The sequence below is a fragment of the Primulina tabacum genome, chromosome 7 (genome assembly GCF_025594145.1).
Source record: "Primulina tabacum isolate GXHZ01 chromosome 7, ASM2559414v2, whole genome shotgun sequence".
NCBI classification, from domain to species: Eukaryota; Viridiplantae; Streptophyta; class Magnoliopsida; order Lamiales; family Gesneriaceae; genus Primulina; species Primulina tabacum.
The window spans coordinates 32,594,278-32,721,036 of record NC_134556.1 but is presented as its reverse complement, the minus strand read 5'-3'; the positions used below and the strand labels follow the sequence as shown (position 1 = coordinate 32,721,036).

General features: G+C 34.0%; 9 protein-coding genes and 1 pseudogene across 22 annotated transcripts; 4 read left to right on the top strand and 6 right to left on the bottom strand.

Annotated features, from left to right (window-relative positions):
• The first annotated feature begins 1,782 nt into the window (after positions 1 to 1,782).
• LOC142550691 (uncharacterized) lies at positions 1,783 to 2,829 on the top strand. Its single transcript, XM_075659767.1, has 2 exons — positions 1,783 to 2,260; positions 2,378 to 2,829. The coding sequence occupies exons 1-2, from the start codon at positions 1,783 to 1,785 to the stop codon at positions 2,827 to 2,829; spliced, it is 930 nt and encodes a 309-aa protein (XP_075515882.1).
• Positions 2,830 to 16,613: 13,784 nt separating this feature from the next.
• On the bottom strand, positions 16,614 to 31,340 carry LOC142551309 (uncharacterized). 2 transcript variants are annotated; one of them, XM_075660476.1, is made up of 25 exons: positions 31,002 to 31,340; positions 30,700 to 30,801; positions 29,274 to 29,625; positions 28,743 to 28,900; positions 28,209 to 28,448; positions 27,519 to 27,628; positions 27,353 to 27,430; positions 27,172 to 27,278; positions 24,852 to 24,946; positions 24,657 to 24,772; positions 24,210 to 24,313; positions 24,055 to 24,132; positions 23,807 to 23,885; positions 23,503 to 23,671; positions 22,783 to 22,853; positions 21,786 to 21,866; positions 21,628 to 21,698; positions 21,161 to 21,257; positions 20,994 to 21,053; positions 20,572 to 20,626; positions 20,077 to 20,468; positions 18,108 to 19,985; positions 17,424 to 17,990; positions 17,285 to 17,343; positions 16,614 to 17,157 (listed from the first exon to the last, which is right to left on the bottom strand). In XM_075660476.1, exons 3-25 carry the CDS (start codon positions 29,618 to 29,620, stop codon positions 16,962 to 16,964), a joined length of 5,208 nt encoding a protein of 1,735 aa, XP_075516591.1. In that variant the 5' UTR covers positions 29,621 to 29,625; positions 30,700 to 30,801; positions 31,002 to 31,340; the 3' UTR covers positions 16,614 to 16,961. The 2 variants fall into 2 exon arrangements, with proteins under 2 accessions (XP_075516591.1, XP_075516592.1); XM_075660477.1 differs by having other exon boundaries at positions 20,083 to 20,468.
• A 16,131-nt stretch (positions 31,341 to 47,471) lies between these two features.
• LOC142551308 (uncharacterized) lies at positions 47,472 to 49,225 on the top strand. The gene is made up of 3 exons (XM_075660475.1): positions 47,472 to 47,681; positions 48,073 to 48,188; positions 48,718 to 49,225. The coding sequence occupies exons 1-3, from the start codon at positions 47,577 to 47,579 to the stop codon at positions 49,037 to 49,039; spliced, it is 543 nt and encodes a 180-aa protein (XP_075516590.1). The 5' UTR covers positions 47,472 to 47,576; the 3' UTR covers positions 49,040 to 49,225.
• Positions 49,226 to 52,101: 2,876 nt separating this feature from the next.
• LOC142550873 (uncharacterized) lies at positions 52,102 to 52,577 on the bottom strand (annotated as a pseudogene).
• A 4,503-nt stretch (positions 52,578 to 57,080) lies between these two features.
• On the bottom strand, positions 57,081 to 59,439 carry LOC142550690 (uncharacterized). The gene is made up of 3 exons (XM_075659766.1): positions 59,211 to 59,439; positions 58,088 to 59,155; positions 57,081 to 57,562 (listed from the first exon to the last, which is right to left on the bottom strand). Exons 1-3 carry the CDS (start codon positions 59,437 to 59,439, stop codon positions 57,081 to 57,083), a joined length of 1,779 nt encoding a protein of 592 aa, XP_075515881.1.
• A 4,661-nt stretch (positions 59,440 to 64,100) lies between these two features.
• LOC142551307 (DNA-directed RNA polymerases II, IV and V subunit 9A) lies at positions 64,101 to 66,277 on the bottom strand. The gene is made up of 4 exons (XM_075660474.1): positions 66,147 to 66,277; positions 65,847 to 65,922; positions 64,618 to 64,776; positions 64,101 to 64,424 (listed from the first exon to the last, which is right to left on the bottom strand). Exons 1-4 carry the CDS (start codon positions 66,173 to 66,175, stop codon positions 64,344 to 64,346), a joined length of 345 nt encoding a protein of 114 aa, XP_075516589.1. The 5' UTR covers positions 66,176 to 66,277; the 3' UTR covers positions 64,101 to 64,343.
• A 9,180-nt stretch (positions 66,278 to 75,457) lies between these two features.
• Positions 75,458 to 76,483, bottom strand: LOC142551306 (large ribosomal subunit protein eL29z-like). Of its 2 annotated transcripts, none has more exons than XM_075660472.1 (3): positions 76,364 to 76,483; positions 76,123 to 76,249; positions 75,458 to 75,758 (listed from the first exon to the last, which is right to left on the bottom strand). In XM_075660472.1, exons 2-3 carry the CDS (start codon positions 76,222 to 76,224, stop codon positions 75,675 to 75,677), a joined length of 186 nt encoding a protein of 61 aa, XP_075516587.1. In that variant the 5' UTR covers positions 76,225 to 76,249; positions 76,364 to 76,483; the 3' UTR covers positions 75,458 to 75,674. The 2 variants fall into 2 exon arrangements, with proteins under 2 accessions (XP_075516587.1, XP_075516588.1); XM_075660473.1 differs by having other exon boundaries at positions 76,123 to 76,252; positions 76,364 to 76,468.
• A 3,251-nt stretch (positions 76,484 to 79,734) lies between these two features.
• On the top strand, positions 79,735 to 89,130 carry LOC142551305 (putative pentatricopeptide repeat-containing protein At3g16890, mitochondrial). 3 transcript variants are annotated; one of them, XM_075660469.1, is made up of 4 exons: positions 79,736 to 81,985; positions 87,667 to 87,839; positions 88,549 to 88,774; positions 88,880 to 89,130. In XM_075660469.1, exon 1 carries the CDS (start codon positions 79,780 to 79,782, stop codon positions 81,901 to 81,903), a length of 2,124 nt encoding a protein of 707 aa, XP_075516584.1. In that variant the 5' UTR covers positions 79,736 to 79,779; the 3' UTR covers positions 81,904 to 81,985; positions 87,667 to 87,839; positions 88,549 to 88,774; positions 88,880 to 89,130. The 3 variants fall into 3 exon arrangements, 2 of the variants coding, with proteins under 2 accessions (XP_075516585.1, XP_075516584.1); XR_012821559.1 differs by lacking the exon at positions 79,736 to 81,985 and adding an exon at positions 85,599 to 85,629 and having other exon boundaries at positions 88,880 to 89,116; XM_075660470.1 differs by lacking the exons at positions 87,667 to 87,839; positions 88,549 to 88,774; positions 88,880 to 89,130 and adding an exon at positions 85,501 to 85,576 and having other exon boundaries at positions 79,735 to 81,989.
• A 2,357-nt stretch (positions 89,131 to 91,487) lies between these two features.
• LOC142551303 (uncharacterized) lies at positions 91,488 to 104,232 on the top strand. 6 transcript variants are annotated; one of them, XM_075660463.1, is made up of 19 exons: positions 91,488 to 92,060; positions 92,127 to 92,145; positions 92,225 to 92,334; positions 92,788 to 92,935; positions 93,221 to 93,395; positions 94,291 to 94,417; positions 94,530 to 94,652; positions 95,335 to 95,461; positions 96,677 to 96,877; positions 97,730 to 97,928; positions 100,784 to 100,861; positions 100,951 to 100,997; positions 101,392 to 101,594; positions 101,760 to 101,849; positions 101,925 to 101,987; positions 102,260 to 102,334; positions 103,249 to 103,311; positions 103,397 to 103,449; positions 103,960 to 104,232. In XM_075660463.1, exons 3-19 carry the CDS (start codon positions 92,257 to 92,259, stop codon positions 104,132 to 104,134), a joined length of 2,025 nt encoding a protein of 674 aa, XP_075516578.1. In that variant the 5' UTR covers positions 91,488 to 92,060; positions 92,127 to 92,145; positions 92,225 to 92,256; the 3' UTR covers positions 104,135 to 104,232. The 6 variants fall into 6 exon arrangements, with proteins under 6 accessions (XP_075516578.1, XP_075516582.1, XP_075516580.1 ...); XM_075660467.1 differs by lacking the exons at positions 91,488 to 92,060; positions 92,127 to 92,145; positions 92,225 to 92,334; positions 92,788 to 92,935 and having other exon boundaries at positions 93,211 to 93,395; positions 94,181 to 94,417; XM_075660465.1 differs by lacking the exons at positions 91,488 to 92,060; positions 92,127 to 92,145; positions 92,225 to 92,334; positions 92,788 to 92,935 and having other exon boundaries at positions 93,235 to 93,395; positions 94,206 to 94,417.
• A 4,491-nt stretch (positions 104,233 to 108,723) lies between these two features.
• Positions 108,724 to 113,589, bottom strand: LOC142551302 (uncharacterized). 5 transcript variants are annotated; one of them, XM_075660462.1, is made up of 8 exons: positions 113,438 to 113,589; positions 112,345 to 112,458; positions 112,149 to 112,278; positions 111,898 to 111,956; positions 111,621 to 111,822; positions 110,107 to 111,587; positions 109,738 to 109,879; positions 108,724 to 109,643 (listed from the first exon to the last, which is right to left on the bottom strand). In XM_075660462.1, exons 2-8 carry the CDS (start codon positions 112,345 to 112,347, stop codon positions 108,985 to 108,987), a joined length of 2,676 nt encoding a protein of 891 aa, XP_075516577.1. In that variant the 5' UTR covers positions 112,348 to 112,458; positions 113,438 to 113,589; the 3' UTR covers positions 108,724 to 108,984. The 5 variants fall into 5 exon arrangements, with proteins under 5 accessions (XP_075516577.1, XP_075516573.1, XP_075516575.1 ...); XM_075660458.1 differs by having other exon boundaries at positions 110,107 to 111,822; XM_075660460.1 differs by having other exon boundaries at positions 108,725 to 109,643; positions 110,107 to 111,822; positions 112,149 to 112,351; positions 113,405 to 113,589.
• Between the last annotated feature and the right edge of the window lie 13,170 nt (positions 113,590 to 126,759).

The window sequence follows — 126,759 nt, the reverse complement described above, 5'->3', positions numbered from 1 at the left end:
TTAAAATAGGTTAAAAAAGAGAGTTAAAAAATAATAAGGTTACTTTATGTAAAACTAATGATTTTATAAAGAGACTGATAATCGAATTTGTTAATCCTTCAAAAATGGTTCAACCGATTCCATTGGTTGGTCAAACCGGATTAATAAAAAATAATATTATATTTATTTTATATTGTAAATAAAATAGCAATAAATTTATTATTTATTACGTTATAGTGTTTAATAATTTTTGAAACACAAGTATCCACATAAACATAACATTTCAAATTTCGAATTACACATAAAATTTTAAAATATCTGTGAAATTGAATTTTTTTCCATGAAATTAAAGATCTAGCAGGCTAATAATAACATACTGATTTTCTAGTTTTTACTGGTTCTCTATAGTTTTAAATGATTCAATCGCTTTTCCGGGTTTTAACACATATCCGGACCAATCAGGTCAATAGTTCGGTTCGATCCAGATCCGAAAACATCGGATAAAACATAAAAAGTTTCACTATTCATATCATTTAATCTAAAAGATGATGATATTTGAACTCCAAAAAATATAAATAGACTTCATTTTATTATAGAAAAGATATTATAGATGATTATTGATATTGTTACATATTCAAGTTTTGTAAATCTACTCTATAAATAGAGGTCTCCAATGATGAATAAAGCACACAAAAAATCATTCTATCTTCTCTATATTCTCTACTATTCACAACACGTTATCAGCACGAGTGCTTTTCAAGGTAAAATTTATAAATAATTTATTCTTATTATTGTATGAATGCTCTTGAAGAAGCACAATATTTAGATTTAATATTGATGCTCCCGAAGCAGCACAAATTATAGATTTATATTGATGCTCCTGAAGAAGCACAACTTTTAATTTTATGTTGATGCTCCTGAAGTAGCACAACACAACTTTATGTTGAAGATATTGATAGATCTATGAATAAAATATAGATGAATAAGATTTATCAATATTCCCGAAGAATCTTGATCTAAAATCATAAAGATCTATCAATATCTATGAATAATATTGATATAAAATATAATGTTATCATATTCCTGAAGAATTTAGATAACTATCATATGTTTTGACAATATTCTTGAAGAATATTGATTATAAATGTATTGTTGCTTTGATTTATGTTTTTTCATATCTTGGATTGCTTATTTAAGATTTATATTATTTGGATTTTGATGATTTAAATAGTCGCTAAAATATTGTGTGAATACTAGTATTTACGAGTTTTATGATAATTTTTGAGTCAATCACAACACTATTTTTGATATCAATTGGACCAAAATAATAATAATAATAATAATTCTTCACAACCGCAGCAGTGGTGTGAGAAATTCTAGGTGTGGGAGTAATTTTTTTTAAGACATAAATTTTATTATAATTTCTTTAAGTCCAAAGTGTTGGATTTTTTCTTTTTCAAGAAATATATGGCTTGTTTACGAAGTTGGGCAGGATTCTGTGATATTTGTTTTACGTATTTAGAATAATTGTGCATAAAAGAGTTTTATTTTTTTCTTTAGTTTATAATGCTACAATTTGTAATTAGTGCAATTTGTAATAGATACATAAATTATTAATTGAGCACATCTCAATGTACACCTGTATCGATGTTAGTTTAACAAATAGAATAACAAAATTTCAAAATTATATAGTAAAAGTAGTAACATGCATAATTTGTTATAATATTTATTTTCAATAATAGTAATGCAATTTTACTCTATTTATGTCATGATTCTAATTATATAATTTTTTTTTAAGTTGCAATGGCGAACATCACCAAACTTGAATTTGAAGCACTTGACTTGAATGGAAAAAATTATTTATCATGGATTTTGGATGCCGAGGTCCACCTTATCTCTATGAATTTAGGAGATACAATAAAAGAAGGAAATGAAATGTCCCAGCAGGACCGTGCAAAGGCACTTATTTTTCTCCGTCATCACCTCAATGATGGGTTGAAAGTCGAATATCTCACTGTGAAAGAGCCACGAGAGCTTTGGAAAAATCTAAAAGAAAGATTTGACCATCAACGAACTGTAATTCTCCCAAGAGCCCGATATGAATGGATGCACATACGGTTACAAGATTTTAAGTCCGTAAGTGACTATAACTCTGCATTATTCAAGACTAGTTCCACACTGATACTTTGTGGAGAGAAAGTCACTGATCAAGACATGTTAGAAAAAACATTCTCCACTTTTCATGCATCAAACGTGCTCCTGCAGCAGCAATATCGTGAACGTGGATTTCAAAGGTACTTTGAACTCATCTCATGCTTACTAGTTGCTGAACAAAACAATGAGCTACTCATGAAAAATCACCAAATGCGCTCAACTTGATCCACACCATTTCCTGAAGCAAATGGAACTACATTTCCTGAAGAATATGAAATTGCATTTCCTGAAGCGAATGCTAATTCCACTCAAAATCATAACAATGGACGTGGACGTGGGCGTGGGCGTGGCCAAAGAAGATACTATCAGCAACAAAATGGAAAGAAACATAAAACGAGCCACCAGCAGTGGAATTCCAATAATGAAGAAGCAAAGGAGAAGAGTTCCAAAGTATATGAAGAAAAATGTTATAGATGTGGAATGGAAGGGCATTGGTCTCGTACCTGTCGTACGACAAAACATCTTGTGGATCTATACCAAAAATCAATCAAGGAAAATGGAAAAATGGAGATAAATTTTGTGGACAATGATGATCCAATTGATATAACTCACTTGGACGTCTCTGATTTCTTTGCTAATCCAGATGGAAATATAGATAATTTGATTGGTGGTGGTGTGTTAGAAAATAATAAGTAATTACTTTCATTGCTCTTGTTCCTACTTTGAATTTCTATTGTTTATTAGGTTATCGTGGTCTCGTTTTTATTTTGATGTTCAGTTCATGTTTAGGATTTGTCATGGAGGTTTATTTTGTTATTCAATAAATGTTTTCATTATTCAATAAAATATTTCCTTTGAAAGATTTACACATTATTTATTGAATTTAGCTTATTGAATTATATTTTTATTTTAGATTAACGATGAAATGTCAGGATGAATGCTTAGTGGATAGTGGTACAACACATACCATTCTTCAAAATAAAAGGTATTTTTTGGAGTTAACATTAGCTGAAAATAATGTTACAACAATATCGGGTGCATCAAAAATTATTGAAGGTTATGGAAAGGCAAAAATCATTTTACCAAATAATACAAGCCTATATATTGAAAATGTCCTATATGCGAGCAAATCCAGTAGAAATTTGCTTAGCTTTAAAGGCATCCGCCGAAATGGATACCATATTGAAACATTAAATGAAAATAATTTCGAATACCTTTGCATAATATCTATTATATCTGGCCAGAAGCAGATAAAAGAAAAATTATGTGCACTTTCTTCTGGAATGTATTTTACAACAATAAAAACAGTCGAAACAAACATTGTCACAAACCAGAAGTTTGTTGACCAACAGAGCTTCAAAATTATGGCATGATCGACTTGGTCACCCTGGGGCAACAATGATGCGCAGAATAATAATTAACTCACATGGACACCCTCTAAAGAACCAGAAGATTCTTTTACACAATGATTATCCATGTGTAGCTTGCTCACAAGGCAAACTAATTATAAGACCTTCCCCTATAAAGATTGATGTTGAAATCCCAACCTTCTTGGAGAGAATTCATGGGGATATTTGTGGACCTATACACCCACCATGTGGACCATTTCGATACTTCATGGTATTTATTGATGCGTCTACTAGATGGTCACATGTTAGTTTGCTTTCAACTCGAAATATAGCTTTTGCTAGATTACTTGCACAAATTATTAAATTACGAACTCAATTCCCAGATCACTCAATCAAGACAATTCGTCTTGATAATGCTGCTGAATTTAAATCGCAGACATTTAATGACTATTGTATGTCAATAGGGATTTCAGTTGAGCATTCGGTTGCCCATGTCCATACACAAAATGGCTTAGCAGAGTCATTTATTAAGCGTTTGCAATTAATTGCTAGACCATTATTGATGAGAACCAAACTTCCATCATCTGTGTGGGGACATGCCATATTACATGCTGCATCATTGATTCGTATAAGGCCAACTAATTATCACCAATACTCACCCTTACAACTTGCTTCTGGTCGAGAGCCTGATGTTTCTCACCTTCGAGTATTTGGTTGTGCAGTACAAGTCCCTCTCCCACCTACACAGCGAACCAAAATGGGCCCACAACGTAGACTTGGGATTTATGTGGGATATGATTCACCATCTATTATTAGATTTTTGGAACCTTTAACAGGAGATTTGTTTACTGCGAGATTTGCATATTGCCACTTCGATGAATTGGAATTTCCAAATCTAGGAGAAATAAAGTTGTGTCCCGAAGAACAACAAAAGATTTGTTGGAATGAGAAAACACTATCTTATTATGATCCTCGGAATAATCAATGTGAGCAAGAAGTTGAAAGAATCATTCACTTGCAAAGAATTGCAAATCAATTGCCCGATACTTTTGTTAATACAAAGAATGTGACAAAGTCACATATACATGCAGAGAATACCCCTGTAAAAATTGATGTCCCCGTAGGACCAACTATTATTCAACCTGCAAATGAATCTAAAATACGCCAGAAGCGTGGTCGACCAATTGGTTCAAAGGATATTGTACCTCGAAAAAGAAAGGTACAAGAGAAAGAAAATTCAAAAGCTCCCGAAGAAGAAATCTTGGATGATATAGTAAGAGAGATCAATGAACCAAACTTGGATAATATTATTCCTGAAGAATCAAATTCTCATGAAAATAATGATATTTCAATAAATTATATATCATCTCGAAAATTGTGGGATCGAAATAACACAATTGTTGACAATGTCTTTGCCCTAAATGTCGCCCTTGACATCATACATAATGAAGACCCAGAACCACAATCCGTTAAGGATTGTCAACAAAGAGATGATTGGCCAAAGTGGAAGAAGGCCATACAAACTGAATTAGACTCACTAGAAAAACATAAAGTGTTTGGACCTGTAGTACGAACACCTGAAAATGTAATCCCAGTAGGATACAGATGGGTTTTTGTACGAAAGACGAATGAAAATGGTGAAATTGTAAGATACAAGGCCCGACTCGTAGCCCAAGGTTTCTCACAGAGACCTGGAATTGACTATGAGGAAACATATTCACCTGTGATGGATGCCACTACTTTTTGATTCCTAATCAGTTTAGCAGTATCAGAAACTCTTGATATGCAACTTATGGATGTTGTAACTGCTTATCTTTATGGTTCACTTGATAGTGATATATATATGAAAGTGCCTGAAGGATTCAAACTATCGAAAGAAAATGGTGAAGCGCCCAAGGCTATGTTATCAATAAAACTGCATAAATCCTTATATGGATTAAAGCAATCTGGTCGCATGTGGTACAATCGTTTTAGTGAATATTTGTTAAAAGAAGGATACACAAATAATGCTATTTGTCCATGCGCTTTTATAAAAAGAACAGATGAGGGTTTTGCAATTGTGGCAGTATATGTTGATGATCTAAATCTTATTGGCACTCCAGAAGAGCTTACTAAAACTGCCAATTACTTGAAAAATGAGTTTGAGATGAAAGATTTAGGAAAGACAAAACACTTTCTAAGTGTTTGTTCATCAATCATCATATACAGAAAAAATATTAAAGCGCTTTTACATGGACAAGGCACACCCATTAGCATCACCAATGTTTGTTCGATCACTTGATGCTAACAAAGATCCTTTTCGACCACCTGAAAATGGAGAAAAAATCGTTGGTCCAGAAGTACCATATCTAAGTGTCATTGGTGCACTGTCATATCTCGCAAATTGTACTCGCCCAGATATATCATTTTCTGTTAATCTTTTAGCGAGATATAACTCATGTCCAACCCGAAGACATTGGAATGGTGTAAAACACATATTTCGTTACCTTCGGGGTACAATTGATATGGGATTATTTTATTCGACAAAATCAAAGTCTCCTTTAGTCGGATATGGAAGTCGGTGAAGCAATCCTTAACAGCGACGTCTTCAAATCACTCTGAGATCATTGCAATGCATGAAGCAAGTCGGGAGTGTGTGTGGTTGAGATCTATGACACAACATATTCAAGAATCATGTGGACTCCCAACAGCCAAAGATGACCCAACAGTAATATTCGAAGATAATACTGCTTGCATTGCGCAGTTAAAAGGAGGCTACATCAAAGGTGATAGAACAAAGCATATTTCACCAAAGTTTTTCTATACACATGAGCTTCAAGAAAATGGTGATATTGACGTCCATCAAATTCGCTCAAGCGACAATGTAGCTGACTTATTTACAAAGGCATTACCAACTTCAACATTCAAGAAATTGGTGCACAAGATAGGGATGCATCAGTTGAAGGATCTCAGATGATTGAGATCAGGGGGAGTATATATTGTTGTACTCTTTTTCCTTCGTTCAGATTTTTCCATTGGATTTTTACTGACAAGGTTTTAACGAGGCAGCATTTGAACTCCCACATCTCTTAGAAGTGATTTAATGAGTCGATAATCATCTAAGGGGGAGTATTATAGAAAAGATATTATAGATGGTTATTGATATTGTTACATATTCAAGTTTTGTAAATCTACTCTATAAATAGAGGTCTCCAATGATGAATAAAGCACACAAAAAATCATTCTCTCTTCCCTATATTCTCTACTATTCACAACACATTTCAAGTTTATCCCTTTTTTTACTGGATAATAGTGCCCTTAATTAATTGGCTTTGCTTCTATTTGTTTTCAATTAATTGGAAAAGAATATACCAACCATTAAAAATAACAATACTGTACATATTTTTTAATGAAGTTTTAATATTAAATATGTACATATTTATAATATCATTAAAAAAATATTGCCGATATCAATTAGTTTAGTGGATTTTACTATTGATGATGATGGAAAAGAAATAACATAGAAAGCAATTAAAAATTCGAGAATTTAATTTAATTAATATAAGAACAAAAATTCATATTTGCACATTTTCCAATGACTTGAATAATGTGTGTGTGTGTGTGTGATTTTTAGTTATAATTATATATTTGAAACTAATAAGTTTTTGTGATACGTCTGAGTCATGAATTTGAAAGCTTTAAAATTCAACAAATAACCAATTCCAGTAGTCTGCATTTCAGCAGATCCATCGCACCTTTTTCAAAAGATTTGTTATTATATCTACCTAATTCAGAAACACAAATGCTATTGATTCACCAATGACTGCTAATCTGTTTTGTTGGTCATATTATATCAGATTTGTTTCTTAAATGTTGAAGGTATATTGTCAACAAATCTAAATATCGAAGAATGTTCAAAGTGTGTAAACAAAAAACATTCTGGATGTTGGATGTCGGTGTTTTCAGTGCATTTATATTTGCATATTATTTTCATAATAAGACGAATGATATGTGACATCCAGTATTATTTCTGTTATGGTCCTAGTACGACTGAATTATAGTCGTTTAAATCCGAACATCGTAGATCATCTATAAAAAAGTTATCTTCAGATTCAACAAGTTCTCTCCCGACACTTTTACGATATGTTATCTATTCTATCTGATATTCAAAGCTTCGTTGAAAACATTCAAAGTACACACATAAAAATATATCTGATCTACATCAAATATCATATGTGCTGAACAAACGCTCACAAGTGTCTCAAGTTGAATATGATATTTTCATCAATCAAGATAGATATACCAAGAAACTACTGAAAATGTTCGGCATGAAAACATATATACCCCAATGAATTCATCAACGAAGCTTGACAAAGATTAAGGGGAAATTCAGTTGAGGTAACCATGTATCGAGGTCTTAGAGGTTCACTTCTTTATTTAACTTCTAGTAGACCATATATTATGTTTGTTGTGTGTATTTGCGCAAAATTTCAAGCTGAACCTAATCAATATCATTATCTTGTTGTTAAACATATACTGAAATATATTAAATGAATCAAAATGTCAAATTGTAATATCCAAAAGATTTCACATTTAATTTCGGTATTCGGACACTGATCATCTTAGGTGTCCAATTTCTCGGTGATAAACTAATATCCTGGTTCAGTAAGAAATAGACTTGCATTGCAGCACCAACAACCAAGACTGAATATTTGGCTGCTAGAAGTTGCATTTAACATTTTATCTGGATTCAGCAGCAACTACGAAATTATGGAATCCAAGCTTCTGAATCACCTCTATTTTTTGACAATACAATCACTATAGTTGTCGCATATAATCCAGTGTTACACTCAAAAACCAAACATATAGATATCAAACATCAGTTTATCAAATATCACGTCAAGAAGAAAGATATCAACGTTGAATATGTGTCTACTGAACAATAAATAGACACAATAAGTTGTTGATATCTTCATCTGACGTTTTCTTATTTTCGAAATATTTTAAGATTAATTGATTTATCTTGATTATTTTTTAAATTCATGATTTTAGGAGGAATCACATTTGTGTATTTCAGCACAGTTTTGCTGAAATATCGTTCTACTGATTATACAGATAGAAAACATAAGAGTTTTACTAAACTAAGAAATTTGCTGATTTTCAGCAACTCTTTATTTAGTAAACATTATCACATATTGTAATTAATATGATTTATTTCTATTTATTAACCTTTCAAAGACAAATCGAATACAATTTTTTTAAAACTCTTGAACTTTTAAAATTCAAAATTCGTTATTCTATATGGTCAGCTATTTTTTAAAGTTTTGAAAATACCACGAACATGTTGACGTGTGGCACCAAATTTTGTCTCATTTGCTTGTTCATATACTCTTTTACCGCCTCATATTTTACCACATTTCTCATCAATCCTTTCGCATTCTTTCCTTTAGTATTCTCTCTGCAATTTTTGCATTCTCGAATTTTTTTTTCTTGGATTAAATATTGTAACTGCATACATGACCGCCTACAAGATGAACGCTTATCCAATGAACTTTGAATATGTGTATTTCATCGAAGATGCTTCCATGGTATCCATGTTCAAGAACTTGGAGGCTATTGTTTGCAACTGCTTCAGTCTGTCGAATCTAGGACTTTCTGACATCTCTCAGTTATCTCAGTCCGTTATTTCTCGGATGAAACGTAAGTTGCCTACTACTGACAATGCCATCTCAGTTTCAAGCAAAAGAAAGAGATGAAGATGGGATTCCAAGTGCTGATGGATCTTATTTCAGAGGCACTGCTGGTCAAAGCTGGATTGTTTGATGCCAGTACTAAGAAAAAATTGGTGATGGCTGTCATCATTGCGGGTGTTAAGGTTAATTGGTCTTCTATTGTGTTTAATGTTCTTGTGGACATGATTGGGAAGCGCTCTACTGGTTTTGTTGTTCATCTTAACAAATTATTTGTTGTTTTGGGAGTTTTTGTCTCTGTTGCTCAAGACTTGAGCAAGACGAAAATGTTAGATGATACAAATGTTTTGGAACTTCGTCCCAAAGTTTCTGCTATTCCAAGTGCCATAGTACAGAAAGAGCTTGGTGTATCCCAAGCGACTCTTACAAAGAAAAGGCCCAAAAGCAAACTGATTCTACATAGTGATTTCGAGAAGAAAACTTTTAAGGGCTCTGCTGCTATGCCGATTACACTGACAACCAAGAAGAAACCAAGAACCATTAAGGTCAAGGCTCCCAAGTAGACTATTTCTGTTGCTGATATTTATTCTAAATCATAAGTCTCTTCATCCACTACTAATGTTGTCCCAATTGGTTAAGTGTTTATGTCTATTGAATCTCAACCAGCACAACTCATTGCAGCACAGCCTCGAAATGATGTTTCCTCTACAGCCGGTTCTTCCTCACACATTCTCCTTATTCCTAAACCAAAAAGAGTTATCATCATGTACCCTTTGCCAGAAACTACCTGATCTGGGTTGCTTCGCCCTGATGATACTGGAAATGACGATACTGGAAATGACAAAAGAAATGGTGGTTGAACCAATTGATGAAAATGAATCTCCGAAATCATTTGTGCAGCCACAAATAGATTTGCACATGGAAAAAACCGACGCATTTTCTGATCAGGAGATTGAATTTTAATGAATAGATGAAGATGCGAACCTGTCACTCGGTTTGCTATGTTTGAGAAGAACAAAAAGAAACTTTGAAAATCAGTAATGCTGGAGGCCAAGGTCTTTACTTGGCAAGGCTTAAAATTGTGGCCACAACAATGATCAGAAGAGCTTACATTTCGGTCAAGCTAAAAGTTTCAAAGCTCGGCGAAGCCCTCAATGCATTAATGACAAATTACGATCACCGAGGTCTTGCTACTTATCATGATGCTGCAGTTAACCAACAATTCAGCAACATTTTGTTGGATCCCGGTTTTCTACGCGCCCAAACGCAGCGGAAGTTTTAAAATTTTTATTTATTTTGACAATCAAAATATATTTTGCTTTGGGCGCTCGTATGATTTTAACAAAAACATACAAAAGATGTTAGAATCGTTATACCTTTGGTGAATAAATCACGTGTCTCCAACTACACCGGTATAAGCGGACGTAGCTCTGGTTGTAAATCCATGCGAACTTTCTTCGATCTCCTAATCCGGTCCACGACTTGAATATTTGTTCCTCTTCTAAATTGCACTAGAAATTTAGAAGATATTTTGCGTTGAGATAGAACACCAAAAAATCGACTCAATACCAAGCCGAATTTTTTTTTCAAAAGAAAAGTGTTTCGAGAGACTTTTGAATTAGGAAGAGCCGAGAATAATGAATTTCTTGCCCCTTGATTTTCGGGTGCACCTTACGTCAAAATAAGAATGATAATCCTCATTATTATTTCTAATAATTTCTTAACTTAATTAATCAAATTAATTAAGTTAATTAAATATTCCAAAAAAATTAGCATCCCATTTATGGTGAATCTCGATTAATGCATCCATATATATTTAGAAAATATCATGCATTAATATTATATTATTTTGTGTGCAAATTTTAAAATTATGGTATCATGAATATCTTCATATTGCATAAATCAATACCATATTTAATAAAAACTTAATGGACTATATTTTAACTCAATTAAAATATAATTAATTATTAAAGTCCATTTGAACTTTAATAAATTTGCATGATGTGCTTATACTCTTACAAGCCCACGATCCATGCTCCCATTACATTAATCTCATCATAATCCCGATCGACGATCCAATATCATCGATGTGACAATTTCAACTTGTTTGTTATTATGATGCACACTTTAATTTCGAGATCACCAATATCTAAATAAGACAGGTGTACTCCTTTGACTGTCTTAACAGTCATGCTCTCAAAATTTCTATAAGCTTTTATAAACTTTATTTATAAGCTTATCGATTGATTGATCATATCAAAGTTATTTCTTATAAATTCAACTCATTGAATTTATTATCTCAAAATTTAATTATCATAAATTCAACTCTTTGAATTTACTATATCATAATATAAATTCAATTCTTTGAATTTATTCTTTCAACGAGAACAAACGATCCAGTATTTGTGTGACCCTCAATGGTTCAGGGATACAGCTAGCCGTGGGTTCACAACTCTTTGTGATTCAGAATAATATTTATTCTTATTCGGGCTTACCCTAGTTAGCCTCATTCTTTTCATCAACACCTTGATTAAGAATGTCAGAACTCATTTCTGATTGCACCCATCGGATCATGGTAAGAGCGTCTAGTAGCATCGCCCCATGATCCCCTAGGTATCACTGATAGTGCCTGCAAGAACCAGTCGATTATGATTAACGTACAGTACGGTTCCCTTCATCTCATATATCTCGATCGAATCTGCAACCATTGGTTCATCGAGGGTTGCATATTAATTCGATAACTATGTGACACATATATTAGTGGCATCGCGTGTACTATTGGAGAACTCCTTCTCTAACTTACATCTCATACTCTGGCCAGAGATTCCATGCACTATTATTTCATCAGATCACATTGGATATCCACACCCGTATGTGAGCGGTGAATCCCCGACTACAATGCACTGGCTCCTATATGTGTCGCAACTGTACCCAACCTCGCCACCTGATGACTCTCCTGGAGCCGGTAAACGAGTCAAAGCACAGCCCTAGCATATAGAGCCTCAGTGTTGTCCCGGGTCGTAAGGACTAATGGTGTACAATCATAACCACGGACTTATCCTCTCGATGAATGATAACCACTTGGAAAGTCCGATGGAGGGTTGTTCGGTATAATCATCATATGACTACCCATCTGCATGTTCGGACATCTCTATGCCCTTACCAAGAAACGCAGTACACAACATCACAGATGTTAGTCTCGAGCTCAAGCGGCCTTTATCCCTGTTTTAGGCGGCTGAATCGACTAGGAACGAATTTAGAATATGCGGTGTTTACAAATGAGTTTCAACATCGAATTACGATTCATTTGTATTAAAGCATAATCAAGGACTTTATCTATGCTGTTTGCATGGTATACAGATAAAGTATAACAAGACCATAAAAAGTTAAATTATTTTAAAATAAAGATTGTTTATTTCACTTGAGTCAATAAATTCCCTAGCCAACCGTTGGCTTGCAGGACATCTACTCTAACACATTCAACTCTGGTGATGGGCATATCTGTAATGTAACTCAAGTTTGCTGCCAAAGCTGCTTCCAAGGCACAATCTCCAATGCACATTCAAGTTAAGTCAGTAGAGGAAGTTGCAAACTCACCGCCAAGAGATACTACATCTAGTACTCCTGCACCTTCACCTGGAATTGCCACTGCTCAACCTCAATAGGTCTCGTCTATGCCAAAGATCTAGCATTATCCACCGTGGATGATGATGTCAATTCGACCACCCAAGTGGCTTATCTGTTAATGTTGTGATGGTTGATCCTTCGCAGGATCATGCTACTGAAGATCGAGTATCAGCTCCACCATCTCCTCTAGAGACTCAACTCTAGACTTCTGCTCATTCTGAGGTTCTAATTATTTTAGAAGAACCTATACTGGAGATGGTTGATGCGCCAGTTTTTCCGGTCTCTTCTCCCCTTCTTGCTTCTGAGAAATTGCCCGTCATTGATACTGTTATGGATGAGGATGCCCAACACACGACATTGGTTGTTTATTTTGATGTTCCCCAACCTAGCACCGAACTTGCACTGATTGATATTGATGTTAACCCTTCTGTTGATCCTGATCATGTATTTATTCATCCAGATGAGACTGCAGAAGCTAGAGCTGCTAGAATTCAGGCTATGCGGGAATGATTTGCGAGAGCAGAAGCAGCTTTGCCTGAAACAGAATCTATCCTTCCAAGGAAGCTGATGCCAAAAAAAGGAAAAAACTTAGAAAATCAAATGCATAAATTCTTTCCGATTTAATTGTACTGATCTATCTGAATTCTGATAAGTTATAAAGTTCTATGCATTTATCTTTTGTGCTGAATTTTGGCATCATCACAGAAAATATGAAGTTTTTATAAGTTTTGATAATATGCCTTAGTCATAAATTTGGAAGCTTTCAAATTCAGCAAGGAAGCAATTTCAGTAGCCGCATTTCAGCATACCCCATTGCACTTTTTTAGAAAATCTGTTAAGGTCTACCAAATTCAGAAAGACAGCTGCTATTGATTTACCAATGACTACTGATCTGTTTTTTCGGCCATATTATATCATATTTGTTTCCCTTAATTGGTAAAAGACGTATTATCAGCAAATCTTAATATCAGATAATGTTAAGAGTATACAAACAAAAAACATTATGGTCGTTGGATATCAGTGTTTCAGGTGATTTATTATTGCATATTATTTTTGGAATAAGACGAATGATACGTAGCATCTAGTATTATTTATGTTATGGTTTTAGTACGACTAAATTATAGTCGTTCAAATCCGAACGTTGCAGATTATCTATAAAAGGTCATCTTAATATTCAACAAGCTCACTCTTGACACTTCTACAACCTGTTATCTATTATATCTGAAATTTAAAGCTTTGTTGAAATATTTCAAGCACATATACAAAGATATATCTGATCTATATCAGAGATCATTTGTGCTGAACAATCATTCACAAGTGTTTCAAATTTTATCTTGTATTTTGTGTGAGTTTGTAATTGACAAAAATAGTCTTTTTGATAATCTTTATTTGTTAAGAAAATTTGTTGCTAAGAGTTTCAATAGAGAATGTTTAAGTCCTATTAAAGTAGGTGTTTATTAAAGTTGTAAAAATCAAATTCTTTTAGTAGATATAACGTAGAAACAGAAGAAGTAGAGACGTAAAAAAGATTTATTTTTCGAACTTCCATGAACAATCACTTTGTTATTTACTTTCAAATTTCAATTGTGTTTCATTAGCAATTCGCTACTTGCTCTCTACTGATTCTACTTTGGTTCACAAATTTTGGTTGGACTTTGGATAACCTACTCATGTGTTTTTAATAAAATGATATTACATAAATTTTATAAGATATATATTTTGGGAACAAAATGCAACAAAATAAATAGGTCAACTTTGAGAGCAATACATATATGTTCTTATATTTTATGAAATGTATTTAAGGTATTACTGTCCGTTGAAGAGGGAATGAAAATGGAGTGAATTTAACATATTTTGAAGCATAAATATCTATGCGCTAGTCTAAATGATTCTTCATTGATTAATAGTAATAGATAATATAAAATGGACAGCTTTGATATTAAAAAAAATTTGAATAAAAATTTATTTATATTTTGTTATTGTAGGACCGAGCATCTTACGATTTACCAAAAGTTAAAGCTGGTGGTAATGGTGCAATTCAAATATTTTAAATCACACAACAGCTCAAGCATCATGGTTCGATCGCTCTTCCAGCAGAGAAAATTATTGCACCCAACTAGGGGCGGATCCAGTATTATATGTTCGGGTGGGCCGGCCCACCCCACACATACAAAAATTTGCGGAGCAGTTCAAAAAACAACGCCTAAGAAGAATGGAACGCAGACCACATGTGTAAACCTTGAAAGTCTTTAACCATTAGACTAACTATATATACTTTATTTTTTTATGGGTCAAATAATATATATACTAAATAATAAAAGATATCTTATATAGTAATAATATTTTTAAAAAAAATTTGAGGGGACCCTGGCCCCCTTGGTCCTACATTGAATCCGCTCCTGCACCCAACAATCTCCCTCCCAATAATTGCACTCCTTGCAATCAATGGGAATCGAACCGTGACTTTGGCTCTGATATCAATTATAGGACCGAGCGCTTACCGCTTTACCAAAAGCTATATTTGGTGGTAATTGTGCAACTCAAATTTTATAAACCGCACAGCAGCTCAAGCACCACTGTTCAATCGTTCTTCCAGAAGGGACAATTATTGCACCCAACAGTTATCGTTAATTAAGAAAAAAATTGAACCTATAAAATAATTTATTTGAGTCATCATTTAATTACATCTGCACATAGATTCACGGAAAGACTATTTTCTAGCAATTAGAAATTTTATATGAATTATTTACTTATTTTGGTTTTTTAAAAAATATTAAGTTCAAGATTTTATTTTTATTTTTATTTTTTTAAAAAAACTTTACATTTATGGCATCAAAGATTTTCGAGTGAGAAAAAGCTTAAATTAAAAAACAAAGGACACTATTGGAGACATTCATTTAGATTCCAATGGAACTACCAAAAGTGGTGAAAGGAATGAAACAACATATGCAAGATTTGAGGTGCTGAATATTACCTATTAACGTACATGATTGGCTTAGCCAGTCTGTACGAACACCTTACCAGAATCATGTTATCTAGTTTTTTTAACAAAGAACCATCCACGGATTTCGAGCTCGGAACCGATTGGTTGAGGATGCATTGCACGGTGATGTGATAAAGAGTATAAAGCCTATAGGTGGTATTCTTGGCCAGGAACACTGGATTACTGTTTTATCGAGGGCGGTGGGACCAGAGAGATTGCATTTGGTTCGGGTGAAAACGACAACATGGGGACAACTCGCCGAGTTTCTGGAAGGAAAGGAAGATTTGAAGGGTGGATTAGAAGTCAGGCAGGAAATGTGCAGAAATGGGAGACTTTAGTTCATGTAGCTGTGGTATTGTAAAGCATCTTCTGCCCAATGACCAGCCTTTTAACACTACCACAAAATCAACCCTTGCAAACCCATACTAATGTTGTGCGATAGAATGTGTTTAATAACTTGAGACATACTCAAATACCATTGAAGTGGGAGTTGTAGTACGAACAATAAGGTTCCTTGGCTGTTTGAATCACAAAATTCAAAACAAATTTCAAATTCACTGTCAAGTTAAACAATTTGGACAATACTCATTATGGATATCAAATAAACTCAAGATATGTCATTTGAAATACAATCATCAAATCTTTCCTCAAATCAAATCTCTTCCTCCAAATCTAATATATTGATCCAAACATAACATAAAGGAATCACCTAGTTAATCAAGAAAACGAGCACACACAATATTACATCTTCATTTTTTTTAAGGATGATATGGGTAGCGACATCATCATTCAGTCTCTTTGAAAGTGATCGAGTCTCCTATTTTGCATCAACAGAACAGTAAAAACTGAAAATAACCTATAAGACAATGTAACATTGAAAATGAAGTGGTACAATCCATCCACAAAGTCAACAATGATTTTCATTTGAAGCAAGAGTCTATACAATAGATGCCCATCTTTAAGGTCTAAAAATGTACAATAAAGAATTTTCTAAGCGGCGATGATCACCAAGCTGTTAGCTTTCTGTAGCCAGTACCTCTGTCCTATGTTGTATCACTGAAAGATTCTAAATTGGCCCAGGCTTCAACTTGATGAAAAAATATAAAAATAAAGAGTTGATGGAAGAATACATACAGTTAGAGGAGCCTGGTGTAAGGGAACTTGAGGGCTAATTGATCTACAAAATTGTATCCAGTTCAACTACAAAGGCAATAGCGTCCTTCTGAACCAATCAGATAGGTGTTTCATTTTTAAAGAAAGTTCTGCATTCTTTCCAAAGTAAGTCTCAGTATTTGAAAGCATAACTTCAATGTCGTGCTTCATTGCCTCCAGACTTCTGTAATAATTATTTTCTAGCCTGGACTGAATAAGTTCCAGAGTCAACGGAACAGGGAACCTGTAAAGTAATATTTAGCAAGAAGCATGAAAGACCGAGTCAATTAACACAATATAGGAATAAAAAGAAAATACTGATCGAGTGCTAGAAAACATCAAAAAAGTCCGAGAGGCACGGAAAGTCCAACCTGTTAATAAACTGTGTCTTCTGAGAAACTTGTTTCAACTTATTGACTCCGTAGTAATCCTACAAGAAATCAAAGCATATTTTAACCTCATTTCAGTCTATCTGCCAGTTCCACATACTAAAAGGTATGATTTCGTTACCTGGGTCTTGTATCCAGATTGCTCCAACTTGTTAAAAGCACGCAGAAGCTCTTCTCTAATACCATCTTCAATATGAAGCTGCTCCACATTTGTATCCGCATCATATAGTTCCCATGGACTATGTAGATGTGTCTCAGTTGGATCAGTTTTGTACTTAACAACATATCTTTCCCATGGGCTATCTATAAATTCAAATGATTTAGGCTTCACGGCTAAGATTCGACCTTCCCACCAACTACCGTTCTCAACACCCTCATTTTTCCACCAGACTTGACACTTGTCTCGGGAAGTCCAATTTCGCTTCACAGCTGCATCATACCTACGTTTCTCAACAAGAAAATCAGGGAAACCAGTTACTTCTGGGAGAGCCAACTTAAATGATCCCACTACTTCGGAAGGAGAAACAAATTTAAGTGTCATTTTACAGCTGCTCTCCCCAGAACCCGGACGTGTCGAATACTCAAGGTTTTGGACCCTACAAAACTCTACAGCCTTAATGTTTTGCTTAATAGTTTCCCATGGGCCTGTCTCCCATGAATTACTATGACTTATGTACTCCTGATGACCCTGAAGAATAAGAAGCCAGAAAGATGATAATATTAATTAAAAGATAGAAGACTAATTCAGTGGAATTGTAGAAGAAGAGAGAGAAAGATGACAAAAGGAGCTACAAAAGTACAACACCTGTCTCAAATACACGACTTCGTCCCCTAGTTGGGGTATATACCGGGAACCTTCCTCATGTGCAGACATCGTCAGCCATGAACTTTTACTCAATTGATTGGATTTCCTTCCATCTGCTGGACTAGTTTCACGAACATAGTGACCACCTTTTCTATTTCTAGTGGCTCTTAATCTAACAGATGTCCTAGAGTCTGATCTCCATTCTTCACAGGAGTTCTCTTCGGCTATGCTCATGGAAGCCTTTTCAATGTGTGCTGAAGGATCTTCTGAATCATCATGAGTCCCCTTATATTTAAAATTGCTGTCAGAAATATTTGGATCACGCATAGCTGACCTCAACCGAATTGATCTAGCCCTACGTATCCCTTCTGGTGCGATCTCAATACCATGGTCGAGCTTATATTTTCCAGAATGTGAAGTGCTTGCTTCCATGCCAGCACAGTGACCTTCCGCATTACTCCTACTTTTTGAAGGCTTTGACCTCCTATAGACTGCAGTGAATATCCTTTTATTTGAATCCAATTTCAAGGATTCTTCTATGACGGGAGTTTCATTGATCAGATCCTCTGATTCCATCATTTCATTACGATCTCTGTTGTCTGAACATGTTATCCCAGTGTCATCACAAACAGTAACTTTTGGATCTAAATTCTCCTCTGTTCCAAGGTTATCACATATGGCACCATGCATATTTTTAACATTGTCATCTGACTTAATTACAAATTTTCTAGGGCTATCATAATCTCTTGGGATAGTACTCGACTTTATCCGTAATTTTGTGGCAACTGGTGTACCATTCTCTTTCAATGGAAAATGATTGCCATTTACATAAGAAACTGAAGGTGCAGTCGTACCGCCATAAAAACTGTGAATTTGAGTTGATAATACATTAGCATCCTTGCTCTCATTCAACTCCAAGTGTTTCTCATCATTTTCTACTCTCTCCAAACTTTCCGGCACACTGGTTCCACAAATTTGTTCATTTACACTGACAATTTCTTCCACGCTACCTTCTTGAGTTTGGATTCGTGAACCTGGAGACTTCGTTTGATACTCCATCACAGAAGTGGAATGACCATTCAAAATTCTTTCCGCAGTAACATGCTGATCAATAGCCGAACCAGATCCAGTATGCAACCCTGCTGACAATATTTCTCCAATCTTCAAACGCTTAGAGGTGCGAGCCTTGACACCTCCCCATCTAATCGGACCGTCTTTGCAACCTCCAAGATAATCTAAACAGCTATGTGTCATAGAGGGTTTCCGTAAATCATCATCAGCTTCACAAACACCGCATTCCTCATCCTGAGAATAACTTCGACTTATTTCATCAATTCTGAGAGGAGCCCTACATGAAGAGCCTACAAAAGCATGTTGGCTGTCCTCAATTTTCAACCCATTATTTTGTTGAGGTGCAACTTTGCTTGCATCACGGTTTGGGAACTTTATGATTAATCTCTTCTTGCCTGCAGAACTTGAATGAGACTCAGGACATGGGTAAGGATAATTTATATCCACAGCCGGATCCAAGGATATTTCTTTTCCTTTAGAATGTTCATCCCACTCATTTTGCAAAGACGCCTCTGACTCGTCAGTTGTGAAGCTCGAATCTGGCAGAGTAGATTCACTTTCTGAAGAATTTTCATCCCAATCATTTATGTCTCCATCCGTAGATGTTCCTGTGATTCGAGAAAAAAGATTAAGAGCATTTCTAGCAGCCGCTCTTTGAGGCCGTGAAAACTTCGACGATGACTTTTTCTTCGAGGTTTTCCTGCCAATTTTTGATTTTCTAGCTCGGTTGTTCCTGATTAAACTGTCATCACACACATCCAAGATCTTCCTCTTCACACGCCTCCCAGAGGATGTTGTGACATCCGCCTAATACGTTGAAAGAAGAGAGATAATAGTGCATGATTTCATTACCTGTAAAATTGACACAGATAGAAACTATATAGCAAGAAAGAATTACCCTTGCCTTTCGCTTCTTTCTCTTTGATCTACGAAGGCCATCTCTGTTAGAATCCTCTTCGCTGCTTTCTGAACTGCAATCTGGATCTCCAGAATTGGAACTTAAACTTACTCGCTCGCCTCCAGATGAGTTATCCTCTGTTACATGATACTCTGAATCATTATCATCGCTGAGTATTTCAATTTCTGGTTCCCATTCCATCGCATCAACAAACTCAGGAAGTGGATCAACAAATGTATCCAAGTCTATTATAGGAAGCATATAATCTTGGTCCAGACTGAAATCTACCCCAACAGAAAGCCTAATCGATGATGGGCGCCACTCAATTCCAAAACCTCCCAGCCTCCGTTTCTGGTACATGCTCTGATAAGGCTCTGGATATGGAATCATTCCTGCAATTTCGAACACCCAGCAAACATGGTGGCACAATGTGTAAAAGAATAGAACAGCATGTGTGCTATAAAAAAGTAAATATAAAAAAGAGTGAACAAAAACCTGAATCACAGAGAAGATCTTGCATATTCCTTCGATAAGGAGCAAGTTGAGTCTCCTAATAAATAAAACAATCTTATCAAGAATTAATCAATCGTCTAGGCTAGACTAAAGTAGCATTTAACATGCGTATGAAGTCTGGCGATGAAATTCTAAGAATTAATAAATCGTCTAGGCCAGTATGCAAGTTTTCCCTGGTTAAATCAACCTAGGGTTAATTGTCAACAAATTGAGACCTCAAAACCATAGAAGACAAGATATGATTTATTGCATTCTGGGACATGATATATCAATCACATAAAGAAAATACAATATCGGGACTCACATAAAATAATTAACATGGGGAATCCGTGAGGAATCGAGTAAGAATATGCATCGCTGAAAGGGGAGAAAATCCCATAAGCAGAAACACAAAAGACACTAACCTGATCGAGAACATTTCCGTGTGTATCCTGGATAAGAGGACGATAATCTCCCAAAAAGAACTGGTAGCAAAAGCATAAAAACTTTATTATTCGACTCAATTGCTAGATAAGCAAACCGTGTATTCATAGTTTCTAAATTAATAAGCATATTTGCAGTTTTAACAAACCTGATCATATTTGGCATCTTTCTGGGATTCACCTTGCCCCGTATTCAATATATATAATTGTCCAACATCATCGGAGAGGATAATCGATGTCCCATCCCTGGATTAAAAAGAAAATCAAAATGGGCAAATTAGATGGCAATAACAGATTAATAAACTGACAGATGGCAATCCTTGATTTTCAAAATTTCCATACATAGTAATGAGTCAGTCAATCCAATTTTCTTCGCTAAATATCTTTATTGATGGAATGTATTAAGATAAGCAAATGTATAAACAGTCTCCTTTCACTAAATTGAGAAAAAAGCTTTATTGAAACAATAAGGCGGAAGGAAGCTTAATCAACTTTGAAACTTAAAACAGGAGAAGTGAACCTTCAGGACTAAGTAACAAAGATGGACAGCCAAAAAAAACGCAAGTAATGGAATGAAACTAAATAGATAAAGTTTCCAGTTGAATGGTTAACTCACGGAGAAAATTTTCCATCAATCAGCTTGAATTGGCCAATTTCATAAGTGCGGATAGGCGTGCCTTCCCATATCTACAGATACAGAAAGAGAAAAGGAGCAGAGTGATAAATTAAGTAGCAGTCTTTAAGCAAATCAAAAATCGATGGCCATGAACTCACATCCCAAACTATTGTTTTCCCATCATATCCAGCACTCATTGCTATTCGAGGATTGAAAGGGTGAACATCCAGTACATAAGTCTGCAAAAATAAAAATAAAATAAAATAAAAGGTAGAACTAAATAAGAACGGGTAAAGTTGTACACTTTTTGGTAGACAGTAACACGGAATACTTAATCCCAAAAAAACAACAAATATCAATGTAGAAACATTTGTCCCACCAGACAATGCAATGAAGAAAGTAAGGTACCAGAGCATGAGCAAGCGCTGAGATGTGAAATGAATAGTTGAGACGACAACACTAGGTGAAATGAAATAAAGTACTGAAAGAAAATTCTGAACGTGTCGAGAATGAAGATTTTACTGCTTCAATAAGATGTTCAGGCAGAATTTTCATCTGGAATGCACAGATTTGCATCCAAAGGGGAGAGGCACAAGAGTAACTACTGTTTGTATGCCAGTGTTCAGTCGATATCTGACTTTGTGAAGTAAAAGTTTCAGAACTAAGTGATTTCGCAAAAAAGGCTCTAGTCAAAGTAATGTCACTGAAAGACTATCTAAGAAAGAATGTTAAGAAAAACTGGAAAGTATCTCACAATCTATACTAGAAATGTTGGCAATATTGAATAACGCATTGTTTCTTGACAGAATAATTTTCAACTTTAAAAATGCTGCCAATATAGATACAGAAGGTTGTGGTATGGATCACGCATATTAAATTGAGCGAGCGTATGGAACTTTTGTTCATAAAACAGACTTGTCTTTTCCATATTCAAAAATCATAACATACTTGAAGAATGTTCACTAGTACACACTCCTTTCTCATAAAAGGTCTTAAAAAAACTTTTGACATAAAGAACATGCATGTCAATGAAAAACAAGATCATTGAGAAAGTGCGATATGGATACTTCACAATCATAAGAATTAAAAGTTCATGAGTAATCAAAATAACAGTATAAAATGTACTTTTAATGGATCACCCAATGGTGAACTTACAGATTCAGTATGGCCAGTCAGAGAGTGAACTAAACTACCATCAACAGCATTCCAAACACATATTCTGCAATCTGCAAATAAGAGAACATCTCCAAGAACTAAGGCCAGAAAAAACTAGCTTAATTATGCATAACACCAAATTACATAATGAAATTTATCAAGCTTCAAGTCTAAGCAGAAAAGAACATAGTTGTGATACATCCATAAAACATGCAACCGTAACAATTACAAAAGCCTCAAATTCTTCTCTAGGTGAATTCCAGCTCTTACCCAAAAACCACACAAGGTGTACGGGATATTCCATAAAAACGAGGGAGAAAATTAAAGTGGCAAACTAGAAGATAATAAAACAAAGATCTACAGAAGCCATTTCATATCAATACCAGAAAATAACGAGGGTGAGCAATAAAGTAGCAAAGTAGGAGATAATCAAATAATGATCTACAGCAGCCATTTTATGCAAAGACTAGAAAACCATGAGCCACGTATTAGCTAAAGATGCTTAACAACTTCACTATTTGAACAGAAATTCCACAAAAGTATTAGCAGAAGGCACTTAGTGGGATAAAGGCTTGAGTTTTGTTGTTGTTGTGCATTAGCAAAAGGCACTTGACCACTTCATTGTTCACAGAAATTTCAAATAAATTTTCAAAATGGCAATGCTCCAATAAAATGGCTGAAGTATTAGACAATAAATACACATGCAAATAATTTTCATACCCATTATAGCTGCAAGAACAAAGCGATTATCCAGACTCCACGCAATCATATTCACACCACGAGGAGTAGGAAGAATTCTTTGACGTGGACCACCTCGAGGGGGTTGAGGAGGCATAGGAGGTGGTGGAACTTTAAGATGATATGCTCGTATCCACCGCCCAGTTTTTCCCTAAAACAAGATAGCTCCATCAGCTTCAGTGAAATCGAATGGGGTGGAACTAATCAATCCAGAGAAGCAAAGAAACACTTCTACATGACAGGGAAAATACCAACGAAATTCAGTTTTATAAGGATCAAAACTAACATGTGATTTACGTGATCTTGGAATCCAGATAATAGCACTGCCATCACGAGAGCATGTGACTATATTGTCATGGTTGAACCTGGACATCATCAAACGGAAAAGTATATAAACTAATTGCAAAAAGTAAAGGAAAAGAAAATCTCATCAAATAGAACAATAGACATTCTTATAAAGTTAGTGTAGCAAAGATGAACAAAGGGGCATGAAAATTATTTATTTTTTCAGATTAAGACACAACAAAAACACACCATGAATTTTTGAATTTTGGCACAGTATCTTCCTTTGAGGCATCAGAGAAAGAAAACCGAGCAGTCGCCGCACAACCACTGCATTACATCACAAAACAATATATAGGCAGACACTCAAAACATCAGACATTGCAAAAATATAAGCTCAGACAAACCTGAACTGCACATAATTTACATCATTCTCATGACCAGCCAAAATGTCTATCTCATGATTAGGTTGCTCTGAATCATCTGAACTAGATTTAAATGCATTCCAAACCTGTAAAGACAGTTTTCCACAAGAACATAAGATAACATGCCAATAAGATTTGGAGAAATTTCTAATTTCTGATTTAATATTAGGGTGCGCTTGGATTGAGGGATTTGAAGCCACGGATTTCAAATTGATTGCTTGAATGGAGGAATTTGAAGTCATGGATTTCAAATTGAATGCTTGAATGAATTTGTCGTTTCAAATCCATTTTTGAAATCCCTCCCTCCAAATTAAATCATTCCATACAAGTGCAACTTAAAGAATTTGAAAACATTTTGACTGTTGCCCCAGAATTATTTTTCTTTATTATGAAAATGCAATATAACTCCAAGCAAAAGTTAGGTCATGCCCTTGCAAGAGTGTCTGAGCTGCCAGTGACAAAAAAAGTTCCACTAGCATTGAATGCACAACAGAAAATCTGGTGGCTCTGCTGAGTTGTGCTGGATGATGAAACATTGTTTCTCCCTATAATTCAAATTTCCAACAATAAATAACTGGCAAAAGCTGATCACAAAATATAGCTACAAAAAGAGTGGCTGCTAACCAATTATCAAATCAGAAGGTTTGGGAACATATATACGTGGACTAAACTGGGAATATCTGGCATCCCAGATCCGACAAGATCCATCATCGGATGACCTGTCACAGAAATACAAACCCCCTCATTAACAAGTGAACGTGATAATAGATAAGAAAAGCAATTTCTTTGAAAAAGGCATATGAGCAATAAGTTTAATCATCAGGAACTTTCATTGTTATGCAAACAAAAGAAGTGGAATATATATACACAAGTAGCAGGCAGTTACAACTAGATCTACACAAATAATGGGATGCAAAGACAGACCACCACAGAACTCATAAAGACAGAATATGATTAAAGTATTCCAGGACATCACAAGGCTTTTCCCAGGGGATATCTTTGAGCACATAAGATATTCTTATTGAACAATTCTAAATGTCCAAATTCAGCTGTGAAAGGGAATTTTGTTATGTTCGCAAAAAGGTCGCTTTTTTTAGCAACATAGATTAGTTATCTTATACTATATGTTAAATTGGGCCTATTTTTAACAAAATAGTGTCATTTGTAGCACGGGTACCTTAAATTATTTTTTTTGAAGTATCGGATACGGATACGACACGGCGAGGATACCTCAAAATCCGTATCGTTGACTTTGTTTAGGGTTGACCAGCAGGATACGTTTTGGACACGGCGAGGACACGCCATGGATACGGCGTAGATACGTTTTTCAGATACGTTTGGGCAAAATTGCAAATATTTAAAAGTTTTAAGGGTCAATTAAAAAAAATTAAAATTTCTAGGTACTAAAAGGAAAATAATTTAAAATAAATTGGGCCGGGCTTTTAAATCCATAAATACATTTGTCCATCTCTTTCATTCCATTTCTGCTCAAGCGGCTCTCAATTCAACCGATATGGATGTTTGATTTCTTTTTACTTGCTTTAGATGGATTTTACATTTAATATTTTGTACTTAAGATATGATGATTAATGAAATATTACATCAATCTCTATAATTTTTATTTTTCAATACTAAATTTATATAAATATAAATATAATATAATATATATATATATATATTTTAATGATTGTCGTATCCTAGCCGTATCGTGTCTTATATTTTCAAAATTTGACGTGTCGCCGTATCCGTATCGTATTCGATACGATATTCGTACCCGTATCCGTGCAACATAGTTGCATGTTTTTAGAATCCCTAAAATACCCTTATTCTTATATCAATACCTCAAACACTCAATTCTTTATCCGATAGAACCACCTCGACCACATGATCATTGCTGACTCAAGATCTCTATCTTTAGATAAAAATAAATTTATAAAAAACTTTTTAAAAAAGGCATTTTAAAAATCAGAAAATTTTGAATTTGATTTTTAATTTTTCCAGATTTTATTTCTAATTTTTTTAATAAGAGTGCTTATATAAAAAAAAATAGAATGTACAAGTACGCAAAAAACGTGTAGAGGGGCACTAGTATTCAAGGAATGCTACTTATATAGTGACCCTAGTGCACTGCATTTCTACTTGCAGGCACCATCCCTGAGCCCCAGCTTGTCGGCATCAACTTTAGGGAAATCAGGAAATGGAATATCATTTCTCAATTGTTAGGATATGATCACAATCAAAATGAACAAAGCCAAGAAATGTAGAAGATAAGCTTCAAAGAAACTTGAAATAACCATTTTTGAAAGCAAGATTGAAAGCAGGTTAGGTGCAAGCAAAAACTTTGTAGTTGGAGCCTCGATTGTGGTCATCATTCCCATGCACTAAAAGCATTACAAGCTTATACCATATAGACCTGGAGTATTACGGATGTAAGACACCCCAATAATGCTAATCATCATGGGCAAACAAGAGAGTGCAATGAAATCGTGGTGAGTCTAAACTCTAAAAGGGAAGATTATAGAGCCTCACATCGATTGCCGAACAAAATTTGCCTGGTTCAGAACTAGGCATAATGAACTTACTCATGTGGCCCTAATAGCAATCACTTCTATTGCACATACATCATTACACATGATAAGAAATATCGATGAATGAAGCTCTAAGTAGAAGATTTTTTGCCCCTGTTTACCAATCCTTGACTTTATTCTCTGAAGAAGAGCATGGTTTAACTTACATCAAGAATTATACTAAAGTGTTAAAGGCAGTCATGAATATACTTATCAACATAGTCCGCGTATGCATGTGTAGCAACTACAATAGAAATGAGAATGAGCACAATGTTTAGACATGTAGAGACCAGATATCTAAATTACAAAAACCAACTAAGATAACAAATCCAACAAAAGTCGACCAGCAATATGATTAGTCCAAATATAACACTTACGATAAAAGTTGATAGGGAGCACTTGATCTAGGACTGAATGCAATTGCAGTGACAGCTCCAGTATGACTTCGCAATATAGATATCGGCATTCCATCGGGTAGGCGCCACTGTTTTCAGATGAAAAAGTCATACAGCTAATCATAGTCAAATCCTAAGAGATGATACGAAGAAGGAATCCTACAACTCGAATGACGCAGTCATTTGAAGCTGAGGCCACTAAAGTGTTGTTGAAGTTCACGGCCAGGTCGGTGATGTCACCCTTGAAGTATAAAGCGACACATAAGCCACATAAATCAAAGAGAGAAGGGAATGAGTTGGGGGTCAAGGCTATTAAAATGACAGCTCACCTCATGCCCTCTGCAGCTAGCCAAACAATAAGCAGTTTCCATTGACCAAATTTTGACAAGGCGGTCATCGGAACCAGTGACAACATATCTTCCGGTTCGATCAAATATAGCTTGCAAAAAAGTAAAGTTTGGGACAGGAATCTAATGAGATTGCTTAATAATAATATATTACTTTAACGCATAATTTAACTGCAAGATGATAATATAGAATCACAAGAGAAAAAATGCATCTTAATGCCAAAGCAGTTGGAAATATGAGTAATAAATAATATGATCAAAAGGAGTCAAGAGTTGATGCAAAGACAGGGATGCTTTTCAAATAACCCTAAAATTGCAAATGAATTGGGGGGAAAGAGGAGAAGTTATTTGATTAAATCCAAAGGTAATTGGTTTTTAAGAATGAAAAACTTCAACTCCATAAATGTCGATCATGCATCCTAGGGAAACAAAAGAGGTAACTTGATAAGTTCACAAGATAGAAATGTTTACAAAATCCAAAAGTAGATATTTCAAGAAACCATAAGGTACTACAAGAGGCCGAAGTTACTCCACTCGATTTAACTGAAGAGCATCAAACTCTGTAACATCATCCTCACTCAGAATAACAAAACCACAAAAAAAATTCAATTAATTACAGATATTGGTTATTGCTTAAACCTAGGAGATAAGGAAATGAAGGTAAAACCTTACCGCAATAAACAGCATTACGATGTCCTCTAACTCTTTTAATATTTTGCATCTTTTGTACCAGAGTGGATGGTTTTATAATAGCATGACATGCTGCACGAGTAGATGGAGCACGATGATGCCTAGCAAAGCCACCACCAATTTCTCTTAACCTTAGACCACGTACTTGATCAGCCTGCCTGTGGGGCCAGCGCATGTAGGCTGGAGGAAGTTTGTCTTTGTCTATTCCCTTATTTTGATCATCTTGAGCAAGAGAGCATTTCAGAAAACTTCCATAAAAAATCAAAGCATATAATAATTTAAAAAGGCGCAATTGGAAAGTCAAAATGTCCATTACCTCAAATTTAACATTATTACTTCTTACAAAGGACTATAAATTTGTATCAACTTCATAGAATAGGTGACAACATCGCCGCTGATTATTATAGAAAACTAAATTTCCCGAACAATATCAGCATGTGGTGACTCATGAACTGTCGCAGATCCAACATAACAATTAAAGAATTAAGGGGCATGGCCAAAGTTATTGTCACATACTTGCTAGAAGTGAAAAGCAACCAGTTCCCAGGAGTGTAGGCACTTTAGCTGCATTGAATACATTTCCTCCAATCATGCCTTTTGATGGAGCACTTGCATCTAACATCATCAATTGCTCTAAGAGTTTTATCAAGTGATCTTGACCAATGTGGGGATGCCTGGTAGAACATTTATTGCCCAAATCATAATGAGAAGATACAATTAAAAAACGAAGAAGTTCATCCACACTTAAACTTAAGACAAGCATTGAAACTAAGGCTTCCAATCACTGTACAGCAAAAAAGTAACTTTGTCACAGTAAAAAAACTTCCACTCGTCATTGGAGCAAAGCTAGTATATTTCCTGATGTAAGACTACATGCTACCCGTGATATATCTCAAACAACCATGACATATGCTCGATGCTTCCAGTAAAGAAGCAGTGGGGAGATTGATCAGTAAGCAGTGATTGAAATACATTTTCCAGCAACCACTGGAATAAGAACTACACATATTATCCATCCTGATAAAAAGTGCCAACAACAAACATTACCTCTCCACCAACTTATTATAACTGAGAGGAAAAGACATGCCATTGTCATTTTCATCTCTGCTTTGCGAACCATTCCTCGAATACCATGCATGATATCTTCTGGGTAGAAGTTGATGCTCCAAAAGTTCATTCCATAACTGCCCATATGTTCGGAGACATGGTCCAGCTGAGAGGAAATGCATGATGAGAAAGTACACCTCTTTAAGGTCAATATCCAGATGACTTTCCATCTGTCTTCTTTGCGAAACTGCCAAGCTGGCTTTCCCATTTTCCTTGCTGGTGAAAGTTAAAGATTTAATATTTATGGGGGGTGCATCACCAGTGGGGACGTGCTTTTGAAGAGCCATGTATCCTGCAAGATTTTAAATAAAACTTACATTACAATGTTCTCAGAAAACTGGAACATCTAACAAAAAAATTTCCAACCTTCCAATGGAAACAAACAGATACGAAAATTTTCGAAGGAATGAAGAGAAGACGATGTGTGGATTTCAAGGATTCATCGTCAACTGTCAGTGAAAATGGAATAAAGCAAAAACCAGAACAACTAGTGATTACATGAAACTCCTTCCAACATCATTCCAAAATCGAGAACGACAAGACGAATCGAATATTGAGATTAGAGCAACGATAATTTTCCTAACAAAATGAAAGTTTATTTGAAATTGCTGCCTCGACGTTCTAAAGTTTACCTTCATCTTCCATGCAGGAAAACAATCATGGATGGGACTGAGACATTCTAAAGTTTACTTCCATATAAGAACTGAAGCAATGATAACTTCATGACAAAATAACAATTTTATTTCAAATCAGTCAGTCTTCAAGTGTTTCACACATCAGTACATACAGGGAGAGGGCAATCTATTTGAGAAGCATTCTAAACTATATCTATGAAGAACATTTTTTTGGCACCGGCTTTCATGATGTATGCAAATCTTCATCCCCAAGAGTTGTCCAACAAGAATTGGAAATCAACATTTTTTTTGCAATACCTGAATGACAATTTAACATCATTCCAAGGGTCACAACATCTCCATGAGGCTCTTAGCTTTTATCTCTACCACAGTAAAGATAAAAAAGTTCATAAACACCTACAATCTTGAGAAATGCCAGAACCACCTGAAATAATTTCCATTCAATGGCTACACCGATTTCACAGCCCATAAACGCTGCAAAAATTTTCACTCAATGGCTAACTCAGCAAAGGACCAACTGAAATTACAAAGCTTTCCGAAACAAAAAAAGCTGCATGCACAACCACCGCATTCTCACAATCTCAGGCCCGCCATACAACATACAAGAGAGAATAATAAGAAACTCCATGAGCAGCTTTAACATTTTCGAGAATGCAATAATATGTAGTGTACAAACAAAAATAAGAAAAAAATTAAAACAATTAAAATTCCAGAAGCAGCGAACATCAAACCTTCAATTCATTCTTCGAGAGAATCGACCAGAATGGCAGCCGTCTGAAACACAAAACTTCTAAATCCAGAATTTGGACAAACGACGTCCCTCACGCATCCCACTGTATCATTGAAAACAAAATCCCGGATTTTTAATCTATATACACTCCACACTGGATCAAAGCAACAAAACAAACAATCCCTGATCACAAAAATCAGCCAATTTTCAATCTAAGCCCCAGCGCATGAAAAAAAACCCCAAAAAAACAGCAATAAGAATGCAGAAGAATATTTTTCTAGGGTTTCTAAACCGTGTAACTACCTGAAACGTAGTTCAATAATCAAAGAAGCAGCGGAGTCCACCGGAGCAGCGATGCTGATGATAAAGGCGTGTTGAGGATCGAACAAGGAAATCTTTAACGCAAAAAGGACATCTATTCCAAATTTTGCCAAAAAAATCAATAAAAATGCAATTTCAATGAATGACTGATGAGTGATTTGAAACCCTTTTGTTTCTTGATTGTGTTGTGGATTATTTGGTGGGAGCTCTGAGATTTTGTATGCAGCAGTGAAGTTTTGTATCGGTTCGTAGGAGAGAGAATTTGGTGCGAGAGACGAAGAAGAAGCGTTTTATATATCTTTACGCCCACTTTTCCAAAAAATGATGCCTTGAGATTTGGAAATATATGAAGGTTATGGGTTCTTTCCATTTCGTCTTTTTAGTTTCTTATTATTGCAATCACACCCCTATGAATTTAGCATGTGAATCAAATTAGTCCGATTATATTTCATAGTTTTTAAAAATAAAAATTTACGATAAAGAATAAAATATCAAACTCACAAAATATATTAAATTACATACTTCATAAATTTTATCCACTCAATTGTGTTTTTTATTCATAAATTGAGAGACTTATTTATAGATTTCTTTGAAAATAATCTAAAAATATTTACATCATTATATATATCATCACACACTAATTTTTAATATTTTCAACTCTTGTTTGCAATACTCCCTCTTGTGATGATGATCATGATACAATAATTGTCTTCATTACGTGTTTTTATATTGTCTCGTTAAAACCTTACTAGGAAAAACTCATTGGAATAAAAAAACCATAATAAAGAAAAAAGTGCAGTCACGTAAACTCCCCCTCATGCTAACATGAACGATTCTTCACAAATTTTGTAGATTGCGCATCTCAATGTTATATATATTCTTTTTGAATATTGTCGTATGAAGTGCCTTTGTGAAGAGATCTGATGAGTTTTCACTTGATTGTATGTAACGAATATCGATATCTTTATTATTCTCAAGCTATTGGTTGAATGCGAAGAACTTAGGGGGAATATGTTTAGTTTTGTCGCTTTGTGTGTATCCTTCTTTCACTTGAGTAACGCATGCAGCATTATCCTCATACAATGTCACAGGCTTCTTCTCGAATGATAATCCGCATGAGATTTGGATATGTTGGGTCATTGATTTTAGCCACACACATTCACGACTTGCTTCATGTAGCGCAATAATATCGGCGCGATTTGATGAAGTTGTTACGAGTGTTTGTTTATATGAATGCCAAGAAATTGCAGTGCCTCCACGAGTAAATACATATCCGGTTTTGGAATTTGTCTTGTGTGGATCAGATAAATACACATCATCAGCATAACCAATTATACTTTGATTGGTATCTTTTAAATACAAAAGTCTCAAGTCTGTCGTTCCTCGTAGATAATGGAATATATATTTAATTCTGTTCCAGTGTCTCTTTGTTGGATATGAGTTAAATCTTACCAATAAATTTACAGGAAAAGATATATCAGGTCTTGTACAATTTGCAAAATACATAAGGGCACCAATAATACTTAGATATGGTACTTCTGGACCAAGAATGACTTCATCATCTTCACATTGATGGAATGAATCATTTTCTATGTTTAATTATATAACAACCATTGGAGTACTTAAAGGATTTAATTTATCCATATTAAAAAGATTAAAGACTTTTTCTGTATAATTTGATTAGTGAACAAATATTCCAAAATTTTTTCAATTTGCAAACCTAGACAATATTTTCTTTTTCCAAGGTTCTTCATTTCAAGTTCTTTTTTCAAGTACAACACAACTTCTTGAATTTCATTATTCGTTCCAATGATGTTTAAATCATCAACATATACAACAATAATTACGCATCTGGATGTTGTTTTCTTAATGAAAGCAAGGGCATAATGAATTGTTTACACATCATTTTTTCATTAAGTGTTCACTTAGCCGATTATATCACATTCGGGCGGATTGCTTTAACACATATAATGATTTTTTCAATTTCACAGAATAACATTATTTGAGTTTTGAACTTTGTGTTTCAGGCATCTTAAATCCTTCAGAAATTTTCATATATATATATTACTATTGATTGATCCGTATAAGTAATCTGTGACAACATCCATAAGATGCATTTCTAAATTTTCAGATACCGCCAAACTAATCAAATACCGAAACGTAATTGCATCCATAATGAGAGAATACGTTTCTTCATAATCAATTACAGACTTTTGAGAAAAACATTGTGCAACAAGTTGAGCTTTATATCTTACTATTTCATTTTTCTCATTTTTTTCGAATAAAAACCTATTTGTACCCAACTGATTTTACACTTTCAGGTGTAAGGACTATAGGTCCAAAAATGTTATGTTTGTTTAGCAAATCCAATTCAACCTGGATGACGTCTTTTCATTTTATCCAATCTTGTCGATTTTTACATTCACCAAAAGATTTTGGTTTATGATCTCCATTGTCATTTATGATGTCAAATGTCACATTATAAGAAAATATCTCATCAATTTCTTTTATATCTTTTCGGTTCCATATTTTTCCAATATTAATATAATTGACAGAGATTTCACGATTCTCGTCAGTTTGTGGTTCTACCAAAATATTTTAATCATATGTTTCTGCCAGAAAATCATTCTCTATTTTGTGATCATCATGTTTTACTATGCATTTCTTTTTCGAAAATTTTTATCCTTGGAACCGATTGGCCTTCCACGCTTCGATCGTTTTATGACATCATGAGTGTCTTCAATTTGTTTCTTTGTAATTTTCATTCGAGAAGGGCATTTATAGCATGTATATATTATTTAATTACCATTTTTGTGTCTGTAAATGCATCTGGTATTTGATTTGCTATTTTTTGCAAGTGCACATTTTGTTGTACATCTTTTTCACATTGTTTAGTTCTTGGATCCAGATGTAACAATGATGATGCATACCATGTAATCTATTTTTAGATATGTTTCTTTTCTCTCCTAACATTGGGAAGATTTTCTCATTAAAATGACAATCAGCAAAACGTGCTATAAACACGTTGCATATCTAAGGCTCAAGATATCGAATGATTGATTGGCTATCATAACCGATATAATTTCTATCTTTCTTTGAGGTCTTATTTTTGTTCGTTGAGGCGGTGCAATAAGCAAATATACCATACATCCAAAAATTCTCAGATGAGAAATGTCTGGTTCTTTACAAAATGAAAGCTGCAATGGAGTGTATTTATGATATGTGCTTGGTCTGATGCGAATTAATGCAACATCATGTAAAATTGCATGTCCCCATATAGAAATAAGGAATTTTGTTTTCATAGTCATCGGTCTAAGAATCAGTAGTAGAAGTTAAATCAATGATTGAGTTAATTCATTTTGTATATATACATGAGCAACATGATGCTCAACAGTGATTCCCATTGACATGCAATAATCATTGAAAGTTTGGCAAGTAAATTCACCAGCATTATCAAGTCGAATTTTCTTGAATGTATAATTGGAAAATTGATTCCGCAATTTTACTATTTGAGAAAGCAATCTTGCAAATGCCACATTCCGAGTTGATAATAAACATACATGTGACCATCTGTTGGGGGCATCGATTAATATCATAAAATATCTAAATGGTCCACATATTGAATGAATTTGCCCACAAATATCACCATGAATACGTTAAATAAACATGGGTGATTCAATTTGGATTTTAGCTGGTGGTGGTCTTATAATAAGTTTTCCAAGAGAACATATGTTACATTGAAACTTATTATTTTGAAAGATCTTATGGTCTTTCAGCGAATGACCATGTGTATTTTCTATAATTCTTTGCATCGTTATTGAACCAGGATATCCTAATCGTTAATGTCAATTAAATAATATTGAAGAATTATCAACTATCATGTTTGATTTAATTGGATTTATATGTATATAATGCAATCCAGTAGGGAGCATTGGTAGTTTTTCAACTACATATTTCTTTTCTAATTTATATGTAGTAAGAAACATATATTTCTCATTTTCTTCATTTATTGCCTGAGTATAATACTCATGGAAATATGAAGGATCGATTGTGCTAGTGCCTTTGAAGGCATTTCGAACACTATATTCTCCAATGAGCTGCAATAGCTCTTGTTCTAAGAATATTAACACCGATGAATTAAATCGAGTTTGGTTAAAATCAAGCGGAAGAAACTCGAAGTAATCTTTCGTGAAGAAAACTGTTATATTAGAAAACGTTTTAACTTATGTAAACTGAATAATCGAAAAGGGTAGATTAGTTTTTGCATTCATCAGTTCAGTTATAGTGACAACTGAACTGACGGATATTCTAACTGATCCGAACAGTTTGAAAATAATAGTTAATCAGTTGAATACACAAGATATGTTTATGGATGTTCGGAGACTTCAACTGCTCATACGTCACCCTTTCTACTGCCTTGGGTAGGATCCACTAGAAGACTTTGATTTATACAAACACTTGTACAAACCCACTCAGCTAGGACTTACACTACTGCCTAAACTGAACTCCTAGCTACGACTAAAAGCATCACCTTCCAGCCAACATTTCTTTAACTTCTATGTGTCAAAGACTATATACACAAGTTTAACGTCTTTGTGCAAGACTGTATTTGAGTGGATGAGAGTGTTTGTGTGTGAGAACTGAACAAAGATGTTCTCACACACTGAGGGAAAAAGCTTCTAATCTAAGCTCATATAACTATGAAGAGTTCTCTCTAGGCTGATTGCTTCTGAAAGCTGATGTGCAATGAGCGTGCCCTTTCTTTTCTCTCGTATATGCTTAAAAACATCTTTTTTGCTCACTCGTCTTATCGAGTCTTCACTGATCTTCTCTTTATATAGACAGGAAAACTGATCGTACAGTGAGACTCATTTATTGTATCTGTTGCATCTTGAATTCGTTTATTGGACTTTGTGTCTTGACTTTTCGACTGCCCTTCTGAAACGTTTTGTCTTTAATGCTCTGATGCAACGTCCATTATTGTCCTTCGACTAGACAATGGCTTTGTATCTTCATGCATAGCTGTAATCCACTGAAGGAGTTTGTCTTCATCTCTAACTGAAACATTATGACTGATACTTCGAACTGGTCAGCTGAACTGATCTTCAGTTGGGCTGGTGAAATCAGTTGGCTCGTCAGTGGAACTGATTTCACTCTCATTCAGTTGGACTGATCAGCTGGGTTTCTTCATCAGTTGAACACTCATTCGGCTGGCCAGGCTTCTGAGATTCTCCTGCTGAACCACCTATCAACTGGACAATCAGCTGGACTGCTCAATTGATGTAACAATTAGACTGATTCAGTTTGTGCGATTAGTTAGGTCTTCAGCTTGCGATGTAAACAGCTCGTGAGTGATCCTAGCTGCTGCACACTAAGGTAGATTATTAGTAACATAATTAACAAGTTTCGTTATCATCAAAATCAAGATTGCGAACTTGAAAAGTTCCAACAGAATATATGTCCTTAAAACTCAACAAATTTCTTTTCGATTGTGGTTAATACAAAACATTATTTATCAGAAATTTTGTATCATTAGGTAACAAAAAATGTACTTTACCACAACCTTTAATCAAGTCTATATGACCTGATATTGTATTCATTATCGTTTTTGTTGGTTTTAGTTTGAAGAGATATATTTTATCTCGAAAAATAGTGTGTGTTGTACCACTATCAAATATGCAAACTTCCATCAGATTAGTTCCTCGTTTAGCTTTCTTCATACCATTTTCTATTTTTGAACTTCAAAAAAAAAAATATGCAATGAATTTTTTTTTTTGACAATACATATGTAATTTATTGAAAAATATAACGGATATCATTATTATACAATAAAACATTATTGTATAAGTATATGAAAAATAAAATATTTTACATTTCTATTTCACCAGTATATTGATTATAACACATATCATAATTATACAATAAAACATTATCTTATGAATAATGAAATATTTTATATTTATATTCTACCAGTATATTGATCATTTTCAGAAAAATCATTCAAAAAATTTGCACCATCAAAATGAATTGAATAACTCAAAAGGTCACTGTGATCAGTGAAGTCGGTCGATTTTTATTTTCCCTTTATTAATTTTTTAAAGAGCTTACAAAAGTGCTCGGACACTCGACAAATATGAGAGCAATGTCCTGGAGTGTCGCATCTAAAACAAGAACTTTCAAATCGTTTTGAGTCATTTTCATTACCACTTATGTTCTCATGATGCCTTTCTAGTAGATGGTTCGTGACGTTCTTTTGGGATGAGTTATAGAAGTAACTATCTCGATTATTTTCAAAACCACGATCGCGACCACGATCTCGACCAAAACCTTGTCTTCGACTTTGATTTTTGTTTTCAAGTTTGAATTCATTTTACTTACAACATTTACTTCTGAAAATGTTGTTGATCCAATGGGCCCGGACTGATGATTTCTCATTAGCAGCTCGTTGTTCTTTTCTACCAGAAGAATACATGTGATAAGTTCATAATATCTCGCAAATCCACGCATTCTATATTGTTGTTATAGAGTTATATTTGATATGTGAAAAGTGGAAAATGTTTTTTCAAGCATTCCGATTCTGTAACCTCATGTCCACAAAATATTAATTGCGAGATTATTCGATAAATTACCGAGTTGTAATCACTGACTTTCTTAAAATTTTGGAATCTTAACGTATTTCATTCATAATGTGCGGTCAGAAGTATAACTTCCATTATATGTTCAAATCTTTTCTTTAATCATTTCCATAAAGTAATGAGATCTTTTTCAATTAGATATTAACATTTTAGTCATTCATAAAGATGTCATCGCAAAATATCATAACTTTTGATTTTTCTTGTGATGATGAGATACCATTTTCTTTAATGGTCTCATTTAGACCCAATGACTCAAAATACATTTCTACATCGAAAGTCCATGGAATATAATTTTTTCCCATAATTTCGAGCGCAACAAATTCGATCTTTGCCAAATTTGACATGGTGGTACTAAAAAAAATAACAATGTATTTTATTAGTTAAGTTCTAAATCTATTAATATGACAATTTAAAATAACGGATAAATTATAATTAAAAACATGCTTAAAAATAAGAAAAAACGCGAGGTGGATATTCTCCGATAAATACAAGACTATTGAGTATAATAACCAAAATAATTATACGAAATAACCTTGAAAGAACCATTTTCTTCTTCTTTGAAAAATTGACGAAAAAATTTTTTTAGAAAGGAAGAGTAAGTTTGACGTGATTGAATATATTTGTAAAATTATATTTATTGGGTAAAAACTAGCAGTTTATAACCGTTTGTATAAATACAAAATCTTTAAAAAAAAAGAAATGTATGTATATGCATAATTTTATGGTAATAATATGATGTATATAATGTCAATAATGTTTAAATAATTATGTATATCACATCACATTATTATAATGAAGTGTCAGTGACTCTTTTTATATCATATTGTGACGTTATTCATATACATATATATAATTATTATATAACACAATAAAAATATATAAATAGTGAAATAATCGCATCACGTTATTATAATTAGGTGTCATAGACTCCTTTTATGTAATAACATGATATTATTCAAATATATATATACAACAAATAAACAGTAACACAGTAAAAATATATAAACAGTGTAATAATATAATCACATCACATTATTATAATGAGGTGTCATAAACTCTTTTTATATAATAATAATATGATATTATATATTAAATTTATACACAATAAAAATAAATAAACAATAAAATAAATATTTTTACTTTTGAATATTGTTACCTTTTTCTTGTGATTTGGAGTTTGGAAAAATATGGAGAACCTTCGAGTTTCGTGCAGATAACACGTTAAAAATAAAAATTCACGGTAAAGAATAAAATCTCAAACTCATAAAATATATTAAACTACACACTTTATAAAATTTTGCTCCACTCAATTGTGTATTTCTTCACAAATTGAGAGACTTGTTTATATAATTTCTTTGAAAATAATCCAAAAAATAATTACATCATTATACACATCATCACACACTAATTTTCAACTCTTATTTTCAACAATAATATATATATATATATATTATTTTAATAAGTTATTCATTCAAAGTGTACTCAACTGACCTATGTTTAGGTTGCTATATAATCACAATTTTCTCGTGAAAATAAATGAAAAACTCAATAGGTAAAAATGAAAAAAAAGTTATTACAATTCAGTCTTTGATAATAATGTTACCTTCAACAAACGTGTTTAATACACCTGAAAATTTTATGACATAAGCATGGGTTTTGTAATGTCCGTAGTATGAGTGACTAACATCTCGATTAAGTTGCTTAATTGAGGACATGTGCAACAGGCGAGGAAGCCTCGTTGGTTTCCTCGCCCTCCAATGGCCGAGAATGAAGTATGTTGAAGTATTCACGTGTGATGCTCAAGATAATCCTTGCACAAAAACTTTTTTTAAAATTTTTTAATGTAAAATGAAATCAATTGTCAATTTAATATGATCGTTTAAAAAATAAAAAAAGAATGGTTGGGATGATCTGGTCAATATAGATCAATGGTCATATCAATTCCAACTTTTAATTTTTTTTTTAAATTATGAAAATAATTGACTCCCATTTTTTGAAAATCTGACAATAGTCCTATAAATTGACATTGTTTACATCTTCAAAAAATCACAATTGTTTCTACTTTCATTCAAAAAAATCAATTTTCTTCATCTTTCATTTCATTTAAATAAAAATACGAAATGAATCAATGGAGATATGATGATATCAATATTATTTCACCAAATTCTTCTCAATTCATTTCTCAATATCATGACAACAAAATGTTAAGCTTTATATATTCAACCAAACTCAATTATCTCAAAATCTCAATGAAGTATCTTCCCCTGAACCAAAAAAGAAAGGGAAGAAGATCGGTATTGACGATAGAGGTGAAGGCATCACAAGAAAATATTGAACGAAAACCAAAGATGAAAGCCGAAAGGTATGGTGCAACTCTTCCACTAATACAGCACTTGGCACATTGATCACAACAACACTAATTTCTGAGGATTGGTAGGAAAGGAGTATGACCATGAATTTTCAAATGGATGGAAAGTGCGTACACTAGACAATATTTCACGGATGTTGTGAACGAGTGTTCGCTTTTCAAAATAAATTAGTGAACTAGAAGCATTCAACCAAATCAGATAATTTATATATATATATATATGGTTTAGTATGTTCGAGCTCAAACAATGTCCGAGCAAGATTTTGGGACTTCATGGTCCGATGAGAAAGCTTGGTTAGTACTGAGAGAGCAACCAAAATGGAAGATATGGTATCTAGAAAAATTCAAAAGAGTTTCGACAAATGCTACCGAGAAATTGAAAATTTTTTATGTTGATTCATCTCTATCTCCTTTCTGCACACCCTCTGATACACCCATCGTCGACAAAGGAGATGAATTGCTGGAATTTGACAAAACCATTAGACCAGTGAGAGGAAAGCCTTCAAAAAACCATGGATGAGAAGGATTGACAGCTACAAAGTTTGTGGATTTGCTCAAAGAAATGAGAGAAAAAGAGACGCAATACTATGAAAAAAGTATGCGAAGATTGCTCTAGAAGAAATGTATTTTGCAAAATTTGAGCAAGTTATAGAAAGTAAATGCAAAATGAGGTTGATGTAGAAAGATAGAAAGGAGATGAAACAAGAAAATCTGATCATGGAGAAAGATATTAATGATTCAAACCTGAATGACATTCAATGTGAGTATTATATAAAAATACAAGAAAAAATTATTCGTAAACGATTTAAATAGTAATATATTTAGTTCATGATTTTTTACATTTAATTAGTTATAATTTTTTTAGTTGCGTGTGTTTTTTAAGAAATGCGTAGAAGTTTTTAGTTTTAATTATATGTATTTTAAATTTGTCATAATTATGTGAAATATTATTTTGTTATTTTAAGTTGTGTACTTTTCTTTTATTTTAAATTTTTTATATTAGTTGTAAGTTTTGCAATTTTAATAATGTTAAATTTTATTTTTATTCGTTAGTAGTTTTATTTTTTAAAAAAATATAAATGATAAAAAAATAAAAAAAATTAATATTTCAACAACAACTCTGCAATATCATCTCACCACTGTAGGAAAATACAGTGAATTTATCAATATTGACATCGACATGAAATAAAGTTAACAACTTCGTCACACCAATTTTCTCACATCATTGTATATGCTTTGATATGTGACATTAATGACCCTAATACAAATTTTGACAAACTAGAAAAATCCACAAGATATAGAAAAAAACCAAGATTCGAGTGAGTTATGTAGTCAATAGTGGTCAAAATTTTCAGTGGAGGAGATAGGAGAAAAATTTTGATGGACAAATTTTTGTGTGCATAAACTGTCTCCTTTCATAAAATCCTTAATAAAATATTTATAAACTTTGATTCTTGATCACATCAGTAGTCTATTTTCTATGATGATTCATAATCCTAATCCCATTAAGATTCTTATTTTCATTAATTAATTAAAATTCTCACGTTGTATATATCATACAGAATCAACTCTTGATAACGTATATATACACACACGGGCGCGCGCGCGCACAATATAAATATGAACTTTAATTTTAGGCATGGTTATATAAATGAATTCCATCACTTGGAAACTTACAGGTATTGCATATATTTCCAATGTTTTTTCATTGGATTGACTCTAAAATCCCAAACGATCGCGACACAATTTCCGTTGTTTTTCTTTCCATAAAAAAATAAGGTTTGATTTCTTTTATGTAATTTCATTATTTGATGTCATTATAAATGTTTTTATATAATCATAATTATTAGCTCAATTATCCAAATATTCTCCATATCTTCCTTTTACCATAGGAGATGATATTTGTCGGTAATCGCCATATTGAGAACGAGGTAACAAAATGATATGAATTGGTCATGGAAGGATTTTGACTTTAGTTTAATTTTTATTATTTTTAATTTTTTATGAGATATGAAAAATTAAATATAGGCTTAAATAAAGCGGTTGGATGCGAGTATCAGTGTGTCGGCAAAATTGATAATCAATTTAGGTGGGTGAGCATTGGTCAACAAAGTTGGGGGGAATTGGATAATGAAATTGTGCGACAATTTCCTTGTTCACACAAAAACCATGCACTTATAAATAGGTGCTCATTTTTCACTACATAATCATCACATTCTGAAGCTTCCTCTTAAGTTTTCTTATTTCTCCTATTAGTTCTATAATATTTGTTAGGTGTTTTGTTCCACCGTGTTAAGAGAGTATATGTTCTCTTTGGAAACACGGTGAGTGGTTGTACACCGTAAAATATTATAGTGTAATTCTTTTCATTTTGCCCGTGGTTTTTACTCTAATAATTTTTAGGGGTTTTTCACATAAATATCGGTGTCCAATTTATTCTTTATTTTCATATCATTATATCAAATTTCCGCAAGTGGGACCAACAAGTGGTATCAGATCCTTGGTTTAAAATTTCTTAAAATTATGAGTATGATATGTGGTTGCAGCCTAGACTGATCTTCCACATAAAAAAAGACTTTTTGAGATTTTTTTATTAATGAGGGATTATTTTGTCCAGTCTACTAAATTGTTGTGAACATAATGGCAGGTAGGTACGAGATAACAAAGTTCAATGAAAGCAATTTTATGCCGTGGAAAATAAAGATACAAGCAATTTTAAGAAATGAGAATTGCTCGGCGGCTACTGGAGATAGACCGGTGGAAATTACAGACGATGGAAAGTGGAATGAGATGAATGATAATGTTGTCGCCAATTTACACTTGGCTATAGCAGACGAAGTACTGTCAAGTATATATGATATAAGAACAACAAAAGTTATCTGGGATACTCTGACAAAGATGTACGAGGCCAAGTCGCTACACAACATGATTTTCTCAAAGAGAAGGCTTTATACTCTTCGGATGGCGGAATCCTCATCGATGAACGACCATATCAACATACTAAATACTCTATTTTCCCAACTCACTTCCATGGGGCATAAAATAGGGGAAAATGAACGTGCGGAGCTTTTACTTCAAAGTCTACAAGATTCATATGATCAACTTATCATCAATATAACCAACAATAACTGCGGTTCTCGGTGAAGAAAGCCGGCGCAAAAATAAGGAAGATAGATAGGTAACTTCGAAGCAGACAGAGGCTTTGAGGATGATAAGAGGAAGATTTATGGACTGTGACTCTAGTTGAAGCCAAAGGGGAGCTAGATCAAAGTCAAGAAGTAAGAAGAAAAATATTTACTGCTTTAGATTTGGTAGTAAAGGGCTTTTCAAGAAAGAGTGTACGAGTATCGACAAGAGTTCTCAAGGAAATGTGGCCAAAACTTCAGCGGTGATTAAATATTATTCAACGAAGTAACAACAGTTGTAGAAGGCATGCACAAATTTTGTGACACATGGATTATGGATTCAAGAGCGACATGGCACATGACGTCTCAGAAAGAATGGTTCGATCATTATGAACTAGTCTCAGGAGGATATGTATTCATTGGAAATAATCATGCCTTGGAAATCGCTGGAGTCGGTACTATCAAAATAAAAATATTTGATGACATCATTCGCACCATACAGGAGGTACGACATGTGAAGAGACTGACAAAGAATCTTTTGTCTTTGGGGCAATTGGATGATATCGGGTGCAAAACTCGTATCGAGAACGTAATCATGAAAATTGTGAAGGATGCACTTGTGGTTATGAAGGCGGAAAAAATTGCTGCAAATCTGTATGTATTTTTGGGAGAAACACACAAAGATGCGGAACTAGCTGTTGCATCTATTGGTTCAGAAGAAGAATTAACAGTGTTATGGCATAGAAAGCTCGAGCATATGTCAGAACGAGGGTTGATAATTGTCTTAAAACGAAAGCTACTGCCAGGACTTACAAAAGTGTCATTACCCTTTTGTGAGCATTTTGTTACCAGTAAACAACACAGATTAAAGTTTGACACTTCTACTGCCAAAAGCAAAAGCATATTGGAGCTAATTCATTCGGATGTTTGGCAAACACCGGATGTATCTCTAGGAGGAGCGAGATACTTTGTATCGTTCATTGATAATTTCTCTAGGAGATGTTGGGTGTATCCAATCAAGAAGAAATAAGATGTTTTCCAGATCTTCAAAAATTTTAAAGCGCGAGTTGAACTTGATTCTAAAAAAAAGATCAAGTGTTTGAGGAGTGACAATGAAGGAGAATATACCAGTGACAAATTTGATACATATTGTCAACATGATGGCATCAAAAGATAGTTTATGATGGTTTACATACCTCAAAAAAATGGAGTGGCAAAGCGGATGAACAAAACCTTCTTGGATAGGACAAGAGCTACGTTGAGGACTGCGGGTCTAGACAAGTCATTTTGGGCGGAAGTAGTCAAAACCGCTAGTTATATTATCAATCATTTCATTCAGTGGCGATTGACCTGAAGACTCAAATGGAGATGTGGACCGAAAATCCGGTGGATTATTCTCATTTGCATACATTTGGAAGTTCTGTGTACGTAATGTACAATGAGCAAGAAAAATCGAAGTTGGATTCGAAATCCAGAAAATGCATCTTCTTGGGATATGCTGATGGAGTTAAGGTGTTTCGCTTGTGAGATCCTACTCTCCACAAGCTTGTCCTCAGCGGGGATGTTATCTACGAGGAAGATAAATTAAAGATAGACAAATGCACATTGAATTCAGAAACTACTATATTTCAGGTGGAAAATAAGACGGACGAAGGTCAAATCTCTTGTGAAGCAGTACCAGAGCACGAAGAACAAGAACATGTTGAATTTGAGGTTTCCAATGTGAGTCAGTCAACTCGAGACAGAAGAACACCATGCTGGCTTTCAGATTATGTCACTGAAAGCAACATTGCATATTGTCTATTATTAGAGGATGGTGAGCCATCGAGTTTCCACGAGGCTACTCAAAGTTCAGATGTATCCTTGTGGATTATAACAATGCAAGAAGAGATGGAGGCATTAAACAAGAATAAAACTTAGAATCTTGTTACACTACCACGAGGGAGGAAAGCCATTGGAAACAGATGGGTATGTAAGATCAAGTGTGATGGCAATAACTAAGTGGAGCGGTATTGTGCTAGATTGGTGATAAAAGAGTATGCTCAGAAAGAAGGCATTGACTTCAATTAGATATTTTCTCATGTGGTTCGGCTTACAACAGTCAGAGTAGTGTTGACATTGTGTGCGGTGTTTAACCTACATCTAGAACAGCCAGATGTGAAAACAACATTTCTTAATGGAAATCTTGAAAAAGAAATCTATATGCTCTAACCAGAAGGCTTTGCAGAAAAAGGCAAAGAGAACATCTCTGTATAGTCTCAAATAGGCGCCAAGGTGTTGGTACAAGAGATTTGATTCCTATATCATGAGCCTTGGATACAACAGACTGAGTGCAGACCCTTGTACGTATTTCAAGAGGTCTGGTGATGATTATATTATTTTGTTGTTGTATGTGGACGACATGTTGGTAGCAGGCTCCAACAAAGATCAGGTCCAAGGATTGAAGGCACAGTTGGCTTTGGAATTTGATATGAAGAACTTGGGACCAGCAAACAAGATTCTAGGGATGCAAGTTCACCGAGATAGAAGTAACAGAAAGATTTGGCTTTCCCAGAAAAATTATTTGAAGAAAGTTTTGCAATGTTTCAACATTCAAGATAACAAGCCAATATCGACCCTTCTTCCTGTTAACTTCAAGTTATCATCTGATATGTGTCCTAGCAGTGAAGTATAAAGGATGGAGATGTCTCGAGTACCATATGCATCGGCAGTGGGAAGTTTGATGTTCGCTATTATCTGTACAAGACCAGACATTGCTCAAGCAGTGGGAGCAGTTAGTCGGTATATGTCGAATTCTGGAATAAAGCATTGGAGCACTATTAAGAGGATCTTTAGATACACTAAGGGTACTTCAAATGCTGCATTATGTTACGGAGGATTAGATTTTACACTCAGATGCTATGTCGATTCAGATTATGCAGGTGATCGTGATAAGAGAAAATCTACCATTGGTTATGTGTTTACACTTGCAGGGGAGCAGTAAAATGGGTTTCAAAACTGCAAACAGTTGTGACGTTATCTACGACAAAAGAAGAATACATGACATCTACTCAAGCTTGCAAGGAGACAATATGGATTAAAAGGTTACTGGAGGAGATCGGGCATAAACAATAGAATGTTTCTTTGTTTTGTGACAGTCAGAGGGCCTTGCACATCGAAAGGAATTCAGTCTTTCATTCCTGGACGAAGCACATTGAAGTTCAATTTCACTTTGCTCGGGAAGTAGAAGAAGAAGGAAGCATGAATATACAGAAGATCCATACAAAAGATAACATAGCTGATTTTTTGACCAAGTCAGTAAACACTAATAAGTTTGAGTGGTGTAGATCTTCGAGTAGCCTAACAGAAACGTAAGCAGCATGTGATGGCAAGATTGAAAGGATGTGTGGAGATATGTTTGATTCTCAATCAAATCTCTAAGTGGGAGAAATGTCGGCAATAATGGAGGTGCATTAAATTTGACAATTGCGAGTTGTCAAATTTGACAAAATAATTGAGACGGAAAAAGATGCTTTTTATACGCGTCTTCACACAGACAAGAGGCTCTATAAATAGAGCTCCCCTCCCCTCATTCTGAAATCATCCCTTTTTCGAGTTTTCTCTCATCCTATAGCATTTGAGTGCTTAGTTCTATAATATTTGTGAGTGTTTTTTCTTCCGTATTAAGAGAGTGTGTTCTCTTTGGAAACACAATGAGTGAGTTGTATACCATAAAATATTATAGTGAAAATTTTTCATCTTGCATGTGGTTTTTACCCTAATAATTTTTAGGAGTTTTTTACGTAAATCTTAGTGTCCAATTTATTCTTTATTTTCATATTTATTATCTCAAATTACCATACATGGGACCAACACATAACACATTAGGAAGAGATGAGAGAAATTAAGAAAATGTTTCCCATCAACAATAGGAAATGTAAACTAGGGTTTCAAAGAGAAATGAGAGAATATAAGAAGAAGAAAATGATGATTTGAACTCTTATGCTACACTTGAGTTTGATCGTATGCAGATGAAAATTAAACATAGTTGAAAGTGGTAATAAAGCTCTTTTTGAGGGATATGATAGTGGTATAAATTTAGAGATAAACGAGCTTTCAGAATGTAGAAGAAAGTAATGTATATTTTTTTAATGTATATGAATTTGATGGAGACGCAGATGGTAATATACATGTTAAAAACACCTATTAAAATTTTGATTTTAGTAACTTTTAGTTACAGGCAAATATTCTGATAATTGATGACTATAAATTAAATTAAAAAATCGATTTATTTTGTTCTTTTTTGTAATTATTATGATTTTTTTAAAATATATATTTTTACATGAATACCCTGCCTGATACGACGTCGTATGAGGTCTTCATCTCTAGAGTTCTGATAAATCGACAAGAAAGTCATCTCCTTTTCCAAAATCTCCAAATTGGTTAGGGTATGGGATCCTCTGTGATTAGCCCAGAGGACGTGCTGGAGACTCTCATGAACGATGGCACAATCGACGCAATGCGACTCAAGATAATCAATCAGCTCAAAGCCAACGTGAGCTATTCCTCGTGTGCTTGTTTTCATTTGTGTGTGATGTTTTATGATTTTTTTTCATTAAGATAGATTATGTGATGGAAATCATTGGATGTTATACGTGTAAAGCAATGTATTTGAAAGTTTTTTCTAAGGTCTTGAATTTTCCGAGGTTCGATAGACGACTTGGTGATGCATGTTCGAGGAATTGACCTAAATTATTTTACTTGGAGCCCATTTTTTGGCAGCAAAGTGTTTCTGGCCATTGTCGGATTTTTTTTTTTTTAAAGATAAATACAGAATTTTACCGATAGAAGCAATTTTCTCATTAAATTGTTGAGTGCGGAATCGAGGTTTTTTTTTTGTGTGTAGAAAGTAGTTCGATTTTTTATGGTGGGCTACTTATACGCAGGGGGAGCTGAAGAGTAATGCCATAAAAATGATGGAGCAGAGTAAGGTACTCAATACTCCTGGTGCTGAAAAACAGACAAAACGAGAGTTATTCGATGCACTTCGACAAGAGCTCGAGTAAGCGATCTTATGTTTCCATGTTCGTTAATGTTGGATTATGAGTAATAGAACAATTTTAAAATAGCCATTAATGCTTATGCTTGTGGTAAGTGCCCATTACTTGATTAAGATCTTTGATGATGGTTTAGATTACTGCTAGTGGAGAATATCAAATCTTATGCTAGACCCTGTGTTGGGATACATGGTTAAAATTCAATCGGTGACGCAGTGTGGCAATGATGCGATCTCATAGAAGATTTAAGTGTATGGTTATGGACCTATGAAGTCATTAAAATATTGAAGTAAGACCGATAATTTCTCCCACTTCTGGGAATTTGATTTACTTGAATTCGACGACTTCCAGCTTCTTAATAAATTCTTATGTAAAATCATCCTGGCTAGTTCTCGGGGTTTGCATATCATGGATAGTCAAGTTTCAATGTGATGGTTTACTTTACTGCTGAAAAACGATTCATACTTGGGTATCTCAAATTGATAACAAGATCATCATTTAGAAAAGTCTCATGTTGGTGCCAATTATATGCAGAGGTCCTGTACTTGAGAAGGCATCCAAATCAGTATGGGAGTTGATTTTGGATCAAAATGGTTTGGGAAAGGAGATAAGTGAAACTGTTGAAAGAATCTTTTGTCAACTAAGTGGTCGAGACCCTCCATTGTTTCCTCCACCAAGCAATGAAACCCAGCCTGAGAAAGAGAAAAAGACTGCCTCGTCTTCCTCTTCATCCAAGAAAAGAAGTTTCAGCGAAGTGAGCAAGGAAGGAGTACACGTACTTGCAAACGAGTCTTCTGATGGATCAGCCATGACTGATAATGTTACTACATCTCTATCACCACATTTGGGAAAATAGAACGGCATATATCCCTGTTGATATGTGCTGGCCAACTTAGTTTTGTAGTTGTGAACGAGCAAAAAAGTATTGGAAATCCGATGTAACAAATACGTAGACTCTTCTTGTTCGACAATTGTGTGTTATGTGCATGCTGTAGCTTATGTATCTTATGATAGTAATGAGATTTGTTTGTGTTTTTGGTTCCTTTGTTTAGCATTTGACCTTGACCTGTGAATTCCAGAAAATGATCCAAAAGTGTTCGTATTCAGGTTTTAAATTTTGTCGTCGTCATTACAGACATTTGATATTGCAACTTATATATATTATATATAACTAGGGGAAATATTCATTATGAGCTAGATTTTATGACTGTAGAGCAAAAATCAGGTGAAGCAGATAGAATAGTTGATAAAATTCGGAACACTTTTCCCATTCTGTTTAGCCAGATGGATTGATCAAGATTCTGTTAAATATCAAACAAAATGAGGGAACACATAGAGATAGAGTTAGCTGAAACCTTCCATATTTGGAACTTTTCAATGTTTAAACGACTGAACCAGCTTCGAATAGCTGCAAAGAATATTTATCAGACTTTTGAGTTAGGTTCAATTACATGCAACGTTTTGTATTGATGGCATTCTACTGGTGAGGAAAGTAGAGAGAGCCTGAGATATGGCCGTCACTGAGGCTAATGTTGGATAATTTTGTCGTTCTGCATCTCCAGAACTGGGTGAAACTGAAACCGATATCGAACAGAACATGTAAATGAGAGGCAACGTCGAGTCTGCTTTATTTAAAAAACCAAGAGAGGGGAAGTAAAAGGCGATAAAGAGAGCACAAATTACTATCTCAGCTGAGTTGAAATATTCAAATCAAATGCATTGCAGAGTATGACATGGCGGAGCAGGTGGCGCGGCGTTTCTGGGAGATATTTGCAGTTTTGGGGTCATCTTGCAGGATATTTTCACTGGAAAAGGCCCCCAGGCAGTTCATTTCAAGAGAATTTGAGTCTACACCAATTTGTAAAGTTGGCATTACAAAAAGAGCTTATGGAGATTTTGGACAACACAGCTTTGCATGTAGAAGCAATATGAACGACAAACACGAGATGGAGGAATGAGTAATCGATCTAACAATTAGACATGCTCGATCCATATGCTTCAATTGGGTAACATGTTCAGCTGAATTTCCAAAGGACAGGATGAATATGGATCAAGTGCATCGAGAACTGTCAACGATTATAGACACTTTTAGTGATGGACTGATGGTTAATACATGTCTCTTCATGGTCTTTCTGTTTTCAAGCATAGAGGCAAGGTCTTTGTGTAGCCAGTTCCTACATTGTTCATGCACTAACAATGAAGATGATCAAATCTGTGAAAATTTTCATCTCTGAGACATGTTTTTGAAGTCAATACTCAGCACCCTCATTTTCTTTTTTCTTTAATACTACTCACAAGCATCATGCATAAAAACGCTAATCAATCATTTGTAACAGTCATGGCTCATCTCTGAGATTTGAAAATTATATTATCACTGATATTTTAATTAGTCAAAAATTCATTTCCTCGTAAATAGAAAATAAGCCATAACAAGAAGGATAAAAGTCAGGAAAAAAATCCTGTAACGCATAGTCTGGTTTATATCCTTGAGGTATACAGACTCAGACTCATCGTACACACAATAACAGGTTCTGATGGGATCATGGGCAAGGATAGAAATATAGAGTCGGATTCAGATCTCAAGGTTTTTACAAAACATTAATGTCATGAAATTGGTATAACTGAGTCAGTCACTTGTGCTGTAATTTTTAAGTTCATCCCACACTATGATAGTCGATTGAGGGAGAGCAGGACGAGGAAAAGATGGTTGTCAACCTTCAATTGAAAATAATATCAATTTCCAAACGTACATAATTAAACCCCACCCCAAATAGAAACCCTGAACAACTTCCATGATACATGAAAATGGGCCTTTCCCGTGCATAAGTACAGGCAACAGTTGCGCACGAGAACAAAGATGTGAAGAATAAGAGTATATGTGGGAGTCTGATCAAATTTAAATCCAACAAAAGTGCAACAATAAGTCATAGTATATTTTGTTGGAAGACACTTCCTGAAGCGTTAGCCCTATTGAAAGAAGTCTTGAAAAATTCCACAGGGATTAAGCGTAATAAGTTCTACTTTATAAAAATCTGTAGCCAATGGACCCCAATTTCATACAAGTGTCTTGCAAGTTGCAATGCAGTAAAATGAATCACTTCAAGTAAACCCTGCAGTTTTCGATCTAACAGCACCAGATGTACCTCATAAAACTAACCAAACCTCCAAGAAATAACTCAGAAGTAAAACTAAAGGTTACAACCCCTAGGACATACAAGGAAATACAAGCTTTGAGTTTGCAGCCTTTGAGATCATCAGTCTGAGCACCCTCAAAACACTTTTTACTCATTTATTCGCCCCTGTAAGAAGCAATAAGGAGAATTTCAGCCCCAGAAGCCAGAGTTACAAATCAGCACACAAAATTTAATAATCTATTCTCAAAAGTCCTGAATGGCTTGCTAAAGAACAAATTGAAAGTACATAACTGAAATTTGTATCAAGATAAAATGATAAACAATCGTCCGCTTGAACACATTGTAAACCTAAACATCTGAAACAAATAACAAAAGGATCCATGACATTTTATATCCCCATAAATTCCATTTCATATAATTATTTAATTTAATTTGATCAACTTATTTTCCATCCTCTAGATACAAGATCAGACTACGATTGCCAAGCAAAAACACACCTCTTTTTTGTCGAAATCAATCAAACAAGAAATGCAACTCAATTATCAGTGATGTCCCAAAAGTAAAGCAAACGTAAACCATAAGGGAAAATATTTCAACAGCAAGAAACTGAAATCAAACACGAGTAACTCAAATTTACATTTTCACGGGGAAAATGTTCACTATCAATCAGCCCAACTGTAACCCTAACAAAAAAGAGCAATCTTTACCAGAAGAAACCATGAAAAACGGGCAACACCTATTAAATTCATGAAAATCAGAAAGCCCTAAAGTAATTTCACATCACCTATCACAGGGAGAATATTTCCACTTATTTACAATAGCGGTCGGCCTTCTTCTTCACGCGATCATCGAGGGCTTCCTCAACGGACTTGGATTTGGCATTAGGGTCGTACCCAAATTTCTTATTCATCGTACTTCATCTTCTTCGCCGCGTCGATGGTGTACACCTCCCCCGTACCCGGACTTGGATCCACGACACTCAAACTCGGGTCCTCCTCCGGTACTAAATCTTCGAGCAGGCTCTTCTTGTTGTTCTTCTTCTTTTTCTTCTTGTCTATGGCTTTGTCTCGGGTGGCAAGTTCGCCGCCTTTGAAGGCCAGCCTTCCGGCCGAACCCTCTCGTATGCCTCCGACATTCTTGAAGATTGATTGGGATTTGGGGTGTCTCGTATCTACCTCAGCTCAGTTTACTATACTGTTTCCTTGAACTTGATTCACAATATTATTTCAACCCAATTCGACTCAATTGACATTCCTCGTATAAAATTGGGGAAGTTGTAAATGTTATATATATACTAGGTACGGACACCTCAATTTTTTGAGGTGTATTATTTATATTTTTTTCAAGAAGAACTAAACATGTGTTCATATTTGAGTAGATTTTATTTAACAATTTATTTTTTTGTTAACATGTAATAAATAATTAAATATGAATAAAAAACAATTAGTTATTTTTTCGTAAAATAATTAAATACGAATAAAAAACAATTAGCGATTTTTTGTAAATAAATGATATAACTAACAATAAACACTTCAAGTTTTTAAGATATTAATAAAAAATAATCGTGTCAAGTATAAATTTTAAAGGAAAAAAATTGGAAGATAACTTATGTCAATGTTAAATATGAGAAAAGTGAATTGAATGTTGTCATATATTAAAGCATTGAGGTAAATAATTGGTTTATTTATGTGTGACATGTTTGGTTACAAGCTGATATGTTATATGTAGAAATTTATAAATTTAAGAGTTTGTAAACTTTGACATTTTAATCTTGGTAAAAATGTACGTGCATGTTGTAATGTATAAAATATTTGTTGCTCTTATATAAAAACTGATTAGATAACCAAAACGAATGCCTTGAGTATTATTATTTTTCGGTTAAAGCCATATATATTATGATTACAATGATTTTTTTCCTTTTATATTTCTATTTGTACGATCATTAATTCACGATGGAATTGCGCGTAAGAAAATAAAAAACGCGAAATTAGAAAGAATTTATAAAGTGAAAATAGTTAGGAAAATGATTGAGCAAGGACAAAAGCGGAAGAAGTTTAACATGTCTTAATTGGACATACAATGTATGCTTATCTTAAAATCTAGTCATATATATATTCCGCAAATAGCATATTATAGATTTGAAAATAGAGTATCCATGTTTAATTCATGATAGCGACTTTAAGGTTTTCACACCTAACAACATTATTGTCAGTGGTAGATTAATGAATTTAGTACTTTTACCTAAATATTAACTGTGATATGATCTTGAACAATCAATAAAAACACTTAAAACCTTAGTTTAATAAAAAAAATTTGAAAATATGTTAATGTAGACATGATCTCGACAAATATAAACTTTTTTTTATTTAAGAATTTAGTTGACATATTTATAAATTTTGTAACCTTAATTTTAATATATTTAAACATGAGAGTTAATTTAATTTGTAAGATAACCAGATAGATTACTACAATGAGATATTAATAAAAGAAATTAAATTATATGAATAAAATTTTTTTGGAGCTCGTAGTAAGAAGAAAGAAAAGTTCAGTAGCATATAAGCAAGAGAAATTCACAAAGAGGCAATTGATGTAGTGTAAAGAAAATAAAATGTAAATACACAAATATAAGAAATGGAAAGTAGTTTCTATATACATAGGTTTGATAAAGCATAATCTAAAATTTTTAATAAGTTTACACATATGCTTTACAACTAAACATTTTCGATGCTATAAGATAACTGTTTTATAATTCATTTAATGTACATACTGGTTTTAGTGGAGCTCGTTGGTATTTAGTTATGTTTCAACGCCATCTACGTAGTCTAGCAGGAGCGAAAGCTTTTATTCCATCCTAAGTACTCTTTGTAAAATGACGGCCTGTACTGGGTTGGAGTAAAATCTTCTTATTAGTTCGCTTTTTTCTGAAATAGATAGTTGTATTGATAATGTTTGCCGTTGACCGACGATTTCGGTTGGGAATAAATCTAGCAAGCGGACTAGGTCAAGTAATAGTATTTGGAGATGAGTCCAGGTATCGTACCCACAGAGATCGATGTTTAATTAATAGAATATGAATTATTTTTCCTAATTTAGGCTATAAAGTTCAAATGATGGGAGATAGATTAATCAAAACTAAATTAAACAATTTAAATAAATTAACTAAAACAAAAAAATCCAAATTATTAAATTAGACCAAAATTCAAATTATTTAAAAACGACTAAGGCGCACAACGGTACCGAGACAACTTATAATCTACGTGTCAAATTCATATTCATTAAATTAATTATTTAATTCACGACGGAATTCCCAAAATTATTTATTAAACGATTCCTCGAATTAATAAACCTAATTAAATCTAACAGTCCAATTATTCCTAACTGAATTTAATTAGATTTGTGAAATTCCAGTTTTTCAACCTAAAGTCGCACACTTAAATCGAATAATATTTCTAGTCAATTTAACCATGTGTTTATTGATGTGTGAAGCAAATATTAATCTATCGCCTTCCGGTTTTAGATTAACAACAAATATTCAATTTAATTGGTCATATTAAAAGAACACGTGATAAACGACATCAATCAATGAATAAAAATAAATAATAAAATTGAATCAAACTCAAAACATAAAAATAATCTGTATCGGCCCTATCATGGCCTTAGTCTATAAAAATCTACTCCATAAACTTAAAATAAAAGTCAAAATCAGTGTTTAAATTCAATGAAGAAAACATAGTTAAGAAAGAAGGAAAAGAATTCTCAATGATTTGTAGTGTGTGTGCGGAATTCCTCTTGCTTCTGCCCTTTACTCTTCCTCCCTTATGTTCTTCTTCCGCGGTGATACTACTTCACAGTAGCTTCTGTTCTCCTCTCTTCCGCGGTCTTCTGCGCTTCTTTCTTCCTGTGTCGGCTGCTTCTCTGTACGCTTTTCTTCCTTTTATTCTTCTAAATGGGCCTCTCCTTGTATTCTTTTTAAGCACGTCTCAACTTAAACCTTGTAGATAATAAGATTGTAGATTTTATTTTCAAATATTAGACTCCATCTTTATCAAGAACTGCAATAATATCAAGATAATAAAATAAAAATATTTTATTTCCTTTGAAGTCTTGTAAATTTATTTTATTTCCAAATTTAATCATTTTTAATCTTTTATTTAAATCTATAATTATTAATTCAAATAATCACATAATTAGGGATAAAAATATTAGATAATGACAAATATTATTAAATCAAATCCCTAAAATCTTTACAAGATTTGGCCTTATCAATCCCCCACACTTAGTCTTTGTTCGTCCTCGAACAAATCAAAAGAATAAAAATATTATGAAGGAATATTCAATGATTCACCACACAATTGATACAATCAACACTTTTCAACAATCCAAATTTCGTCACACTCAATCAAAAGGCCACACTTTGAAAATCATAAAATTTACATTCGTTGCAACTTCAAAATTCAAGCATTCGCTAGAAAAGATCAAGATAATGAGACGTGTGTAGTGTGGAAGTCAAAACTCATATTCCTCAAAGGTGTTTTAGGTCAAGGAGTGCTCATATTTTCTGAATTTTTTTTTATATATAAAGAAACTCTTCATAAGCTTATCTTTCATATCTTTCTCCACTAAATGTTGGAGGAATATGATCCGGTCAATAGGTCTTTTTAAGCTTATAACGTTAGGCCACGGCTCACGGCTACAATAAAGGTAGGGAGATTCAAAAATGAGAGAAAATAAACAATTTAATCATACAGCGCACTCCTTCATCTCTTATCTTCCTTCCCTTATGGAATTTCATCATTCATCCACCTAATTTTTTCATCTTCCTTGTACTTTCATTCATATTCCCCCAAATTTTTTTTCGATCTTCAACAACATTCATTTTTAGGTTTTTCAATCACCACATCATACAACGTTCAATCCTCTTTCTTTTTTTTATAATTATATATATCTTTTCATCAACTCCTTTCTCATTCTTCATGATTTTTTTTTCAAACTCCTCCAATTTTTCTTATCAATCAGCACACGAGAGTTATTGAAAATTTTAAAGCGCTAAAGAGTTTATTTCTCTCAAAATTAAGGTAGAGGAATAGTGTATGAGCTAAAATTGAGTAGTTGATGTGGGATTTTGAAGGAATACGAATGGGGGCTAACTGTATGTCTTTGACACACTCCATTCGATTTATTAGGCTCAAAAGGGAATACTAGGGATATGAATGATGCATTGGGTAGGCTCGAAATGCTCAAACGGTCCAAAGATCGCCTAAATCATCCCTAATTCATTCTCCTCCGTATTTTCGCCAAATCATAGAGGATTAACCCAATAGACTGAAAAGATAAAAAAAAATAAAATGAAACGAAATAAAATAAATCACTGGGTTGCCTCCCAGCAAGCGCTAAATTTCTTGTCTATAGCTAGACTATGGAGAAGCAGCCTTCAAATAGCGGCTTCCGCCCATAGTAAGTATCATACGATATTACATATGAGTCTTGATTATGTGTGCCCTCAAGCTTGGCATGATATTGACATTGTAAGCTCGTCGCTCCAACAACACTCAGCAAAAATTGATTATTAGGGGAAGAACAATCCAATCCATGATAAAGCTCGTAGAGGATGTAATATTCTTGAGTTTGCGTTGATGGAAATAAATAATCTGCTGGTGGAATATATGTTAAGACCATATACGAGTTCAAATCCTTCGACTTGTGTTCTTCTACATCCTTCAACTTCTCTTATGCCTCATCTTCGCATAGGAATTCCTCGAAGAATTATTCTTCCTTCAAAAATAAATATTTTAAATGAGGAGGAAGTGGTTTGAGTTCGAGAAATTGGGGTTCTTCTATGGATGGTTTAAGTGATTTTGGAATATGTCCAAGCTCCCCAATCTTCGAATTCACAGATCTTGGCAATGGCTTTGATCCCTCCAAGAAGTTCATACATTCCTCCACCTCTTCTCTGTCTGATTCCGTGGACTTTGTGTTCACCAAAAGCATCTCCAGTGGGTCTTCAATAAAAGTATCCTGCACACTACACTCAACAATATCATCAATAGCATCTATCCTATAACAATCAGAAGATCCAGGATATTTCATACTACGAAAAACATTAAAAGTTACCTTCTCATCATTCAACCTCAAAACTAACTCACCTTTTTGCACGTCTATGAGAGCTCTTCCAGTAGCTAAGAAAGGACGATCTAAAATTAAGGGGATCTCACGATCCTCCTCCATGTCTAGTACAACAAAGTCAACTGGAAATATAAATTTATCAACCTTAACCAAAACATCCTCTATAACCCCTCTAGGATATTTAATAGATCTATCAGCAAGTTGAAGGGAAATAGTGGTTGGTTTAACTTCTCCAATCCTCAATTTTTCAAAACAAGAATAAGGCATAAGATTTATGCTAGCACCAAGATCACACAATGCCTTGTTAAAATTAGAATTTCCTATAGTGCAAGGAATGGAGAAACTACCTGGATCCTTAAGCTTTGGAGGTAATTTATTTTGCAAAATAGCTGAACACTCCTCAGAAAGCGTAACAGTTTCAAAATCAACAAGTTTCCTCTTTTTAGTCAAAATATCTTTCAAGAATTTAGCATAAGAAGGCATTTGAGCCAAAGCCTCTACAAAAGGAATATTTATGTGCAATTTCTTAAAAACTTCAAGAAATTTCAAAAATTGTTGATCCAATTGTAGTTGCCTTGCTCTTTGAGGAAAATGAAGTGTATTAATATCAATATTATCATTAGAATCAAATTCCTTACCTTTCTTACCTGTCTTCCGTGTAGTCTGAGTGTTCTGTTCCTTAGCATCTTTCATTTTTGGTTTCATTCCTCCATCATTCTTTGCCTCCATATCTGTAGAATTCTGCCTCTTTGGTTCCTCTTCCTCGGCCTTGATCACTGTACTCACTGCATTCACTCCTTTCGGATTTTTCTCAGTATCACTTGGTAGTGTTCCAAGGGGTCGATTTGCTAATTGATTGGCTATTTGACCCATTTGAGCATCCAACCTTCGTAAGATAGCATCATGATTCTGCAGCCTCGTCTCCATTCCCACAACATGTTTCATCATAAAATCCTCATAAATTGGTATTTGATCTTCTTGTTTGAATCCTGGAGGTGCTGCAGGTACCAATAATCCTTGTTGTCTCACTTGTTGAGGAATAGGCAGTGAAAGAATATGTGTTGGATTAAGGGAATTCTCCGTATTCTTCCAAGACAAATTAGGGTGATGCTTCCATCCTGGATTGTATGTGGAACTGTATGGATTTGATTGTTGTCTCCATTGATTCCCCACAAAATTCACTGCTTCTTCATCAAAAATGGGTTGTTCCTCGATGAATATTCCTTGGACCTGATTTGCTTGATTTGATTTCAGCTGAGAGAATTGATGGGCCAACCCATCAATCTTAGCAGTAAGTGCATTCAACACGTCCATTTCAAGAACTCCAGCCTTCTTTTCTCGTTTAATATCTGGCCAACCCGCACTATTTTCAGCCATATTTGAAATTATTTCAAGTGCAACTCGTGGAGTCTTCCTGTATAAGCTACCATTGGCTGCCGCATCTAGCATGGAACGCACGGAAGGATCAACTCCATTATAGAGAATCTGAACTTGTTCAGATGAAGAGAAACCATGTTGAGGACACCTCCTCAACATCTTTCTAAATCTTCCCCAAGCTGTATGTAATGTCTCCCCATCCTTCTGGCGAAAAGATGAAATATCCATACGCAATTGTGCTAGCTTGGTGGGTGGAAAATATTGATTCATGAACATTTTCACCAAACCATTCCATGTAGTAATAGAGCCAGCTGGTAGATCTCTAAGCCATTCTGCTGCTTCACCATGCAAAGAGAAAGGGAATAGTCTCAATCTTACGGCATCAGTGCTCACTCCATTGAATTTGATTGTCACAGATAGATAGAAATCCCTCCAGATGTGCATTAGGATCCTCGGTCTGCGATCCTCCAAATCTCACTTGATACTGTATCATTTGAATGATGGATGGCTTCAACTCAAAATTATTTGCTTCCACAGTAGGACGAGTAATGCTTGAACCATAACCTCCAGTAGTTTGTCTAGTAAGATCATAGACAGTGCGATCATCTTCCTCGTTGTCCATTACTTCCATCCCTGCTGTTTCAACTTTCTCCTCTTGTTTTAATTGTTCTTCCACGTCAAAGTCTGAGGATTTCTCCCTTTATGCTCTACGTCTCCGTCGAAAAGTATTCTCAATCTCTGGATCAAATGACTCCAATTCTGTGTCTCCTCTAGCACGGCTCATGCACAGTAAGATAATTCCTGAAAATAAACAAACTTTAAACGTACAAATAAAAATCAACAAAATTAAATAAAAATCTAATCTCAAGAAAATAATAAATCCTAATATTAAACAATTCAATCCCCGGCAACGGTGCCAAAAACTTGACCGACAATTTCGGTTGTGAATAAATCTAGCAAGCCGACTAGGTCAAGTCATAGTATTTGGAGATGAGTCCAGGTATCGTACCTACACAGATCGATGTTTAATTACTAGAATATGAATTATTTTTCCTAATTTAGGCTAATAAAGTTCAAATGATGGGATATAGATTAATCAAAACTAAATTAAACAATTTAAATAAATTAACTAAAGCAAAAAAATCCAAATTATTAAATTAGACCAAAATTCAAATTATTTAAAAACGACTAAGGCGCACAACGGTACCGAGACAACTTATAATCTACGTGTCAAATTCATATTCATTAAATTAATTATTTAATTCACAACGGAATTCCCAAAATTATTTATTAAACGATTCCTCGAATTAATAAACCTAATTAAATCTAACAGTCCAATTATTTCTAACTGAATTTAATTAGATTCAACCGCATTAGATCGCTGTGAATTCCAGTTTTTCAACATAAAGTCGCACACTGAAATCGAATACTATTTCTAGTCAATTTAACCATGTGTCGATTGATGTGTGAAGCAAATATTAATCTATCGCCTTCCGGTTTTAGATTAACCAACAAATATTCAATTTATTTGGCCAAATTAAAAGAACACGTGATAAACGACATCAATCAATGAATAAAAATAAATAATAAAATTGAATCAAACTCAAAACATAAAAATAATCTGTATCGGTCCTATCGTGGCCTTAGTTTATAAAAATCTACTCCATAAACTTAAAATAAAAGTCAAAATCAGTGTTTAAATTCAATGAAGAAAACATAGTTAAGAAAGAAGGAAAAGAATTCTCAATGATTTGTAGTGTGTGTGCGGAATTCCTCTTGCTTCTGCCCTTCACTCTTCCTCCATTATGTTCTTCTTCCGCGGTGATACTACTTCACAGTAGCTTCTGTTCTCCTCTCTTCCGCGGTCTTCTGCGCTTCTTTCTTCCTGTGTCGGCTGCTTCTCTGTACGCTTTTCTTCCTTTTATTCTCACGCCTCTTGAAGAGGCGTGACTTGCCTTTAATTTTTTTTTAAAAAAAAGCAAGTCACGCCTCTTGCCTTAAATTTTTGTTTAAAAAAAGCAAGTCACGCCTCTTCAAGAGGCGTGATTTGCCTTGAATTTTTTTAAAAAAAAAGTGACGTGCTTTTGTGATGCAAAAGACGACTCAGCAAATGTTAAAAGCTGCGGCACATTATATTTGCTGCGAACTCAACACAACACATGTTAAAAGCTGTGACACTATATTTTTAATAATTTCGAATTTATTATAATATTATAAATTTTCTTCTATAAGTTGAACACTTGATTCTCTCCTTTCATTCACTTGTTTCATATTTTTCATTCACTCTTCTCATTTTTTCATCAGTAAGTTTTTGTATATGTTTCAATTTATTTTTTTACCTTTTGCATATTTTTCAAAAGACGAGGACTCAGCACATGTTTTTTTTTTTGTTTTTGCAGGTTCTTTTTATTTGGACAACTTATATTAAGGTATGTATACTTACAAAATTATTATTTTAATTATTAAAATTTTAAACGAAATTATTATTTATGTTAGACTAATTTTGTAGTGTTATTTAATTTTTTTTCAATTTTAATAATTACGTGATTTTTTAGTAATTACTATTTTTTGTAAAGAAGCAATTTTCCTTATTGTTTTTTTAATAAAAAAAATTAACGTTATTGTTTGCATTATTGTTAAAAAAAATTTGCATTATTGTTAAACAAAAAAGGGCGTGACTTCTATTTGAAAGTAAGCGTTATTGTTTAAAAAAAAAAAGGGCATGACCTCCTTGCACACTTCTATTATTAATTTGCATTATTGTTAAAAAAAAAATTAGCGTTATTGTTTTTTCACAAAAAAGGGCGTGACTTCTATTTGAAAAAATATAATAATTTGTATTTTAAAAAAAGAGAAGTTACGCCTACCACTTCCCTTTGAAAAATAATAATTTGTTTAAAAAAAGGGAAGTCACGCCTACCGATTAAGCGTGACTTCCCTTATTTTTTGTTTAAAAAAATCACACTTCCCTTGTTTATTTTCTGTGATTAAAAAAATTTAAAAAAAATTTAATTTAATTATTTAAAAAAAATATATATTTGTGATCGATACAATGCGGTCAAAAGCTGCAAATTTATTTGTTGATAATTAGATGGTAGCGAAAAAATTTAAAACCATATGTTTTATCTGTTTTGGAAGCACACATGACTTGATTACTTTTTTAAAAAAAAATAATTTGTGATGTTATTGAAGAACCATGTTACGGTAAAAAAATGTTACACAACTCCACAGCTGTAAAAGAAACATTAATCAGCAACAAATCATGAACACGAAGCAGCAAATGTGCTTGTATGCAACTATCGAAAAAGCTATCTATCTACAAAACAATTCAAAGATTACCGAGAAAAGAAAAGAAAAAGTACCTGGCAGCAAGCGGAGAAATCTAGAGAAAGCAGAATCAGCACTTTCAATTCAGGAAAAACGGAGAAAGAGCGGAAGAGAGCTGGCTTGTGGGCTACGGCGGAAAGCAAAAGATGAAGAGAACACACCATGCAAACCTTTTTTGGTGGACTTTGCTCGGTGCAAGAGTGGGAGGCCGAAAACCAAGGCTCCAAAACGAAGGAAGGCAAAAGGAAAACGAAGAGGGAAGAAGGAGACACACCGAAACTGTAACCTGCAGGTGTGTGTTGCGGTGGAGAGAAGAACCCATCCCACTTGCTATTGTATCTGACACGCACCGTACAACCCAACAAAATTTATTCGTGTTTTCATATAAATAGATATAATACATAAGTACTAATTTAAATATATAACATAATTTTTTTATTTTCTAAAAGTCCTTGTGTCACTTACATGCTATTCATATTACAAATTAACAATTTACTAAAATTATAAAATAAATAAATATCAAATGTTTACAAAATAAGAACTTGCTCTCTAGAAAATATACATAGGTTTGGAACGACGGCGACTTGCTCATCAACGGTTGTAAAGACTAAAAATTAAAAGATCTAAAGTTGGCTTTGAGACACTGATTTTAAATTCTTTTCTTGGTTAGATAGATAAAATGTAAATGTATTTCGAATTAACTGCATATCAATTTATGCAACTCTCGGATCTTTCCCCAAATCAAATTCATCCAAAATACAAAAAAAAATATTTAACACCCCTTTTCAATTCAAATTCATTAATCCAGACTAAACATAAAATTATATTGTATCTTTTGTAAGAATATAATGTGAGCTACGTCGAGGTCTCTAAGGCATTCTTGAAGTAGGTATAGACACCAACTTTATACCTCATTGTTGAATCTTGATTGAGAACAGGTGATTCTATGCAAGTCTTTACATAATCGACGTTCCAACTTTAAAATAATTTCATAATTATTCTTGTTTTTAAGTGAGTTTTATAATCGTCTTTTGTTTCCTTTCATTGCCATGTTTTTGAAGGGCGTCGAGATAGGTGTTCAGTCTGGTGGAAAAACGAGGGCAAGGAAAATGGCAGTTGGTAGGGATATAAATGAACCAAACCGTTCGTGAGCTATTCGAAGCTCGATTCGATAAAAGCTCGTTTAATTAGACTCGTTAAGTTAAACGAACCAAATTCAAGCTCTACAATATTCGGCTCGTGAGCATGTTCGTTAGTAAATTCATAAGTAATATCTTAGATGAAAAATAATAGTTTTGATATTTAATTTATTGATTTAACACATTAATTATGAAGTATATAGAAAAATCTATTAAATTTATTTATTATAATAAATTGACAAATTTTAATAAGAATATTATATTTTTTTTTCTAAATGTATAATTTATTTTTTAATGAATATTTAAATGTACAATTCATATTTATTGAGCTCGTTTAGGTTCGATAAAAGTTTGAATAAACTCGTGAGCCATGAATATATTTGTTAAATAAAGCTCGAGCTCGGCTCGATTATAAACAAGCCAAGCTCAAACATTCAAGAGTTCGGTTCGGCTCGGCTCGGCTCGGCTCGATTACATCCCTAACGGTTGGTGGGAAGATCAAATTTAGCTATGGCGCCCAAACCGCTTGAATTTCAGGTTTATGCTACGTTACACACACAGCTTTTTCATCCCCTGATTCAAAATCATTCGATTCCTTAAAACTCACGTTGCCACACTTCACCCATGTAGCATAAAATAACGCCATATATACCATGGAAAAGATTAGTCATTAGGTACCAAAGTGATACCCTGAGACACATCGTCGTAATACCCCGGGGGAACTTTATGATACAGGGATTATTACGCTCCAAAATGGCGAATTCTAGAACGAAATATTTTGGAATTTTGTTATCAATCATCAAACTGCAAACCCGCGAAGCGATGTAATGAGCCACCATAATGGCATATCTCCCCATGGAAAGATGAACCTTACTTTAGGCGTATCTTGCATAGATGAATCTTCAGTTACAAAAAGTAAAACGGGAATTGACGAATTAGTGTACTTACATCTCTTTCAAATACATTAGAATCCTCCCATGGAACTCTAACGATGAAGTAGGGTCGGTGAGATACAGAATGACGTTGTGTTGCGCAAAATGCAAATTCAATTTGTGCAGATTCAATCCCTCCAACGATGGCCACAGTTTGGATTGCAGCAAACAAAGAACAGAGTCATTCCTTCTTCTCCCCTAGCAGTTGCCTGCTCGGAGTATCAAAATATGAACGGGAATCGAATGAAATTCGAGTACATGACATTGAGCAGGGGAAAAAAACCTGAGTTGCTATTATCAAAACATTAGCAAGAAACTGCTGTCGAATGTGAGTCTCTCTTCTATTCGGAACAATGACAAGTAGTTTACAAGGACATATCACATTAATAAATGATATAGTACCTGAAAGAAAACAGCTTCTCCATGACCACAACTGGGACAACGAAGTGATTTTGTACGTGGAAGTGTAGGATCTGCAGCTACGTCCTGTAAAACTTGGGTGCGCTCCCCGACAGAATGGTGTATTTCATTTCTGTATACACAATTGTTTTCGGAAACCTCCTGCAAGTCAACAGACAAGCCGAAATCATCACCAAAAAATTAAGGAAAACATAAAATTTGGCCAGGAGATAGCCAAAACCTTCAATTCTCACAAGTTGAAACAGTCGCAAAATTGAAGAAGCCAAACCAAGAACTTTGGATATATGATTCAAAAGGAGGAAGAAAAGTAGCACAAATTCATAGAATACAACTAGAGATATGCCAGAATACAAAAATCGGTTAATAAACTCTTCCAGGATGTGATAACAATCATGAAAATATTTCAAAATTGGAATGTCAGGTATAAAAATACCAACATTGGATCAACTAATCTTGATCAAGAATCAAGATAAAATTAGTACTACTAGTTCAAGAACGCCTAATTAAGGTGTGATTACTAACTCACAGAATCCCAGAGAGCACATGCCGAACAACATAGGGAACACTGATAACAATTTCAGTTTCCGATGAACATACTGAGAAAGAGGTATCACTTCTCCATCAAGGTAGCCTCAAACATGATATTCCATCGAAAGCAGGGATGCCAACCTTCACTTCATGATGAAACAAGCCAAGACGCCTAGACTTAGATATCTAGCAGAATAGTCAATAGTAGATGCTATTGACTTACATCATTCACTAAGCTTCAAGATCTAAAAGAGATGATCAAACGAAAGACCGTTCCTTATATAAGTTCACAACAGATTGCGGAAAATTGAGTATGCTGCTAGCAGTAGACTTGAGAGGGACACAAAGATGTGCAAGTTTGTATTGCACCAGCAATAGCAGTGTGCGATATGCTCCTTATATCACGGTAAAAATAGAAATACAAAATATTAAAAAATGCAATCTTTCATAAAAAAAAACTTAAACAATTCTAGTCAAAAAAATCAATAAGAGCCTTTCTTAAAAAAATAAAAAGAAAAAGAAAAGAAAAATAAAAGAGAGACAACCAGTCAATATAACCCTAAACCCCAAAACCCTATGATTCGCAAAAACATTCACACGATAGAGCCGCTTAATTTGATAAAATAAATAAAAAAATCGCCACAACCACGCAAATAAATAGTAAGATAAGGAAAAAATTGGACCTGATGATCACAATTCCGGCAAGCATAAAGCAGAATTTTCTGTTCTTTATCTTCCTTGGGATACAAAATATTGTTGCTGCACACACCCACAAACACAGCAAATTTTTTTTTGTAAAAACTCACATATAATAGCACATAAATCAATGATCGATTCACCAGAAAGTCGTGATAAAAGGCAAATGCTCCCCAGAGCATATAGCACCGGCTTTCAGCCCCATATACTACATTCATGTCCCGCCGCCGCCCCATTCCCCAAGTCAACCCACACACACAAACAGGTATGAAGACAAAATAGCATACCATTCACAGCAAAATTTCATGGTACTCATGCTGGAAAATTGGCGGCGTTCCGAACGGGTTCTCTCCTGTTCAGTAGTTCTTGATTTCTTTATACTCTCTCATTATTATTTATTATATGAAAATAAAATAGGTCACGGTGACACGTATCTCATCCAAAGAAAAAAATATTTTTAACAAAAAAAAATAGATCTTATCATAAGATCTCAAAAAATATAAATATATAATCAGATCTGATCTATAATTAATATTAGAAATAATATTTTTGTATTAAAAATAATTTTTTTTATGAATGTGTTAAGTCGGATGTTCATCTCAGAAAATTGACATTTGATATGATCTCACAATATTTTTTGTGAAAAAATAATAAATTTTTATTAATCGAATCAGGTTGAAGATCGATCTCACAAAATTGATATATCACACACTGTAGTGTTTTTGGAAAAAAAATAAGATTTAACTTTCACTTTTTATATAAGTTTTGTTTTTTATGAAAAATATTTTTAAAAAAATATATTAACAATATATTTGATGAACAACATTCTGTTCAAAATAATCATGTGATTAGTATTATTATCTCTTAATTATATATTGTGATTGATTTAAAAAAAATTAAAAATTAAATTTTTTGAATAAAAAAAAATCATAAGACATGGGATGAAATATAAAAACAAGAATTAAACATCCCTTGATTTCAAAAATATTAGACCTAAAAAATTAAGATTAAACAAAAATATCAATTAATTTAATAAAAAAATATTTTTTATTTAATATTGTGTTTTTTTCTATTTATCGAATTGGAAAATATTTTACAATATTAAAAACAATAATAGAGTATTATAACAACAAAAAACTTAGAGGGCGTACATTTAACATAAATTAGAGCGTAAATATTATTATTTTTAATTAGAATACAATAATTATCTCAACTAGAAAAATAATTACAATTTAAATCATACAATTGACACAAGTTATAGATTTTAAAATTTTGAACTAACAATATTGTTGGAACCGAAAATATGTTTAGAGATGATGAATAAATATTTTTGTTATTTACTTGATTTTGAATCAATCTTAACAATTTTTAGATTATTAAGAAGTATTTTTAAAGGACTAGATTAATTGGACCATTAAAAAGTGTCAGTGCGAAAATCGGACTGCTTGATTAATGATATATTATACTTGACAGTCTAACAATAAACAACTTGAAATCGACTTTGCACAAATATACACGCGTAATGTAATGACACAAATGTTTTTTATGGAATGTTAAACTTATTATTGTGTTTTTAATATATTTACTCAAATATGAAGTTATTAACACAAAAAAGAAACTGAAACTGATTTTAGTCAAACTGAATTTCTCGCGAGTTTCGGTATTTTGATGATATATCTCATCTGGATGATTCAAATGACAATCCACCAGTTTGACTGATCAGAAAACTTAGTTGGGCAAAATCGGATGTTATCTAGGTCAAACCGTTCACTGAATGACCAAACTGATTGCAAGAAAATAGCAATCAGTTGGGTATGAGCAGTTGCGGTATTTAGGTCATATCTCTCAATTCGGTTATTGGAATGAAGCAATTCAGTATCCGTTGGAAAGATAAGATGATGAACTAAAAATCATATTCAGAAGTCAAAGTCTGAATCGAAGCTTAAGATACTGATAATGACGGTGAAACTACTGGTTCTGCACAAACTGAAGGCTGATTTCAGCACACCAGTTGAGCTGCTGATCGGTTGAGCTGTTAACCAATTGAACTGCTGACCAGTTTGAGCTGATGACCGATTGTGCCGCTTATCAGATTGAACTGCTGACCGGTTGAGCTGCTGACCATTTGAGCTGCTGATCAATTGACCAAAGTTGAACATTTGACCAGTTTAGGCTTGGGAAAATGTCCAGCAAGGTGAATTTTACCGTTGCAATTTCAGAAACAGTACAGAAACTTTCAAAACGGTCATATCCTTGTGTCTAACGTATATATCATTGTTGGGGCCTATAAATACAATCTCTTGAATATCAAACAAGAGCCTTAGAAGGGGATTCAAAGCATATTCGGTTAGCATGAAAAGAGCACAAGCCCTTGTGCATGGATACATTTGAGATGTATACTGTAAAGAATAAATTTCTCACACACAATCACTCACACATATACAAGAGAGTTGAACTTCAAAGTTTAGTTGAGTGAATATTCACACAAAGATATTAAAGAATGTATTTGTAGTCTTGACATAAGAGACGTTAAACATTATGTAGATTGTGAGGTTGCGGCTTACAATCGAAAGTGTGCTAGGAGTTTCAATTAGGCAAGAGATAAGTCCAAAGTTGTGATGATTTTGTACAAAATGTTGTATAAATCAAAGTTTTCTAGTGGATCATTCCAAAGGGGAAGAAGGAGTGACGTAGGAGTTGTTAATCTCCGAACATCCATAAAAAAATCCGTGTCTATTTATTTATTGCATTTATTTATCATTTCACTGTTTTTAAAAAGATGCATTGTTGAAGCATTTTATGTGTTCTTCAAATACCAAAATATTGCATACTAGTTGTTTGATAAAATGCTAACCAAAATATTTTTACTCATTTAACTTGCATATATTTTAAATGGTTTACAAAATATTTAATCGATTTCTGAAGGATTATTTTCAATGTCTTCTGCTTGATTTAAAAATCAAACTCGATTTAATTAATCGGTGTTCAATATTTCAAGAACTGAGCAATTGTAGCTCAACGATGATCATCTTAATCGATCATGTCATGGATGTTCAGAGATGAAACTCATGCGACACACTTTTTTCCACTTATGAATGTTTTAACTAAAAAACTTTGGTTTTACATCTTATAACCATTCATTTCAATTAGGACTTATCACTGCCTAACTAAAACTCTCTGTGATCACTTTACAATTCTGAATATTTAAAACTCTTGGTTCTCCAGACAACAAACAAAAAACCCAACGGTCAGACTTGACGACTTAAGTTGTTGGACTAGCATGGAAGGGGCTAGAAATCGAAAGATTAAGTGTGCTCAAGATCTTTGAAATAAGTATGCATAAAAATAGTTGCGGTTGGTCGAGAGAGTTCTCCATGCTTGAAATTTGCATATTTATAATTGAAAAGCTCCAACGATCAAATTTGCTTTTCAACAATCATTTGTATTGTATTCCGATAAAATGGATGTGTCACTTTAATATCATTAAATTCTCATTCATGCTCCTTGTGTTTTTGCGACTTCAAGACCTTTTATTTCTATAAATCCGACACACCATATACTAGTTAAGTAACTTTCTATCATTCGGAAGTTGGTAGGATATTGTATAATCTTTCCAAAGCCAACTAATTGAATGACTTGGCTTTATTATTATTTTTAGATTTAACTCTTTTCTGATCGTTGGCGGTTCTTACTCATGATCGTAACAGAGTTAATTATGCTTATGTTTTGGTTGAAATTGATGCTTCTTTTCCTAGAAAAAAAATGAGTCGAAGGCGACATTTTTATTGGTGAAGTGGATATTAAATTTGTGTATGAACAAGATATCTGTTGGTCCCACTTGCGGTAATTTGAGATAATAAACTCGAAAATAAAGAATAAACTGGACACCGAGATTTACGTGAAAAACCCCTAAAAATTATTAGGGTAAAAACCACGGGCAAGATGAAAAGATTTCCACTATAATATTTTGTGGTGTACAACTCACTCACTGTGTTTTCAAAGAGAACACACACTCTCTTAATACAGGAGAACAAAACACCTCACAAATATTATAGAACTAAGCAGTCAAATGCTTATAAGATGAGAGAAAACTCGAAGAAGGAATAATTTTAGAATGAAGGGGGAGCTCTATTTATAGAGCCCCTTGACCGTGTGAAGACGCGTTTTATACGCGCTTCCGTCTTCTGAATTATTCAAACAATCAAACAGCCCACGTTTCTTTTGCCAATTCAATTCAAATATACCAACATTGATGACCCCTCATTTAATATTCTTGTCGACATTTCTCCCACTTGGAGATTAGATTGATAATCAAACATATCTCCACACATTTTTTCAATCTTGCCTTTTCCTGCTGTTTACGTTTCAGCTAGACCACTTGAGAATCTACACCACTCAAACTTTTTAATGTTCACTGGTTTGGTCAGAAAATCAGCTATGTTATCCTTTGTATGAATCTTCTGCATATCCACACTTCCTTCTTCTACTACTTCTCGCACAAAATGAAAGTGTGCTTCAATGTGTTTCGTCCTGGAATGAAAGGCTGGATTCCTTGCAATGTGCAAGGCACTCTGACTGTCACAAAACAAAGGAACATTATCTTGTTTGTGTCTGATCTTCTCCAATAACCTTTTAATCCATATTGCCTCCTTACAAGCTTGAGTAGCTGCCATATATTCTGCTTCCGTCGTAGATAAAGCCACAACTGTTTGCAGTTTTGAAACCCAGCTTACTGCTCCTCCTGCAAGTGTAAACACATAACCGGTAGTAGATTTCCTTTTATCAGGATCACCTGCATAATCTGAATCGACATAGCCCCTGAGTTTAAAATCTGATCCTCCATAACATAATGCAGCATTCGAGGTACCCTTAATGTATCTAAGGATCCTCTTAACAGTGCTCCAATGCTCTCGTCCAGAATTCGCCATATACCGACTAACTGCTAGGACTGCTTGAGCAATGTCCGGTCTTGTACAGATTATGACGAACATCAAACTTTCCACCGCTAATGCATATGGTACTCGAGACATCTCCATCCTCTCTGCTTCTCTGCTAGGACACATCTCGGAGAAAAACATGAAGTTAACAGGAAGAGAGGTCGATATTGGCTTACTAAGTTGCATGTTGAAGCGTTGCAAGATTTTTTTCAAATAATTTTTTTGGGAAAGCCAAATCTTTATGTTACTTCTGTCTCGATAAACTTGCATCCCTAGAATCTTGTTTGCTGGTCCCAAGCAGTGTTCTAAAAAGCGGTAGACGGTAGGCGGGCGGTTACCTGCCGCCTAGCGCCTAGGCGACTAGGCGGTTGTCTAGGCGGTTTTTTTTAAAGCTTAAATTCATTAAGTGGTTCATGAGTATTATGTTTGTATATGAAATATATATTATTATAAAATTTAAAATTGTAATAACAAATATATATTAATAAATTTTTATATATGAATCATCCACATCAGTTTACTACTTTACTACAACCGTTGTACAATGAAAATTAAATTTGTTCAACATTTTTTCCAACATAATATATTGATATTAAACCTAAACATCTAACTCTTCTAGTTCATCTCCATATTTTTCCAATACTTCTTCTGTATCGGATTCAAACTCAAAATCCATGGCTTCCTCCTCCTCTTCATCCGATACAAATTCTTCTTCGTGAAGTTCCCTTACATCTTCAACATTTGTCTCAACATCTTTATCTTGACCATCAACAATCCATCCTTGTGCCACAGTTGCTTCTTCATAATTTGTTTTTTTTAAGTGTAAACCGCCTAGGCGGATTTTTAATTGTAAAATCGCCTAAGCGGCTTTCGCACCAGGCGGTCCGGGCGCCGCCTAGGCTGTCGATTAATATGGTGGCGCCTAGAAGTTTCGACTAGCCTAAAATCGGGGCAGTTTTGGACCGCCCAGCGCCTAGGCGGTCCTAGGCGGGGATTTTTAGAACACTGGTCCCAAGTCTTTCATATCAAATTCCCTAGCCAACTGTGCCTTCAATCCTTGGACCTGATCTTTGTTGGGGCCTGCTACCAACATGTCGTCCACATACAACAACAAAATAATATAATCATCACCAAACCTCTTGAAATATGTACAAGGGTCTGCACTCAATCTGTTGTATCCAAAGCTCATGATATAGGAATCAAATCTTTTGTACCAACACCTCGGCTCCTGTTTGAGACCGTGCAGAGATTTTTCCAACCTGCAAACCAAGTTCTCTTTGCCTTTTTCCGCAAAACCTTCTGGCTGGAGCATATAGATTTCTTCTTCAAGATCTCCATGAAGAAATGCCGTTTTTACATCTAGCTGTTCTAGATGTAGGTCAAACACCGCACATAATATCAGCACCACTCTGACTGTTGTAAGCCGAACCACATGAGAAAATATCTCATTGAAGTCAATGTCTTCTTTCTGAGCATACCCTTTTACCACCAATATAGCACGATACCGCTCCACTTGATTATTGCCATCGCGCTTGATCTTATAGACCCATCTGTTATCAATGGCTTTCCTCCCTCGTGGTAGTGTAACAAGATCCCAAGTTTTATTCATGTCTAATGCCTCCAATTCTTCTTGCATTGCTATCGTCCACAAAGATACATTCGAGCTTTGAGTAGCCTCGTGGAAACTCGATGGCTCACCATCCTCTGATAATAGACAATATGCAATGTTGCTTTCAGTGACATAATCTGAAAGCCAACCTGGTGGTCTTCTGTCTCGAGTTGACTGCCTCACATTAGAAACCTCAGACTCAACATGTTCTTGTTCTTCGTGCTCTGGTACCACTTGCGGTAATTTGAGATAATAAATCCGAAAATAAAGAATAAACTGGACACCGAGATTTACGTGGAAAATCCCTAAAAATTATTAGGGTAAAAACCACGGGCAAGATGAAAAGATTTCCACTATAATATTTTGTGGTGTACAACTCACTCACTGTGTTTTCAAAGAGAACACACACTCTCTTAATACAGGAGAACAAAACACCTCACAAATATTATAGAACTAAGCACTCAAATGCTTATAAGATGAGAGAAAACTCGAAGAAGGGATAATTTCAGAATGAAAGGGGGAGCTCTATTTATAGAGCCCCTTGACCGTGTGAAGACGCATTTTATACGTGATTCCGTCTTCTGAATTATTCAAACAATCAAACAGCTCACGTTTCTTTTGCCAATTCAATTCTAATATGCCAACATTTATGACCCCTCATTTAATATTTTTGTCGACAATATCAAGTTCTGCAACAGTTGTAATCAAGCGAGACATATCAAGGATGACTGCAATCGGAATAAGCAAGTTGTCGTTTCATTACAGATCCAGTATGTTGCTATTATTGGATTCAAAAGTTGCTAAAATAATATTTAGCGTATTGATTCAGAACTCTTTCGATAAAAAAATTTTGAGTTCTCTGACAAAAAATAAATAAATTTTTAAAAATTTTTGATTTTGAGTTTTATATTTCTATTTAAAAAATTGATTTAAACACCATATTATTAAATCATTATTTTGAGTCAGTTGTTATATTCAAACTCGCAGTTTAATTGTACATAAAAATCAGATGATATCGTCTCATATCAATTTTGTGAAACAAATTTTTTACCGACTCGAATTATAAAAAAAAATTATTTTTATATCAAAAATATTATTTTTAGATCTAAGTATTGATCGAGTCTACTCAATGTTGACAGATCGAGTCTAAGTATTTTTAGATGGCCTAACAAATACACTTTAACGACGTTCGGATCTAGTTCTGAAAGTAGCTACATAAACCTTGCTTGAACACGATTAAGTCTTGAGTGTTGTGTTTTTCGATAAATACAATTTTTCTCTATATATCATATTGGTCAGTTCGGTTTTAATTTGTATAGTTTTGTCATCTTAATTATCGTTTATGCACACTAATTCATAGTATTATTTAAACTAGAGGTGGAAACAATATCGAAGTTATCATACTGAAAAATACTGTACGACATAATAACGATACCGAAATTGTCGGTATAGCATCGATACGAAAGTATGAAATTTTCGATATATTATTTTGAAGTAGCGAAATTATAAATAAAATAAGAAAATAAAATGTCATACTCATAATGACCAATTTTTTAAACTAATTTGTATTCTCAAAAATCAAACCACTTGATCACTTATTTTCATTTCACACCTCTGCTCTCTGAGTCTCTCTACACTCTTGTGCTCTCGCTCTCTCATTCTCCTTTGCAGCCCTCGTTTTCATTTCGATTTGAACTATTGACATATCGATATAAAGCAATTATTCGATATGATCAATATGTTACTTATACCATACTGAGATCTCGATACATTATTTTTATAAATTTTTCTATTTTCAATACAAAAAATTTCAGTATAATACACAATATGAGCGAAAAATTTTGATATACTCTACCAAGACAATCCTAGTCTATCTAAATCTAAACGTGGAGAAAAGGTTAAAGAAGACGGGAATAAGGAAAAGCAAAACGAAATATCACATGCTAAAACTTGTTAAATGCTACTATTTTGTTCCCCCGAGACAACCCTACCCATTTTCATCCACCTATATTAAAATTTTAACACCATTCACTCTCGCAACTAAGACAAAAACTTGTGTAAAACGATCTCACAGTTATATTTTATAAAACAAATATCTTATTTGTGTCATCCATGAAAAATATTACTTTTTATGCTAAAAATATTACTTTTTATTGTGATTAGTGTTGACCCGACTTACATATACAGATTCGTGAAACCGTTTCACGAAAGACCTAGTCTGCAATTAATTAGTGCACCCTTTAAATTGAAGTATTTTTATAATTATTATAACGAATTTTTTATTTTAGAAGTCTAAATAATTAAATATCTCTTCTCAAAGCGGACTAAAAAAAATATATCATATGGGAGGCGTATCGAGAACACTAGGGAGGATGATCTTATTTCAAGGTAAAAAGTTGACAAATCCAACCCACCTAAACCAAACTATCTATCTAATCTAAATACATAAACGCCCGACTTCGAGAATCAAAATTTTTAGAAGACATACAATTGACATAATGGAGACTGCATCTAAAAGCAATGGATATTTGAGATATGAGTTCGGATGGGAACATAAAGATTGCAGTTCTTGATGGGTCAAAGTGTCATGCAGATGAAGTTAACTCGGTCATCCTGTACTATGACATTATTCAATACCGGCATGGAATCAACCATACAGTCGCCTACCAGAGACTAGCACAAGCACAAAAAAGTTCAAACGAATATGACACTAGACTGCAGACAAATATCAACGTTACTTGAATGAATCCACTCAGTAAAATCAGAGCTTAATAAAAAGTTTCTACTAAAAATTATGACCATCATCAAGAAGACAAATGCTCTCCAAAACCAATCCTTAATTCAAAAACAGTAAAGCTTGAAACACTGTAAACATAGATGTAATTCGTGTACCAGTTCATCACCACAAGAAGTTTCCACTTTAAGTTCAAACAAACCACTTCCCGCAATGGATTAAATGTAAGGTAATATGCAGCACCAAGAAAGAAATAAACCATTTTCAAAACAAATGACCCATCACACACCCATCACACACAGAAATGCACTCGGATAATAGAAAGAAAGATGGCAAATTTATGCAATAATAATCTTAGATGTTGCTAAAAAAAAAGAGTAGTGATCTAGCAGTAAACAGAAGTCATACAATAATCCAACATAAACTCCGGAATCAACAAAAACAAAATAAAGAAAAACGCTTGATCCAAAACACCAAATCAGCTCTTCCTCATTTCCAGGAGGTTAGGAAAGGGCATTGCAATTTCATCGAACATCTACTCTTCCTCGCTCGCTGTCTCGCCGATCTTCTTGTTGTGCTTTCGGGCATACCTCTGGTTCCTCAAGAACTTTGGGTCCATCTGTACAAATACACAAATATTATAACAATCATGATATAATTCAGAGCAGAATCAGAAATCTTCATCTGACAGCAAACCAAAAAACCCTAGATTCAATATACAGAGGCAATTCATGAACTTGACTTTTGATTAACTCCACATGAAACTTGACACACCAAGCCAGAAGCTCGTGCGTGCCCACTACAGCACTAGTACACGTACAGATTGAGTGAAAAGGTAATTTCATGTCACGCATATACCAAACGATGCAAAGAATATTACAGGTTAATATACGCAGAGCACACCATAACAAACATAAATCAAAACAACAACACATCGGGTCAAAGACCAGATTAAAAATTCGCTAGACATGAATAAAACGAACCCCTTTGGTGGATGAATGGCGATGGCGCTTGGGTTTCTTGATTCCATTCCTGTGGGCCTTGTGCGACTGATTGTGAGCCGTGTGATTCTTCGACTTCGCCATTTCCACTCCTTCGCTGCTGACAACACTGCTTGAATAAAGAAAAAACCACGCGATATCACAGATATCAGAACAGACCTCGAACTTGTCAACAAAGCATACATACAGATCGCTAAGAAATCCCTTTCGAAAAGCTATGTACCTGGATTACTCGGTGGCGGCGAGGGATTTCTAGCAGGAGAACCTTCGATGCTGTTATATAGTAGCGAAGGGTTTCGATTTTGAACCCTAAGTTGTTGGGTTTTAGGGGACTAATATTCTATGGGCCTAAAGGCCGTTCGGATTATGGACCTTAAACTAAATATTGGATATTATTAAAAATATTATTTATTGTTATAAAATAAAGTAAAGCCCAACCAAAGAATAATTCAAAGACTAAGTAAATTTTTTATATGAAAAATATTATATGAGTCACCTATTTATAGATATAAAATTTTTAGATATTGTAATAATGATATTACAAGGAATTGATATAATCAAAATTATTTACCATTATTCAGAAGATTTGATTACATTTTTTTTTACCGATTATCGAATTTTTTTTATTATATTGACATATATAATATTACAACACACCTCATTAGATGTCCTTCGACAGGTGTGTCTCGTTAAATTATTACTAAAAAAATCGACGAGATAAAAACTCAGCGAAGGATAATATGGACATTCATGATATTACAACACTCCTTATTAAATGTCCGTCCATATTATCTTATAAGTGTTTTGTTATCTTAAACCATTAACATGATGTCACCATTTTTCATATTTGATAGTGCAAGTGTACTTTTGAAACTCATCGGAATACTCATTGTCACATAACTGACTTATACTAATTAAGTTGTAACACTGATTTTCAATTATTAACAAATCCTTAATGATTAACTCGCTATGGATAATTTTACATTTACCAACAACCTTACATTTAGAATTATCACTGAATGTGATTCTTGGCCCTTTGTAATCAATCACTTCTGATAACAACATTATATCACAAGTTATGTGCCTTTAACACTTACTGTTCAAGAACCAGATGAGTTATTTAAGAATCTTCTTCTTTTGTACTTGTAACAATCAAGATAAGACATTGGTACTCAGTACTAGTTGGGTCATGATCGGATTAATCCTTTCGAGACCCACACTTGAATTATCCGAATATATTTTTTCATCGTGTATTCTCAATAAGGTGCAATTGTGTGCAGAAATAGGTAATATGTGTTGTGTTCTCTTTCTGACTAATGTTGTTTGGATGTCCAACCGATCATGGCCAAAGAGCAGACGAAATAAATCAGGTCACAACGACTTAGAATTCTTTGATTCAATGTAACCTAAGCCGCGATGTATGCCTTTGTTCTCAAAATTCACATTTTGGCTGGGTTGAACTCCATGCTGGTCATGTTCATATATGATGTTAGACCTGAAAGAATTTATAATTTATATTTGCCCTTGTCTAGACACGATTGAGTTTTTACCTCAGAAAAATGCACTCATTATTGCCTAACTCTAGCTCAATTCTATCACCGACTCGTTTTTGCAACTTATGCGTATTCTTTATGGAAGCAGAAGACATGTTCCAAGAGTTGATTAAGATTGTCAACCGTCTGTTTTCATTCAACGTTGCTTGGAATATTCTCTGCATATCATCATTTTCAGTAGCTAAAATATTAACATTTACTTTCAGAGCGTCGATCTCCTTTTGATTCAAATAACTAGAATTGGTTGACTTGGCTTTCAAGATTTTTTTTTCTGCCTTGATTTCATAGAATAATTGTGAGAATCTTTTGTACTCATCTACCATGTCGTACAATGTTGCGACAAAATCATAAGGTGTAAATTAAATTGAGTCAAAATTAAATATAATATCATCGATAGTTTCCAACTCAAATTCAGAAGCCTTCGACTCAACATCTTTCATTAGACACTGGACCTTCTCATCATCGCTTTCACTTGATGAGGTCCCCAACTTCCAGCTGGACTTTGCAGCATTCGGTTAGCATATATTACGTCCGAAATGACCCAATCAGCCTGAATATGACTTATAGAGAATTAAGTTGGCGAAATAGTGGTCAAGTCAAGTTGTTTGGTGTACCGTGACTTTCAGCTTGTTCTTGCAACCACAATTTCGCATAGATAACATCTGAACTAGTCCGATCGTAAAATATGATTTGTTTAAAATGTTGTTTTGTGTTCGGCTAGTTTACTCACCGGTCATTTCAATAATTGAACTATGAGATATCATTGAAATACTGCAGCTCGCCCGAGTCTAATCATTTGCAAAATTGGAGTTCCAGCTTCTAACTTTAGGTTGCAAATTTATAGTTGAGTAAATATGTTAGAAACACAATAACACGTTTATTATCATCAAAATGAAAGTTGTTAGCGTTTTCGCAACCCAACATAAATATTTATTATATGCCACTACTAATCCAATATATTATTAATTAAATACTATATAAAAATGTCATACTTATGATAAAAAAGGGTATATATATATATATATATATATTTGGCAAAATTCGACTTGCATCAATTTCAATAAAAATTTCAAGAATTTCATTTTATTTTATGGAATACGTGAGTCTACAAATGTTTGAAATACAAACAACTATATGTCATGCAATATTCTCTCAATTTATTATTTAGATAGATGCATTAATTCAGGTGAAAATTATTTGAAAGATTTTAAATAAATCACAATTTGATACATTTGAAGTTTAGATAAATTAAATTATCAAGAAATATAAAAATAAATTTAAAAATAATAAATATGATTTAAAATCCCTAGTTTATATATATTTTTTGAATTGGACGGAATTTGGTATAATTATTACTGCATCGGTGCACGCAATTAGAATAATTATAATGGATTTTTTTTATTTTAAATGATATCCAAAAATGTAATGATATTAAATTATAGATATATAAAAATAAATAAACTCTTTATAAATTTAAAAGTTTTTTTTAGGTTAAATAAGACATGTTCCACCAAAAACATAAAGTTTAGTTACTCAAACGTAGTGTACGTAGTGTTTGCAAGATCTTATTTTAAAATATTTTTGAGTTTGTCAATTTTTACATGCGATTTTCAAATATTTAATTAATTATTAGAAACTTGAAAACACTTACAATTAACTTTCAAATTTAAAATATCATCATAATTTAAGATTTTGATATAACAAACTAAGATTCACTTTCTATAAATTTTCAATAGAAAAGGTGAGGTTGCTCGTGTAAGCGTGAGTAGGTCTCTTGTGAGACGGTCTCACGAATCTTTATCTGTGAGACAAGTCAACCCTACCGATATTCACAATAAAAGTAACAATCTTAGCATAGAAAATAATACTTTTTATGGATGACCCAGATAAGAGATCCGTCTCACAAAATACGACATGTGAAATCTTCTCACACAAGTTTTTGCTCACGTGTGCAATTAAGAATATCCCGATTGGACCGGGAATGATTAAGAATATCCCGATTGCACCCGGTTCTTTCAGACAAACCGGTTCTTGTGCGAAATCAATTTAAGGGCAAGCAGAATTCTTCCATTGTTGCAGGCTACCCATGAGAAATTTCTCATCTTTGGCTTCTAGGGTTGTACAGGAATTCAAGAATCCCACTCAGAAAGTCCGAATTCCCAATAAAATTGCTTCAAATTCCTCTAAACTAAAATATCGGGAAATTATCCGTCAAAATTTAGTGACAGGTAAGCCTAAATTCAAAGATTCAAACTTTGATTCAGTTTCAACTCCCAAAGCTCGCATTTTAGGCTGTGCAAATAAATCTTTCTCGAAGCCTATTGATCATCGATATTTAGCTGAAGTTTTGTCCAGAAAAGATTGGTACTTGCTGCTGAACCATGAGCTCAAGGCGCAAAGAATCAGTTTGAGTAGTCGTGTCGTTGTTAGCATTTTGCGAAACCAAGAAAACCCTTTATGTTGTTTGAGATTTTATAACTGGATTTCGAACATCGGAGACTCGTTTGGTAAGGATCAATCCATCCGCGTCGCTTTAAGCGATGTCCTTTATAGGGAAGGTCCCATTTTGCTGTCAACTGAGTTAATACAGGACATCAGGAACTCAAAGTGCCGAGTCACGGAGGATTTTCTGTGTGTTTTGATAGGTAGTTGGGGAAGATTGGGGTTAGCCAAGTATTGTGCTGAGGTTTTTGAGCAGGTTTCTTATCTGGGACTGATTCCCAGTACAAGGTTATATAATGCTGTGATAGATGCTTTAGTGAAATCCAATTCACTTGATTTGGCTTACCTCAAGTTTCAGCAAATGGAGGTGGACAACTGTGTCCCAGATAGATTTACCTATAACATTCTTATTCACGGAGTTTGCAAGGCTGGTGTAGTGGATGAGGCACTTCGCCTTGTCAAGCAGATGGAGGGATTGAGACACACTCCCAATGTGTTCACATATACCATCCTAATAGATGGGTATTGTAATGCAAAAAGAGTGAATGATGCATTTGGGGTTCTGGAGAGAATGAAAACCATGAAAGTGAGGCCCAATGATGCCACTTATAGATCACTTGTTAATGGAGTTTTTCGAACCCTGTCACCACACGAAGCTTTTGAATGGCTGTGGAGATGGGTGAAAAAGGAGCCCAAGCTTCCCAAAGTAACTTATGATAGTATACTCTATTGTCTATCGAATAATTCTCTAGCAAGGGATGCGATTGTGTTTTTAAGGACAGCTACAGGACATGGTTATATCCCCGACACTTTGACATTTAACATCACAATTACTTGTTTGATAAAAGGATTGCAAATTGAGGAAACTTGTCAGGTATTTGATGATTTCATCAAACGAGGGGTGAATGTGGATCCGGGTACTTGTCTAGCCCTTGTAGGGGCCCTGTACAACTCAGGAAGACAAAATAAAGGCAATCAATATTTAAGTTGGATGCTCGAGAAAGGACTTGTGTCAAATGTCTTCACATTTAACATGGTAATTGATTGCTTTTGCAAAGCCAAAATGATGAACAGCGCACTTGGAACATTAAAAGAGATGTCTAATAGAGACATTCACCCTAATCTTGTTACTTTCAACACCCTTATTACTGGGTTTTGCAATGTTAGGGATGTGGTCAAGGCACAAGAATTGTTACTAATGCTTCTAGATCATGGCTTTAAACCAGATGTGTTCACCTTTAGTTCAATTATTGACGGTCTATGCAAGGTTAACCATATTACTGATGCTTTTGATTGTTTCTCAGAAATGGTGGAGTGGGGAATCTCTCCTAATGCTGTTACATACAATAGCTTAATTCGTTCATTGTGCTTTTCTGGAGAGGTTGTTAAAGCAATGAAACTACTGAGAAAAATGCACGTTGATGGCGTACAACCAGATGTTTACTCTTTTAATGCTCTAATTCAGAAGTACTGTGAGATGAATAAAATTGATAAGGCACAAAAGCTTCTCATAAGCATGCTAACTCTAGATTTGCAGCCAGATAATTTTACTTACATTTCCTTTATCAAAGCATTATGTGAATCTGGAAGATTTTATGAAGCTAAAGAGTTATTCTCTTCAATGGAAGCAAATGGTTGTTGTCCTGATGCCTATACATGCGATTCATTCATTGATGCTTTAGTCAAGTCACACAGATTTGAAGAAGCCCAAGAGGTATGGTTGAAATGCAGAGAGAAAGGAATGACATTAAAAGTGATTCCCGTTTGATCTCATGGCGCGTGGTTGGACAATTGTGGTATCAAAGATATTCACCTGTTGGTTGCTGTGTGCATCTTGGCTTTGAGTGCTGGTATGTATACAATTAGAAACTTTAAGATATTTTTTCAAATTCTATGGCACATGCTTGCGATTATGTATGTCTAGATATATGGTGTGCATTAAAGTATGATTATCGTTCATGACTGTTTACGGATAAACATTGATGACGATTACTGTGAGTTGTGTATTAAACCATTTATGTTCAAAGCATTCTCGGTTATGATCTAATTCTCTAAACAGCATAATAATAAGAAAAATGATAGAATTTAATATAAGAACGAGTCTATTTGATAATCTGAGTCGAAGACTCAGCCCAGGAATTGTTCCTTTGCAAGAGAAGAACCTCTTGCCCTAGCATAAGCTAGCCTAAGCTGAAAAGAAAATCTTCCCCCTCAAAGTATCTGACTCCCCCCATATTTATTTTCTCCCCACTACACTCGTCAAAATCTCTCAGTCTCCCTTTATGGGTTGTTACTAATGTCATTTCCGAAATCTCCTCCAATCTCGTCAATTAGAGCTTTATTTAAATTGTTCATTAATGCCTTTGTCAGATTTCCCTCTTATCATGGGGAACGAGGATAAGAGAATCCATTAAGTTCTTTTTATAGTTTCCCTTTATTGACTTGAAATTTTTTTGTTTTGATTTTCTGTTGTTTTATGAGCTAAAAAAGTTGGTGTTGAGTAGCATATTTGAGGCTCTACATTTTCTCCATTTGGTATTTCAGATGCCTCTCAGTTGAGGTGATTGTTCCTTGAATCACATCGTGATCTATGCTCTTAAGACATGCTTGATATGATGTAATTGAATAAGATAAAAATGAAATGGATTTTGCAATGAAATGATCAGAAAAATGGGAGCGGAATGAAATACAATTATTTCAAATAATCAAATCATATTATAATTTAAATAAATAATAATTATTCTAAAATTATTTACTATCACTATCATCATCATCATTATTTATTTTTCTTATAATTATTATTGTTATTAAATAATAATAATTATTAATATTTTATTTTGTAATATCATTATTATATTGTTATTGTTCTATTTATTATTATTATATTATTATTATTAATATTATAAAATTATTATTTTTATAAATAATAGTTATTATTATTGTTATTAATATTATAATTATAAATACTATAATTTCTATTAATTTTTTTAATATTTATATAATATTAATATATATATTTTTATTTTTGTTGAATTCATTATTAATAATATTCTATTTATTATTATCGATGCTGTTAATATTTTTATTATTATGATTTTTATTAATAAAAGACGATTATTATAGTTATTGTTTTATTTATTTATTTAATTTTATTATTTATAATATAATATTAATTATTAGTTATTTTTATTATATCTATTGTGATTATAAAATTATTATTATTAATATTAATTTATTACTATTTGATAGGATCGGCTGAGGAATAATCACTGAACTACAATTGCTCGGTTCTTGAAATATAGAACACCGATGAATTAAATCGAGTTTTGTTTTCAAACTAAGTGGAAGACACTCAAAATAATCTTTCGTAGAAACCGAACAAACATTTTGCTAAAACATGTAAAAGATATGCAAGTTGAATGTGTAAAGAAAACTTTTTTGGTTGAAACATTTTATCAAACACTTGGAATACAATATTTTGGTATTTGAAATACACATAAAATGATTCAACAATGCATCTTAAAAACAGTAGCAAGTAAATAATTGCAATAAATAAATAAACACGAATTTGTTTATGGATGTTTGGAGATTAACAACTCTTATGTCAGCCGTTCTTCCCTTTGGGAAAGATCCATTAGAAGACTTTGATTTATACAACATTTTGTACAAACCCATTTCAACTTAGGACTTATCTCTTGCCTAATTGAAACTTCTGGCTCACTTTCGATTGTAGGCCTCAACCTCATAATCCACATAATGTTTAATGTCTCTTATACCAAAATTACAAACACAATCTTTAATGTCTTCGTGTGAAGATTCACTCAACTAAATTTTGAAGCTCATCTCTCATTTATATGTGTTAATGATTGCGTGTGAGGATTTAATCTATTACAGTGTGCGTATCTCTCAAATGTATCATCACACTTGGGCTTGTTTCTCATTCAAGCTAATTTCTTCATGTAGGCTTCCCATGCTTTGAATCCTCTTAAAAAGCTTGTATTTGATATTCAAGATGTTGTATTTATAGGCTCCATGAATGATATGTACGTTAAACACAAGAATATGACCGTTTGGAAAATTTCTATACTGTTTCTGTTATTGAAACAATCATTTCCGTCTTGCTCGCCACTTTTCCCGAGCCTAACTGATTTTGAAGTTTTTATCCAGTTTTGCTTGTCTGCTTGACTGAACCTGCTCAACTGGTCATCCGGTTTTGCTCGTGTGCTCAACTGGTCATTCAGTTTTGCTCATCTGCACAACTGGTCCTAACTAATTTCAGTCTGCACAGAACTCGTATCTCTATCGTCATTCATCAGCATTTTACACTCCAATTCAGATTTTGACTTGTGAATATGATATGTAGATCTTCGTCTTAGCTTCGTAACGCATACTGAATCGTTTCATTTGGATGACCGAGCTGATCAGGTTGACCAAAGTGCCGCAACTGCTCATGCTCAACTGATTGTTGTTTTCATGCAATCAGTTTGCTCTTGCAACCATAACTTTGCCTAGATAACATCCGATTTAGCCAAACTGACGTGAAATTACAACTTGTGCTAAATTGAGTTTTCTCTCAAGTCATCTTGAAGGCTGGTCATTTGGATCCCGGAACTATGAGATATCATCAAAATACTGAAGCTCGCTAGATTTTCAGTTTGAGTAAATTCGAGTTTTAACTTCCATCTTGAGTTTGCAACTTCATACTTGAGTAAATATATTATAAACACAATAAAATTTTTTGTTTTCATCAAAATCAAGATTGTTAGAGTTTCTAAACCCAACAATATTTTAATATTTATTTACAATCAAAATTATATAAATTTTTTACTGATTTTATTTATTATTATTAAAAATAAATGATAAATATTTGTTATCAAAATATTTCAAAAAATAAAGATGATCATAGATATATATCTCAAAGTTGGGAGAATGAGAATGTGTGTTCCCATTCCAAGGGTTATACCAAGCAAAAGAATGAAATGAGGTTGAGAATGTTCATTCCTACCCTATTTCATCCTGTCAAGCACGTCCTTGATGTATTTGGCTATCCAATTCCATATGATTTTGATATTTTATAATCCAAAGAACAATTTTCTTGCAAGTTTATAGATGATTCTACTTCTTATTTGTCTAAGTTCATAGTGAATTTTCCTTTTACCTTCCTGGCATTAATCAAACTTATTTTCAAAAATTCAGAGTGAGAGATGGTCTTTAACGAGATTGGAATGTCAGAGAGAATCTTCAAGAAAAGACCATCTAATTGAACACACTGCTGGTAATATGACTTTCACATCTATTTTGAGACTTTGATTCTAATGTTCATGTATAGATAGTGTTCTACATGGCGGTCTAGGCGGCCGCCTAGTGCCTAGGCCGTAGGCGGCCCTTGATCGCCATGCCTTCGCATGAGGTGGCTGTTTTAGGCTGTCCAAGCTATACGGGGTTTGGGCAGGCGGTCGAGGGCGGCGGGCCAGGCGGCGAGTAGGCGGTCCAGGTGAGGCAGTTAACATTTTTAAGTTGTAGTCAATACAAATTTTTAAAACCTAGTCAAAGTCAACTAATTTTAAAACTCAAAATTCTAGTTATTTAAATAACACTCTACTTTCTTTTTTTTAACTTTTGGTTCTCACTCCTTCTTACTATCAACCACTAACCCCACCACACAAACCGTCCGCCGCCGCCGCCGCCAGCAGCATTGTATATTTATTATTTAACATATTTTTTTATAATATTTTAGATTTTGTGATTTCAAAAATCAATTTTTTTTTCCTATTGTTATTTATTTATTGTTGAAGATTAATGGCGGAAAATGATAAACAATCGGAGTTGGAATTTAAGCCAAAGTCTAATGACATTGTTTGGGAATATGTGGTGTTGTATAATAAAGAGAAAAGGGATTGGATCTAAAGGAGGAGTTTATAGGATGAAACATCACATTGCGGGTATTGTAAAACAAGTCGAAGCATGTCCTAAAGCATCCAATGAGGAGTTTATATATTTATTTGCACATTATCTAGATGATATTATATTGTATGAAGTTTCTTTATGTTTAAACATTATTTAATTACACATCTTACATAAAAATGATTGCTATTTGTGATTATATTGCATGATTATCTATAAAATATTATTTAAAAAATTTAACCGTGCCTAGGAGGCCGGGGCGGTTGGCGGTCACCGCCATCACCTCCTGCCATTTACAACATTGTGTATAGACCACTCAAAGAATAATCCTTAAAATCCTGCTGGTCACCGACTGCCCCGCCACCGCTCCGGCCATTTACAACATCGTGTATAGACCACTCAAAGAATATTCCTTAAAATCCTGCCTGATATCTGTAGCTTGGTAATCTTGACGTTGATAGTAAAAGGACTGGTCCATATTTAGTGATGAACATGTGCTGAACTTAATGGGATGTGCACCAACAATAAATTTTCCCCTATGGATACGCAGGATGTATAAGTTTTAGATAGCGCTAGCCACTATGTTTACGTATGATGAATGGAAGTGACTGTAATTCCTATGACACAACCAATATGTCGCTTTATATCTGAATCCACGGGAAGGGAAGAATGCACAGGGTTAATTTTCCATCACTTGATGATATTTGGAATTTATGAAATATTGATTTCTTGTTGTACATCACCTTCAGATGTGGGTGGTTGCCAGGATAATATATATGTGTGTGTGTGTGTGTTTGTCTGTTTATTCATCATTTGAATCAAATGAGTTTGATAGGAGTATAACTCTTCTAGAGCTTTCCTTTTTGTTTTTGGAATGGCTTATCAGATTAGATGAAGATAAAGGTAATTTATCATCGTTAAGAACATCGGAATTTTTAATTTATCTTAGTTAAATTGATTGGATGATGATTTTATGGTGGTACTGTAGGGATTAACTTGTGATTGCGTAAACTAATTATTTTTATTAATATTTAACTAAGCAAACATTCTCAACGTCCGTTATTATTATGAGACTTGATTTTTAATGCAAGGTCCTTAGTATAGGTTTGATTTTTATAAATTTAAAATTATATGAAAGTTGGTGGATTTAGTCCAACTGTCCCTTCCACATGTTGCCGTTATTTTACCCAATAATTCTATTGACAAGTAAGGCAGATTACCTATAATTCTACCTTTTTACTAAACGCTGTCTTCTTGAACAAGTTTCTTCATTAAGACCAAATCTTTCCTCTACAAAATTGTCATATCTCTGGAACTGTGACATATCTGTTCTTTTGGAATGTCTCTGATGCTGTATCTGGAAAAGGAAGTGGGCATTTACTTGTGGTAGTTGGGACAGTTATATAAAGCTCGTTTTTGGTCGAAATATTGGGCATCTCTTTGTTACTTGTTGGTGTAATGGCATTCTCAGTATTAACTAAAAGCCATCTTTTAGTTTCTGTTGTGATTTGTTTCTCCATTTCCTTCTGCAAATTCGGTATAAATTAGTGAAACATCTCGACATTTTCTTGATTAGAATCATTTTCCTCGGACTTGACACTGATTTTGGATTGTATTTTCTCTTCAGGGAGAGCATTTGATTATCCTCACTTAGGAGCTGCAGGCGTATTTGCAAGAGGATATTTGCCTGAAGCAGAAGGTGAAGGACAGGGAGATCAGTACTTTCCTGAAGCTGGACTGATAGGCACTAATCCAGCTCTTCTCCTGAATGAAGCATCCGAATGTTTCAATGATAAGCATGTAAGAAATCGCTCTCATCCTTGAAACTTAATCATCGCTCTTAAATATAGTTGAGATGGACAATTGAGTAAATGCTTTACAAATGAATTCTTAGAATATTTTCATTTGAGGGGTAGCTGCCGGTGCTCTCCTCCCACTCGGCCTGATTCTCGGTCAACTGAATGGCAAGAATACTTCAAAGTTTCATGCCCTAATATGGTATTCAGAAAATTGATCGTGTAGGCACACAGCCAGAAACTCAAAAGAGGGGGAGAGACTGGGTAAGGTGGTGATTTAATGCAGGAGGCGAAACTTTAAATTTAGGAAAATAAAACTTTCGAACCTTTGTCATCTAACTGGCATTGGCTCTTCTGTATTTGCGTCGGCAATTATAGGTAGAAATCTACATAAGATAACTGGCTTCGATTCATCTAAATACTTGGCTTCGATTCATCTAAATACTTGGCAACTCCATCCTGTTGCACTGTTGTAACGCATTATTGCATAAAAATATTTTGATTTCTACATCAAATATAAAATCTATGTCCAGACTGTCTTTTCAAACTTTAGAATATTCTCAGAACATCTTCTGCTAAAGTTTTAACGACAAAGACAATCGTCGGAAGGGTGAGTCTGCAAATTGGAAAAAAAATCGATCAATGTTAATTTTATATATTTAACTAAAAATGGGACCCTGAACATAATTTCTCTTTTATTTTGTTGTCTACAGATTTACAGCAGCTGTAATGAAGCTTACAGACTAACTCAAACAGGTGAACTCAGCGTGCCACCAGAATACACGGATCAGTATTGCAACGGACCGTGCATAGCCGAAACAAGGCATGTACTAGATTGCGTGGATGGTATTGTAAAAAACTTCTTATTCTTCAACAGGGCTACTCTTAGCAACTTGAGAGATGTAATCAGTGGTGGATGTAGCAATGGTCCTAAAAGAGGTACCAAACGACACCTTAATAAAACGTCGTCCCTTGCCTCGATTCCAACTTACGATTAAGCTCTATCATGTGAAGTTCTGTAAATAAGGGGTTGTGTTGTGACAGGTAACTTCAACGTGGCTGAGCATTTTCGATCAGATGAAAGTAGTGCAAGCAAGGCGGCTGGACGTGCTGCGGTGTACGTGTTTGTGCTTGTGACAACGTTCCATATATTGTTCTAAACGCACAAACTGTTGGAATATGTTGAGAAGGATGGAGATTCTTGATTTTTGATAAGATGAAACTTATTACTTATTTAGCGATGATTTCATTTAGGGATAAATCTAGACAGCGTACTAGGTCAAATTATAGTAAATGGATGATGAGTCCAAGTATCGATATCAGTGTTACTAATATTAATTATTAGAATTTTTATCATTTAAATTAAGATAGACAAAATAATTAAAAGTATGATATATGAATTATTAATTTAAACTATTAAATAAAATAATTACATCAAATAAAGAATTAAGGCACCTAATCGTATCAAACTCTAGTACGTTGACACATGTAAAATTCAATTAATTATTAACTTGACAATTACGGTGAAATTTCAAATTTCTCTGTGAAGTTTCAGTTTTCACCTAAAATCGTACACTGAAATCGAATTTGTTTCTATTCAATATAACTGTGTATTGATTGACGTTTTTGTTGTTATATTTAAAAAGTCATCTTTCGATTCATGATTAATCAACAGAAATGTAAATAGGTGATCAGACTATTAATAAGAAAAATTAAATCAACATCAATCAATAATTAAAATTAAGAAAAATTAAAACCAAATACTAAACAGAGTATCTTTTGGCCGTATCGTGATCTTACACTATAAAAATTTATTCCATAAAATCAAAACAAAGCAAAAAAACAAATTTTGAATTCATAAGAATAAATTTTAGGAAGAAAAAAGAAAATCTCAGCGTGGTTGACGTGATTCCTCATTTGAAGTTGTCTTCTTCCTTCTTCCTCGTGTGTTGTCTTTTTCCAAATTCTCTTCTCTTCACGTAAAATTTTGTTTTCCCTTATCTCTCTGTCTCTTGAAGTTATGTTCTCTTGCTCTCTTGTTGTACTTTTTATTTCAACTTAATGAATTCAATCTTCTAAATCTTTGAAGTCTATATCATGTTCAAATTGTTGATAAGATTGTAGATATTTTATTTTTAAAAGGCGAGCGTTCATCTCTATCAAGATTTGTCAAGATTTTCTTCAAAAACTTCAGATTCTTCGTGATAATGTTTTTTTTTTTCTCAAATTCGAGAACTCGTCATAACTTGAAAATTTGATGTTTGGAGGTGGGAATGGAGTTTTCTGTACAGTCTCTCGAATGTCACTATATTTTGTGGTATATGTGGTACAAGAATTCTAACAATAAGAATCATGATGTAAAATTGTTTTAACTTATTAAAATTAATAATATAAATGTCAAAAAATAAATAAAATAATGCATTTTCGAGTAAAACTTTCAAATTTAAAATCGTATCCAATTGTATGGTTATATTATTGTCAATTTTTTTACATTATAACATTATTCACAAAATAATTACACATTAATTTAAAATAACCTAAACATCAAAATAGCCAACTGCAAAAAGGCAAAAATTTGTGTGAGACAGTCTCACGGGTCGTATTTTGTGAGACGGATCTCTTATTTGAGTTATCCATGAAAAATTTACTTTTTATGCTAAGAGTATTACTTTATATTGTTAATATCGGTAGGGTTGATCCGTCTTACATATAAAAATTCGTGAGACCGTCTCACAATAGATCTACTCAGTAAGAATTATTATAAGTTTAAATTAAATACTTTGATTATTAATTAATTTAAGGGAGATTTTCTTAAATAGACTTCACACAATTACTATAATCAATTTTAGTCTTCAGTTAAATTAATTTACCAAAATAGTCTTTTTATCATATCAAATTACATAGATATCCCCTATCATTTAAACTCTATTCACCGTCAATTTCTTTATCTCAAAGTCTTTATTTGATTTTCGCAATTTTTCGAATAATCTTATGAATTCCATGCATTTGGACATAGAGTGATGATAATTTATATAATTATTTTGTCGAGTATTATTTTTATGTATTTTATTTTTTTGAACGTTTGTTGTGCATACTCATAAACTGTTAGCATGGAATATATTAGAAACTTAATTGAGACCATCAGATTTTTTGTTTATATTTGTATAAACTCACATTAATGTAATTATTACGTTTCATAACCATGGTGATTGATGATTTTGTTTATATTATTTGTTGATGAGCAACAGTCGTAATTAAAATATGATAACCTTGGTGGTTTCGTATGCACTAATTCAAACTAACAATTCATAATTATATTATAATATGTTTATTGATATAATTAGGTAGTATTAAAAAAATTAATATATTATAAATTAAATAAAACAGAACAGATGTTAAATCAACTCTTAAAGAGAAATGATAGATAATTAAACAAATGAATCACGAAAATGAAACATATGTGTTCATAAAAAAAAGTATTTTAGGATTTTTTTAATTAAATAATACATAATACAAAATGTGTAATAAATAAAATTATTTTTAAAATTATAACTTTGAAATATACCAGGATAATCAATTTCCCTAAACGTAACTCTAAAAACGACTTAACGAGAAAGCAACTTATTTTAATATATTAATTAATAAACAAATCCCTTTCTTCCTTCTTGCGCCTGCCGGAGAATCGGTAATTGACCGCAGCGACTCGGAAGATCAACACCGACAATCGTTTTCGAATGATATTGTTTTTTTTTTACTCTTCGGTTGGGAACGATGTTTCGTTCATGTTGAAATTTTGTAGGGAATCCAATGTTTGAAGTGGCGTGATTGATTACTATCATTTATATTTAACTTTGTGATTTATTGAGTTGGTATACGCAACTGCAGGCAGATATATACATAGAGGAGAAAATATGTGGGCCAATATGCCATACTGTTCGGATATTGCTTGAAAAATGCCGTCCGTCAATGTAATTATATCCGGTGGCTAATGTTACAAGTTATGTAAAGAATTTTGAACAGTTCGGTGTCGGAAACTGTGCTATATCATTGAGAATACGAGTTTATGTCCGAAAGGAGGACTATTTGTCACAAAAAGGTAAGTCCAGTGTTCTAGTAGTTGCAATTATCTTGCGTCCTGGAAGTGTTGATTTAACTGATGGCATAGCGGAAATAGTTGGGCGTGTTAGATGAGCTGGAGACTTCAATACCTCAATTTATACGTCAGGTAAATCCTCAAGTTCCGTGTGTTAGTTAAATGAACTGAGTAAAGTTACGCATCTTAAATACATAGGTTTGATGTCCCAAACAAGGTTTCTTATGCGTCCTCACTGCCTTCTTTGGAATGACGGGTACGCATCTTAAATACATAGGTTTGATGTACCAAACAAGGTTTCTTATGATTCCTCACTGCCTTCTTTGGAATGACTGGAATCAATAATGAAGCTTCCTTTACCTCAGTGATGAATAAGAATCATCTCTTGCTTATTCACAATGCGAAGGTAGAAATTGTTGCGGTCATCTCAGTGAAGTGTCAATTACTAACATGCTGTCATCTCAGTCAATGATTAAAACGTACCATAAAGAAGTTGATTTTGCATCCTTTGGGTTTATTGTTGGACATTAAGTTTTTAGCTGTTACGGCTTCCTTTACATTGAAAAACCTTTTTTGGTGGACATCAAGTTTTCATTAGTGAGAAGTGACAATGAATTTCCTTATTAGCTGTTGTACATTTTTCTTGACATAGAAAAAACATGGAAGTGATAGGAGTTCACCTTGCTTGACTTAGTTATGTATTGGTTTAATTGGTCGATAACCAATTTGGGCAGCCAGAAAGTATTCTTTTGGGCTATTTATCACTTCTTTCTGGATATCACTTCATCATTTGAACAAAGTCTTGTACCTGGTGTTTTTGTTTGGGTGGATGCAAGGTTCACTCTTCCATTTGTTGCAGTCAGTGAAGATAATGAAAGATTTTTTGAGACTGGCTCACAAAAATACTGCGAAAAACTTGGAAATTAGCAAACTGTGTATATGTTCAATGTTGTATGTAAAGAAAGATGCACTTGTGTCGCACTTTGAAGATGCACTCGAGTTGCCAGGTAATTAACATCTAGTGTCATAACTCATAAATATTTAAAATTTTGGTATTGAACAACAGTCTTTTAAATATAAATATCTGCCTGCACAGATTTGATTATAAACATTTGGTAGAAACAAAGTTAAATTCAGACAAAGTAATTTTAAACTTCCTCCAATTAATAACTAATATAAACATTACTTCAGTTTAGCTCAATAATACAAAAACTTAATTATTCTAAGGTTGTAAGATTGACAATGAATTCTGTGCTATCTTTGGATGATGATGGATGAATACATTGCTGAAGAATCTGAAGTTCCAGCAAAGAATGAAATGGATTACGATGATTTTCAGTTGGCTAATGACGGAAAACCTTCTCTTCCTCCTCATGTTTGGCACAAGGTGCTCATCCAAGATGTGGAACACCAAAACTTGCACAAGACGGGCTGCAATTTACTAATCCATACCATGATCTTCATATGGTAAGTGCAGCAATTTATTCTTGAGGTTTTTATCATTTGAACAAATTCTTATACCTAGTGTTTTTTGTTTGGGTGGATGTAAAGTCTATTTGTTACAGTAGGTAAAGATTATGGAAAAATATTTCAGATTGGCTCACAAAAATACAGTGGCAAGCTGAGTGTATGTTGTATGTAAAAGCAAGATGCACATGTATTGCTCGATGAGGATGCACGCGAGTTGCACTGTAATTAACTCCTGGTGTCATAAATATTTCAATTTTTGTATTTTAAATAAGAGTTGCATACTGATATTTCATATTTGTCTATTGGTAAAAACCATATATAAGAGTTTGAATTTATATTAATGTTGTTGATAACAAATACATTGAACATAAAGATATTATTTGCTAAATGATACAATTCGAACTATTAGTATTATAAAATGCCACTGTTACTATTATTATTGTATTAAGTGAACTTTTGTATCTTAAATATCTACTATCTTGTGAAAAATTGAATCATGGTCAAAGTTCTTTCACCGCGTAAAAAATGAAGAACCTGGAAAATCTAAAAAAAATATTTGTTAAGATAAAAAGCGAATTAATATTCTTTTTGAACGTGCACTTTAAATAATTTAATTTTTTCATATTTATAGTCTCTTACTTATTATTTTAATTTGACATTTTTGATAAAGTTTCTAAAACATACATTTAACACTATTTTCCAAAATTTTGCCATATTTAAAATGCAATCACGTGCATCACACGTGCATCTTGTTAATACTAAAAAACTTCATTGATTCTAAGGTTGTAAAATTGACAATAGATTCAGTGCTTTAGATGAAGGTGGATGGATAAGTCCTGCTGAAGAATTTGAAGTTCCAGCAAAGAATGAAATGAATTAAAGTGATTTTCAGTTGGCTAATGTCAGACAACCTTCCTTCTCTCATGTTCTGGCACAAGTTGCTGATCCAAGATGTGGAACATCAGAACTCGCACAAGACGGGTTGCAATTTATCCAATTCATTCCACAATCTTCATATGGTAAATGCAGCAACTTTTCTTGAGGTTTTTATCATTTGAATAAATTCTTGTACCTACATTTTTGTTTGGGTTAACGTCAGGCTCATTGGTCTATTTGTTATGGTCGATGAAGATAATGGAAGAGTTTTTCAGATTGGCACACAAAAATACTTGCAAACCAGCAAACTGCGTGTATATTCTATATAAAAGCAAGATGCACGTGTATCGCACGATGAAGATGCACGCTAGTTGCATGGTAAATAACCTCTGATGTCATAAAAATTTAAATTTTTAGTTATTTGAATAAGTCGCATGCTAATATTTGTCTCCTAGTAAAAATTTTAATTTAGACAAATACATAAAATATATAAAAGAAATATATTATTTGCTAAATGCTACAATAAATTATTAGTATTATATTATTATCATATTAAGTAAACTTTTTTATCTTATCTATCTATCATCTTTTGAAAAAATGTATCATGGTCAAAGTTATTTTACCAACTAAAAAAATGAGGAATATTGAAAAGCTAAAAAAATATATGTGAAGATAAAAAATATGAATTAATATGCTTTCGATAGGAAAAAATTTACATTTATGTATTTTGAATTATTTAATGTTTTTCTTATTTATACGCTCTTGTATATTATGTTTATTTGACATTGTAGATAAAGTTTCTAAATCATAATTAATTTCAAAATTGTACAATTATAATCATTAACATATATTTAACACTATTGTCCTAGTTTTTGCTATTTTTAAAATGAAATCCCATGCATCATACGCAGATATTGCTAGTATCAAAAAATATTTATTGGTTCTAAGGTTTAAAAACTGACCATGGATACTGCTATCTTTAGATGATGATGGATAGATACATCCTGCTGAAGAATCTGAAGTTCCAGAAAAAAATGAAATTTTTTACATTGATTTTCAGTTGGCTAATTTCGGGCGGCAACCTTCTCCTCGTGTTCTGGAACAAGTTTCTGATCCAAGATTTGGAACATCGAAACTCGTACAAGATGGGTTGCAATTTTTCCAATTCATACCTTGTTCTTCATATGGTAAGTGCAACAACCTTTTCCTGAGGTTTTTATCATTTGACCAAATTCTTGTACCTGGCGTTTTTGTTTGGGTTGATGTAAGGCTCACTGGTCTATTTGTTAAGTTGTAAAGATTATGAAAGATTTTGTCAGATTGGCTCACAAAAATTCTGTGAAATATTTCCAAACTGGCAAACCACATGCATATTGCACTGGTGCCCAATGCGTGCTTATACACTTGAAATAATTATTTAAACATGAGAAGTTTTGTTATTTTCAAATTAATGAATTTTCTATTTTTTCTATTAGGAGTGATATGGTCGTGTAAAAATTTAATGATAAAGATAAAGATAAACAAATAATTTTAGAAATTTAAAATATTTTTGGATAAGATATTTTGGTTATATATAATTTATAAATTTACTAAAATAGGTTTTTTATAATTATTTTTTATTAAATAAAAATTGAGTAATTTTGTAATTTAATAGGGGTACTTTTGTTACTTAAAAATGTTATATCAAGACACCAAAAATAGTTAGTTTAAGCATCTCATGCTTTATAAGATAGTATAGATGTAAAAGCAAGATGCACTTGTATTGCACGATGTAGATGCATGCAAGTTGCACGGAAACAACTTCTGGTGGTTTAAATATTTCAATTTTTATTATTTTAAATAAGTTGCATATTAATATTAGTCTGTTAGTAAAAATTATATATAAGAGTTGAATTTATAACAAATACATAAAATATATAACAGAAAGATGTTATTTGCTAAATGACATGATTCAAATTATTAGTGTTATTAATATGCTACCGCTACTATAATTATACATTTAGTAAACTTCTGTGTCTTAGTTATCTGTTATCTATTGAAAAAATGAATCACGGTCAAAGTTCTTTGGCCACGTAAAAAGATGAGGAAAATCGAAAAGGTAAAAAAATATTTGTAGATAAAATTTTGGAAAGAAAAATTTTGCGTTAATGTACTTTAAGTACTTTTATGTTATTCCTATTTACATTCGCTTGTATATTTTATTAATTTGATGTTTCAGATAAGGTTTCTAAATTGTAATTAATAGCCAATTGTGTAATTATAATCAAGAACATATGTTTAACACTATTTTCCTAGTTTCTGCTATATTTAAAATGCAATCACGATTCACTTGCATCTTTCTATATTAAAAAATCAATCGATTCTAAGGTTGAAAATCGACCACAAATTCTTGCCATCTTTAGATGATGATGGATGGATACGTCCTGCTGCAGACTATGAAGTTTTGGTGAATAGTGAAGTGGATTTCAGTGATTTTCAGTTGGCTAATACCAGACAACCTTCTCCTCGTGTTCTGTCACAAGTTGCTGATGCAAGATGTGGAACATCAAAACTCGTGCAAGACGGGCTGCAATTTTTCCATTTCATACTACGATCTTCATATGGTAAGTGTGGCAACTTTTTCTTGAGGTTTTTATCATTTGAACATAGTCTTGTACCTGGTTTGTATGTTTGAGTGGATGTAAGGCTCATTGATCTATTTGTTACAATTAGTGAAGATTATGGAATATTTTTTCAGACTGGTTCACAAAAATACTATGAAAAACTTGCAAACTGCGTATATATTATATGTAAAAGCAAGATGCACGTGTATTGTACGACGAGGATGCACGTGAGTTGCACGCTCATTAACTTTTGGTGTTAAAATATTTTTTAAATAAGTTGCATGCTAATATTTGTCTATTAGTAAAAAATCTGTATAAAAATTGTATTTACAAATGCGTAAAATATATAAAAGAAAGATGCTATTTGTTAAATGCCACAATTCAAATTATCAGTTTTTATTAATATGCCGCTGCTACTATTATTATCATATTAAGTAAACTTTTGTGTCTTAATTATGTATTATTCAATTTGAATGACGGTCAAAATTCTTTCACCGAGTAAAAAAATGAGGAACATTGAAAAGCTAAAACTATGTCTGTAAAGATAAAAATATGAATTACTATGCTTTTGGAAAAAATTTATATTTATGTACTTTAATTAATTTAATGTTTTCATATTATATTCTTTTATATACTATTTATTATTTATTTAGACATTTTGGTTAAAGTTTCTAAATTATAGTTAATATCAGTATGGTATGATTATAATCAATAGCATATATTTAACAATGTTTTTCCAATTTTTTCTATAGTTAAAATGCAGTAACCTGCATCACATGTGCATTTGGCTAGTACACAAATTTATTGATTATAAGTTTTAAAAATTGACCATGGGTTCCGTGCTATCTTTAGATGATAATGGAAGGATACATTCTGCTGAAGAATCTGAAGTTCCAGTAAAGAATGAAATGTATTACAGTGATTTTCAGTTGGCTAATATCAGACAACCTGCTCCTCCTGTTCTGGCACAATTTGTGACACAAGATGTGGAATGTCGAAACTCGCGCAAGATGGGTTGCATTTTACCAATTCATAGGACGCTCTTCATATGGTAAGCCTTTAGTTTTATAAGTTACCTTGGAAATATCTGAACATAGCTGCAACTTTTTCTTGAAGTTTCTCGAGTTTTTATCATTCGAACAAATTCTTGTACCTGGCGTTTATGTTTGGGTGGATGTAAAGGTTCATTCGTCTATTTGTGTAGTTGGTGAAGATTATGGAAGATTTTTTGACATTGGCTCACGAAAATACTCGAAAAACCTAGAAACTCGTTGTACGTAAAAGCAAGATGCACGTGTGTTGCACGGTAATTAATGGTGTTATAAATATTTGAAATTACGGTACTTCAAATAAGATGCATGCTGATATTTGTCTATCTGTAAAAGATATATGTAAGAGTTGAGCTAAGTAATATCTATATCTATATATATTTTTTTGGATTCAAGTATCTATATCTCTATGTTATAAGTTTGTGGAAGGTTAAAATTACTTCGATTTTAATTTTGCTTTTCCTTAGTTGTTACACACAAATGTTTGCGGGAAGATATTTATAGAGAGGGAAAAATATATATTCAAGGTACATACTTGAAAATTCTACCCGTGTATGTAATTATAGCCAGTGACTAACGTTAAAAATCAGTTTAATGAAATTTGAACAATCGGTGTTTGGAACTACGCCATTCATTGAGATTACTAGTTTATGCTCTACTGGTAGAACTTTTAACCAAAAGGTAATCCAGTGTTCCGATGGTTCCAATTTCCTTGCCACAGATTCAGCTGGTCCTGGAAGTGTTGCTTTAAATCATGGAATTGCAGAAATTATTGGTTTTGCTAGATGAGCTAGGGATTTCAAGGCACGAGTTTTGTCAATGAAATAAACTGGATAAAGCTCACGCCATCTCAAATACATCAGTTTGACGACCCTGACAAGCTTTTTTATGCATCCTCCCTGTCTTCTTTGGAATGGACGGGATGAGGTAGTAAAGCTTCCTTAATTTTGGTGCCGATTCATGTTGCTTATTCACGATGAGAAGGTAAAATCTTCTTGGCCATCTTAATGAGCTAGCGATGATTAACATGTGCAGCATAGAAGTTTCTTTGAGTTCGTATTGCATTAAACATGGGATTTATTGAAGCACCATTTAGTTTTGTTAAGAAGCGGTAGGACAACTTATTTCAGTTTAGTGGAAATGCTCGTGAGACATCTTTGGAGGAAATGCTCTGTCAAAGAGAAAAATGAAGGATTATATTGAACTTGTTTGGACTCTAAGTTTTCAGTAGCGTGACCAAGAATTTTCTTTTTACCCGCTGTTACAGTTTTTTCTCATAGAAACAAATATTTTTGGTGGGGACCAAGTTTGCATCAGTGTTGCCAAGAATTTTCCTTCTCAGCTGTTGTTACAGCTATCTTTACATATAAAAAACATGCAGGTGATAGGATTTCATTTTGAATGACTTATGTTGTTTAGTTTAGTTGGTCAATTAATCTATTGGACAAGTACCAGTACCGATTGTTCTTTCAGGCAATTTATCACTTCCATTTCATGTCTTTCCTCTAAGCACTTGCCTGGATATCAACTAACAGTTTACCTCATACCAACTTTATGTATTCTTTAAGACCATGATTATTTTATAGCAAATTAACATATGTTCAATTGTCTGCTATTTTTTCTCTTTCCTTTTTTTTTTCCTTTTCTGTATTTTTCTTTTCTCGAAGTTTATGAATTTCCTTGTAATCTTATTTATCTTTTCACTCTTTGATAGCCATCACGGTGAGTGTGTTCAGATACCAAGCTTTTTTGCCCAAAAGCTTTTTTAAGTTTGAATTGAAAAAACACGTTTTTGGTTGGGCTTTTTATTAAAGAAAATAAATGATTATAAAAGACAAAAACTAAAAAATGTGTTTTTAAATGCTTCATCTCCTCTTGAAATTATTTCTATTTTTTTTAAAAGTTCAGTCAAGCCTAATGCTTTTTTATCCAGATTATCTTAACCTTCTTCATCAAACCACATAATCATTACACTTGAATTCCGTCATTGAGTTCCATTAAACTGCAAGTTCAGGCGCTGTTAGCACTAAGTATATTTCACTTTAAATACGTTAGACGTGAAAAATGGTTAACAACTTTTTGTTCTCTATCGTGTATTGTCTGCAAATGGAAAATATTTTTCTTAAAAATGGTGGTTAGTACTTGCTATACTGGTTTTAATGAGTCATCCTTTCTCCCTTCATCAACGAATTGTTGATCATTAATGATCAGTCTGCAAATCATGCTTATTCTATTAACTGAAATTCTCAATTACCCCTTAAAATTTATCATTATGCTAACTGAATGGTGGTTGTATTTCAGAGATATTCAATTATCTGGCAAGTTTATGATCTCCAGAATATCTTTTAAGGAAACACTTTAAAATCTAGATTCCTTGTTATTAGCAAAATGTAAAGCTATAGACATAGCAGTGAAAACTTACAATATTTTTTAAAAAATATTTGCATTCTTAATCAGGACATAATGCTAACAGGATACTTTTACCTAGGAACCTTAAATTCAAATGTATAATATTCTCTATTTGCATGCATAATATGTTTCACACACGTGAGCACATACGCGTCGTTAGCATTCGAGGTTTGGATATGTCGTGTAGTTTTGCAGTATCTTTTAAGGTGGAGCTGGCATTTGCAACCACTGACTCCTGTCTAGTTCTTCAAGATGTTGTCATCTGTTTTAATTTGTTACCAATTGTTTCTGTCTTCAAGCTCTTTCTATTGTCTCACTGCTAAGTTCCATTTCACTGAGTGAATTGTGAAGGAGGGTTTAATTTGTATTTTATTTAGTTTCGACGTGCCAAGTATATTGATCTACTCTGGAATTTGGCAGATCTCTCAATTTCTCTTGTCCAAAGCAGGAAGCATTTTCCAGTCATTAGTTTTGACATCCAAATGGATATTGTGATCAATGGTTGTGGTCCAGTGCTGAGATTAAGGTAACCATAATGACCCCTTTCCTTCTTTTGTTTAACTTGTTCCAAACACCGAGAGTTGTTCGGAAATTATTATTTATTTCATGTTCCAGGATAACTATTGAAGGATGGTTTCCATGGGTTTCAGTGAAACTTGAAGGTATGAATTTTATTAGACTGAATTATTTTTCCAATTTTCTTTTCCGGATAAGGCTGTTGAATTGAGTAATTTCTATCATAGCCTTAATCATAAGATGATATTTTTTCCAAATTACAACTTTTTTGAGGCCCATCATACAGCTGAATGTTCAATTCTTGATTTTGTTAGTATCTGTGTTCCTCCTATGTGCTTGTTAATTAGCCAATACTCGCATGCACACTTATATGTAGTGAGTTAATTGTCTGTAATATTTCATTATTGCATCACTAATTTTATAGCCTGAATCAGGGGGCATTTTGACCTAAGGATTATTTAGGATAATGATTCAAGTTGCCAAAAATATATTTTGATTCTAAGGTTGAAAAATTGACCATGGTTTCTGTTCAATCTTTAGGTGATGAAGGATGGATACATCCAGATGAAGACTCTGACTTTCTGGTAAATGATGAAGTGGAATACAGTGATATTCAGTTAGCTAGTATCAGACAACCTTCTCCTCCTCCTGTTCTGGCAAAAATTAGTGATCCAAGACACGGAACGTCAGAACTCCCACAAGACGGGTTGCATTTTGCCAATTCATACCATGATCTTCATATAGTAAGTCTTTAGCTTCATCCTTTACGGTGCAAATAAATATCAGAATTAAACTGCAATTTTTTCTTAGGTTTCTAGTTAGTATTGAGGTTTTTATCATTCGAACAAATTCTTGCACCTTTTTTGTTTGTTTGGGTGGATGTAAGGCTCATTTGTCTTTTGTTGCAGTCTGTGAGGCTGATGGAAGATTTTTTGAGATTGGCTGTACAAAATACTGCAATGAACTTAGAAACCTGCGGCGTTCTTGCTGGTTCACTGGTAAAGCTTCGTTCTTTTAATTGCTCCCAAAATCCATCCATTATGGTTTCTTATTTGCATCTCCTTGATTTGCAGCGGAATAGAGTTTTTCAAGTCACTACACTCATAATCCCCAAGCAAGAGTCAACTTCATATTCGGTAACTTAAGTTATTATTGTGAAAACTGTTTTGACTCCCAAATGCTCCAGTTCCCCAACAATCAACCACTTTTTTTATATTCTCCCTTTTCATAATGTTATTGTATTTTAATAAAGATTTCTTGTTATTTCCAATAATCTAAAGGAAAATATGTGTTCGGTCACAATCCATTTCAGTTGTTTTGCAGTTTTCTGGTGCTTATTCAGCTAGGATACACAAATTTTTTTTTATCAAATTACTTTTTGACTGAAATACTCTTCATCTATCTGCAGTGCCAGACTTTGAATGAAGAAGAGATTTTTGAGGTTCAAGACAACAACTCACTTTTTTCTCTTGGGTGGATTCATGTACGTCTTAAGTCTAGATTCACTGAAATATTTAAAACTGTTCTGTCTTGTTCGATTACAGTTGGCTTCTTAACATAATTGAATTTTATGGAACTTCTATGACATCAACCAAATGGCTATGTAGAAAACTAGTTCATGGTTAAATTTGAATAACAACCTAATCTGTGTTGCAGTTTTTGAAACATAAACAAAGGAAAAAAAATGGCAATGTTAGTTGTGTTTATGGTTGCTTACTTTATCCTCAATTTGTGAGAGAGACATTTGTTTTTTTAACTTCTATGTTCAGGGCAATGTTGAGTTATTTGTCATCTTTGTGTTAAGTTGATGGCAACATATATGATTTTATATTTGTTGATGTGAAGATTCATGCTCGGCTCCTTTTTTGCTGTTCGTAGTTTGCGATCTTTGGGTTAGCAAAGACTTGTATTCAACTCCTGTACCAGTGGTCTTTCCTGTACCAGTGTGTTGGCATCCATAACAATTTGTCATCTTTATGTTAAGTTGATGACTGCGTGCAAGATTTCATGTGCATTGATTTGAGGAGGCAATCTGTGCTCTGCACTTTCTACTTTTGGGTCAGCTGTGACTTGTATTCAGCTTCAGCACCAGTACCCACATGCATAATCATTTGAGTTTTACCGTATAAGTTTTAAATGAAAACTTTTTTCTGTCGGCTACAAATCCCTCTTGCCTTTGATGACACCTGCCTATTTAATGTATTGCAAGAACCATGTGCTATCTCTGTTTGCATTGTTGTGAATTGTTCCGTGTTTCGCATTTGAAGAAGTTTTTAGGATGCTAATTAATTTCAAATCTGTTTGTCTATCGATACAGATATGGTTATTAAAGATGCTACAAATATGGAATCCATGAGCACATTTGATTACACTTTTGTCTTTCTTCTTGGTTTGCAGACTCATCCATCACAAACATGTTTTATGTCTTCTGTTGATCTGCACACCCATTTTTCATATCAGGTATTATATATTGATACTTTTTTTTGGTACACTTCTTTGACCTGAAGTTAGTACACTCCTAAGAGTCTATTTGGTTTATTAATAGGTCATGTTACGTGAAGCAATTGCAATCGTCATGGCTCCCACAGACAAATCGAGGTAGAATAGTTTGCTTCCAAACTTACCGTATCTTGGAAATTTCCTTTCTTTTCCTTTTGGAATCAAATCGTCTTTGGATGATTTCAACTTCCATATAAATAGTTGCTAAAAGATACATGAAGGAGACGAATGGGGTCAAGCCTGATCTTTGTCAAGTTTCGTCTTTTTTTCTTTCGAAGAAAAATCATAGTATGTATTTGGAGGGGGTTTCAAATCAGGCTTGCTCCACTCGAAAGTCTTTAGTTTGTTTGAAAAAATCCTTTTATTTTGTGTGAATTTACCTTGTTTATATAATTATTCGAAGTTCTACTCAATTAAATATTTAGATCAAATTCAAAATACTATAAATCCCCTCATAAAATATTTAGTGTGAAGAAGGCACATTAATGTGTCCCTCGTGAAAACAGTGTATTTCTTAGTTTCAACGTGATATATTCCATCATGCTGTAACTGTTTATTACAAGTTTTTCTATTGTTTCTTAAATAATCAATGTCCTTGTATTGTTACAGTCCCCATGGAATCTTTCACCTGTCTGATCCAGCTGGTGTGAGGCTGATTCGAAATTGTGAGGAACGTGGTTTTCATCCTCACTACGAGCCAGAGGATGGGAGTCCCATCTATGAGCGCTGCTCCCACGTTTATATTGACCCTTGTTTGAAGCACGATGTCATAGATCTTCGTTGAGTTTTTTCATTTCATTCCATGAATGTATTTAAAGAAACTGCTTGTATACTTATCTATGTAGACAAAGTTAAAAGAAAGAAAAGGTTTATTCATCGAAATATGGCAAATTTATTTACTTGGTAACGTTGAAGATGCACATAAGTTGCACAGTGATTAATTTGAGTGTCAAATATTAGAAATTTTGGTATTTCAAATATCGAAAGTGTAAGCAAGATGCACGAATGATGTACGTAAAAATTAAAATTACTGAAATGCATGTATGTTGCACGTAAAAATTCAAGAAATACACGTATGTTGCACGTTGAAGGTTCGCGTGGATTGAACATTTGCCAATATTAGTTGCGCTTACTTACTCAATTTGCAAGAGAACTATTGGTCTTTTAATCTTCTTTGTTAAGGACAACGTTAGAGTCATTTTTCATTGTTGTATGATGCCATCATTCTGTTGTTTTGAGTAAATAATGTTATGAATTTCAGAAATTTATTCTTGGTCTGCAGACTCATCTACTACAAGCATGTTTTATGTCTTCTGTTGATCTGCACACTCATTTTTCATATCAAATTGAAGTTATTAGTACTCTGCTTAAGAGTTTCTTTGGTTCATTAATAGGGCTAGTGACACAATCGCAATCTTCATGGCACCTTGCTATGTCCCTCGTGTATTTCTTGGTTTCAAAGTGTGTTCTCATCAATTTTTTAAGAACTTGAGAAGCACGTGCAATACTCGTGAAAATATTTTGTTAATTTATACCAAAAAATATTTAAATAAGTTTTTACATATTTGAGGTACTTAAATATTATATTATGTCATTGATTTTCGTTGAGTTTTTGTAAACAAAGCAATTAGCACGTGTTATATATGCACGTAAGTCGCACGTACGGAAAATAATGTTGGTGTCATAAATATTAGAATGATGATGCTGCTTTATATGCATTCTTTGGTATATTTTCTACTAGTGCATGATGATGCTTCTTTATATGCATTCTTTGGTTTATTTGAATTTTTGTAAGAGTTTTCCAATTGTTTCAATGTCAACAAATAAGACTCAATTATGCATTTATGCATTTTCGATGAGTTTGACAATAAACTTATAATTTGGTAGAGCCCAGTAATACGGTGAGTTTTGTATTCTATATGGTAAAAAAATTCAAATTAGTTGTAAAACTATAATAATTGTTAATATTATTTGATGTGTGAAATGAATGGATAAATTTTTAAGTTGATTGCTAAATTTATTAATAGACTTGGACAAAAACATTCAAGTTTCAAGAGTCTGCGTTAGCATATATGTTATTTTTTATAAGAATTTTAAATGTTAATTTTGAACAATGATTGTACATTATCATTTCATGTACAATGGAAAACAACAATAATTCGAAAGTGTAAAGCAAGATGCTCGAATGTTGCATAAAGTATCGAAATGCACGTGTGTTGCACGCAGAGCCATACTTTTGTTCGACGGAGTCTGAAGCAAAAATTTTAAAATGGATCATCTTGTTGCGATAAACAATGATAAAGTTCAGTTAAAACAATAATAAACACAATGACTAATACATAAATACATCAGAAACATTATATTACATAAAAAACAATTAATAAATATTTGAAGTAATTACATTAATAATAATCTTTGTTGTTCGAACATAAGTCTTTATTAACTTCAACTGTGATAAAATTCTTTCTGAATCTTACAAGCAATATAAGTATTTGAAAATAAATCATTTAGTTTTGCCAAGCATTGTAACATTTTCAAAAATTGTCGAAGCCCTATACAATACTTCATCAAGCTAGTTAAAGACTAACTCTTTAACTTCTCCAAACTCAACAAATGCCCCAAAGTCTTTTGATATTGTTTATTTTGTTCAAATCAAACTTTTAGAATATATCGAATTTGATCAATTATAAACAAAAAATATCAAATTATTCTTTTTTATTTAATATTGGACCAATTTTTTTTTTTATTTCAGTAGACCACCAACTCAAAATATATATGTTAGGTATCCTCTTTCTAGGACCGAGCCCTTAGACGGTGGTCTCCTTGGCCTCATAAAAGGTCCGGCCCTAGTTGCATGTTGCAGATTCATGTGGATTGCTCGTAATTAACACCCCAATTTCTTCCTTTGAACTTCAAGTTATTACTATGCTCAAAAGTTTCTTTGGTTTGTTAATAGGTCATATTACGCAAAGCGATTGCGGTCATCATGGTTCCCACAAACACATCGAGGTAGAGTCATCGGCTTCCAAACTTTGTGTATCCCGGAAATTTCTTTAAGTGGCTGCAATGACACATGACGAGGACGAAGAGAGGTCATTCCTAGTCTCTAACAAGTTTTTTTTTTTTTTTTTTTTTAAATAAACTTTCGAAGAAAAGTCTTAGTATGTAAATGGAGGGGATTTCATGACATGCTATGTCCCTCATTTTCATGGTATATTTTTTAGTTTCAAAGTGATTCTATATTTTGTAACTTCTAATTATAAGTGTTTCTATCACTTTCTTAAAAAATCAATTCACTTGTATTATTGCATTCCTCGTGTCATCTTTCGACTATATATGATCTAACTGGTGTTTCAGGTAGATCTAAAATTGTGAGCAAAATGATTTTCTTCCTACCTATGAGCTAGAGATGCTCCCACGTTTATATTTCACCCATACATATACATGAGGTGAGGTACGTGAGGCGGTCGTCTCAGAGCTCATATCTTAAAAATATCTATTAAAAAAAAAATTAGCAAGTAGTATGATATTTCACTCAATTTAACTCCAAATAAAAACCAAAAATAATATTTATTCTACTATGTGCTCATAACAATTTATAAGATAAAATAGCTTCGCTTTTTTTTTTTACTCTTATATTGATATCTAGTTATATAAAGAGTTTTATTCATTAATAGATAATGATAATAATAAAAAGTTATTCGAGCTCCAATTGTGAAGAAATTGAATGAAATGATAATGTTACTATTATTGAAACTGGTTAATATTTAAATATGATTCAAGAGAATTTTTTTGATAATCGAGAGGATTGAGATACATTTGATAAAATATTAACGACTTAAAAAATCAAAATTGATACTATTAAATATTATGTTGACATATTTTGAAAAACTCTTATTAATAAAAAAAGACAAAAACTTGTGTGAGACAATTTCACGGGTCGTATTTTGTGAGACATGTCTCTTATTTGGGTCATCCATGAAAAATTATTACTTTTTATGCTAAGAATATTACTTTTTATTGTGAATATCGGTATGATTGACCTGTCTCACAGATAAAGATTCGTGAGACCGTCTCACAAGAGACCTACTCGTAAAAAAAAAACATACATCCAATTTTTTAAGTTCGACTCAGGACCCCAAATTTTCAGATACATATTGTCTATATGTACCTTGAGTTGAATTGCAATGTACTAAATCTTCATTAAGCTTTTGATTTCGTTCCATTAGTATATTTAAAGAAATTTTTGCTGGTAGGAGAGAATAAGGTAGAATAGATTGGGCATTATCATCTCATTCGTTATATATGCTTGGTATGGTCTTAATGTTCATTCCAATGGTCCTAAAAATAGTCATTCCATCCATTTTCCCACTTCACTTTCTTATATTTTTACAAAATCATTTATATATTTAGTTTACTTTAACTATTTTACACATATATTTTAATAATAATAATAATATTAAAGCAAATGACTTAAAGTTGCGAAAAAGCACAAAGAACATTAATGAGTATTTAATGATATGAAAGTGACACGTCCATTCTGTCTGGAAAACAATACATATGATTGTTGAAAAGAAAATTCGACCGTTTGAGCTTTTCAACTATAAATATGTAGATTTCAAACATGAAGAACTCCATCGACCAACCACAACTATTCACAAGCCTGCATATTTCAAAAATCTCGAGCACACTTAATATTTCAATTTTTAGCTGCTCATAAGATCATATCGGATCATCAATGATCAATCTGTACTAATCTAACAACTCAAGCAATCAAATCTGACAGATTGATTTTGTCTCATTGTTATTTCCCTCAAATTTGATTACCTTCCTACTTTATTTTATTTCAATATACCAACCATAATCATAACCTTAAAGAGTCACACAAACAAAGTTAAATGAGAGTGTTTTCAAATAGATACATTTTTACTTTTTATGTGTGCTTGCAAGACGCACCTAAATTGCACGTATAAAAGTAAAATGCACGTATTGAAGATTTACAATACAGATTATCTGAAATTTTTGAAATTACATCGGTTATATTCAACTAGACATAAACAATACAAATATTTTAAGCAAGTTCTCTTTAAATAAATAGTATCAATACATAGTTTTGACGATATTCATATTTGAGAATGACCGTTCTATAATAACGATAAAAACTGAAAGAGTCAGCAGACTTATCACCTGATAGTAGAAGAGACTTTTCATAGATGATAATTAAAGTACGGTGGCATACCATTTTCCATGAATTTTTGGTTGGCAGAATCAAGACCATTCTGGATCAGATTTTATATTTTCTTGTTTTTTTTAAAAAAATATATAAACCGGTTAAACAAGAAATGCAATAAAACTCTAAAAAAAATTGTGGACACATCAGTATTTTTGGACAAATGTTTTTGCTTGAATCTCCTCTACAAGAGAAGAAACCTATGAAGCATAAGTTCTCCGAGTTTCTGCACAAGAGAGAGCAGGATTATGACCTTTTATTGCCGTATATCATATAAGATTCACCATTTGATAAACTCTCCCATCATATGGAAAAAAGGAGGAAAAAAAACTACATAAGGAGCATCAAAGAGAATCTGTATCATTCCGAAACGAAGATATCGACTTATGAGTTCATTAAAGCCATCACAGTACCAAGATATCAGCAACTACTTCATCCATCAAAGAATTTAGAATCCTAGACTGAATCTGTGTCCCTAGCTCAAACGCTTCGGTTTCGAAGTCGAGCCATCTTCCATGTTTGCTGCTCATGTCTTTGTCTACAAGCTCATCAACCAAAGAATCTCCAATGGCAATCCAGCCTGAAATTTCCTCATAGATTTCTTCAGCTAATCTCTCCTTTCTTCTGATCCAAGACAGACCCTTTATCCATTGTTTGCTTCCTCCCACTATATACTGCCTGCATTTCAGTTCCAAGCATTCACTCACACAGTGGAACAAAACTCTACGGTTTGTTTCGGGAATGGGTTTCAAGAACCTTTTTTGTCTCTCCATTTGATCAAATAGGTGAGGGTTTATAATCATACGAGCTCTGCCCAATGCATAGTCCGTAAAACTTTGGTCTAGATTACATATTATGTCCTTAATATATGCTAATTCCCATTTCATTGGCTTTTCACAGTTAGCCACGGTGAAGATAGTTTCTTGACTCTTCGCCAGAGTTTTAGCAGTTGTTGAAGAAGCTGAGTCTGACAGTTCGGCATCTCCTTCAATTGTAAGGAGAGTCCCCAGAGTATATGTACCAGTTATTCCATGTGCATAAATTGACGAGCTATTCTTCTTACCTGGGATTAGTCATAGAAGCTCAGTTTGTAAAGGCTAATTATATTGACTTCCGAAAAGTGATAGTATCATAAACAGTTGAAGAATTTATCTTACAGGCAGCACTGAAATTAGTACTGGCAGTATCTGAAGAATTGCAACTTTCAACAAAAGAGTGATGCTCAAGAACTGAAACTGGACTTGGAAGCCGACACAATGTGGAGTTGCAATGGTCGATGGATTCTTCTCGTGTTCCCTCCTGGAGAAAGCCATCAAAATCACTTGATTAGATCAAAACATATTATAGATAATTCTAAACAAACTCTCTATCATCATCTTTTGAAATTATTTATCGAAATTTGAAGAAAATAGACAAGGAATGTTTTGAACATTTGACAGAGCATCTTTTCACCTAATGGACCAAGAGAATACATTCTTGAGAAAATATGATGCTATTAATAAACTATTTACAGGATCCATAACTACCTGGTACTTCTGTCCAGTTGTCATGAACTTCTGGGAATCTGCCGGAAAAAGGCTAGAGCCCTCTCCACTAAATAGATTATCTGTGTGCATTCCAGCTGTAATGTCTTCTTGTAGCACAGTAGATTCGGTATTTGGAGAAGGCACAGAATCATGTACAACATCCCTTGCTTTCAGATTAGAAAACTCTACTGCATGGGTTAACTCTTTTAATTTTTGTTCCAAAAGGGCACTTAACACATCACTTCCTTTGAGATTATGTCCCCGGAAAGAAAATTTTGAAGAACTCACACCTTCTGAGCTCAGTAGTGCCTTCTTACTTCGAGAATCTGATGTAAAGATCTTATGGTTCTCCCCAATGTCCATGGACGGGCCAGGGCCTGATCGTGTCATTGGAGAAGTGAATGTGAAAGAAACGATATCCGTTCCATTACCTGTACTATCTTGATCCCGTCTAGTTTGCTCGTCTATGATAGCACTAGATTGAATCGTTTTCCCATTTTTATGTGTTCTCATGCTCTGAGAAGCCTGATTTCTTTCAGGCTGATAATTCCCATCAATAGATCGTTTCTTACGCGTAACTCTTTCGTATCTAGAACCCAGCACTTCTCCTTTATCATCTTTAAACTCTGAGCCCCACTTTCTGGAACTAACTTTAGAGGTGCCACTAAGGTTTTTAGAATCCCTATGGCTTGAGGAGGTAGAATCTACGGTGATCACTTTCCCACTTGACTTTAACGGGCATTTTCCTTTATCAACTAAGCAATTTTGCTTCTGATTGTTCTGGCGAAGCACACTTGAAGAGTTGTGTGTGGTTGGTTTCTTAAGTGCACTCTGAGTTATAGACTGGTTTTTGAACAGCTGTTTCGAATTCAATTCAGTTGCTTCTTTTACAGCCACACTTCTGCTGCCATTTAAGTTGAGGCCTTCTCTTTTCTGAACATTGGCTTTTGCCTGTAGTGCGAGTGAAATGGATTTCCCTCTATTTTTCCCTATGGAATTTGATTCTTCAGTGTCCATTAATCCATCCCAGCTTTTGTTCAACAACTGTCCCCTAAGATTCTTCTTGGTAAAACGTTCACTAGATTCATGAGAGCGTTCAAAAGGATTTGATGTTTTTTGGGTGGCTTGAGCCTTCTCTTTTAAGTCCCTTATTCTTAAGGGACCCGAAGAAGAGCCGACTAAGGGAAGCTTAGATTTTGTACTAGCCTGAGGTCCAGGTTCAATAATTCTTGCAGCTGCTTCCATTATCTGAGCAGCATCCTTCAGTGGGATAAAGTTCACGCTTTTGATGGGAGAGAGAAGTTTGTGATGTGTAATTGGAATTGATTTAGCTGATTTAGGAGGCAAGATTTCAGTTTGGAACTTTTCGATCGGTCTGTGTATAATCTTCTGCTTTGGCTCCATAATATTCTGACCCCATACCCCTCCTCCTTGCAAAGGATCTTGAGCAGATTCAAGATTTTTAGTGCTGTAATAAGAACCTCGAACAGAATGAGAATCGAAGTAATAAGAACCTCGAACAGAATGAGAATCGAAAAGTGGAGTTGAATAAGGCTCGGGGATGCTGGATCTTGGCATGGAATCCAATCCCATAAGCCTCGCAACAACTCCAGGGGCCTTGGTTGCATAAATGTCCTCATCAGTGACTGATGATGCACAACTATAATCACTGCCTCCTTTGATACTTGCGCCGGCTGATACCTCATACTCGTCCAACTACACGTCACAAAACAATATTTTATTTTGGATTTTGGGGGAAAAATTTCAATCTTTTGTTGTAAATATTCTTACCATTTGAAGCTGAGTCATTGGAAAATTCCCATCACCCCTCTTTTTCTGTTTGAATTGCTCTACATTAATGAGAAAAGAACAACCTTGAGCTTGGATGCATACCACTTACACTCACAGATACAAGAAGTTTTCATAAGTAAATTTGGAATTGGGAATGCTACACCGCAAGGTATTTTTAGTAAAAATTGATTTTGGCCGATGCTAAAAGATAAAAGGATTATACAACCAATGATCACAAATTTGAATGATACCTGGTAAGTCTGGCTGGCTTGAAAACAACTTTTTTCGAGATTTTGCATTCCAATCAAACATCTGGAGGAAGCCACCAACATAATTTCCACCCTTGGAGCTCTTTTTATCAATCCCCATGTTCACAAATAACTACAGCACCCAATTCACTTTACAATGGAAGACATGAGTAGAGACAATCAATGATCCATTTCTTACCATTCATCTGCAACTCAATGAAATGTGAAGGCAATTAGATACTCTGGGCTTTGTGAAGTAGTGGATCACACGAAGGTGTGCTTTCTAAAAGCTTCACCATTGACATCATTTAAGCTACAGGGGAATCGAGAGGCGGGACAAATATGCCTTAGATCGAACCAAAGAACATATATAAAGAAAATATTTTCCACATTTCTCATGCAATCAAACAGCCAGAGGGGTAAGAGCGTTCTGATAATTTATGCACAAGCCTTGTGAGTAAGTTTTAGCTGCCAAACCAGAATCTGATGCTCTCAATCAGATTACAATGTTCACTCAATCAATGTTTTCACCCAAAATTAATCCAAAAATGAGATGAAAAGGGCACACAGACATTAAGCACAAAACTAAAAAAAACACCTTTACCAGCTCACTCCTGAATATCATTTTGATCCAAAAGTCATATCTCATTAGTCAAGTGCTACCTTCACCACCTAGATAAATCTTCACAGAACAAATGGGGAGAGTAGCAGTGACCGACGAATGGATTAAAATGTTGAATTTTGAGGACAATTTGAGTATTTTGGGAAATATGTATCTCTAGAACATGATACAAGAAACTTAAAAATTTCTTGATCTGAGTGGCCGCTCTCGTGCTCCACTCCCTTAGTCCCCCGCTTCGATAACCACTTGAGAATTGACTCTCTGTTACTAAGTTTTCAGACCAATCAAATCCCATTATTATTCTCAAAACACAAAAAAAAAAAAAAAATCTCATTGATTGAATTCCACTTGCTTTATTTCTTAGTTTACACTTTTTAACATCAAAAAACACCAAAAACACTAGACAGTTCAACCCCGTACAAGCAACACAATTACACATACGATCGCTAAGTAAGAAACGACCCCATTTGGATAACAATACTCCATGAGTCCACGCATGATAAAACACAACCTAAACTAATGAAATTCACGAGACAGTAAAAAAGATCACCAAAAGCCATGAAAATGGAACCCTTTTCAGATACAAGACATAAGAAAAATAAAGCAAACTCAAATCGGTAGAACTCACACAACCCACCTGAAAAAACAAAAAACAAGATCTGCTGCTAACCTTCCCCCAATCGCAAAGCTGCAAACTTTCGGCGTCAAAACACACACACATGTGAGCAGAAATGGAAGTTGAGAGGTGTAGATAGAGAGATATGGAGAAGGGGAAGGCTTTTTGGTCACAGAGCAGTGGAGCAATAAATGAAGGGGAGTGGAAATTTTTTCGAGTTATAATAATGGGCAGTGTAGCAGAAAAGGTTAAAAAGCTTGTAACGTCTCTTTGGTGAGAGGGAGTGATTTCAAATTCCGAATAGAGAAATTTGTGGGCCCATTTTCTACCGTTTATTATTGTGTTTTGAATAGTAGATTTTGGTTGAATAATATATATAATTTGCATCTCAAATAAATATTAGCGACTCGGTCACACGCGTTGCGTGTATCATAATATTGGATATTAATAAAGTTTGTTAATATAAGGCAAATTCTCGAGTGAAATGGGTTGAAATCTTTAGAAAAATTAACGATGCGGTGATATTATATATTTTGTTTACAGATAAGGTGAGAGTTTTTTAATTTTAAATTTTGAAAATTATAAGAGATGTGATAGTTATGAATAAATAATATAAATTTATTTATGATATGTTTTATTAGTGAGAAAGATTACTTTTTAAAATTGATTGAACATTTTTGTCTAATATAATTGGTGTTCGAACCACTAAGGATTTCAAACTTGAGCAAGTCTCTTGTAAGACGATCTCATGAATTTTTATCTGTGAGACGGGTCAATAATACCGATATTCACAATGAAAAGTAATATTCTTAACATAAAAAGTAATATTTTTTCATGGACGACCGTATCACAAAAGGGCGCAAAATTATTTGAATCTATTTATATTCATAAAATTCGTTTATCTAGTTCAATATTTTAGTTTATCTATAAAAATAGATTTCAGTAATTTTAAAATTGAAAAAAATTGTGTTTCCAAAATATTTTTTTTTTTGAATTTAATTTTTGTTAGATTTCTTAAACAAAAAATTCAATTTTTTAATGGCCGGATGCTAACTAAACCTTTACGTATTCGAGGTGTTTTGGTAATCTTGCTTTAAATGTTTTTTCGCAGTTATTTGATACTAAAAATTAAATATCACTTTTTTTATCTTTCTATTTTTTTTAAGAATTTGTATTGCAGAAAAATGGAATTACGTATTTTATGGTTTTAGTGATTATAATTCATGCAAAAACTTGTGTGAGACGGTTTCACGGGTCGTATTTTGTGAGACGGGTCTCTTATTTGGGTCATTCATAATAAAATATTATTTTTTATGCTAAAATTATTACTTTTTATTGTGAATATCGATAGGATTGACCCGTCTCGCATATAAAGATTCGTGAGACCGTCTGACAAGATACATGTTCTTATATTCATCAGAAATTGTCATTCTTTAGTTTATTTTTTGCTTCTTTTTAAAATAATGAATTTAAAAATAAATGGGCTAACTAAAAGTAGACCCAATAAAGACAGGATTTAATTGGGTTTTGGCTTAAATGGAACCATCGTAAATCGAGCTTAAATATTTTTAGGTTGGTTTATTTGGACCGGTTAAATTTGGCATACAATCTAGTTTGTCCTATTTATATGTAAACTTGGTTGAAAATTATATAAAGATATCCTTAAATGGCATTCAAAAATTAATATTTATTTAAAAATACATTCAATTTTAAATTTGTAGCCATTGTTATTGGATATCATAATTTTTTTTTTCGTCCACTAGTTTGTTCAATTTTGTTATTAGTTTATTAACTTGTCAAATTTCGATTTTGATGCATTAACTTTTAATTTCCGACTATTTTGGTTCAATTGCTTACATGTTGTAGAACATTTCAATGGGAAAAATGGTTAAATAACCTCAGTCAACTATTTTTTTAAGAAAATGACCTCCTCAAGTGTATTTGAATTATACTTGAGGAGGTCATTTTCTTAAAAAAATAGTTGATCGGGGTTAAAAAATAAAATATACCGATTTTTCAATACTACATCATAATTTTTCAGAGTCATGTCAACATTTCTATGTGTCAGTTTAGCACTCTGACGTAAGAGAACTAAAAGTAAACAAAAATCAAAGTTATTGAATCAAAATCAAATTTTGAATAATATACTCAGTGGACCAAGACCCGAGATGAAATTAGTTAGTAGACCAAAAAAATTTATTTTCTCTTCACATAGAAGCTTTTATTTTACCTTAAACTAGGGATGCCAATAAGTCATATTCGGGTAGGATTTTATATTCTTCGTTTTCATCCATATTTATTATATTTACCTCTGTCATCGTCCTCATTCTCTTCGGGTATCCAATTTTTGTCTTCATCTTCGTACCTGTCGGAAAATCGGATATCAATATTCTAATCAATATCCTATTACCACATACAATTATATATTTTTTTTTTCAAATTTTAATTATCTCAATGAATCCATTCTATACATATTTACCTAATTCTCATGGGAAGAATAAGAAAAACCAATTAAAGATAAAAATTAGTAAACTAAACATCACAAAAGATATCACAAAATATTACAAATAATTTATTTAAATGTCCCATTTGACCATTTTAAATATCATTCTTTTATATATTATTTTCCTAGCTATTTTGCGATGTAAATTGCTTTTGAAAAACTATAAATGATAACACGATAATCTACTCGAGACATATATTACGTTTATCCAAATAATTTATATACTTATATTATATAAGAATCTTGATAAGACAAAAACTTGTGTGAGACGGTCTTACGGGTCGTATTTTGTGAGACGGATCTCTTATTTGTGTCATCCATGAAAAAATATTACTTTTTATGCTAAAAATATTACTTTTTATTGTGAATATCGGTAGAGTTGACCCGTCTTACAGATAAAGATTCGTGAGACCGTCTCACAAGAGACCTACTCGATTGATAATTATATTGGAGATTTTCATGTTTAGGTGCATGCATCCTATATCATTTAAAGTTTCTTCACGATTTGTTGAAGAGTAGATCTCTTGTGAGACGGTTTCACGAATCTTTATCTGTGAGACGGGTCAACTCTATCGATATTCACAATAAAAAATAATAATCTTAGCATAAAAAGTAATATTTTTCATGGATTACCCAAATAAGAGATCCGTCTCACAAAATATGATCCGTGAGACCGTCTCACACAAGTTTTTGCCATTGTTAAAATTTGGAGCCATTAATATACAACGTTTTGAATTTTTAAAAGTCTAATTTTAAAATGTGAACGTGAAAAGTTGCTTTCTTGTGACTTCCATTAAATATGAGCAATCACTTTTTTATATATATAGAATTGGATCCAAAAATTATTTTTAAAATGAGTATTGTCATTAACTTGTGTGAGTGAGATCAGTGACGAGCTAAGGAGAAATAAATTTATATAGTTTTTTTATAAAATAAAAATAAAATTTATATTTTCAGCTCTCAGATACGAAATCCATTATCATCGAGATAAATTGATATCTTTCAGAGAAAGAGTTATAATTTTATAGTTCGGCGAATGCACGACTTTATGGGATCACGAAAACATCATTTAAGTTATTTTCGATGATACGGACTCACATCAGTTTGTGTAACACAATAGTCGTTTTTATCATCTAAATAATATCGCGGGGCCCCAAACCAGCGGGGAAAGTTGGCATCCCTATATCTAATGTGTGTACACCCAACGGAGTTGGCGAAAGTTGCATTTGCTAGGCTTGGGGAGAGTTTGTTATGCAATCCTTCAAGTATAAATTATCATATGGTGGCACATGAATTAATGAAAATTCAATTCAAATATTTTTAAAATTTTGGGTGAAATAAATATCAAATTTCCCATTTGAAATATCAAACTCCAATCAAGCAGAGCTTAGTTAATTTGTGAGTTACATGATCATGATCTTTAAGGTTGCGTTTGGATTTAAATATTTGATTTATAATTTATATATTAAATTCATTGTATTCATTTGGTTCAAAATTGGAATGAATGACTTGAGATCTCTTATGTGAAAATCGAAATTTCGACAACTAAGCAGTAAGCAGCACCTAAAAATCAAAATTTCAGCCATGTAACAACCCACTCTTCATGGCTATTCAAGGCCTTAAGTTCGAAATTGAAGGGGCACCATGACTAGCTAATATGCAGCAAAAAAATGGTTGATTTATGGCCATAAAGGGCTGGTCAATGGCCATTAAAAAAGTGACTTTTCAACTTTCATTTTTGCCCTATAAATACATGCAATTTGTGATGAAAATAATAAAAAAACTTTGTGAAGAAATCATACCTGATACTCACTGAAAAACTTAGGGTCCGATTCCAGTAAGTGACACTAGTCCAGATGCAGGTTTTGAATTTGCTTTGAGCCTGAAATCACGAAGAAGACCGTTAGAAGGGGGTCGTGAGGGTGTCTCGGCGTAGCCCCTCCAATGCTCAAGTCAGATACTGAAGATATAAAGGGGGAGCAGCTAAGGGTGCAACTGAAAAATAGTATATTGAAAAAAATGAATCGTACGTTCAAACCTGGTATTTATAAGAGAACATCTGGGCCTTTGATGGGCCTTCCACCTGGGTTGGGGATGGGCCGGGAGTTTGGGTCTGATTTGAATGAGCCCAATCAATGGGATATCATTAGTCTCCTCCTTCCGAGTCGAACTGAATTGTAGGTTCAAAATTCGATTAATTGTGTTGTCCTCGGCTTACAAGGTGTGAGTTGTACATTTTTCCATTGTTGTTCATTAGTCTCCACAGGTTTGGAAACAAATCAAATCGTAATTCTGTTCTGAACGGAAAGATTTGGTCTGAACTTCCCCTACAAATAGGTGATCCCTCCTTTTATTCTCATTCCCCCACGCAATACTTACTCTTCTCCTTCTCTAGACCTCTTCCTTTCTACACCCACGCTTAGCACCCTAGCGACTCACAACCCTCGTGAACATGCCTCCAGCGCTCGCCCGTCTCCGCCAGTCACTGCCCTCGCCCTAGCCGTGCGCATTCGCCCTCTCCCTGCTTCTCCATCACCTCGTCCATAACCGCCGACTCTCATCCGCACCAGCACCTCACCTAGCCACGCTCGCCCCTGCCCCTGTTCGCCAAGCACAGTCTACCCTTACTTCTCCTCGCCTAGCCTTCTTCACCGAGCGCCGCCTCTCGCCACTCGCCCAACCTTCATCCTCGCCCCACGCCAGCAGCGCCTTACCTCTCGGCCCCTCGCCCCTCCAGCAACGCCTAGCCTCACGCCCATCACACTCCTGCACTGTGCCTCTCATTGCCAAAAGCTCCCACCGCAGCCTCGTCCCATAGCCACACCTTTGCGCAGCCCTCGTCCCAGCCTCGCCACAGCTCGCCCCACAGCTCCTCGCCCCTCACCCATGCCAGCAGTGCCTCGCCCAGAGCCTCGCCCCTCGCCAGCAAGCTCTCGCCCTAACCCTGGCCTCTTCGCCCACTCCACTCGCCTTCACCGAGCACGCCTCGCGCACTCGCCCAACAGCCCTCGCTGCCCCTTAACCTCAAGCACTTGAACCCTCGCCGCTCGCCCCACAACTTATCGCACCGCGCTCGCCACAGCGCGCACACCCTCGTGCTCGCCATTTCAGCCTCCCCCGTAATTTTTGCAGCGGTAAACATCGTTTGTTATCGACAAACCAAATAAATTTTTCTGACACGGTACGCCATCGTCGCCCTCATATTCAAGGTCCTCTACTAAACTTTTGAAGGAAAATAATTTCCAATTTCCCGCACCCTTGACTCCTCTGCTAAAATAGTCCTTAGCATGAAAAATAAATCTTCAACCTCTTCAATCTCTAACTCCTCTGCTAGGCGATGCCTTAGCAGGAAAATAAAAATCTCGCCTCACCATCTCGTTACTCCTCAGCTAAGCCGAGCCTTAGTAGGAAAACAAATCTCTCACCTCATCATCTCGTAACTCTTCAACTGAGCCGTGCCTTAGCATGAAAAATCAAACTTCAACCTCCTCACCCTCTCACTCCTCTGCTAGGTGATGCCTCAGCAGGAAATGTCAAACTTCAACCTCCTCACCCTCTAACTTCTCTGTTAGGCGAAGGCTCAGCATGAAAAATTAAACTTCAACATCCTCACCCTCTAACTTCTCTGTTAGGCGAAGGCTCATCAGGAAAATAAAACTTCCACCTCCTCATCCCCTAACTCCTCTGCTAAGTGATGCCTCCACATGAAAATAAAATTTTCACCTTCTCACCCCAGTCTCCTCTGCTGGGCGATGACTTAGCAGAAAAATAAAGGTTTCACCTCCACTCTGCTCCTCTACTAGGCGATGCCTCAGTAGGAAAAATTTAAAAATTTCTCTATTTCACGATGCTCTTCTACTAGGCGATGCCTTAGTAGGAAAATTTTTATTTTTATCCTTCCCAACTCTGCTCTTCTACTAGGCGATGCCTTAGGAAAATTTTATTTTTCTCCTTCCCAACTCTGCTCTTTTACTAGACGGATGCCTTAGTAGGAAAATTTTTACTTTTCTCCTTCCCAACTCTACTCTTCTACTAGGCGATGACTTAGTTGGAAACAAATTATTAAAATATTATTTTTCTTCCTCCCAACTTTGCTCATCTACTAGGCGATGCCTTAGTAGGAAAAAAATTTATTTTTCTCATTTCCAACTCCGCTCCTCTACTAGGCGATGCCTTAACAGGAAAATAAAACTTCCACCTCCTCACCCTCTGACTCCTCTGCTAGGCGATGCCTTAGCAAGAAAATAATAAATTTTAATATTCTCAACTCTTCTCCTCTACTAGGCATAGCCCAAATAGGAAAATTTAACTATCAATCTCATCACCTATTCTCCTCTACTAGGCATAGCACATGTAGGAAAATTTAAGTTTCAATCTCGTCACCTCTACTCCTCTACTAGACGATGCCTTAGCAGGAAAATAAAATTTCCACCTCCTCACCCTCTGACTTCTCTGCTAAGGGATGCCTTAGCATGAAAATAAAACTTTCACCTCCTCAACCTCTGACTCCTCTACTAGGCGATGCCTCAGCAGGAACGTAGAAATTCCATATCCTCACCATCTGACTCCTCTACTAGGTGACGCCTCAGCAGGAACGTAGAACTTCCATATCCTCACCCCCTGACTCCTCTGCTAGGCGACACCTCAGCAGAAAAAATCAAACTTCAATCTCCTCACCCTCTAACTCCTCTGCTAGGCGAAGTCTTAACAGGAAAAATCAAACTTCAACCCCTTCATCCTCTAACTCCTCTGCTAGAAGATGCCTTAGCAGGAAAATAAAAGATTACAATCTCTCCAACTATTATCCTCTACTAGGCGCAACCCAAGTAGGTAAAATTTAATTTATATCACCCTCATAAAAAAATAACATCCATTAACTGAATAGAATAACGTGGCTTTATTGAATTTCAACTGATTACATTGGACAAATTCAAAAATGAAATATGTCAATGATAAAATGAAGAATGATATTTCCTAAGGTGGTAAGCATTATAGGGTCTCTCTAAAGCCTTGCCTTGAGCATTCTAAAATTAATAAGCTCCAAAATTAAATTTCTCGATCACTCTGAAAAGACCCTCCCACTCTGGGTCCAACTTTCCCCTCTGCTCTTTTTGTACCTTCAACAGGACCAAGTAACCCACTTCTTCCTTTCCTAATCATGTTAACCTCCACACGCGCTCTTTTTCCCTCCTCCCTCACTACCCCTTCATAACACCGAAGCGTGAATTTTGATCCCCGTACAAGACTCCAACTCCTTTTCCCACAAGAAACTTAAGCTTCTGATGATAAGTGGAAGCTACGGCTCTAAAATCCTTCAGGGCTAACCGTCCTAGAATTCCATTATATGCTGACGGGGTATCTACCACGGTGAATGATATCATTTTTGTTACCCACCGAGGATCAGTTACCAAGGATAGGGGAAGAACAATCTGACCCAAATGCGGGATGGCGTGTCCTGCAAACCCATACAGCGGGGTGGAGACCGGCTCAAACTCAAATCCTTTCACCTTTATTTGATCCAACTTGCTCTTGAACAAGACGTTTACGGAGCTTCCATTATCAATAAATATACTCGCCACATCATAATTGGCAATGGTGGCCGTCACCACCGAGGCATCGTTATGTGGAGTTACAACGTCTCGGAGGTCTTCTGGCCCAAAGCTGATGACGGGGTCTTGTGGTAAGTCTGCACCCCTAGATATCTCAAAGTTCTTCAACCTTCTCCCATGTGCCTTCCGAGCTCGTCCAGAGTCTCCATCAGTAGCACCCCCCGAGATCATATGAATCATTCTTTTCGTAGGGTAGTTATCCTCATTCATTTTCCTCCTCGGTTCGTTGGGATCCGAGGGACATCTTGACCTCGACCTTCTACTCTCTGCTCCCCGACCCTCTAATTTATTCATGGAGGGCCTTGACCACGCCTAGGGGACGGGCGAGACCTCTGTCAACTCCTGGATGAGAATCTTTCTAGTATGTCCCGCGAAGGCAATCTAGCACTGCTTTCAACCCTTTGCGACTTCTCCCACCTCCCCTCGGGCTCCCTCACCTCCATCACCTTGTCGCGACTCCTATCCAGAGGAACATGGGATGATAATTGTCCTCTGACCTTAGCTTTATCCTCCTCCCTCTCGCCAGCACCTCTCTTCCTACCTCTTCTTTTCGCTCCCTCAACTCTACTTCCCCCAGCCCGCTGCTCCATCCTCTTATGTCGCTGGGCATCTTCTAGATTTACATATTTTTTCGCCCGAGATAACATATCATCATAACTTGAAGGAGGTTTCTTGACCAACGATTTAAAGAACTCGCCTCCTCTCAGTCCTTGGGTAAAGGCACTTATCATGATGTCAGGGGTAGATGCTAGTATCTCCAGCGCTGCACTATTGAAACGCTGGACAAATTCTCGCAAAGTTTCAGCCTCTTGTTGTTTCATCACGAACATGCTCAGATAATTTTTCTGATGCCTTTTGCTGCTAGCAAATCGGTGCAAGAAAGCCGTAGAAAAATCTTCAAAATACTGTATGGATTTGGGCTGCAGGGTATTAAACCATTGCTGGGCTGACCTCACCAGCGTGCCTAGAAACGCCCAGCACCTGACTCCATCTGAATATTGATGCAACAGAGCCGCATTCTCAAATCTCCCCAAGTGTTCTTTGGGGTCAGTATGTCCGTCATATTCTCCTACGTTTGACTGTCGGAAATTTGAAGAAAGCCCTTCTTCCAAAATGGCAAGTGAGAAAGGACTTCCTCTCTTGGGTGCCGGCGCTCTGCTTCCCAACTGCTGCCTCAACATCCATATTTCCTTCAACATCTCTCCCATCTCCATATTCCCTTCTCTTGGGAAGGGCTGCGTCTCTTCAACCCTGCTCTGGTGGCCCTCCGCATTTTATTCTCGCTCCTGACGGGTGGCCTGTTCCTCAACAAACATAGATTCTTGGTTCTTCTTCATGGCATCATCCATTTTCCGGGTAATAAATTGGCCCAACTGTTCCAATTTCAAGTTCCCCACATTCTCATTGGGATGGGGTTGCTCGACCTTTGTCTCCTGACGGGGCTGCTCGGCTCTTGTCTCCTGACGGGGTTGTTCTTGCCTCGTCTCAAAACACTGTTGTTCCTGTTTCATCGCAAAATGAGATTGTTTGGGTCCCATCTGAGGACACGATGATGTTGAGTTAGCTCTTCTGCTCCTTCTCTTGCCTACAATCTCTACGTCTCAACTCAAAGTTTCCCACAGATGGCCCAAGTGATACTCACGAAAAATTTAGGGTCTGATTCCTGCAAGTGTCACTAGTCCAGACGCAGGTTTTAAAATTACCCGGAGCCTGAAATCACGAATAAGACCGTTAGAAGGGGGCCAGGAGGATGTCCCGACGTAGCCCATCTGATGCTCAAGTCAGAGTCTGAGGATATAAGTGGAGAGCAGCTAAGGATGCTGTTGAAAAATAATATAGTGAATGAATGAATCGTACGCTCAAACTTGGTATTTGCAGGAGAACACCTGGGCCTTTCATGGGCCCTCCTCCACCTTGGTTAGGGATGGGCCGGGGGTTTGGGTCTGATTTGGATGAGCCTAATCCATGGGATATCACCAATCCAAAATAGCAAACAAATTTATGTCAATTCAAGCCAATAGTGACCAAATTTTTACACAACAACACTTTTTTACCCAGAAATCATAGTTGCTGAAGATGTAACAAGATTACGATCAAAATATTTCCAGAAAATTCGGAAAATTTCAAGAAAACCGTTTTGATGTATCTATTTTTATCTTGTTTTTCTCAATTTTCTTTAACGAATTTGGTTTCGGTCATAACATAAAAATATTCAAATTATTTCCTAGTTTACAAATATGTTGGCTTATCATCTTCACAGCTATCATAAAAATATTTTTGGATGGAAGAAACAAACCAAATGATCATCTTTGTTTTTCAAACTCTGTGAAGAATCCATCATGAATTTAAAAAAAAATTTCATTACAAAATTTGTAAATTGAGATGAGGTGAACCCACTGTAAAAATTTCATCGAAGCGTGACCGCCAGAGCAGTCTCACTCGCTGCTGCAATTACACGTGCCACGCGCTGCCTTGATTCGGTTGTTTCCAATGGCCGAACATTTTTGTACTATTTTTAGGGAAATTTTCATGACTTTACAACATGTATTTTAATTGTTATCAATTTTTAAAACCAAAACTACTTGGTACATATTTTGTACGAAAATGATTTTTAAAGGTTCTAACACCCACCACTTATCCTAACAAGTGTAAAATTGTGAAATGATAGTTATTGGAAATTATCTTGGCTTCGGTGGGTTAAGCAGCGAAAATGAAAAAGTAAGCTATCGAGGTTAGATTTCTATCTGAGTTCACTACTGATTTTTTTCAATTATGATTATTATTGCATTCAGTATGGAATTTACATTAAGGTTTCATAAATTATCGATTTATTTATACATACCGAATCATACTGTGTATTAATGATTTATTGGTCATATTGTGCATCATATTTGATTTTTGGATTATTATTTGTTCCTGACTGGTTACCGATCGGCTATTGACTGAACGATTGAATGAATGGATGACTGAAAGACTTGAGCCCTAGATAACAATCTATGTATCAGATTGCTAGTCCACTGGACAATGCGACTTCGACCTAAAAAGTGAGTAAAATTTACAACGAGTTATTAACCCGAGTATATAGTTAATCTGAATAATGTGACGTCAATTTGAAAATATGAGTTCAACTTGGATTATAAATGATCGATTATATGGATCCTACTTGAGTATATGGGAAAACGTGCTACACCGAATGTTGGTGGCAGCCACTTCTTAGCCTAAGATATTCATTTTAGAGTTATGAACAGTTACTACATTTAATTTGACAAGATGTTTTCATAAGGATGTGTTACTATTGATACATGTTGTCTCATATCGAATTATTGCACTGATAAATTCGTGTTTGACTTTTTATAATTATATAAACTCAGTTTATTATCTAGCTAAGTCCCCAAAGACTTAAATTAATTTTTTTTTCTGTTTACTGCAAATTTCAGATTCATGATTTCAGGATTTCGAATAAAAATGAATTATGGAAATCGAAATATTGTTTTAGCAAGATCGTGAAATTACGTTGTCTTTCATTCGAGAGATAATATTTCAGTTATCTTTGTAAAGCCAATGATTGTATATGCTTCAGCTAAAGTAAGTTAAAAAATGATAATGATATTATAAGTCGTGGATCACATGTGGTATATATTCGAGACTCCCATTGTTTATCTTGAATAATTTTGGATGATAGAGAAAAATTGTTAAGAAATTTATGTACTCGGATTATAAGATAGATAGTACACATATATCAATATCATCCTATTCAAGGAAAGAAGATTACCGACACAATTGATGACACATGCACAATCTCTGATGTTTCGTTCTTGCATTGAAGAATAATGAATCTCTAAATGTTAATTCTATTCTCACCTTGTTCCAATATTTTCTTCCGATTTCAAATAATTTTTTTCTCTAAATGTTAATTCTATTCTCACCTTGTTCCAATATTTTCTTCCGATTTCAAATAATTTTTTATAAAAAAAATTCTTGATGAAATATTGTCTGCCGCAGCCCGAAATAATCCCTCCAACCTTGAAGAAACCAAAATCAAGAAGAGGAACAACATATTCCACGCCAAGAGCAAAATCCAAGTTATGTCTTTGACATTCTCCAACAATTGGTGCAGTTTTGTCAACAACTATGAACAAGAAACTTTAGGGAAGACAAACAAGTTCTCGAAAGATTCGAAGAAGCAAGTGATCGAACTCTTTAGACATTCCTTAAGTTCCATCGCCCAAGTTCTACGACAACATTGATGTACAACAAGCTGAAGAATGGATAGACAAAATCGAAAGGGTTTTCTCTATTCTTAACTATTCGGAGGAAATCAAGACTGATGAAAGAAATGAGAAAGAAATGGACCGAAAAGATTCAGGATTTCGTCTACGTGGTAAATCTATGGACCAGATTCCTCAAGAAGGGGAGATTGTAACACTCTTAAAAATTTTACGTACAAATAATTAAATTTTACTAGTATTATTTTCAAGAGCATATCTAAATAATAATAATTTAATTTTATGTAAAATGAATTTTATTTTCCTACAAGTTAAAATCATTAAATCTATAATGAACATTACAACACATAAAATATGTTTCTAAAATATATAACTAAAACAAAAATAATATATAAATATATATATATATATATATATATATATAAAATAAAGGAATATAAACTAACTCTATATAGAATAAGAGAATTTCAATAAAAATATATATAGAATAAAATAAAAACATTTAAGTCCATTTTAATTCATAATAAAAATAATAAAGATAGTAAAATAAAATATTAAATAATGAATATTGATTTAAATTTAAGTTTATATATTTGTAAAAAGTAAGCTTGACATGTGTTAAAAGATGATGGCTTGGATAGGTGTCAAAAAATAAACTTTGACACTTGTTGTGAGAGGACGATTTACCCCACCCCATTTTTGTCTATAAAAGGACCACAATGAATATATTTTATCGTATCAATGTTTGAAATTAATTGGTGAGTTTTAGAGAGAAAAATTGAGGAAGAAATTAAGTAGATAAAAGGGAAAAAATAGATAAATTTAATGGAAAAATAACAAAATTGTCCAAAAATCTTCAAATTTTTACAGATCCAATATTTCTTATCCAAAAATCACCGTGTGTTGGATTTATAACAAGATCATGATCCAAAAATTTCCCAAAAAATTGAATTCGTGAATAACAGTTCCTGGAAATTTACGAAATATTGTTTACGAGGCTGCTAATATTAGCTTGTTTTTATCATTCTTCTTGAATGA

What these genes read in the sequence shown, in the direction of transcription:
- LOC142551305 (XM_075660469.1), top strand. Translation starts at nt 79,780, where the DNA reads ATGAGAAATTTCTCATCTTTGGCTTCTAGGGTTGTACAGGAATTCAAG.
- LOC142550691 (XM_075659767.1), top strand. Translation starts at nt 1,783, where the DNA reads ATGGCGAACATCACCAAACTTGAATTTGAAGCACTTGACTTGAATGGA. An exon ending in GCAGCAGCAATATCGTGAAC is followed by an intron (nt 2,261 to 2,377) that starts GTGGATTTCAAA and finishes CATTTCCTGAAG; the next exon opens with CAAATGGAACTACATTTCCT.
- LOC142551302 (XM_075660458.1), bottom strand. An exon ending in CAATGACTCAGCTTCAAATG is followed by an intron (nt 111,823 to 111,897) that starts GTAAGAATATTT and finishes TGTGACGTGTAG; the next exon opens with TTGGACGAGTATGAGGTATC. An exon ending in TACTAATTTCAGTGCTGCCT is followed by an intron (nt 109,644 to 109,737) that starts GTAAGATAAATT and finishes GACTAATCCCAG; the next exon opens with GTAAGAAGAATAGCTCGTCA.
- LOC142551308 (XM_075660475.1), top strand. Translation starts at nt 47,577, where the DNA reads ATGGGATCCTCTGTGATTAGCCCAGAGGACGTGCTGGAGACTCTCATG. An exon ending in TCAATCAGCTCAAAGCCAAC is followed by an intron (nt 47,682 to 48,072) that starts GTGAGCTATTCC and finishes ACTTATACGCAG; the next exon opens with GGGGAGCTGAAGAGTAATGC. An exon ending in GCACTTCGACAAGAGCTCGA is followed by an intron (nt 48,189 to 48,717) that starts GTAAGCGATCTT and finishes AATTATATGCAG; the next exon opens with AGGTCCTGTACTTGAGAAGG.
- LOC142551307 (XM_075660474.1), bottom strand. Translation starts at nt 66,175, where the DNA reads ATGAGTACCATGAAATTTTGCTGTGAATG. An exon ending in GCCGGAATTGTGATCATCAG is followed by an intron (nt 64,777 to 65,846) that starts GTCCAATTTTTT and finishes GTTGACTTGCAG; the next exon opens with GAGGTTTCCGAAAACAATTG. An exon ending in GAGAAGCTGTTTTCTTTCAG is followed by an intron (nt 64,425 to 64,617) that starts GTACTATATCAT and finishes TACTCCGAGCAG; the next exon opens with GCAACTGCTAGGGGAGAAGA.
- LOC142551303 (XM_075660463.1), top strand. Translation starts at nt 92,257, where the DNA reads ATGACTGGAATCAATAATGAAGCTTCCTTTACCTCAGTGATGAATAAG. An exon ending in GCGTTCTTGCTGGTTCACTG is followed by an intron (nt 101,850 to 101,924) that starts GTAAAGCTTCGT and finishes CTTGATTTGCAG; the next exon opens with CGGAATAGAGTTTTTCAAGT. An exon ending in AAGAGTCAACTTCATATTCG is followed by an intron (nt 101,988 to 102,259) that starts GTAACTTAAGTT and finishes ATCTATCTGCAG; the next exon opens with TGCCAGACTTTGAATGAAGA.
- LOC142550690 (XM_075659766.1), bottom strand. Translation starts at nt 59,439, where the DNA reads ATGGACAACGAGGAAGATGATCGCACTGTCTATGATCTTACTAGACAA. An exon ending in TGACAATCAAATTCAATGGA is followed by an intron (nt 59,156 to 59,210) that starts GTGAGCACTGAT and finishes TGCATGGTGAAG; the next exon opens with CAGCAGAATGGCTTAGAGAT. An exon ending in TCAGACTACACGGAAGACAG is followed by an intron (nt 57,563 to 58,087) that starts GTAAGAAAGGTA and finishes TTATATTTCCAG; the next exon opens with TTGACTTTGTTGTACTAGAC.
- LOC142551309 (XM_075660476.1), bottom strand. Translation starts at nt 29,620, where the DNA reads ATGGCTCTTCAAAAGCACGTCCCCACTGGTGATGCACCCCCCATAAAT. An exon ending in ACCTTCTGATTTGATAATTG is followed by an intron (nt 24,773 to 24,851) that starts GTTAGCAGCCAC and finishes TTTGAATTATAG; the next exon opens with GGAGAAACAATGTTTCATCA. An exon ending in CAAGATCACGTAAATCACAT is followed by an intron (nt 23,672 to 23,806) that starts GTTAGTTTTGAT and finishes ATCTTGTTTTAG; the next exon opens with GGAAAAACTGGGCGGTGGAT.
- LOC142551306 (XM_075660472.1), bottom strand. Translation starts at nt 76,224, where the DNA reads ATGGCGAAGTCGAAGAATCACACGGCTCACAATCAGTCGCACAAGGCC. An exon ending in GCCATTCATCCACCAAAGGG is followed by an intron (nt 75,759 to 76,122) that starts GTTCGTTTTATT and finishes GTATTTGTACAG; the next exon opens with ATGGACCCAAAGTTCTTGAG.